Genomic DNA, 144,179 nt, shown 5'->3' on the forward strand with positions numbered 1-144,179 from the left:
CCACTCATTTGTGTATTTTTCTTCAGTATTTCCTGGTTCTGATTTAGCAGTACAGCAGATGGAAACAGAAACCGTAACCGGTCTCACAATTCCGGACCAGCGCTGAATGGCCCAGTACGGCCCTGAGAACCATTTGGTTGATAGTTGAAAAGTGGCCTTGGGATTTTTGGAGTTCTTTAGTGGCCTTGAGATTTTTGGAGATTTAGGAGCACTTTGCAGTTCTACAGTTACAGACTATAGTCCATCTGTTTCTCTGCACACTCTTACCCTGTTCTTCAATTGTCAGGACCCCCACATGACCCCCACATTAGCAGATATTGTTTGGGTGGTGGGTCATTCTCAGCAGTGGTGTGTTATTGTGTGTTGCGCTGGTGTGAGCGGATCAGAAACAGCAGTGCTGCTGGAGTTTTTAAACACCTCAGTGTCACTGCTGGACTGAGAACCAAAAACCTCCAGCCGACAGCATCCTGTGGGCAGCATCCTGTGACCACTGATGAAGGACTAGATGATGAGCAACATAAACTGTGCAGTAGCAGATGAGCTATCGTCTCTGACTTTACATCTACAAGGTAGACCGACAAAGTGGTCCAGTGTCTAGAGTGGACAGTGAGTGAACACAGTGTTGAAAAACTCCAGCAGCACTGCTGTGTCTCTAACTGTAGAACTACAAAGTGCTCATGTATGGTCAGTGGAGCTGATAAAATGGACAGTGAGTGTAGATACAAGGTGCTCGTATTTAAGTGCTCAGTGAATGTATTTCTTGCAGGACATAGAGATGGCATGGTATCATTATTTGACTGTGTGGTGTTAATGCCATTGTAAAAGTTTTTTTTTAAAAAAGTTAAAAGTACTAAGGCTTTGTTTACAGAGGTGGATTTGAAGTTTCATTTTTCTCCACTTACGTTCAGCTTTCCCCTTTCAGGGCTTTTTACCATCATTGGTGTTTCATAAATGGTTACAAAGATGTTTAATACGTCAGTTTTAGCTCTTTAGCTCTATTCACCCTCATTCACTGAGGTGCCCGCTAGCTTTTATCAGTAATTTTTTGGTGTAATGGGAGAAATAGGAAGTGGCGGGCTCCCCTCAAACTGTATCTGGTTGTACTGAAGTTGAATGTTTATCTATCAATTCTATTATTATCACCCAGATTATGACAGCTGGACATAAATGTTCTAATAATGTAATGTAGGGATAAAAGTCTGATCAATCAGGACTTCACTGCTCATAAACTAAAAATGTTTTAGTCACTGTAATCATAGCAATAATCAAAGTCATTACACTTGATGTAAATTTTGTGAATGCTGAGAGTTTATTAGATATTTTTAGCAGTAAGAAACAGTAATATTTCACACACAGACAATGCTTATTTTATAGAAAGGACTGAAGCACTGTAGTGGTTTAACTAAAGCTAAAACCACAGGAATTTTGCTGCATCGCTAAGTAAATGATGATCTGATCAGTCTGTAACCTCCCCCGCAGGGTTTTCAGGTTCTGTCTCTCTCCCATCTGTAGAAAAACAAAGTTTAACAGGATTGATGATTGACTCACATGAACTGCTGCATCCTTAATATTGTTTTATAAATAGAGATACATTATATTCATTGATGTAGTTCAGTATTAATTCTAGAGACCTGTAGAGTTCAGTTTCAACTGGAATCACACACAACCAGTCTTAGACTGATTACAAATGAAGTGAACTTTCTAATGGAGAGGTTCTCAGATTTTTGGTTGTTGTAGGTCATTAGGAACATGCAGTTCCACAAATAGTGATATTTAATAGCAAACCCTTAAACAATGATGTGGTTTTGCAGATGTCTATAAGTCAAATTGTTAAAAATTTATAAAAATTAATTGTAGTTCAGACATTTCATGTGACAAAACCTTGTACAGTAACCTGAAAAACTCCAGGAGCAACTTCTATGCGCTCAGTTTAAATGACCGTCTGAAAAGTGCAGCTGGAACTGAACTCCGCAGTGTAGATCTCTGTGGATGGGTACTGGAACCAATGTAATGAAGTTATACCTTTAAACCTCAGGGTAGACAGCATATAAGCCAATACCACACTGGTTATTCTTGTTCCTGGCTATTTTGAAGTAGCCTCCTTGACCCCACTCAACACCATAGCTGCAAAATAAATTACTGTCAGTGTTGGATATTCAGAGCAATTGTCTGAGTTGAAGTCTCATTTTGGTTTTGTGATAAAAGCACTTCACCCTCCTGAGCAGTGTTCATTTTTGTCTGTTTTTGTCTTGTTTTAATCTGTTTTATATGTTTGCCTATTTTGAATTATAACATTTTTACTTTTACGGTAATAATTAAATAGATTTATAATTTATAGTCTAACTGTTAGTAGTTTCAGTCAATGACGATAGGATTTTAGTCAATGAAAACTGTAACCTAACAACAAAAAAAAAAATGAACCGAGCTCTTTATTTACAACCCCATTTCCAAAAAAGTTGAGACACTGTGCGGAATGTAAATAAAAATAGAATGCAGTGATATGCAAATCATGTAAACCATATTTTTAAGAAAAGACAACATATCAAATGTTGAAAGTCAGAAATTAAATTGTTTTTTGAAAAATATATGCCCATTTTGAATTTGATGCCAACAATACATTCCACAAAAGTTGGGACGGGGACATGTTTACCACTGTGTTTCATCACCTCTTCTTTTAACAACACTCTGTAAGTGTTTGGGAACTGAGAAGACCAATTGCTGTAGTTTTGAAAGTGAAATGTTTTCTCATTCTTGTTTGATATAGGATTTCGGCTGCTCAGCATTTTGGGGTCTCCTTTGTCATATTTTTCATTTCTTAATGTGCCAAATGTTGTCAGTAGGCGACAGGTCTGGACTGCAGGCAGGTCATGTTAGCACCTGGACTCTTTTGATACAGAGCCATGCTGCTGTAATACGTGCAGAGTGTGGTTTGACATTGTCTTGCTGAAATAATCAAGGCCTTCCCTGAAAAAGACATTGTCCGGATGGCAGCATATGTAGAGGAGATGTGTGTTATCAGGCCTTCGTAGGTTGAATTCCAAGAGGAGGAGTAATGGCGCAAATCGGGCAGAGATTTAAGCAGCCAGGGGCTGAGCAAAAGGAGAGAGAAGTACATGTTCTGCAATTGCAGGCCAGAGAGGAATGGAAGATAGATAGAGGGTTAGGCGCTGGCAGGTGGGACGTTAGGGTGGAGAGGCTAAAGTAAGCTAAAGCTGAGTAATGTAGAGGTTTTAAATCTAATGGAGACTAATGGAACACCAAAACTGATAAAAAAAAAGGTGGGGTGACATCATATGACCCCAGCTAAAGGATATAAATAGCATTGTTCAGAAACACTGAACACTTTTGCATTTGGAGTCTCCGGAGAACCTTTTTCCTCTTTCCACAAGAACTCGTCATCTGAGGTCCTTTTTTTCCTTTTTAATACTTTTTGAGAACTTAGAATTAAAGTAGTTATTAGTGTTAGTGTTCAGTCAGTATATATGTCCGAGGCCTTGGGCTGTATGGGATAGCTCTTGGTCCTGACCGGAGCTCCCAGGTTAGTTAACCTAGTGAATTAAGCACTAACGTGTACTGTTGTTGATGATATGAACACTGCTTCTGAGTCCCTGACAGCACTGGGCTTGTATTCACTCTTTCTATGTTAACTGTTATCAGCAATTGTCTGTTTGATGTTCTGTTGTTTCAATGTCTTGTTCGTCTACCTGTTCTTGACCAGCCAGTAGTCCTGTTTGGAACTGTCAGTGCCGTAACCAACAACAAGGACAGCATGATTCAGCTCAGTGCTGCTGCAGTTAGGCTCATCATACACACCTGCAATTAAAACATTCAACCATTAACCCATCATTAAATTACTCTGTTAATCAATTAATCAGTAAAGCTAAGACAGTGAACAAGAGTAAACCGAGTCACTGGGATAACACATAGAGTCTCAGACTCAACTCCCAGCAACAGTGTCAAATTCGCTCCTGTATCCCGGCATCCAGACGTGTGCCTCAGTAAAGACAGCTCATGGTGATGGTTAAAGTAGGACTGTTTTTCTGGGCAGCTTTTGACAAGGTGCTAAGGGTCAGAGAAGTGAACACTGCAGTTTTACTTAATTTGATGCGTACACTTCCACTTCTGACCAGCACTAAGTACAGTTCTTTATTGAATCTTATTATAAGTCTAACACACACAATCTACCAATCAAATTTAGTTGATGACTGGGATGAAGTTCATTCGACACATCCAGGCTTGATTACTGCCAGCCCTGCAGAATCTACACACCACTTAAAGTAGAACATCTCCAGCAATGTGAATTAGGCTAAAAGATCTCAAATTCCAGAGGAGATGAGAAAGAAACTTAGTGAAATATATCAGTCTGGAAAGGTTTGTAAAGAAAGATATTTCTGAAGCTCTGGGACTCCAGCAAAATACCAGTTTGGCTGCTAAAGGAGGCAGAAGCAGTTATTAAATTTAGGGAACAATTGCATTTTTCACATGGGTGTTACAAAACGTTTTTGCTTCATGTGTTTCCTAATGTTCTCCTTATCTTATATTACATTTTGTGGATCTGCAATATTTTATTATGAAGATATGCAAAACAGGGAGAGGGAGAAAGATAAAAAAACAGGAAGGGTTCTTGATGGGGTGCATCATTGTTCAGAACAGCTCATTTTCCTAATTTAAAGACAATGTGACTTTCAGCTTCGTCAGAAAATAATGAGAAGATATTTTGATAAAATTTTGATTTCGAAATTAACGAGCAATAAATATTAAAACCGCAGGCAAATTAATTAAAACAGAAAAGACAAAAATTAATTAAGTCATGAAAGCAGAAAAAGATTGGTTATTCATTTTTGGCTATTGATCACATTTTCATGAAATCACACTGAGAACTTCATGTAATACCACATGCACTGAACAAAATTGTTCCTATATTGTTGACACCTGTGGAAAAAACAGGTCCTCCATAATCCCAGTTTACCCCCTGATGATGAGTGAAGGTTTGTTTCTGAGGGTTACCTGACTCATAGAACCTGAAGGAGGGTCTGCAAGTGCCTATGCCTACAGAAATAGGTCCGATTGTGGCTACGGCGTACTGCAGACTCTTCTCATCTCCTTTGGGCAATAATATGTAGCTTCTGCAGGTAGCCATAACATATTGCGGATTAAACCGGCACCACCCAACCTGAAGTGAGATGAAAACAATCAGGATGAGTTGATGGATGACTATCTTCCAGGTTCAAAGTTGAAAGTGAACGTTTAGTAAAAAAATGTTAACACCCCCTACCCAAATGTAGCCAAGATATGCTTTGCTTCTTTAGTTTTGCATTGGAGCTACAGAGCTACAAAGCTACAGTGGTTGTTTCTTGACAAGTCAAAAAAAGCTGCTGGTGTTCTCAACAATGAACTGACCACTCTAGAGTCCAGACCTTATTATCACTGAATGTGGCTGGGATTACTTAGACCATGAAAAGAAGAATGTGCAACCAACTTTGGTAGTGTGGAAAAACAGTGACAGTGAGTATAAGTATTTTACAGCATGAAATAGACACTAAATAGTTTGTTGTGGCTTCTGTGTTAATTTTTTGTTAAATAAATGTTTATTTTCCCTAATGCTGAAAAATGAATAATTATGAATAATGATGAATAATTCAAAAATTCATGCTTTCAAATGCTGCTTCAAGGTGCTGCTACTGTTTTAGCTATGCTGACGTACTTTTGAATATTTGTGATGCTAGTGTGTGATGACTTGCATGCAATTAGTATTATTTCCTGTTAGCTACAGTAGCAAAATTAAAGAACCAAACTTCAGACACCAATCAGTTGGCTAAAAAACTACATTTGTGATCAGGGGAAAATTGTCCATCTCAGAAGCTCCACTTGTCATTAGTGTCACCTCGGCCTCGTATGGATAGGTGTACTCTGCCTGCAGGCCTCCTCTGTACATGACATACTCAAAGGCCTTGTGTGGCCAACCACCATTATAGCCACTGTTTCCAAAATCCTGAGAGCAGTCGACCAACTGTTGCTCGCTCAGGGGTACCAGCCTTCTCCTCTTCCGAAACATCTGACCCTCTAGCGCCCCTGTCTGAGAGAGAGGTATGCATGCAGACACATAATTAAAAAAATAACTAAAAGCTGGCAAAACAACTTTCTAAATTGTGTGTAACTGCTAGAGAATGTAGCCCATTTTTTGATCCAAATCTTGTGTTTCTCTTTCTAGCCCTTCAACAGTGGTTGGTTTCTGACCACAGAGCCACTCTTGGCCTAATATGACCTTTCTAGAACAGCTAGAGCTGAATGGTCCCCAGGGTTGTACTATGCATTTCCCCGATAGTGGCGACTCTTGACACACTGATTAGTTTTCTTTAGACTCCACCAATATAACAATGGTTGTGTTTAGATGCAAAATTTTTGCCAGTTTCATTAAATGCATTCTGATTATACATTCAGACTGAGGTGTTTATATGCTCACTCTAACTCACTCTACTCTAAATCTCCGTTTACTTGCTTGTGTTTTTAATTACTTTAAAACGATGTCAGACTCAGGAAAATGTGCATCACGTGTACTTATTAAAGAAGGCAGAGAGAAAGATTTTGTGTTCTGAGACACATAAATTGGAACTATTGTGAGCTATTAGTCAGATTAGTCAGATTATTAGTCCGATTATTAACAGATTATTAGGTTGCATGTAAACGTGGCTACTGAATTATGGGTAGTGTTGTTAAATGATGCATATTTGTTGTACAATAGATGTGACTGGCTGAGCCACATTTGAAGCCATGGTAAAATGCTCCAAAAGAACCAAGCTATTAAAAAACATGAAATAGTTACCACTGTCCATAAAATCCTTTAATCTAAATTATTTATTATTGATTTTTTTATTTTATTATGTTGTATTTTATTATAGTATATATTATTTTGTTTGTTGCCATTTTTAAAAAGCAATAAGCTACTTAAAGCCATGCGTTACAATGATTTCACCACAGATTTGAACTAGCATCACTCTTAAACTGCAATAGCATCACTAACACATGAACTGGGCAAATGTCAGTAATTACAAGCTTACAAAACCCTGCCCAGGGTCAGCAGTCTTATTTCAGGTTTTTCGTAAGTTATCTTTCCATCCATTTGTTTTTCTGTGTCTGTGCCTCTGTAACTCACCGCGCTGAAGGCCCAGCAGGAGTTAAGGTGTTGTTGGTTTTTAACTTCAGTCACGTAGCCCATACTCCTCCAATCTACATAATTTGGTAGATCAGCACCCCCTGCTGGTCTGATTTGTGCAGGTGCACTGTGGGCCTTGGTCATATTGAAGGATCTCAGGCAGCTGCTGTACCTGGCCTGGAACTCCTTGTCGTCCTGTTGGAGAGGGAGACGGTGGGAGATTTAATGACCTTAGCAAATGTCAACAGTAATTACTTGAACGTGCATAATACATAACAGTTACAAATAGCTACAGTTTATTAAATTGTATAAATAAATACAAATATTTTGAGTGGGCTTGTGTGTATGGGAGTTCTCACCATGTCTGCAAAGTGGTTTAGGCCGAGTCTGTAGCTTTTAATGCCCTGGTCAGCCAGCATGTTGTGCTCCTGGACAAGCTTGTGATTGTCCAGCCAGATCATCTTACGCCGAGACTCTTCTTCCACTGAACCATAACTCTTACCTGTGAGGAAACAGATACATATACTTAAAAACATACTTCTAAGACTTCAGAACATAAAAAAATAAATTCCAGTCTAATTTAGTAACTTTAAATATATTAAATGGGACCAGTGAGGCAGTCACGTGGTTCTAGCGATATTGAACTGATTTATTCCTCAACATACAAAGCATTATTCCTAAATCTCCCAGGGTTTATGTGTACTGTTTCAGCTCAGTGGGGGCATTGCTATATCTGCACCTCACAACCAAGATGTATACCTTGACTTACATAGTTTATCACTGCTATTTCAGAAAAGTGCTATGAAATGGTTGATGGCTATTACCACAAAACTGCAATAAAACACCATTATAAGTACAGAAAATGTATATATGTGCTTAAAATTCTTCAAGCCAGAAGATTTCAACAACTTTTTGAAACCACATTAAGCTCACACTGGAACTTACTGTTTCTGTTCAGTTGATGACATTATAAAATGTTTGTCTCAGCTCAATCACGTTGGATGACATATACTGAGATAAACTAACTTTGCATTCATATGGTCACCATTTCGATTAAATTTTTATGGCCACTTCACAAATGAATGTTTCATCTTTTGCCACTATGAACTCTAAAAAAATGATATCCATGCTAAAATATATAGTTTTAGTTTAGTCAGAAAAAAATGGGTAAGCCTGTAAAAAAAGTGGGTAGACCAAAGAGGAATTTACAATTTCCAAACATGCTATTCTCCACAATGTGATAGCGTCTTACCTTTGATCACTTTAATCATAGAAGTAAATGTTTGCTTTGACATTTTGACACAGCTCATTTAGCTAGTAAGGAAAGAGCATCATAAGTACCAAATTAGCAGACAAAATACTAGTGTTGTAGTCAAGAGTTCGAGACTTCATAGTAGTCAAATTTGAGTCAAGACAGAGACCATATTAAATATATATTATAAGTATATAATATAAATATTTTATAAAGTATAAAATAAAATATAGAGTCTAAAAATATTATTAATTGTTATTATATGATAGTCTTACTCCAATTTTTTAATTGAAGCAACAGTAAGTAAACAGTAATTGTGTATTAAAATGTGTTCTCTGTAGAGGATGTGTTATTTTCACTTAGAAAATCATCAATATATCATTTAAATTGAGTTGTTCAAACCTTTTACGGGCTTAAAATACTCAAAACTTTTTGGCCACAATGAGCAAATGTATGTTTGGAGAATTTTAATGAAAAGAACACCTCTTTAAGAAACCTTATAGTAAAAATATGTGTAATGAGATCAACACACACTTGTATATACTCACCAAACTTCAGTTTCCAGGCGTGGAACTCCAGATCCTCCAGAGAGACACTGGCTGCACCAGCCACGACCACAAGAGTGGTGAGAGCGAGCAAAACCCTCATTCTGCACAGAGTGAGTGTGAATAGGGGTTGAAAGAAGTTTCTAGAATATATTAAAATGAAATTATTTCTATTTACATTAATTACATTCACAGTATATTCAATCAGGAAATTTACTCCAATGTAGTTTGTTCTGGTTTTATTCTGTTTTCTGTCCCCTGTTCTGATCAGCAATGAATTATTAGTGAGACACACAGTTGATTAAACCCCTTTCTACACCCCATGATTAAACCCCATTTTCAATTATTATGAAAATGAAGATTTCTGTTCCTTCCTTAAACATGTATGTTTGTACATATATAATATAATTAATAAATGTCAGATAGTTTAGTTTATTTAAAGATCTTAATATTTAAGGCTGAACTCAGGGATCTCCAAAACAGGCTAAAGGGCTGGAAAATTAATTTCATTTATCAGTGATTTTTAGGTCAGTACAAATTGTTAACATTATTTTAACATTTCAGTGCTGATTTGTTACAACTACAATCACTTACTTATTATTTATTAAAACTAAAAAATTAGCAAGTGATTTTATAGCCCATATCATTGCCCAGTTATTACTGATGTGTAATGTATGAGGATAAAAAGTTATTTTATAAAAAAAATAAACAGTAAGTAGAAATATTAAGTGCCAATCACATCCAAAGTGTATAATCTAATCTTTTTGAGATTAAGTCAAAAACAATAAGAAGTCCTAGTTGAAATCTAATTTTTAATATTTTCAGCTATTTTAGTTAAGCTCGTTAGCTAGCATACTTGTTATACAAACTACAGACTAACCAACCATTTCAAATTCTTTTGCCTCTTTCTTTTAAATACGATAAACACTCAGTATAGTGCTTCAGTTCTGTCTTTCAGACTGAAGGTTTTTCTGTATTGAAAGGCTCATTATTTGAAACAATGTTGAACCTGTCAGGGTTTTAGTAGGTTAACTTTGTACAATGCAATGCTTGCAGCTAATAACAAGACTAAACTAAAGTTCTTTACTAATACTTATACTATTAATATAATTCAATATTTAATTCATAATTCATTAATATAATTAACTCTATGCCATTTCCGTTTCTGATCAACAGTTAAAGGACCAGACCTACTTTGTAGCCACACCCGTTTGACCACCATATTTTACCCCCACATTTCAGTTTCCTGTTTCAAACCCTACAGGCTGCTGAGGAGTGTGCATCTCGTTTTGACGGTAAATCAACATCACGATTTTTGTCACACTGCAGAAAAACGACATAAAAATAACTCGTTTATTAAAATAAGAATTCTCATTACTGAGACTGTAATGGGCTGCTGTATTTCTATGTGAGTAATAATTCTTATTTTTAATCATTATTTACTTGATGATGCTGAACTCGATGTGAAAGCAGAAGATATTGGTCTGATATACCTCTTAAAAAGAGTAGATATTTCTATGTGAATTTGACTGATTTTGCAGTTTGACTGTCTTTTCTATTGTAGCCCATTTATTGAGCTGTTGATGTTCACAGCGCTGGACAACAGTTACGTCTTTATGAACTGACGAACACACAGGACCTGGAGGCAGCTGGACGTAAGTGCATGAGTATGTACATTACATTTTTTGTAGGAACTGCGTTCATAACAGCTAGAAGGGGTTAAACGTGTAGATAGAGAACATGAAACAGAAAGTTAAGGCAAAAGAAAAAGAAAATAAGAAAATACCTGAAATTGAGCGATGTGGAGTCATAGCTAACAACTGTGAGCGCACGCAAATGCCCTAATGAAACAAAATGTTCTAGCGATGCAGTGAACACAGTGCAAAACATGATGAAAGAGATAAGGCAGGGCAGAGCAGGAGCGAGAGAAGGCAAGTCTGAAGCAAAGAACCTTAAGATGAAGGCTTTTTGACACCAGGGTTGGGAGGGTTACTTTACAGTACAGATTACCTGTTAAGAAAGTAACTGTAACCTAATCCAAAGGATTACTATATTAAAGTAACGTAATCTGATTACTTTCTGTTCCTTTTGGATTTTGCTTTTTGGGTCATATCATAAAATAAAACAGGAACAATACCTTCAACAAGACAGGCAAACTGCACTGCACACACACACACACACACACACACACATATTTGTGTATATATATATACATATTTATACATAAAAAAATGTGAATCGAATATATATTTTATCACATACTGTGTGTATATCTATATAGAGAAATTATATATTATACATAATATAAATTATATATATAATGACTGAAAAATCTGAATATATGGAACGAAATATGGAATAAAAAATGAGAATATGAAATGAACATCATGTGATGTCATCAAGGCACTTGCGCCATCTTGTTTTTTCGATATGTGACATTATCCCGTACAGATGAGGAGGTTATTAACACCCTGGTGAACGGATGTACGAGCCAAAATAATACTAGAAAGAAACACCCCTTCCACCTCACAGGAGCAGCCCACGAGCAGCCTAGAGTGCTGTAATGTCACCTTCCTGGGTCGGAAGAGGGGTTGTAGGGATGGAGTATAGTTTTGGGGTTCCACTTTAGATGTGTTCCGGGGGTGACAGTGGGGGGTACCTAACATAGCACCCATCTACGGTTGTAATATATATGCTAGCTATCCCTACCCCACTGCACAGCCTTGGGGCTTTTCAAGTGAACAGGCGAAGATTGTGGGTTGGGATTGTTGCGGATGCTCCTGTGAGGTGGAAGGTAGGTTTCTTTTTCCGCATTAACGTTTGCCTAATTAACGATAATTGCCTGGCCTGTGAGGTTCACTGCACTCTTCCACAGTGAAACAGTGGATGATGTTCATTGGTAAAACAGTATTAAATATGGTTACCTGTATTATTTTGGCCTGTACATGCGTTCACCAGGGTGTCAATTATCTCTTCACTATTCAGGATCACTGCCACAGATCTCATGCTGACTTAGTCATAGCGTCGCACTGCTCACTCTTCCAAAACACAAGATGGCGCTAGTGCCTTGATGACGTCAGGTTTCATTCCATATATTCAGACTTTCATTCCATTTTCTCAGGTTTCATTCCATATATTTCAGTCGTTATATATATAAATAATTTCCTAAACAGCATGCCATTTTATACATATATATATATATATATATATATATATATATATATATATATATATTCAGCTCAGCTCAGCACCCCAGGAGAAAATCTGAGTAATTTTAACTAGAAAATGAAAAAATGCTGGTACACTGGAACTAAAAGTTCTAAGTGTTACGTTCCCACAAAAGGCTATGATCTAGAGATGAGTGTGGGGAGAGCTAAGATGTATACAAATAAAGTACACGGACAAGGAAGCATTTACTGATAAACAGAGCAGCATTAAACAGAGCAGCATCTGCTTGAAGGCCTGAACTAATTCCCAAAATTTCAGTTGCTTGCACTTTGATGATTGTAATTTGTAGATGGTCCCTAAATCAGCTCAGTGGTTACAGTAGCCCACAGAAACTTTGTAGAAGAAATATCAGCATTAAAATCTGGCAAGGTAACAAAAAGCAAGCCAAACTGTACTTTTATAGAGCAACAAACAAGAATTAAAGAGTTCACTTCCAAATCAGATCACTTTGCTACGAAGGCCCTAAAGAACCATGTTAAAAAAATCAATTTCCTCGCGCAAAATCAAAATTTGCATTCTATAAAAAAAAATTTGCAATCTAATAGTTTTGCGCACATTTGCAATAATTCAAAGAGTTCCTTTGCAAATGCAGTGGATTTTGCAAGGGAATGCAAAACTTTTGCGAGATAAAGCAATGTGGTTGCAATTTTTCTCTTTGCAACGGCACTTAAGGGGCTCAGTTTGCTGCTGTAGAATCTGGTGATTTTGAAAACAAGGTTAAACACCTGATTCAAATATCTTCAGAAGAACGCTGCAGATTTTTGTTTTGCCAATAAAAATAAAATTCTTACTATAAGTTTTGTTGATTGGCTGAAGTCATTTACTTCAAGTAATCAACCAGTCCTCCCAAAACTCTAAAACCTCTTCAGATCTCCAAGATTTGTGTAACATTTATCATTAAAATGTATCCTTTTATCATTTTTACTGTAATGGAATCAAGTTACGTTTTTTTTGTATTGTATGTTGAATACGTAATGCTACCCAACCCTATGTGACCATAATTTCCCACATAACAACACTGCACTGTAAGAAATTTATGTAAATTTACAGTGTTCATTGTACAGTAAAATACTTATGTTATTTTACAGGATAATACTGTAAAGGCTTGGTCGTTTAGAGCAGCGCATTGATTTACAGGAATATAACAGAAAATGCAATTTACTGGCAGCAGAGTTTCCAGTAAAGTACTATAAATGTACAGTAAAATACTGTGAAATATTTACTGTGAATACACAGTACTTTACTATCAACTCTGCTGCCAGTAAATTACTGTAAATTTTATGGTATTTTTTACAGTGTGGATACAGTATTAAACAACAAGTAATAAATAATAACAATGAATAATTCTTAATTTTAATGAGCACAGTTGGTCAGATATAGTTATGCTTGTGTAAGCCGCACTGCAATGCGTGAGGCATCTTTAGAAAAAAAAAAAAAATCATCTACCACCACTGACATTCTTAATGTTCATTTTCCTTTTTGGCAGCATTTGGAGCTCCTCTACGCTGACTGTGGCACTAAAATATTTTCTGAAATCAAAGACATCCTGCCGTGTCCACATCGTGACAATGACCAGCCGAAGTTCTGATGAAAGTGCAGCCATACAGGCATCAGAAGAGCCCACTTTACAAAGAGCAACTAAAAAAGCACAAAAGCAGATTGACAGTCTGTTTAATATCTCACTCAATGTAGCCGTAACTGGAGAATCAGGGACAGGAAAGTCAACCTTTATCAATGAATTTAGAAATCTGAATGTTAAGGATGAAGGAGCAGCTAAAGCTGGAGTTACTGAGACCACCACTGAACCAACCCCTTACACACATCCCACAATGCCTAATGTGGTATTTTGGGACCTGCCAGGAATCGGAAGCCCAAACTTCAAAGCAAAGACGTACATCAAGGAAATGAAGTTTGACAAGTATGACTTCTTCCTTATCATCTCATCAAGTAGATTCAAGGAGAATGACCTCATGCTCGCCAAAAAGATCAAAAAAAGGAAAAAGCAGTTTTACTTCATTAGATCGAAGATAGATATTGATATTGCAAGTGACGAAAGTATAAATGAAGAGGAAACTCTCTTGAAAATCAGAAGAGACTGTGAGGAAAACCTAAAGGATGTTGGAAATCCCAAAGTTTTCCTCATAAATTCCAGGGATCTTTATGCATTTGATTTTGAGGAGCTTGTTAAAACTCTAAATTCAGAGCTCCCACAACATAAGCAAGACGCTCTGCTGCTGTCAGTGCCGGTCAGTTCTGTGGCTATTCTGGAGAAAAAAGTGAAAATATTTGAGAAAGCAATCTGGGCTGCAGCTGTTCTCTCTGCTGGAATTGCAGCAGCCCCAGTGCCGGGTCTGTCATTCGCATGTGATATGGCTATCGTGGGGTCTTTCTTTACCACGTGCTACCACGCCTTTGGGCTTGATGATAAATCACTAGAAAAGCTCTCAGAACGAGTGAATAAGCCACATTTGAAGACCCTGGAAAAGTCTCCACTATTAAAGGAACTTGCAGAAGCATCAGCACTCAGAATGGGAACGTCTGCAATAGGAGAGTTTCTGTGTAGTTTGATTCCTGTTGCAGGAAGCGTCGCAGCAGCAGCCATCTCTTTCACTACGACACATGATCTGCTTCAAAAAGGCCTGAAAGAGTTAGCAGATGAAGCAAGAAAGGTGCTGAGAGAGGCAGGATTACAGTGATGAGAACATGCTGAGATAAATCAGGAGAAAATAGTGAAGCAAGAAAGAGATTACAAATCTATGTGTGTGTGTGTATATATATATATATATATATATATATATAGGGGACACTGTAAATCGTAAATAAATGTAAATAAAAACAGAATGCAATTATTTGCACAATAGAACATAGAACACATATCAGAAGTTGAAAGTGAAACATTTTACCATTTCACAAATTATATTAACTCATTTAGAACTTGATGGCAGCAACACATCTCAAAAAAGTTGGACGGGGCAACAAACAGCTGGACAAGTAAGTGGTACTAATAAAAAAAAACGGCTGGAGGAGGAATTTGCAACTATCTCACATGACTGAGTATTAAAAGAGCATTTTAGAGAGGCAGAGTCTCTCAGAAGCAAAGATGGACAAAGGTTCACCAACCTGTGAAAAACTGTGTTCTAAAATTGTGGAACAAATACACAAGCGACAAGGCCGATGGTCAGTACTCGGTGCCTGTGATCTTTGGGCCCTCAGGCATAAAAACAGGCATGATTCTGTACTGGAAATCACTGCATGGGCTCAGAAACACTTCCAGAAATCACTGTCTGTGAACACAGTTCGCTGTACAATCCAAACGCAAGTTAAACCTGTATCATGCAAAGAAGAAGCCATATGTCAACACAATTCAGAAACGCCACCGTCTTCTCTGGGCCAAAGCTCACTTAAAATGGACTGAGGCAAAATGGAAAACTGTTCTGTGGTGAATCAAAATTTGAAATTCTTTTTGGAAACCACGGACGGCATGTCCTGAGGACTCAAGAGGAGAGGGACCGTCCAGCTTGTTATCAGCACTCAGTTCAAAAGCCTGCATCTCTGATGGTCTTGGGTTGCATTAGTGCCTATGGTGTGGGCAGCTTACACATCTGGAAAGGCTCTATCAATGCTGAACAGTATGTAGGGGTTTTAGAACAACATATGCTTCCATCTAGAGAGCGTCTCTTTCAGGAAAGGCCTTGCATGTTTCAGCAGGACAATGCTAAACCACATACTGCATCATCACAACAGCATGGCTTTGCATAAGAAGAGTGAAGGTGCTAAAGAAGACCCAAAGAAGACCCAGGAGTGTTGAGCAGCTAGAATCCTACATCAGACAAAAATGGGACAACATTCCTCTCCCAAAACTCCAGGAATTGGTCTGTTTACTTCCAGATGTTTACAGACTGTTGTTAAAAGAAGTGGGGATGCTACGCACGGCCACGGCCCTGTCCCAACTTGTTTGAGATGCGTTGCTGCCATCAAGTTCTAAATGAGTTAATGTTTTTCATGAGATGGTAAAATGTCTCACTTTCAACATCTGATATGTGTTCTATGTTCTATTGTGAAGAAAATTTGGGTCTGTGAGATTTGCAAATCATTGCAATCAGTTTTTATTCACATTTATTTCCATTTTACAAAACGTCCCAAATTTTTGGAAATTGGGGTTGTATATATATTAACACACACACACACATATATATATATACACATATAGTATCAGAACAAAACCTTGCATCTCCAAAATAGAAAAAAAAACATTCTGAACTTAATGAGTTCAGTAAATGTTGATACAATGTAAAAGACAGCTAGTGAGATCAAAGAATGTATAACAATATATATAAAAATGTCTCCATGTCAAGGTTTTGGTTCAAAAGCAATGATTATATGCACACACACACACACACACACACACACACACACACACACACACACACATCGACCGGTGACTTCATTAAGCACACCTCTTTTTTTAAATATATTATTCTTCTAATGATTATTCTAAATGTCTGTTCTAATTGTTCTAATTAAATGTATTTCTCTGATGCACAGTTAAATATTTTTGTAATGTAAAGGTTTATTGGTTTCAGCTTGTAACTGTCACTCTGCTCTAAAATGCGTAAGGAATTTCCTTTTCGTACCTTTAAGAATTGTAATGTAAGCTTATATGTTGATTTTACTGATATGAAATTTGTCTTTTTCTTCATGTTGGTTGGATTATATTCCCTGAATAAACTTATACAATATCATATTGTTCTCTAGTTGATTTGTGTATCTACACCAAAACTAAAAAGCATGAACAGTTAACACTATTAGAAATTTTCACAGCCTTGATGTATCATAACTGTATAAACATAGCTTATAATAAATAAAATATTTTAGACAGATCTGCAACAGCTGCGTTTTATCTACCTTTAAATTTTATTTTAGTTACATAAAAACAAGATTTGCACCACATCGTCGACAAAACAAGCTTCAAGTATAGATAACGTGAAGGTGCAGTTTGTAAAATTACTATATACAGTGAGACGCAAATGTATTGGAACAATGCAGTGAAATGGGTTATTTTTGTTATGTATTCATAAAATATTTATTCTAGATGAAGAAATGAGCTTCAGACTAAAACACAGAATGTCAGCTTTTATTTTCCAGCAGTGTTTCCATCACAGAATAAGCCATACGAGAAAAATGTCTTTTGTTGTGTTTACTCCTCTAGTTTCTAGAGGTGGGAACAAGTCGCTGACTTGGAGATGAGAAGTAAATCTCAAGTCCCGAGTCAGTACAGGTAAGTCTAGAGTCCAGAGTCGATATGCGTCCTCTCGCAAGCGGCATTTCGACAATGAACAATAAAAATGATTGTAACCGTACAAAAGCCTGTTTAGTAAAAGCATGTTAACGTACCATGGTGATGTTAGTAAGTAATAAAGAATAACTAATACTACCTTATTTCCATTATGAGTAAATGACTAAACTAAAGATGGATGGTCAGTCATGACAGACACAGTCATATACAAAAAGCAGCGCAACTACATATGACAAGAAATATATGGGTCATTCCTCTCCAACCCACCTAGCAAAGTATTGTCTTACAGCATTTACAGACGCATAAATAGAAAGTAAAGATAAATAATATAATATACTAAAACAACAATACATATAAAGGTGCAATACAAAAGAAGTAAATTGCATAAATACTATGCAGTTGGCAATGCAGTGGTGCACGGCCCCTCCAGTGAATAAACCTGTGACTATGCACTGTAAATGATAACCTATGTTAACAGTTGTGCGATATGACATTCATGGACGCATGAACAAAGTGACAGTGCAATGTGCAATATTTGTGGACAAATAAACAAAGTGGCAGTGCTTAGTAATCTGAGTGGGGAGATGTAATGTAGTGTCCAGCTGGTGCTCAATGGGCCTGTCCTGTCAATGGCTCAGTATACAGTAATGTCCCGGCACAGTGATGATTCTCCCCCAGAGCACAGCAGTCTCTGACCATTGCTTAATCTCATACGAAATTCACTTTAGTGGTAATTTGCGTTCATCACCATGTTACTGTGTCAAGCGGACAATAACTTCCTCCACAGTTGGTCTATTTATCAGAAACCTCCCTCAATTATCAGCTTCTGTCAGCTGTCCATCTGATCCTACTGAGTTAGATTCTATGACCAAGCTCTTAGAGGATAATTTTCGATCTACTCTAGACAGTGTGGCTCCATTAAAAAGTAAAATAGTAAGGCAGAAAAAACTCGCCCCTTGGTATAACGATCACACTCGGGCTTTAAAACAGTCTGCCAGACAACTTGAGCGAAAATGGCGCCTGACTAAGACTATAGAAGAGCACTTGCTACAGCACGCTCAGCCTATCTCTCCTCTCTCATAGAAAACAATAAAAATAATCCTACATTACTATTCAGCACAATCTCTAAACTAACAGAACAAAACAGTTAGTGAACCCCAGATGCCATCAGCCTATAGCAGCAACGATTTTATGAACTTCTTTAGTGACAAAATTGAAAAATTTTCCTCATAATGCTTCCCCATAATGCTAGCCTCAACCTTGAGAATATTATGATCCCTGCAGAGGGGCTGGAATCATTTACCTTACTCCAAGAAAATGAACTAGTTAAAATCATTTCTTCCGCAAAATCATCTACTTGTATGTTAGATCTGATTCCTACAGGTTTACTCAAGGAAGTTGAGTGAAAGAAATAACCAAGCTTATTCTCTCAATAATAAACACCTCTCTTAGCCTTGGATACATCCCAAAATCTCTTAAACTAGCAGTAATTAGGCCTCTGATTAAGAAAGCGAACCTCGATCCCTGCGAACTATCAAATTATAGACCCATCTCGAATCTCCCCTTTATATCTAAGATCTTGGAAAAAGTTGTAGTAAAACAATTAAGTTCCTATTTGCATAGGAATCAAATACACAAAAAATTCAATCTGGTTTTAGGCCACATCATAGTACAGAGACAGCACTAGTGAAAATTGTAAATGATCTATTACTATTCTCAACCAAGAAAATGTGCCCTTGTTAGTCCTCCTCGATCTTAGTGCGGCATTTGACACAATAGACCAATAGAACAGCTGCTCATCCTGTGCGTCTGATGCTGCTGCCTCTTCTGCCTTGATTGGGTGCCACTGCTCGCCAGCCCTCTGGACCGGCCTGACCACCATTGAGCCTCCTGCTGCAAACCTCACCCTCACAACCTGACCCCACTGATGCTGCTGGTGTCAACCAGAGGAGGATGGGTTCCCCTTCTGAGTTTTGGTTCCTCTCAAGGTTTCTTCCTGTTTCTCTTAGTGTCGACCCTTGTGTCAGCTAAACCATTCTGCAAGTGCTTTGCTGTTATATGGGGAGTTTTGCTTTGCCTGTCTGCCCAGCATACAAGAAGCTCTGTCTGAGTTTTCTTGGTCTATAAGATCTATGCCCTGCTTAATGACATTTCGAACAATGAAAATTGTGAGCTGGAAGCACTTCATGTGGATTTTAACCCAATTATCTCCCTAATTTAGTCGTCTCCAATTCCACCCGCTAGTTAGGACTCCCCCAATCACAGAAAGTGCAGATAGACAAATATGATTTTTTTCCTTATCATCTCATCAGAGAGGTTCAAAGAGAATGACATGATGCTGGCCAAAGAGATCAAAAAAAGGAAAAAACTTTTATTTCATTAGATCAAAGATAGACAACGACATTCATGCAGAGGAAAAGAAGAAGAAGGAGAGATTCAACAAAGAAGAAACTCTCAGAAATCAGACAAAACTGCCAGGAGAACTTAAAGGAATTCGTAAATTCCAAAGTTTTCCTGATATTCTCCCTGAATCTTTCTGCATTTGATTTCGATCAGCTGGTAGCCACACTGCTGTCAGAGCTCCCACGTGAAAAAGTGAAAATATTTGAGAAAACAATCTGGCCTGCAACTCTTCTGTCTGGTGGAATTGCAGCGGCCCCAGTGCCCGGTGTGTCATTCGCATGTGATACAAGCATCGTGGCAACTTTCTTCACAAAGTGCTACAATGCCTTTGATGATAAATCACTAGAAAAGCTCTCAGAACGAGTGAACAAGCCACATTTGAAGACCCTGGAAAAGTCCCCTCAACTAAATGAACTTGCACAAACATCAGCAGTCAGAATGGGAGCGTCTGCATTTGGAGAGTTTCTGTGTCGTTTGGTTCCTGGTCCTGGAAGCATCACAGCAGCAGCAATCTCTTTCACTACGACACGTACACTCCTTCAAAATGGACTAAAGGAGTTAGCCGATGAAGCAAGAAAGGTGCTGAGAGAGGCAGGATTACAGTGATGAGAAGATGCTGAGGTACATCAGGAAAAAATAAAAGTGAAGACCACAAAAATGAAATATATTTATGTTCCCAATAATTTTGAGTTCCCTTGCAATGTGGTCAACCGATCACTTCATTAAGCACACCTCTTTTTTTCAGATAGATTGTTCTTCCAGGAATTGTTCAAAATGTCTGTTCTAATTTTTAAAACAATTAAAAGTACAACCCTATTTCCAAAAAAGCTGGGATGCTGTGCCATGCTGTTGTAATACATGCAGAATGTGCTTTTTCATTGTCTTGCTGAAATAATCAAGGCCTTCCCTGAAAAAGACGTTGTCTGGATGGCAGCATATGTTGCCAAAACATGTATATATTGTTCAGCATTAATGGTGCCTTCACACATGTGCCCATGCCATGTGCAGTAATGCACCTCTGTACCTTCATGAATACTGGCTTTTGAACTGTGCACTGCAAGCTGAGTGGTCTTTAGCCCGGAGGACATAGTGTCAAATGTTGATTCGTCGGACCACAGGACACTTTTCCACTTCCCCTCAGTCCATTTTAAATGAGCTCAGGCCCAGAGAAGGTGGCAGTGTTTCTGGATCCTGTTTATATTTGGTTTCTTCTTTGTGTTTAAAAGTTTTAACTTGCATTTGTGGATGCAGTGATGAACTGTTTTCACAGACAGTGGTTTTCAGAAGTGTTTCTGAGCCCATGCAGTGATTTCCACTACAGAATCATGTCTGTTTTTAATGCAGTGCTGCCTGAGGGCCCAAAGATCACGGCCAGCAAATACTGATTTTTGGCCTTGTCCCTTACATACAGAGATTTCTCCAGATTCTCTGAATCTTTTAATGTTATTATGTACTGTAGATGATGAAAAACAAAAGTTCTTTGCTGTTTTATGTTGAGAAACGTTATTCTTGAATTGCACTATTTGCGCTATATGATGGTGCAGTCTTTCACAGAGTGGTGAACCCTCCTCATCTTTACTTCTGAAAGACTCAGCCTCTCTGAGATATTCTGTTTATACCCAATCATGTTACTGACCTGTTGTCAATAAACCACCAGGTGTTTTTTTAGCATTACACAATTTTACCAGCCTTTTGTTTCCCCCGTCCCAACTTTTTTGGAACGTGTTGTTGGCATCAAATTCAAAATGGGCAAATATTTTTCAAAAAACAATAAAATTTCTCAGTTTCAACATTTGATTTGTTGTCTTTGTACTATTTTCAATGCAATATAGGGTTTAAATGATTTGCACATCATTGCACTTTGTTTTTATTTACATTTTGCACAGCGTCCCAACTTTTTTGGAAATGGGGTTGTACTTCTCTGATGGACAATTAAACAGTTTTGTAAGATATAGGTTTATAATATTCAGCTTATAACAGTCATTTATGCTCTTAAATGCCTAAGAAATTTCCTTTTCGTACCAAACTTTGTACCAGAATGCTTGTGATTTGTTATCTATGCTTACATGTTGATTTTACTGATGAGTACTCACATCTTTTTCTTCACTTTTATTGTATGACGTTCTCTGAATAAAGTTTTTTCAATGTCATATTGTTCTCTCATTGATTTGTGTGTCCACACCAAAACAACTAAAAAGCATGAACAGTAAACACTATTAGAATATTTCACATCCTTGATGTATCATAACTGCATAAACATAACTTTGGAAAATATTCTACACAGATCTGCAACAGTTGCTTCCTTTTTACCTTCAGTTTTTATTTCAATTACTCAAAAACAAGATTTGGACCACATCATCGGCAACACAAGCTTAAAGATTGCAGTGTGTAAAATTACTATATACACTGAGAAGCAAATGTATTGGAACAATGCAGTGAAATGGGATATTTTGTTATATATACATAAAATATTTATTCTAGATGAAGAAATGAGCTTCAGACTAAAGTGCAGTGTTCTCCATACAACATAAGCCGTACAGGAATATGTCATCTGTTGTTTTTACTCCTCTGTTTTCTAGAGGTGGGAACAAGTCACTGACTTGCAGGTAAGGAGCAAGTCTCAAGTCTTGACGCTCAAGTCCCGAGTCAGTACAGGCAAGTCTCAAGCCAAGCCCAGAGTCTTAAACGAGTCAGTGTGCGTTCTTCAGCATATGGCATTTCAACACAAAACACTAAAAACGATGGTAACCATACTAAAGCCTGTTTAGTAACTGTTTAAACCCTGTGGGTCATAATGTTTTTTTGTGTAGTGTGTCTTCTTCTGTTTTGATTACAGAACAGAAGGGAGATGCACTAAGCCACCACCAGGTGGAGCCGCCTACAAAAGCAGGACGTCCAGAGGGAAGTGCGGGGCTTTGCGTCTGGCATGGCTTCCGTTGTGTTCCCGGTTTCCTGACCAGTCATTTGAAAGAGCTTCTGCTATAGAGCTGTGTCTGTGTGAGAGCTTGAATGTTGGTGTACGGCGTATTGATGCTTTGTTGCTTGTTGAGATTTTCATAAAGATGTTGTAGCACATTCAATGAAGTACACTGTAAACACTGAGCTAATAAGGCTGCTCACAGACTCTTACATATAATCTCTCTTTTTGGGAGAAATGGTTATTTTTGTTTTCTCCTGGTTTGCCTTAGTCAGGCAGTTAGGTAAGAAATTGTATTAGCTTTTCTTTTGTGTGTTAGGTAAGTTTAATTTACCTAAATCTTTAGCTTTGTTTTGTTTATTTTTCCCTTTCCTCCCCAAATTTTCCATTTGCTCTCATTTTCTAAAGCGATAGCTCCACCTAAGGCCTTGAACTCTTGAAGAAAATAAAACCAGTTTGTTATTATTGCAAAACTGGTTGTATGTGTGAGATGGGGCAACACGGAGGTTTCTCTGGGTCAGTTAGACCGGGTCATAACATAATGGCATGTTGATATATGAATGTTCTAGATGAAACTTATAGGAGAAAAATATGAAATTTTAGCTTTCAGCCTTTTTTCAAAATTATTTTTGCAAAATATGTAGTTTGTGTAATATTCCTACATTTCTATCATACCTATGACATTCATTTCTGAATGCTAAATTTGAAGTAACATTGTGATTTCAGAATGAGAAAATCCATTTTATAGGTCTTTCTGACCCTACTTCTTTTCAAAGGTATATATATATATATATATAAATATATATATATGTATTTATACATACATGTGCATATATAAAAATCATACTCATATACTATGATTCCTTCATGGTTAGATATTTTTCAAATAAAGTATCTGACTAAAATTTGAGTAAAAAACAGCCTGTCATTGTGAAGAAGTGTTTAGATTAACCAATGAAAACCAGTGACTACTGTTAGAAGCCTATCAGAGTAACACTGAGTCACTGTTACCAGTGAAAACCAGTGATTACTGTTCACAGCGTATCACAGTGAAAAGGAGAGTTACATCCATGAACATTAATGACTACTGGAGCTCTCGGCCGAGCATGAGGGAAGTTGGGAGACCCATAGTTGAGTGCTGTGGCCCTGTAGTGTAGCACAGTGAGACGGATGGTCTGTTTGACCACCAAGCCTTACACTACCCAGGTGACCCTCATGCGAAGTAGCCAAAACATGTACACTCAGCACACCAGACATGAATGTGCACAGCCCACATGCCACACTCACCCATTCCAGCAGAAAAGCCCCTCTTTGACTGCAGAGAGCACAGCCTGCTCCCTCTGGGACGTTGTGAGGCCATCCTGGAGGAACATGCAGAGCTGAGAGAGAACTGGGTCCTGTTCAGAAGCTTCCCTCCACTCCTGCAGTGAGACCGTGGCCTGGAGGGGTGTGTGTAACATTCGAATGATGTCCTGTTCTGGAATGCTCTATGGCCTGCACCTGAGGTGGACAGCAGACCGGCCAGGGCCTGGTGATGTGTCCTCAGTGTGAAGAGGCGGCTATAAAAGGTACAAGGTGCCACTCTTAGCAGGCCTAGATGCAGGCCAACACCTAATGCTCACCCATGGAGCACCGCTTTTCAGTGTTTTTTTATTTCTTTATTTGGTTGAAGGTTAGTTAAAGACAGACTGAGCATCTACAAAGAATCTACAGGAAACTATCAAAACATTGTTACTGGGCCTTTAAGAGTGATATATGTAAAGGAGCTCTGTTTTGAGTGGCTGCCCTGTTTTGTGCCTCATTTAAAAAGCAGTGTGGGCTAAAACACTATAACTTCATATATAATGTAATATATATGAAGTTATGTATTATATGTGATGTTATATATATATAATATATATTATATATGAAGTTATATTATAACTTAATATAAAAAAGTATACATTATAATAAGTGAAAATAAGTTAATACAACCTCTGAAGCAAGCTATTTTGAACAAATTATTTCTTATACTTTTTTTCTGCAAATGTTTATTAACAGTAACTTTATATATGATTATGTTCTCATGCACACTGCAAATTGCAAAGATGTTGGTTGGGAAAATTTAATGCAACAAGTAGCAATCGTGATTAAGGTGAAACAAGGACACAAGGAGGAAGACAACATCCAGAAGCTTAAGTTAAATAGCCCCATGACAATGCTAGACCAGAAAGATAACTTCCCTGTCACAGCCCACAAAGGCCTGTATGTGTTTTCCACGCAAAGGCAAACTGTCTTCACAAGCATAACACAGGAGCACTAATGTGCACTTTCAATGCAATGCTTTTATTTTTAGTTTTAAAAAGGTAATGAAGTCTGTCAGGTTTATTGTCTCTGAATTTTTTATTGGATTCTGAAATTGTCAATAAGCTTCTTCACGTTTTAACCTGAATTTGGTACAGAGTTCAAAGACACCTTGGTCCACAAACAGAATCAATCACTTCCCTCACTTCCTCTTTCAGTAATTTGAGAGAGCTTGCTGAGTGTACCTAAAATACTATTAATATAATTCTATATTTATTCATAATTTATTAATATAATAAACTCTATGCCATTTCCGTTTCTGATCAACATTTAAAAGACCAGACCTACTTTGTAGCCACACCCATTTGAGCACCATATTTTACCCCCACATTTCAGTTTCCTGTTTCAAACCCTACAGGCTGCTGAGGAGTGTGCATCTCGTTTTGACGGTAAATCAACATCACGATTTTTGTCACACTGCAGAAAAACGACATAAAAATAACTCGTTGATTAAAATAAAAATTCTCATTACTGAGACTGTAATCGGCTGCTGTATTTCTATGTGAGTAATAATTCTTATTTTTAATCATTATTTACTTGATGATGCTGAACTCGATGTGAAAGCAGAAGATATTGGTCTGATATACCTCTTAAAAAGAGTAGATATTTCTATGTGAATTTGACTGATTTTGCAGTTTGACTGTCTTTTCTATTGTAGCCCATTTATTGAGCTGTTGATGTTCACAGCGCTGGACAACAGTTACGTCTTTATGAACTGACAAACACACAGGACCTGGAGGCAGCTGGACGTAAGTGCATGAGTATGTATTTTAGAGTTTTTGTAGGAACTGCGTTCATAACAACTAGAAGGCGTTAAACATGTAGAGTTAACGCATGTAAACCCATGATCATAAACATGAAACGGAAAGTTAAGACAAAAGAAAAAGAAAATAAGAAAATACCTGAAATTGAGCGATGTGGAAAAACAACGAGTCATAGCCAACAAATCTGAGCGCATGCAAATGCCCTGATGAAACAAAATGTTCTAGCGATGCAGTGAACACAGTGCAAAACATGATGAAAGAGATAAGGCAGGGCAGAGCAGGAGTGAGAGAAGGCAAGTCTGAAGCAAAGAACCTTAAGATGAAGGCTCTGTGACACCAGGGTTGGGAGGGTTACTTTACAGTACAGATTACTTGTTAAGAAAGTAACTGTAACCTAATCCAAAGGATTACTATATTAAAGTAATGTAATCTGATTACTTTCTGTTCCTTTTGGATTTTCCTTTTTGGGTCATATCATAAAATAAAACAGGAACAATACCTTCAACAAGACAGTGAGACTTTTTCATGAAGAACAGGCAAACTGCACACACACACACACACACACAAACACATATATTTGTGTATATATACATATTTATATATAAAAAAACATGAATCGAATATATATTTTATCACATACTGTGTGTATATCTATATAGGGAAATTATATATTATACATAATATAAATTATATATATAATGACTGAAAAATCTGAATATATGGAACGAAATATGGAATAAAAAATGAGAATATGAAATGAACGTCATGTGATGTCATCGAGGCACTTGCGCCATCTTGTTTTTTCGATATGTGACATTATCCCGTACAGATGAGGAGGTTATTAACACCCTGGTGAACGGATGTACGAGCCAAAATAATACTAGAAAGAAACACCCCTTCCACCTCACAGGAGCAGCCCACGAGCAGCCTAGAGTGCTGTAATGTCACCTTCCTGGGTCGGAAGAGGGGTTGTAGGGATGGAGTATAGTTTTGGGGTTCCACTTTAGATGTGTTCCGGGGGTGACAGTGGGGGGTACCTAACATAGCACCCATCTACGGTTGTAATATATATGCTAGCTATCACTGCACAGCCTTGGGGCTTTTCAAGTGAACAGGCGAAGATTGTGGGTTGGGATTGTTGCGGGTGCTCCTGTGAGGTGGAAGGTAGGTTTCTTTTTCCGCATTAACGTTTGCCTAATTAACGATAATTGCCTGGCCTGTGAGGTTCACTGCATTCTTCCACAGTGAAACAGTGGATGATGTTCATTGGTAAAACAGTATTAAATATGGTTACCTGTATTATTTTGGCCTGTACATGCGTTCACCAGGGTGTCAATTATCTCTTCACTATTCAGGATCACTGCCACAGATCTCATGCTGACTTAGTCATAGCGTCGCACTGCTCACTCTTCCAAAACACAAGATGGCGCTAGTGCCTTGATGACGTCAGGTTTCATTCCATATATTCAGACTTTCATTCCATTTTCTCAGGTTTCATTCCATATATTTCAGTCGTTATATATATAAATAATTTCCTAAACAGCATGCCATTTTATATATATATATATGTATATATATATATATATATATTCAGCTCAGCTCAGCACCCCAGGAGAAAATCTGAGTAATTTTAACTAGAAAATGAAAAAATGCTGGTACACTGGAACTAAAAGTTCTAAGTGTTACGTTCCCACAAAAGGCTATGATCTAGAGATGAGTGTGGGGAGAGCTAAGATGTATACAAATAAAGTACACGGACAAGGAAGCATTTACTGATAAACAGAGCAGCATTAAACAGAGCAGCATCTGCTTGAAGGCCTGAACTAATTCCCAAAATTTCAGTTGCTTGCACTTTGATGATTGTAATTTGTAGACCTTTTGTAGGTCCCTAAATCAGCTCAGTGGTTACAGTAGCCCACAGAAACTTTGTAGAAGAAATATCAGCATTAAAATCTGGCAACGTAACAAAAAGCAAGCCAAACTGTACTTTTATGGAGCAACAAACAAGAATTAAAGAGTTCACTTCCAAATCAGATCACTTTGCTATGAAGGCCCTAAAGGACCATGTTAAAAAAATCAATTTCCTCACGCAAAATCTAAATTTGCATTCTATAAAAAAAAATTTGCAATCTAATAGTTTTGCGCACATTTGCAATAATTCAAAGAGTTCCTTTGCAAATGCAGTGGATTTTGCAAGGGAATGCAAAACTATTGCGAGATAAAGCAATGTGGTTGCAATTTTTCTCTTTGCAGTGGCACTTAAGGGGCTCAGTTTGCTGCTGTAGAATCTGGTGATTTTGAAAACAAGGTTAAACACCTGATTCAAATATCTTCAGAAGAACGCTGCAGATTTTTGTTTTGCCAATAAAAATAAAATTCTTACTATAAGTTTGTTGATTGGCTGTAGTCATTTACTTCAAGTAATCAACCAGTCCTCCCAAAACTCTAAAACCTCTTCAGATCTCCAAGATTTGTGTGACATTTATCATTAAAATTTTTCCTTTTATCATTTTTACTGTAATGGAATCAAGTTACGTTTTTTTTGTATTGTATGTTGAATACGTAATGCTACCCAACCCTATGTGACCATAATTTCCCACATAACAACACTGCACTGTAAGAAATTTATGTAAATTTACAGTGTTCATTGTACAGTAAAATACTTATTTGTTATTTTACAGGATAATACTGTAAAAGCTTGGTCGTTTAGAGCAGCGTATTGATTTACAGGAATATAACAGAAAATGCAATTTACTGGCAGCAGAGTTTCCAGTAAAGTACTATAAATGTACAGTAAAATACTGTGAAATATTTACTGTGAATACACAGTACTTTACTATCAACTCTGCTGCCAGTAAATTACTGTAAATTTTATGGTATTTTTTACAGTGTGGATACAGTATTAAACAAGTAATAAATAATAACAATAAATAATTCTTAATTTTAATGAGCACAGTTGGTCAGATATAGTTATGCTTGTGTAAGCCGCACTGCAATGCGTGAGGCATCTTTAGATCATCTACCACCACTGACATTCTTAATGTTCATTTTCCTTTTTGGCAGCATTTGGAGCTCCTCTACGCTGACTGTGGCACTAAAATATTTTCTGAAATCAAAGACATCCTGCCGTGTCCACATCGTGACAATGACCAGCCGAAGTTCTGATGAAAGTGCAGCCATACAGGCATCAGAAGAGCCCACTTTACAAAGAGCAACTAAAAAAGCACAAAAGCAGATTGACAGTCTGTTTAATATCTCACTCAATGTAGCCGTAACTGGAGAATCAGGGACAGGAAAGTCAACCTTTATCAATGCATTTAGAAATCTGAATGTTAAGGATGAAGGAGCAGCTAAAGCTGGAGTTACTGAGACCACCACTGAACCAACCCCTTACACACATCCCACAATGCCAAATGTGGTATTTTGGGACCTGCCAGGAATCGGAAGCCCAAACTTCAAAGCAAAGACGTACATCAAGGAAATGAAGTTTGACAAGTATGATTTCTTCCTTATCATCTCATCAAGTAGATTCAAGGAGAATGACCTCATGCTGGCCAAAAAGATCAAAAAAAGGAAAAAGCAGTTTTACTTCATTAGATCGAAGATAGATGTTGATATTGCAAGTGACGAAAGTATAAATGAAGAGGAAACTCTCTTGAAAATCAGAAGAGACTGTGAGGAAAACCTAAAGGATGTTGGAAATCCCAAAGTTTTCCTCATAAATTCCAGGGATCTTTATGCATTTGATTTTGAGGAGCTTGTTAAAACTCTAAATTCAGAGCTCCCACAACATAAGCAAGACGCTCTGCTGCTGTCAGTGCCGGTCAGTTCTGTGGCTATTCTGGAGAAAAAAGTGAAAATATTTGAGAAAGCAATCTGGGCTGCAGCCTTTCTGTCTGGTGGAATTGCAGCAGCCCCAGTGCCGGGTCTGTCATTCGCATGTGATATGGCTATCGTGGGGTCTTTCTTTACCAAGTGCTACCACGCCTTTGGGCTTGATGATAAATCACTAGAAAAGCTCTCAGAACGATTGAACAAGCCACATTTGAAGACCCTGGAAAAGTCTCCACTATTAACGGAACTTGCAGAAGCATCAGCACTCAGAATGGGAACGTCTGCAATAGGAGAGTTTCTGTGTAGTTTGATTCCTGTTGCAGGAAGCGTCGCAGCAGCGGCCATCTCTTTCACTACGACACATGATCTGCTTCAAAAAGGCCTGAAAGAGTTAGCAGATGAAGCAAGAAAGGTGCTGAGAGAGGCAGGATTACAGTGATGAGAACATGCTGAGATAAATCAGGAGAAAATAGTGAAGCAAGAAAGAGATTACAAATCTATGTGTGTGTTTGTATATATATATATATATATATATATATATATAGGGACACTGTAAATCGTAAATAAATGTAAATAAAAACAGAATGCAATTATTTGCACAATAGAACATAGAACACATATCAGAAGTTGAAAGTGAAACATTTTACCATTTCACAAATTATATTAACTCATTTAGAACTTGATGGCAGCAACACATCTCAAAAAAGTTGGACGGGGCAACGAACAGCTGGACAAGTAAGTGGTACTAATAAAAAAAAAACGGCTGGAGGAGGAATTTGCAACTATCTCACATGACTGAGTATTAAAAGAGCATTTTAGAGAGGCAGAGTCTCTCAGAAGCAAAGATGGACAAAGGTTCACCAACCTGTGAAAAACTGTGTTCTAAAATTGTGGAACAAATACACAAGCGACAAGGCCGATGGTCAGTACTCGGTGCCTGTGATCTTTGGGCCCTCAGGCATAAAAACAGGCATGATTCTGTACTGGAAATCACTGCATGGGCTCAGAAACACTTCCAGAAATCACTGTCTGTGAACACAGTTCGCTGTACAATCCAAACGCAAGTTAAACCTGTATCATGCAAAGAAGAAGCCATATGTCAACACAATTCAGAAACGCCACCGTCTTCTCTGGGCCAAAGCTCACTTAAAATGGACTGAGGCAAAATGGAAAACTGTTCTGTGGTGAATCAAAATTTGAAATTCTTTTTGGAAACCACGGACGGCATGTCCTGAGGACTCAAGAGGAGAGGGACCGTCCAGCTTGTTATCAGCGCTCAGTTCAAAAGCCTGCATCTCTGATGGTCTTGGGTTGCATTAGTGCCTATGGTGTGGGCAGCTTACACATCTGGAAAGGCTCTATCAATGCTGAACAGTATATAGAGGTTTTAGAACAACATATGCTTCCATCTAGAGAGCGTCTCTTTCAGGAAAGGCCTTCCATGTTTCAGCAGGACAATGCTAAACCACATACTGCATTATCACAACAGCATGGCTTTGCATAAGAAGAGTGAAGGTGCTAAAGAAGACCCAAAGAAGACCCAGGAGTGTTGAGCAGCTAGAATCCTACATCAGACAAAAATGGGACAACATTCCTCTCCCAAAACTCCAGGAATTGGTCTGTTTACTTCCAGATGTTTACAGACTGTTGTTAAAAGAAGTGGGGATGCTACGCACGGCCACGGCCCTGTCCCAACTTGTTTGAGATGTGTTGCTGCCATCAAGTTCTAAATGAGTTAATATTTTTTTATGAAATGGTAAAATGTCTCACTTTCAACATCTGATATGTGTTCTATGTTCTATTGTGAAGAAAATTTGGGTCTGTGAGATTTGCAAATCATTGCAATCAGTTTTTATTCACATTTATTTACATTTTACAAAACGTCCCAAATTTTTGGAAATTGGGGTTGTATATATATTAACACACACACACACACACATATATATACATACACATATAGTATCAGAACAAAACCTTGCATCTCCAAAATAGAAAAAAAAAACATTCTGAACTTAATGAGTTCAGTAAATGTTGATACAATGTAAAAGACAGCTAGTGAGATCAAAGAATGTATAACAATATATATAAAAATGTCTCCATGTCAAGGTTTTGGTTCAAAAGCAATGATTATATGCACACACACACGCACACACACGCACACACACACACACACACACATCGACCGGTGACTTCATTAAGCACACCTCTTTTTTCAAATATATTATTCTTCTAATGATTATTCTAAATGTCTGTTCTAATTGTTCTAATTAAATGTATTTCTCTGATGCACAGTTAAATATTTTTGTAATGTAAAGGTTTATTGGTTTCAGCTTGTAACTGTCACTCTGCTCTAAAATGCGTAAGGTATTTCCTTTTCGTACCTTTAAGAATTGTAATGTAAGCTTATATGTTGATTTTACTGATATGAAATTTGTCTTTTTCTTCATGTTGGTTGGATTATATTCCCTGAATAAACTTATACAATATCATATTGTTCTCTAGTTGATTTGTGTATCTACACCAAAACTAAAAAGCATGAACAGTTAACACTATTAGAAATTTTCACAGCCTTGATGTATCATAACTGTATAAACATAGCTTATAATAAATAAAATATTTTAGACAGATCTGCAACAGCTGCGTTTTATCTACCTTTAAATTTTATTTCAGTTACATAAAAACAAGATTTGCACCACATCGTCGACAAAACAAGCTTCAAGTATAGATAACGTGAAGGGTGCAGTTTGTAAAATTACTATATACAGTGAGACGCAAATGTATTGGAACAATGCAGTGAAACGGGTTATTTTTGTTATGTATTCATAAAATATTTATTCTAGATGAAGAAATGAGCTTCAGACTAAAACACAGAATGTCAGCTTTTATTTTCCAGCAGTGTTTCCATCACAGAATAAGCCATACGAGAAAAATGTCTTTTGTTGTGTTTACTCCTCTAGTTTCTAGAGGTGGGAACAAGTCGCTGACTTGGAGATGAGAAGTAAATCTCAAGTCCCGAGTCAGTACAGGTAAGTCTAGAGTCCAGAGTCGATATGCGTTCTCTCGCAAGCGGCATTTCGACAATGAACAATAAAAATGATTGTAACCGTACAAAAGCCTGTTTAGTAAAAGCATGTTAACGTACCATGGTGATGTCAGTAAGTAATAAAGAATAACTAATACTACCTTATTACCATTATGAGTAAATGACTAAACTAAAGATGGATGGTCAGTCATGACAGACACAGTCATATACAAAAAGCAGCGCGACTACATATGACAAGAAATATATGGGTCATTCCTCTCCAACCCACCTAGCAAAGTACTGTCTTACAGTATTTACAGACGCATAAATAGAAAGTAAAGATAAATAATAGAATATACTAAAACAACAATAAAAATAAATGTGCAATACAAAAGAAGTAAATTGCATAAATACTATGCAGTTGGCAATGCAGTGGTGCACGGCCCCTCCAGTGAATAAACTTGAGACTATGCACTGTAAATGATAACCTATGTTAACAGTTGTGCAATATGACATTCATGGACGCATGAACAAAGTGACAGTGCAATGTGCAATATTTGTGGACAAATAAACAAAGTGGCAGTGCTTAGTAATCTGAGTGGGGAGATGTAATGTAGTGTCCAGCTGGTGCTCAATGGGCCTGTCCTGTCAATGGCTCAGTATACAGTAATGTCCCGGCACAGTGATGATTCTCCCCCAGAGCACAGCAGTCTCTGACCATTGCTTAATCTCATACGAAATTCACTTTAGTGGTAATATGCGTTCATCACCATGTTACTGTGTCAAGCGGACAATAACTTCCTCCACAGTTGGTCTATTTATCAGAAACCTCCCTCAATTATCAGCTTCTGTCAGCTGTCCATCTGATCCTACTGAGTTAGATTCTATGACCAAGCTCTTAGAGGATAATTTTTGATCTACTCTAGACAGTGTGGCTCCATTAAAAAGTAAAATAGTAAGGCAGAAAAAACTCGCCCCTTGGTATAACGATCACACTCGGGCTTTAAAACAGTCTGCCAGACAACTTGAGCGAAAATGGCACCTGACTAAGACTATAGAAGAGCACTTGCTACAGCACGCTCAGCCTATCTCTCCTCTCTCATAGAAAACAATAAAAATAATCCTACATTACTATTCAGCACAATCTCTAAACTAACAGAACAAAACAGTTAGTGAACCCCAGATGCCATCAGCCTATAGCAGCAACGATTTTATGAACTTCTTTAGTGACAAAATTGAAAAATTTTCCTCATAATGCTTCCCCATAATGCTAGCCTCAACCTTGAGAATATTATGATCCCTGCAGAGGGGCTGGAATCATTTACCTTACTCCAAGAAAATGAACTAGTTAAAATCATTTCTTCCGCAAAATCATATACTTGTATGTTAGATCTGATTCCTACAGGTTTACTCAAGGAAATTGAGTGAAAGAAATAACCAAGCTTATTCTCTCAATAATAAACACCTCTCTTAGCCTTGGATACATCCCAAAATCTCTTAAACTAGCAGTAATTAGGCCTCTGATTAAGAAAGCGAACCTCGATCCCTGCGAACTATCAAATTATAGACCCATCTCGAATCTCCCCTTTATATCTAAGATCTTGGAAAAAGTTGTAGTAAAACAATTAAGTTCCTATTTGCATAGGAATCAAATACACGAAAAAATTCAATCTGGTTTTAGGCCACATCATAGTACAGAGACAGCACTAGTGAAAATTGTAAATGATCTATTACTATTCTCAACCAAGAAAATGTGTCCTTGTTAGTCCTCCTCGATCTTAGTGCGGCATTTGACACAATAGACCAATAGAACAGCTGCTCATCCTGTGCGTCTGATGCTGCTGCCTCTTCTGCCTTGATTGGGTGCCACTGCTCGCCAGCCCTCTGGACCGGCCTGACCACCATTGAGCCTCCTGCTGCAAACCTCACCCTCACAACCTGACCCCACTGATGCTGCTGGTGTCAACCAGAGGAGGATGGGTTCCCCTTCTGAGTCTTGGTTCCTCTCAAGGTTTCTTCCTGTTTCTCTTAGTGTCGACCCTTGTGTCAGCTAAACCATTCTGCAAGTGCTTTGCTGTTATATGGGGAGTTTTGCTTTGCCTGTCTGCCCAGCATACAAGAAGCTCTATCTGAGTTTTCTTGGTCTATAAGATCTATGCCCTGCTTAATGACATTTCGAACAATGAAAATTGTGAGCTGGAAGTACTTCATGTGGATTTTAACCCAATTATCTCCCTAATTTAGTCGTCTCCAATTCCACCCGCTAGTTAGGACTCCCCCAATCACAGAAAGTGCAGATAGACAAATATGATTTTTTTCCTTATCATCTCATCAGAGAGGTTCAAAGAGAATGACATGATGCTGGCCAAAGAGATCAAAAAAAGGAAAAAACTTTTATTTCATTAGATCAAAGATAGACAACGACATTCATGCAGAGGAAAAGAAGAAGAAGGAGAGATTCAACAAAGAAGAAACTCTCTCAGAAATCAGACAAAACTGCCAGGAGAACTTAAAGGAATTCGTAAATTCCAAAGTTTTCCTGATATTCTCCCTGAATCTTTCTGCATTTGATTTCGATCAGCTGGTAGCCACACTGCTGTCAGAGCTCCCACGTGAAAAAGTGAAAATATTTGAGAAAACAATCTGGCCTGCAACTCTTCTGTCTGGTGGAATTGCAGCGGCCCCAGTGCCCGGTGTGTCATTTGCATGTGATACAAGCATCGTGGCAACTTTGTTCACAAAGTGCTACAATGCCTTTGATGATAAATCACTAGAAAAGCTCTCAGAACGAGTGAACAAGCCACATTTGAAGACCCTGGAAAAGTCGCCTCTACTAAAGGAACTTGCACAAACATCAGCAGTCAGAATGGGAGCATCTGCATTAGGAGAGTTTCTGTGTCGTTTGGTTCCTGGTCCTGGAAGCGTCACAGCAGCAGCCATCTCTTTCACTACGACACGTACACTCCTTCAAAATGGACTAAAGGAGTTAGCCGATGAAGCAAGAAAGGTGCTGAGAGAGGCAGGATTACAGTGATGAGAAGATGCTGAGGTACATCAGGAAAAAATAAAAGTGAAGACCACAAAAATGAAATATATTTATGTTCCCAATAATTTTGAGTTCCCTTGCAATGTGGTCAACCGATCACTTCATTAAGCACACCTCTTTTCTTCAGATAGATTGTTCTTCCAGTAATTGTTCAAAATGTCTGTTCTAATTTTTAAAACAATTAAAAGTACAACCCTATTTCCAAAAAAGCTGGGATGCTGTGCCATGCTGTTGTAATACATGCAGAATGTGCTTTTTCATTGTCTTGCTGAAATAATCAAGGCCTTCCCTGAAAAAGACGTTGTCTGGATGGCAGCATATGTTGCCAAAACATGTATATATTGTTCACCATTAATGGTGCCTTCACACATGTGCCCACGCCATGTGCAGTAATGCACCTCTGTACCATCATGAATACTGGCTTTTGAACTGTGCACTGCAAGCTGAGTGGTCTTTAGCCCGGAGGACATAGTGTCAAATGTTGATTCGTCGGACCACAGGACACTTTTCCACTTCCCCTCAGTCCATTTTAAATGAGCTCAGGCCCAGAGAAGGTGGCAGTGTTTCTGGATCCTGTTTATATTTGGTTTCTTCTTTGTGTTTTAAAGTTTTAACTTGCATTTGTGGATGCAGTGATGAACTGTTTTCACAGACAGTGGTTTTCAGAAGTGTTTCTGAGCCCATGCAGTGACTTCTTGGTCATTTAGAGCAGTGTATTGGTTTACAGTAATATATTAGAAAATGCGATTTACTGGCAGCAGAGTTTCCAGTAAAATACTGTAAATTTACAGTTAAACCTCAAAGTTCCAGGCAAATGAGTACATGAAGAAAAAGCACATAGACAAATATGATTTCTTCCTTATCATCTCATCAGAGAGGTTCGGAGAGAACGACATCATGCTGGCCAAAGAGATCCAAAAAAGGAAAAAGCTGTTTTATTTCATTAGATCAAAGATAGACATCGACATTTAGTCAGAGAAAAGAAAGAAGAAGGAGAGATTCAACAAAGAAGAAACTCTCTCAGAAATCAGACAAAACTGCCAAGAGAACTTAAAGGAATTCGGAAATCCCAAAGTTTTCCTGATATCCACCCTGGATCTTTCTGAATTTGATTTTGATTGGCTGGTAGCCACACTGCTGTCAGAGCTCCCACACCATGAGCAGTACGCTCTGCTGCTGTCTGTGCCAGTCAGTTCTGTGACTTTGCTGGAGAAAAAAGTGAAAATGTTTGAGAAAGCAGTCTGGGCTGCAGCTCTTCTGTCTGGTGGAATTGCAGCGGCCCCAGTGCCCGGTCTGTCATTCGCATGTGATACAAGCATTGTGGCAACTTTGTTCACAAAGTGCTACTACGCCTTTGGGCTTAATGACAAATCACTAGAAAAGCTCTCAGAACGAGTGAATAAGCCACATTTGAAGACCCTGGAAAAGTCGCCTCTACTAAAGGAACAAGGTACAAACATCAGTGCTCAGAATGGGAGCGTCTGCATTAGGAGAGTTTCTGGGTAGTTTGGTTCCTGGTGCTGCAAGCGTCGCAGCAGCAGCCATCTCTTTCACTACGACACATGATCTGCTTCAAAAAGGCCTGAAAGAGTTAGCAGATGAAGCAAGAAAGGTGCTGAGAGAGGCAGGATTACAGTGATGAGAACATGCTGAGGTACATCAGGAGAAAGTACAAGTGATGTATATACATATGTTTTTTTCAAATAGATTATTCTTCCAGTGATTGTTCTAGATGTCTGCTCTAATTGTTCTAAAACATACATACATCATCTAAACCGCTTATCCTTCTGGGTCGCGGTGGGGTGCTGGAGCCTATCCCAGCTGTCATTGGGCGGAAGGCAGGATACACCCTGGACAGGTCGCCAGTCAATCACAGGGCAGACAGACAGACATACACATTCACACACACACTCACACCTAGGGGCAATTTTAGCACGTCCAATCAGCCTGACTGCATGTCTTTGGACTGTGGGAGGAAACCCACGCAGACACGGGGAGAACAGGCAAATTCCACACAGAGAAGACCCTGGCCAGGAATCAAACCTAGGCCATTCTTGCTGTGAGGCGACAGCGCTACCCACTGCGCCACCGTGCCGCCCTTGTTCTAAAACAATGAAAAGTAATTCTCTTATGCATAATTAAATATTTTTGGAACAAACGTTTATAGGTTTCAGCTTATAACTGTCATTTGCTCTTAAACACCTAAGAAATTTCCTTTTTGTACCAAACTTTGTACCAGAATGCTTGCTATTTATCTATGTCTATATGTTGACTTTATTGATGAGTACTCACGACTTTTTTATCACTTTTATTGTATGACATTCTCTGGATAAAGTTTTTACAATGTCATATTGTTCTTTGATGGATTTGCATATCCTTTTCAGAGCTAGGACCATGGACTCAGACTTGGAGGTGCCGATCCGCATACCAACCGCTCCTCCTGACCACGGCTTGACACCCTGTCCATGAATATCACGAACAGGAGTGGAGACAAAGCACAACCTTGGTGGAGTCCAACGCTAACATTGAACGAGCTTGACTTAATGCCGAGTATACGAACACAGCTCTCACTCCGGGTGTCCAGAGATTGAATAGCCCGAAGCACGGTCCCCCCAAGCTTCGAGTACAGATCATTTGAAAGCTACAGATTTTAAAGTTGCCATATACAATGAGAAGCAAAGGTACTGAGACAATGAGATGAAAAATAGTTATTTTTGTCAGCTTTTATTTTCTGGCAGTGTTTCAGTAACAATATAAACCACATGGATAAAAATGCCATCTGTTGTGTACTTTCTAGTTTTTTTAGAGGTGGGAACAAGTCCCAAGTCAGTACAGGCAAGTCTGAAGTCGAGTCCAGAGTCCGAAACAAGTCGGTATGCATTCTTCAGCAAATGGCAATCTAAAAATGATGGCAATAGTAACACTTTCTATTTAGTAATAGCGTGTTAACTACATGTGATAGCAGTGCAACTACATATGACAAGTGATATACAGGCCATTCCACTCCAGATCACTGATGGCCTGGATTTCACAGAAAAAAATTAAAACAAAAACTGCAACCGTGCAAAATTTCAAAACTGTGCTCCATTTATTTTTTTTATTTTGCCCAATTAAAGTCAAAATTAGCATCTTAAATGTTAGGTTTACCCAACTGAACTGAACTGAAATGTTCACTAGGTTTAAATACAACACTAAGAAAACTATTTCATGTTAATGCATTCATACAACAGGGGCATTTATTCAAACATGTCATTTATATGTCAGATATGCAATATGAGATCTATAGGGAAAACTATAACTTTCAGCCATTGACAAAAATATTTTTACAAAATCTGTATTTTATGCAATATTCCCACATTTCTATCAAAGCTATGACTTAATTTCTGAATGCAATATTTGTAGTGACATCATGATTTCAGAGTGACTTCACGCCCAAAAATCCATTTTGACCCAAAATCATCTCAAAGGTAAAAAATCCTACTTACATCAAACACTTTCAATAAGGACAGTTATGTCTAATTAAAATATAAAAAACATATCATTGATTAGTCAAATGCAATCATCAGCAATCAACCAGTAGCTGTAATGCTAACCAATCAGTGCTCAGCAGCAATGTATAATATATCAGAGGAGGATAACGCAGTCACTTTACACTGCGAGACTTTTTCAATGTACAAATCCTACACAACATTCAAGGGTCTCATTGTGGTTTCTCCAAGTAGGGTTGTTACCTTTGTCTCCAATCTGTTCACAGGTTCCATCTCAGACAAGGAGATCACAAGGTTGTCTGGTATCACGGATCTTCTGGAGCACGGGGATGAGGTCAAGGCAGACAAGGGTTTTCCCATTAAAAATCTGTTAAAATAAAGTAAGTTGCAGTCCGGGTGAATATACAACCAGATAAAACCTGCAAAAAGAGAAAAGAATGTTGGGAAATGCAGTTTCTTAACACATTGCATGAAAACAAAGTATTCAGTCACCCATCCAAATCATCCAATTCAGGTGTTCCAATCACTTCCATGGCCACAGGTGTATAAAACCAAGCCCCTAGGCCTGCAGACTGCTTCTACAGACATTAGTGAAAGAATGGGTCGCTCTCAGGAGCTCAGTGAATTCCAGCGTGGTACCGTGATAGGACGCCACCTGTGCAACAAGTCCAGTCGTGACATTTCTGCGAGCCAGGCCTTCTCGTCCAACAGTGTCTGACCTCACAGATGCACTTCTGCACAAAATGATCTACATAATTATTAGGAGGAAACATATCCAGCACAAAATCTTTTACTGGTAAATCCTGAATAATACACCTTGGAAAATGATTAGAACAATAACAATGCACAGATTAAACAAACAGGACATGCAGGTACCGAAAACACTCACAGTGAAGCGTACTGTACTAAAGCCTCCTCCAGTGTTCAGAGTGAGGCTTCAAGTTGAAGTATTTACTGAAGGATTTACTGAAACACTAAAACATTCACAATAAAGCACATTACAGGCTTCAAATGTCAGTGTTTAAACTAGTGCTGCCATCAGTGTTTTACCCAATGTGGGAAAGGTAATGTACACCACCGTTAGCTTGGCACTAACTTAACACCGCATATCCAATAGAATGCTAGCAGAAATCAGGATTAGTGTAGTGTAGTGTAGGGATGCTACAGATTGAAGGTTTCTAGTGCTTGACATCAGAAACAATGAGGGAACAAATTACAATGACAGCGCTCTACTATCTCGGCTCTCCCTCTCCTGGCCTTCACGCCACAGTGACTTCACGCTCAAATAAAATATTGGAAATCTCCAGATGTAAATAAACTTTGTATTTGTCTTTATGCCTTCTAAGCTGGGACTGACTTCTTTGGCACTGAAAGTATAACATGTTATTAACTCTACTTATAACGCATTATATTAACAATTCACAATATATAATAAACATGGCTAGTGTAATTCATTTTTATAAATATTTATAACCATCTTTATAATGCCTAATTAATGCATTATAACATGTTCTAAATGTGTTTATAGATGCTTACAAACGTGACATTCATAGAAAGTGTTACTAAGTGGAGAATGCAGAACGCTTTCTGCTCAGGGGTCTCATCTCCTCTCAGACTGAAGGGAGCCATCTTCCACTTACAGTCTCTCTGACTCCCCTCTTTCAGTTGGATTGTGATTGGTTCCTAAACACCTCACGGTTGTAACAATATGGCACTTTGAAATCAAATTAATCTTTTTCAATCACCCTGTATTTTCTCACTAGTATCTAAACTCTTTGAATTTCACCCATAAATCTGAACAAAATGTGGCCTTGTAAATGTTACAGAACGGTTACACAACAGTAGACACACAAAAGTTCATTTTAAACTTCACGTTTAGGACAGAAGCCCTATTCCTGGAAGAAGACAATGGCTTCATTTCAGTAAACAAACAGGCAGACTCTGTTTTATTTGCCTTCTCACTTATACAGGAAATATCTGCATTCTGTTCTTAAAAGAGATTAAACAGCAGCATTTTGGGTCCTATATCGTCTGCAAATCACTTTGTTGCCAGGCAAAAAGTTAATGCTGTTTGTTTAAAGCTATATATTTGACTGATATAAAAATATAGCTAAGCTTATGATCAGAATATAAGATTTTTTTCTCACATAAGCCTATCACAATGTTCTCTTGAAAGCATGCCCCTAATACTCCTGGTAGCCAATCACAGTTACTGCATAGAGCTCGCTATGTACTTTCTCGTGCAATGCATGTTTTTTTATTTTATTTTAAATAAGATAACAAATAAACAAATACTGAAATTTGTTCAAATACAAACAAAACACGGGATGTAAAGAATAGTTGGACTTCTCTATGTTGTCTGTCCCCTCTGGGCGTGAGTGCAGTGATGCTACTCTAAAATCCAAAAAAGTCTTCCTAGTAGCACACACTTGTGTATCCTCAGCTGGAAGACTGTTTGTGGAGCAGCTTCTCTCGTCTCTTCTGATACTTGGACAGCCAATAAGATCACTAAATTGGTTTCTGGGTCACGGAGGACAGGATCATGATCGGTGGGAAAAAGGAGTAACCTTTTAGAGTTTCTGCATGCAACATCTGTCTGATCTGTCACAGCCTACCTGTGAGTCAACAGAGGACAGCAACGTCACAAGCTCAAAAGCAACATAACTGAAGGTAGAGAATATACAATGCATCTACAAGCTTTTAAACATCTTAGAAAGCAGGGTACAATTATTACTGTTTGATTCAATAACTTACAAAGCTTTTTTGAGCGTTACATGTTTTGTCATTCAAGCCACACTGTAAAAAATGACAAAAGTGACACATAAGTGAGGGTTGGACACTAAAAACTACTGATTGTGTTCTCTTTAAGTCCATTCATTCTGGACAAGCAAAAGGCTCTGATCTTTCTGTTTAGACCCAACAACTGGCAATAATAATAATCTAACAAATGTTTTATTTCATTTTAAGTGTACTTTTAATCTCCCTTTACAGGATTTCATTGTACAATTAGCCTCAAATTCATGGGTTTTCATTGTTTCACCCGCTGAGAATTAATTTACAGTTAACATTTACATCATACATTTATAGAAATATCTTTCAGGAATATTCAGAAAAGCTTGAACTAAATTAATGATTAGTACTAAATCAATATCATTTGGGAATGTAATGTTAATATGTTGTTGTGATAACGCAGGAGCCTTTAACCAGAGGCCTGTCATCCCCTGACGTTCAGACCACCTGCTCTTGACTGTCATGGCAGTGGCAAACCTTTTTCGCAGGCAATACCGGTATGTACATTTATATGAATACAAGGTGACTGACTGTTTGCAAAATTAAATGCACCCAGGTGAGAACAATAGTCAAACTCATGAGTATGGTCGATACTGATAATATATTTTTGCGCCACCTCCAAACTCATCAGTTTTCAGTGAAATTTGTGATTTTGAATGATAAACATGCCACTCATGTAAATCATGTACACTGAAAGAGTTACTTGAGTGGACAACATTAACTTTGCTTAAAGTAGTTGGAAATCTGTGCTTTAATGGTACTCACAAATGGAACCAACAGGTTGTTTCATTCCTACACATATCTTTCTTCAATAGCTTTAGAACAGTGGGAGCAAAAAGCATATAGTGTCTAAATGCAACCAAGACAATGGTGATTTTTGTGGACTGTCGCAATGCGACAGCAAATTACTTCGCAGGTGGCAATCACAGGGGTCCAGGCACCCCACTATGTATAGAGCCAGTGTAGGCCTACCAGCAGATAGAACCCACATTAATATGTGGAGTTTATAGAATTTGAAATCCACTAAAATGTTCTCCACTACAAGTGGGTGGTTTCTGAATGTGTCTGCATTTCTGTATTTGGCAGTTCTGAAATTATTGGCCTTGTGATCAGATTTTATCATGTTTGCTGCTGAAAATGAAACATATTGAATAACATATGTGGTTAATTTGAGATATACAAATGTTCTTGAAATATTATGGGATAGTGATGGAGCTGTTTGAATTTGAAGGCATTTGTTTGTACCCTGAACAGGAACTTTGTCCCAATTACGAAAACAGGAAACCGTGGCTGAGAAAGACATGGCTGCCAAAAAAATGCACTTGCAGGTCAGGATGCTCTGCTGTGACATACAGATATAAGATGATTACTTTAATAAACTTGGTATGCTTGTAGAATAACTTTGTACAGGAAGGATTCTCTTTGCAGTTCTTCATGCAGGCGTCAGCTCCTCATTACTTCGTAAACTTCAGACAGTTCAAAACTCTGCTGCTCGTCTCCTCACTTACCCCCGAGTCACATCACCACATTACACCTATTCTCCAGAACTTCCATTGGCTTCCCATAAACTACTGTATTCAGTTTAAGATCCTGCTTCTCACCTACAAAACTCTCAACAATCTTGCACCTTTCTATCTCTCTAACCTTCTCCAATCCTATGAGCCAAATTTCCTTTCATCTGGACATGCTGAAAAAGACAACAACATGGAGTTGGTTAAAATAATTAAAATGCTGTCCATTTTGGAAAGCTGTCCATTTTTCAGTCACATGACTATTTTATAATTGACTTTAAGGACATATAACCCCAAATACAGTGTACATGTCTAAGACCAATTAAATATAAACCAAGCAATGTACTTACTTATTAATAAAAATAGACCAATCTGTTTACTAGTAGGCTGCCATTTTTGTTGCCACATCAACAGGTTGCTCTCTCTCTCTCATGCCCACTGAGCGAGGAACAGCAAGGTACATATTTCATTTAACTTTAATTAATCATTCAGCTTTTCCAACTTTAGCTAGTGCATGATATTACTCAAAAGAAAACCTTTTTTGATTGTCTTATCAAAACATCATCAGTAGGTGTTACACCTTTCATCCCCAACATATTGTTGCAACCAACAGCATAAGATACTGTTGGTATGCTTTATATGTTTCAATATAACAAAGAATTCATTAAGGATTAATTCATTTCAAATCAATCCAATTTATTCACTTTTTACAAGAGACATTGTCATAAAATGGTTTTACAGAAAAGGCAGGTACAAGGCCCGGGTGAGCGTTACCAAGGGCAACCGTTGCAAGAAATATCCCTAAGAGCAAGAGGAAGAAACCTTGAGCAGAATCAAGAAGCAAGTCCACTCATAACAACACAAGTGTGAATATGTAAAGGACTCAGTATAGTGTGCGGTAGAGGTTGCATAGACTAAATAAATCCAGTAGTGGGAATGGTGGGAAGCTGTAAATTAGTTAAGGACAGTGCTTGAAATACATTTGAGGTAAAAGCTGCAGTGCATAGGCAGGAGGAAAGAACAGAAATCAGTCTTGCATCTAAACGCAAAGAACAAAGTACTTTTTGTAGTGTGCAGATACTACACCAATACCCCTACAGGCTGTATAAGACAGCTGAAATACAGGGTCATAAAACAGACCAGACAGGTTTAGAGAATCTACAACTCTGTTTCCAAAAAAGTTGGGACGCTGTGCAAAATGTAAATAAAAACAAAATGCAGTGATGTGCAAATCATTTAAACCCTATATTTCATTGTAAATAGCACAAAGTACAAAAACAACATATGAAATGTTAAAAATGAGAACTTTTTTTGCCCATTTTGAATTTGATGCCAACAACACGTTCCAAAAATGTTGGGAGGGGGGCAACAAAAGGCTGGTAAAATTGTGTAATGCTAAAACACCTGGTGGTTGATTGGCAGCAGGTCAGTAACATGATTGGGTATGAAAGAGCATCTCAGGGAGGCGGTGTCTTTCAGAAGTAAAGATGAGGAGGGGTTCACCACTCTGTGAAAGACTGCACAATCAAATAGTGCAACAATTCAAAAATAATGTTTCTCAACATAAAATAGCAAAGAACTTTTGCTTTTCATCATCTACAGTACAAAATATCATTAAAAGACTCAGAGAATCTGGAGAAATCCCTGTATGTAAGGGACAAGGCCAAAAACCAGTATTTGCTGGCCGTGATCTTTGGGCCCTCAGGCAGCACTGCATTAAAAACAGACATGATTCTGTAGTGGAAATCACTGCATGGGCTCAGAAACACTTCTGAAAAACACTGTCTATGAAAACAGTTCATCACTGCATCCACAAATGCAAGTTAAAACTCTAAAACACAAAGAAGAAACTGTACATAAACAAGATCCAGAAACGCTGCCACCTTCTCTGGGCCTGAGCTCATTTAAAATGGACTGAGGGGAAGTGCAAAAGTGTCCTGTGGTCCGACAAATCAAAAATTGAAATTTTTTTTCGAAATCAATTCTCATATTAAAAGAGTCCAGGTGCTAAACTGACCTGCCTGCAGTCCAGACCTGTCACCACTGAAAACATTTGGCGCATTATGAAGTGAAAAATACGTCAAAGGAGACCCCGAACTGTTGAGCAGCTGAAATCCTGTATCAAATAAAAATGGAAAACATTTCACTTTCAGAACTACAGCAGCGTCTCCTCAGTTCCCAAACACTTACAGAGTGCTGTTAAAAGAAGAGGTGATGAAACACAGTGGTAAACAGGCCCCCGTCCCAACTTTTTTAGAATGTGTTGTTGGCACCAAATTAAAAATGAACAAATATTTCTCAAAAAACAAAATTTCTCAGTTTCAACATTTGATGTGTTGTCTTTGTAGTATTTTCATTTAAACTTATGGCTTACATGATTTGCAGATCACTGCATTCTATTTTTATTTACATTCTGCACAGCGTCCCAACTTTTTTGGAAATGGAGTTTTATTTTAACCAGTGAAATGATTTAAGAACCACTGCTCTAGGCATAATGTCTGCTACTGTGACATATAAGGTGTACAGAGCAAGAGGATAAAGTTGATGCATGCTGCAAGAGATTTTAAGCAGAGAATGGGTGATATTGATTCCATATAAACTCAGAAGACTCGTGTAGGTTCACTGGTGGTTTTGGATAGTAAATAAAATGTCTATATTTGTGTTGTAGTCATGGCGACCCCTGGTTCCTATCACCACCACTGTAAAGACATCTGAGTCTCTGCAGTAAACCACTCTGAATGACTGTTTCTCAGTGATTGGTTTGTTGAGAATTTCTCTGTAACAGTGCCTTCATTGTTAAACAGCATCATTTGGTTCTCTTTTTTTAGAACATTGATCCAGCCAATCAACAGCTTTACTCTGAATCAGAATGATGGACAACTGAGAGAGTTCAGGTAAACCTGGGGTAAAGATGGACTCGTTCCACTCTTTGCTTCCCTGCCATTTAGCATGAAAGTCACTGAATATGAAGCCAAGGTTTGCAAGTAGAATGAAAACTGTAGCTGTACTAGAGAGAAAATCTTTTGGTGTTAAGAAGAAATAATTAACATCTGATGAAGTTTATTACTATAATATCTGTCTTGGAATCACAAGTTATGTAATTGGGCTTCACAATGTTTTCAATGTATGAGTCTTTGCATTCATATTGGCTTCATGTGTTTCTGAATAATTTCTACAAGGATTTCAACAAAATCCTTAAGTAGCAATCAATAAATAAGAAACATTAATTTGCATACCACTTAAATGCAAGTGACAATACACATATTAAGCATTACATTCCATAGAACAGAGGTGTTCAAACTTTTGTCTTGCACTTTGTCCAGCAATCAGAGAAGCATTGACCCATAGTTTATCTGAATATGTTGTGCACATCCAGTTTTATCATATTTAATGTTGGCCACCGCTTTGCGTTGTACCTAACAACACCCTTCCCCTATGATAAAATCGCAGTAACACACAGCCTCTCATGGCTTATTGCTTTGTTTATTATTTTAGTACACTTAAACCTAAAATTCTGTCACTACTACAATGGTTGCCGTCTGATGTTACTACAACTACAACGATTAGCTGACAACTTACGATTGTGAATTTGGAGACACAGTGGCACAGTTAAATAATGAGGAATAAATGCAAAATACTATTTATGATTTAAACTAATAGTGTGCATTCAATTGGGTGGTATTAAAAATGGCCTAGCGATGCTACTGATTGAAAGGTAATTCAAAGGAAGTGTTTTCCAAGGGTGTGAGTAAATGATATACTATTGTCATCATATCTTCATCAGTGTAATGTTGATTTTGAGATCCTTTAAGACCTAAATATTGAGCTGGATCTTCTTTTTGAGCCTGTGCATGTGTCGTTAATACGCAAAGATGTAAGATGTGGTGTGAAAAACTCCTGACGTGACCACTCTGACTCTTAAATTACTATCTCAAGATTTACAGGACGATTCTCAGCAGTGCACACTCACCATATTTTAGCCTGCTTTTACTGTTCTCGCTCAGCCATAATACAACAAAATCTTACACAGTGCAGTTTTAGCACAATCTATGACATTTTTGGGAATGACCAAAAACCAATAAACAAACAACAATACAAGAGTTATGCTAGCATTTCATTTCTAAGTCTGTATCAATATTGTATTGTGATGCAAAAACATCAAGAAATCATTTTGTTAAATTTGTGTATCGTTACACCCCTAGTGCTTAGCTTATTTTTCTACACACAGTACTCTGGATGTATTAATTAATTAATTAATTAATGTATTTATTTATCTAGTGCTCCTTTCAGAAAAAGGAATAACACACACTCTTTATTTAGGCATTGGAACACATTGGAGCTCAATATTCGACGTCCTTTTGCAACACTGAAACCCAAAGTTGTTTCTGAAGATGAACCCGAAGATGAACCTGCATATGATCTTAACATCATCAGCTACAATATAAATGGGAAGAAAGATTTACAGAAAGTTGTAAACCGTTTAAAACGGCAAAAATCAGAAGACGATCCACATGTCATTTTTTTGCAAGAAACATGCATCGGTAAAGGTGGTAACATAAACTGAAGTGATTGGGATGCTTACTACACAACATATAGTGACAAAGAAAAAGGAGTGGCTATTTTGGTGAAAAAGGATGACAAAATGAAGTTTAACTATTATAGCCAAGAAGTCGATGAGAACGGGCGTTACGTTGTTCTGCGATGTGGCCTGAAAGGCCAGGATTTCACATTTGTGTGCGTGTACAACCATAAAGATGACACCAGCACTCTAGAGCTGCTCTCACCATATCTGGAGAAAATAACTGTAGGAGCATTAGTGATAGGAGGAGATTTCAACACCACACTCAGACCGAGTGACAGGGCCAAAATAGACAAAGGAAACCTAAAGAATTATCCAGAATCACAGAAAAATCCTCAGCATGAAAAAAAATCAGAAAACCGGTAGAACAGTTAATGGACCATCATAACCTGGTTGATGTCTTTGCAGAACTAACACAGCGTGATGCACCTAAATATACTTATTCAACAACAAACAAAAATAAGGAGCCGATCGTGTCCAGGTTGGACTACTTCCTTATGCCTAAGCAATGGAAGGGGTTATCCAAAAAAATGTACCGTCCTTGATGACGTAGCAAACAAAGACCACAGGCCCCTGTTACTGAAGCTGAATTTAAAAGTCAGTAGAGATAAGGAGATTACAGCAGTCATGCAAGCTCTAGGGCTGAGAACCGCAGAAGGACCTGGGAGGGACATCCAAATCATCAATGGAGTTGAGATTGTGGCTGCCATTCATACTCCAGAGCTGAGAACTGCAGAAGGACCTGGGAGGGACATCAAAAACATCAATGGAGTTGAGATTGTGGCCGCCATTTATACTTTAATGCAGGATGAGGTAAAAAGACCTGATGGGGCCGTAGAATACAGCCGTCTGAATGACAAGAATGTTGACGAGTTAAAACGTGAATTAAATGAAATTATTAAGACATCCTCCTTACCAGAGAACTTCAGTTCAGCAGAAACCAGAAATGAATGCTTCTACTTTGAGAACGACAAATACCTTATCTTAGCAAGAATTCTGGCTCAGCGCTTAGAAAACTGGGAAAGTACACTGAGTAGGAAAAAGAAAACAAACAGTCAGACATCATTAAACAGTCAGTCCTCACAGCAGCAGACTGAAATGCTGGTCAACAGTCCTACAGAGGCTGAATGGTCTGACTTAGACCTTTGCATTAAAAAGAAACTGGAAGGTCATCCCAGTTTAGACAGTTGCAAAATCTTGGAGAACATGCTGCCACTCAATGAGAGCACAGGGAAAATAATTCTGCGTGAGGGTTGTCCTTTGACCCCTATTCTGCGTGAGCTTCTTCAGGAATATATGCCAGAGAAATACTCCAGCAAGAATTAGGTTCAAGCAATTGAATGCTGGAGTGAGGGGGCACTGTCGCCTCACAGCAAGAAAGGTCTGGGTTTGATTCCCCGGCCAGGCGACCAGGGTCCTTTCAGTGGGGAATTTGCATTTTCTTCCTGTGTCTGTGTCAGTTTCCCCCAGTGAGCGCTGGAATAGACACCAGCACCCCCCCACCCCCCCCCACCCCCCCAAAACCAAGGTGGATAAGCAAGTTAGATGACGAATGAATTGAATACTGATGACTGGAAGAATTTTCCCTAGTCTAAAAATAGCGATAACAGAATACCAACAGCCAAGCAATACAGAAACCAATTAAATTACATTATTTCACAAATTAAACTACAGACAAACTATAAAACATAGCACTAGGTTAATATTATGAAATTATGATAGATAGCAGAGAGCAATACAGTGATATTTATAGCTATTGTGATATTTACACCATGTTGTGTTGTTTCTGACTGTATTGTGGATGCCATAGATGTCTAAAAAACCTTGACCACCTGCATGTTTCATTACAAAGTGAGAATAACTAATCCTGTTTTGTTAAAAGGAAACGCCAAATTTTTCTCATTTTTGTGATGTAAAATGGTTCATTATAGACAAAGTTACAGAGTCAGATTTCTTTACAGTGGTGGTGATAGGAACCAGGGGTCACCATGACTACAACACAAATATAGACATTTTATCTACTATCCAGAACCACCAGTGAACCTACACGAGTCTTCTGAGTTTATATGGAATGTTGATGATGGAAAACAGTGGAAAATCTGAAATAATAAGTTTTCTTTGGGGACTATTTTGCCTTACAGCACCCTGCATGTATCCCTCCAGCATAAACCTTAGGAAAACTTCTTATCATGATGCTGTAAAATGTAGTATTGTGATGCTCTATTGTCAAAAAAAAATGTACGTTACAAATGGAATTGTTTTCAACATGTATTTTTGTACTGTTTTAATTTGTTGATTTATGCCATAACAGTTATTAATATACTTTTTTCTTAATTATGATCACTTGTATCATTGCTGTTGTATTATGACAAAATATTTACAGTTGCATGCAGATCAGATATGCACATTTCAGTGACAGACAATTAAAAGAAAAATATATGGTCAATAAAACAATTTTTTATATTGTGAAGTCAGATAAGTTTGAGCATTCTAGTGCTTTAAATGTTTAAAGCCTATTTCTGCAAACAATACTTTCACCACAAACGTGCTTCACATGTAACAAGTGCTTTAATTTGTCAGCGGTTGCTAAGGTGGGTGGGGCATTGCCTCGTTTGGAGAGTGGGGAGGCAAACTACGTTGAAGGTGACTCCTCAGTTCATACAGTCTTTATATGGAAACCCATCATCATTTATTTGGATGGTCCCATATAGATAATCTACAGATACTGAAATCATTAACGAACTTTCTGGTGATGCTCTGTTCACATTAATGTTGAGATTAGGTTTAGGAGCAGGTGTAGGTTTTGCCTTGAGGTTAAGGTTGGGGATAAATTTAATAGAATCACACGCAACTTTACGTTCAGTTGCAATTAATATCAAGTTCCATATTTAGTCAAATATTAAAACCTTTTTGGATTACATTAGTTTTTGTGATACCAGAAAAAAACAACTCGTTTACATATAGCCACCTGTTTAGCCTACAGCAGTTTGGCGCCACCTATTTATGATGAATTTATAAGGAGCCTGTTTAATTGTAAGCGTTTAATCTGTCAGATGCTCAGTATCATTAATGCTAACCAATCAGCGCTCAGTATCATTAATGCTAACCAATCAGCGCTCAGATGCAGTAATGCTAACCAATCAGCACTGAGATGTAGTAATGCTAACCAATCAGCACTCAGATGCAGTAATGCTAACTAATCAGGCTCTGAGTAGCAGTAATACCAACCAATCAGCACTCAGATGCAGTAATGCTAACCAATCAGCACTCAGATGCAGTAATGCTAACCAATCAGCACTCAGATGCAGTAATGCTAACTAATCAGGCTCTGAGTAGCAGTAATACCAACCAATCAGCACTCAGTAGCAGTAATGCTAACCAATCAGCTCTCAGCAGCAGTAATGCTAACAAATCAGCCCTCACTAGTAGTAATGCTAACTAAAACCTGTAGAAAAACATGAATATGAAAAAAATATAATACTAGTAAGTTTTTAATGTTTTGTTAGTTAAATAAATTCTTCTACTTTCCAAAATTAAAGCGAGGCCCAGCATTGGTCATTCGGAACAGGTTTAATTTTTTGTTTTTGGCCGTTTAGCTCCATTCACGGATGCCGGAGCGCTTTGCTGTTATGTTTTTGAGTAGCCTAATTGGAGGAACAGGATATCGCCAGGCTCCCCCGAAAACTGACTAAAAGCTGCATTTTGATTGAACGATATATTAAACAACATCTAGCAACCCTGCAAGATACCCATAACAAAAATCCAAAAACAAAAAAAGCACGACAAAGCAGAGCTGGAAGTCATTAAGTTGTTATTACAGTCATATTTTATGCCTTTTGAATCACTGCTGGTATCACTGCATGACCAAACTCTTTATACAGAGATGAGATTTGGGCCAAGTCCCTTTAACTTGAACATGATTCTGAACATGGCTTGTAAACAGTACTGAGGGAAGCTTGTGAATTCAGTGAAATGTCTCCCTCTGCTGGTGAAAATCATAAACATCATATCGCTGCTGTCGAAAGAAAACCTCATATTTCCAAAATGGTAACTTTACAGGAGAAGGAAAAAACCTACTTTACTTTTAATGGAAGTCAATGGAACCAGAAGTCTTTCCAAGTCATTTTGGGCCGTTTCTTTTGGTCCATTCATCATGACAATTTACACACAATGTAAAGATCAACAGGCATTTTCAGATTATGTCAAAAACTGAAAAACGACAAAAAGGGAGATACAAGGTTTTCTTCAGACAGCAGCGATTTATTTCTGCTATAACTGACAAACTGTCCAACTCTTTTTATTATTTTTAATGAATTCAAATAAACTGCAAAAGTACAAACTACAACCGCAGCAATGGACCATTAACTGCATTCTTGCTTGTTATATTGCTTACTGGCATCATTATCTGTGTGTGGAGCAGAAGTTTATTAAACTGTCTAAATAAACTAAAACCTTTATAGCTGTAGTGAGTGTGTTATCAGTTATTTGTGAACCTACAACCAGAGATGACACGTTTTATATGCCATATGTAAAAACCTCTGGGTTGCTGGGTCAGGTTAGTTGAAACATTACAGTAAGTCCAGTCAGAGCTTTGATGGATGTCAATCAGCCGGCAGAGTCGTTTAATAAGAATATGTTTGGTTCTGTAAATAAGATTAATGCAAAAGCATTTTTGATCAATATAACATATAAAGGTGTAATACAATAATCATAATAGGCCACAAAACAGTACACATTAGTCTTCATCAATAAAACTCTAGTAAATGTGATCTAATTAGCAGTTATTACACTGATAATAATGTATAAAGGCATAAATCCATATAAGCGTATTTGAAAAGCAGGAATCTATTAACTAATTACCAAATACTCAGCACATTATTGGCTCACCTTCGCACTACTAAGCACTGAATCACTTGTTGCTACTGTGAACAATTCACTGTAATCTATGAATAAGATGGCATACAGTGGTAAGATATACAAATATGTAGTTACAAAGAATCACTCAGGCCTTCTCAACTAGCACAGACAGCAAAGAATCCCAATACTCTCACCAGGAGCTGCATGAACAACAAACCAACACTGAGCAGATAAAAGCTCTTGAGGTCAGACTGGGTGCTAGCTAATGAGGAACCGGATAGGAGAAACAATTAAGAGACAGGAACCCCATCAGAACTTTTTGCACAATATGATCATAATAAACACACAACGATAAAGGAAGCAGGTGCACATTTTGATTTTGCGCAATGTTTAAAATGCGTCACTTTATTTTCAGGGTCTGAATCAGAGAACTTAGAGAGGAGAACTACCACTCTAATGTCTTCTGGATTTCTCAAACACTAGAGGGCGCTCCTGAGTCCAAAATGAATGGGTTAATATGGAGCATTTGAGTAAAATCATAGTTTATAAATGCTTAAACATTTTCAATGTAAAAGAATACAATCATTTCCTGAACACAGAGCAGCATAAAACATTTCAACACTGCTGTTATATTTTTAGGAGCTTTTAAACTCAAGTTTAAAATGGTGCCTTATGTACGTTCATGATGTTGGTGAGTGCAAATAGCCAATGAGCTGCTCTGCTCGCCAACCAATCAGCACTCAGCAGCAGTAATTTTAGCGTCCTGCTGCCCAAAACCCGTTTACTGTAGAAAAAAGGAAACACACAGGTCAGTTTTCTTTGCTTTTAGTGAAATCCATCCTTCTGCTTTCTAAAATTAAAGTTCTGGTTCGGTGATTAGGAACTATTTTAACTTTTCATTTTTAGCTGTTGAGCTTCATTCACTCCCATTCATTGAGGTCTCGCTCGCAGGCGCCCTCTGCTGTTTAGGAGTCCTGTTTTTGATATAACAGGGAAACAGGAAGTTTGACTCCTCAAATACCAGCTCTGGTCTGAATGTAGGAAAGCAGAATTTCACAGATGTCATGCAGCGCCATCTGTAGTCAAAATGTGGAACACACAGTGACTTCAGACACGGTGACCAAATGTGCTTTTGAACTTTAATCAGTAGCTGTGTAATAGTACTGGTAATTCATACATTTTATAATAACTAGTAATTGTAGTGTATTGGGCACCATTGGGCAGTGCTCCAGATGTGACAGAATAAGTGACCGAAATACAGCGATCAAAGATGGAACATAGGCAGAACGACTCCTAGAGCTTTTGATGCCCTTTTCTCATCACTGAAACAATGTGAGCGATATGATCAGACCAAGATAATAAATGATCTAATTTGACTCCCAGTAATTTTGTCTTAGTGATCTGCTCAACTGAACTCATCGTTTAGATTATCTCTCAACTCCAATAAAGTTGGAAAAGCACAGAACAGTTGAATCATCAGCATGCATAACTATACTTGAAAATAAAAGTGGACTCAAACTCTGCCCCTGTGGGACACCACAAGGTACTGTTTTACTGTTAGAAAAACTGCCATTGAAAAATATACTCTGTGTTCTGCCAGAGAGGTAAATCAGCATTCAATTAAAAGCTAAGATAAAAAGTCATAACATTTAAGCTAAGCAATAAGAATACTGTGATCAATGACATCAAAAGCCACAGTAAAATCCAAGAGCACAACTGGTTTCCTATCATCAAAGTGTGTTAACCATGGATGAGTCATGTATACTAATGCAGTGCTAACAGAGTGCCCTGGGGCCAGATTAACTTAAGTCTGATAGGTCAAGATAAGATTGTTCACAAATTCATATTACAGAAGCAAATATTATCTCTATTTCGGAACCTTATTTTATCTAACAGCATCTTATCTCAAGTTACGAAATCTTAACTTACTTGATCAAAGTCGACAATCAACTGTCATGTGTTACCTAGCAACCGACCATATGCGCACAACTGAAACATAAACACGTAATCAAAACAATCAAGCTAGTTAGCCAGGCAGCTAGCTACCATTACTGATATATAAAATGTTAAACAAAACTAAAGCGCGATAAACTGAAAGTTTATAATGTTGTGAGAGCGCCCCCTGCTGTTTATCAGAGCGTCACCATTTGCCAGTTTCAGTCTCCATTTCCCAAACGCCTTAGCTGAGCGTGCTAACATTAATCCTCCTAATAAACAGACACACGTTCAGCTCCGTCTCCTCATTGTTCACCACCATCACTGTAATATTTCATCATCAACATTAACACACGAAGGTGATCAGAGGGGCGGTGGAGATCGAGTCTGCAGCGTCTGAGATCTTTAAAACGCTGAGTTAGAAAAGAAAATCATCTCACAGTGAAAGCAGCGTTTTACAGTAGAAATAAATGGAGCTCATTATGCTGGTAGTGAACTGTGCTGCTGACACAGCTGCCTAAAAACCATAGAAACGGACCTTAAACAGAAGTTAGGACCCTGTTGGGGTTCATCCTAAAGTTAGGACAGGATTTAGGAGGTTCAGTCTAGTTAGGATGTTTGTGTGATGCTGTTTTCTTATCTGGAGTTGATGATGAGATTATGAAGTCAGGAACTGTTATTCTGGAATAGCTACTGTTCAAATTCAGTCCTAAGTTGACTAAGCAGGTAAGATTTCAGAGTTAAGAAGTTTCTGTAATATGGCCCCTGGTCTATATGCATGCTGTGCATTTGTAAGTAGTCCATTTGTTCTGAAATAAATTAACAATTTATTAAAAAAATCTTCTCCAGTAACTTGCTAAGCGTATGGAGTACACTAACAGGTCTTCAATTAGTCAGTGAAGTCTACTATTTTATTTTTGGATAAAGGTATGATTTCAGACTCTTTCCATAGTTCCGTAAAGGTTCCACCAAGTAAACATTTGTAAAAATATGACATATTGGTTTAGAAAGCAGTCTAGCTGCAATTAAAAAAAACACATCAGAGATGCATCTTCTGAGAAAGTGTTTCATTGACTTCATCAAATGCAAAACAGCAACTTTTACCCCTCATAATACTGTTCCAATGTTCCGTTAGGCTGATATCATCAAATTAACTGCAAGATCTTAAACTGTTTACTTTGTTGATTATGTTGTTAAGGTAATTGGCTACATCATGTGGCCTGGTGATGAACTGACCTGTGCATTTTACATACATTTAAGAATTTCATGACTTCTTACACATAATTTCAAAAGCTTTTTACTGTCATTTACAGAGCTGCTATTTTTTGGTTTAAAATATACTTTTTTTTATTTAACTTAGTGACCATATTTCTCAGCTTACCTTCGATAGTAGAGCTTAATTAGGAAAACCATTTTAACCAAAACAACCCAAGTCAACTACAAGCTACAATCTATAAGTTAGTTTTAACATTTTACAACACACGAGGCTAAACGAACCTTTTTAACTGTTTTAATACTGAAAAACTGTTTTGAATGAACAATAAAGAAAAGCGGCTTTCTCTTCCTTCTCCTGTTTTTGGGTGAAAAGTCTTCAATAATGTTCTTAAAACGCCATTCACAATCCACATCAGTCACTGAGGACTACATACATAATTAGACCACTGGCACTACCTCTTACTACAGCTGCTCTGGGTTTACTAAAGGATTTGGGTGACTATTGACTTCTAGTGTTTGTTACCAATGTTAGCCTGATAGCTCCAGCGCTAAACTAAAGAAGCAAACCTTGGACACCAAACACGTCTTGTGAGGTGAGTGGAAAGCTGTGTACATTTGATTTTTTACCGGAACATTCCTTTAACTTTCCTCAAACAGGAAACAGCCCGAAAGGAAAGCTGATTATACCGAAGTCTGTTAGGGCTGTTACCATACTGTGATTTTAATACCAAGCGTAGTCTCACAGTGTGTGATACCTGGCGATACTACGGCGCACTGAACACAAAATGTACTGAACTGCATGCAGAGAAGTATTACAATTTTTATGCCTTAGTCAACATCTTTCTTTTGATAAATAAATAATTAGAAAAAAATGCTTTATATGTTAAATTAATCAAGTAAGTAGGCGGATAATTTAAACAAGTCCTCATTCAACATCTTCCAGAGGGACAGTTAAAGCGTAATCCTGACGATTTTTCAAATTTTAATCCAGTCATGGTGGAGGGATAAATGCAGGGCGTTGTGAGACAAAATAGTCCCCAAAGTAAACTTATTTGTTTCAATTTTAAATTAAATCTGTTGTCATTTGTGTAGTGGATTTTGACCTAATAACCACTTACGCCACTTAAACTTGCTGCTCAGTTCAAATAAACGTACAGTTGCCCATCATATGTTTTACATGTTTTAAAGAGCCCATATCATGGAATTATTTATTTATTTATTTATTTTAAGTTTGATTATAATACATAAACATTTTTATCATCTCAAGACGTACCATTCGCTCTGAAGTCCATATATGGACACTAAACCAAAAAACAGCTCAGTTTAAATTCATTAATTTTATGTCATAAACCCCAATTTTTATATGTATATACATATTATATACATTATATATATATATATATATATATATATATATATATACACACACATACACACACACACACACACGTTTTTTTTTCTCCATGATGAATGAACTAAAAGGCCCAAACAACGTAGAAAAAAGTCTGCTTCCATTGACTTACAGTAAAAGTAAAGCAGGTTTACTTTTCCTGTAAATTTACCATTTTGGAGATACAAGGTTTTCTTCTGACAACAACGATATATATAATTATATATAAATATATATAAAAAACATTGTTTATAACATCAACGTGAATGGGCAGGGCTGAACTGCTATACCCTGAATAGGAAGGTGTGCAAACATACACACACACGCATATATATATATTGTTTTGGCTCAGACTGCTTCTTAAATGAGGCAGCCAATCAGAGGAGAGCTTATTTGCATATATCAGTCTTAAGCCCGCAGTAATAGGAATAAAGTAGGGGTGGATGGGATGGCAAAACACAGTATCACAACACTTGAAAATGTTTCACGGTACCCCTTTTACGATGTTTTTGATAAGTGGAACAGACAAAAAAAGCCCCAGCAGAGCCACATTTACAGGAATACTGTCAACAATGAAAACGATGATTATACTGTAAATTGTGCTCAAGGTTTCACACCCTGCTCTTCACTATATTCAATTAAACAGTACTGACTATGCACTCTTTGTAATGACACATGCTCTGACGATATCCAAGATATACTCAGAAACCCATATTGTAACCATTTATTAGAACAATAATAAAATATTGTAATATTGCCCACAACTAGGATAAAAAGAAGCTGGAAATGCTTATGTGAAAACATATACATATTTACACGCACACACACACATACATACATATACATACACATATATATATATACATATATACATATATATATATATATATAAAATGTTACAGGAGAAGGAAGAACATACTTTACTGTTAATGTAAATCAATGGAACCAGACTTTTTTCCCCCCAAGTGCTTTTGGGCCGTTTGTCATGACATTTACACACAATGTATATGGAAATACATATGCAAATGTACATGCATATAGACATGTGTGTATATATATGTAAAATGTGTATGTGTGTGGTAAGCCATGTGGTAATTGTGCAGGAAAGGCAGCCAGTCAACTTTAATTGTTGAAAATTTGATGTTTGTTCTGAGGACTCTTTAAAAAGATGGTTCTTCAAGGGTCCTTTAGCAAAGCGAATGGTTCTATTTAGAAACATGAGTTCTACACAGAACCAACTTCATGCTTAAATGTGCACGTTAAAACAGTTCTCCAGACTGATGGAGAATGTGTCGTTGTAAAAGGCTCTATATAGACCCAGAATCTATATAAACCATTCTGTATGGAAGCCACGGTTCTAAACAGAACCAATGCACTTACTAAAGAACCCTTGAAGCTCCATCCTTTTTATCAGTGTACTGTACCTTTAAGTGAGCTCTCCAAGGTAAGTAGGAAGGCAGGCAGGCAGGCAGGGGGTGCGCGAGAACGTGCAGTGTCTGCGCGCGCCCGCTCGGCTCCGTGTGGACACCGAAACATTTTTACAGAAATAATTCGTAAGAAGAGGCTCTTCGGAACCGAAGCGCAGCGACGCGGCCGCCCCAGCGCTCCTCCAGGCATGTATGTGTCCTTTGTGTGTCATACGCCGCTCATAGTAGCCGTGTCGTCTCATAACCTTTCCGAGAGACTCGATACAAAGAGGCTGGCTTTCTCGCCGGCTCGAAGTCGAGAGGCCCGGCAGACTTCTAGCACAAGACGGTGTGGGGAAACCCGGACAGCGTCGCTGGCTGCCTCGCTTTCGCTCCTCCTCCGCGCACATTTCATTCAAACTGTCCTTTTCTACGCGCATGTTCGTCTCTAAATTGCTGAAAGTTTGTCTGCTGGAGCTCCGGCGGCGGTTTTCGATGCGCTAGAACGTAAACAGCGGCGGGGCTGGCCGGCCGGGTGGCCGCCGGAAGCTGCATGCTCTGCGGTGTCTCTTAGCAGCGCTCGCCGGCGATCGGTGCAGCCTGAGCCGCCAGCAGGCGCCGTGGACATGCGCTGCCTCGGCGGTGGGGGTCTGGAAGGCGAGGCGTGAATTCGACAAAGGAAAGCGGGGTTTGTAGTGGACTAGAACGCTTCGTGTCACTTCAGTGGAGCCGCTAAGGGGTCTCTGCCTGCTTAGGGACCCGCTTTGTGGATTTTTAGCTCCGATATTCTGGTTTTCGTGCGAGGAGGCGGCGGCGGTTGTAGCCGTTTCCATAGCCGATGCTAAAAGCTCCTTCGGAGGCTTACAGCGAACACAGCTAGGTTATGTAGCCTCAGAAACGCAACGTTAGCTGCCCTTTAAGCGTTTAAGTGGGAGGATTTTAACGAAACTTTGTTTTTACTCGTCTTTTCTGACATTTTAAAAAGGATTTATATTAAATCAAACCATAAAAACTGGTTTTTGGTCACCGGGCTCCGCTTCATCAGCGAACGGCCGCTAGCATTAAAAACCGCAGCTGCTAATTTGCTTTCGATTCAAAACAAACCAGGTTGGCGGGGTTTCAGCGGAGCGCGCGGTACACCTGCCCGGTTCGGTGCGCGCATGGAAAGACGGTTCGCTAATTGGGCGGCTGTGACGTCACAAAAACGCCTGCTTATTGAGTGAACGGTTAACGTTGGGGAAAAAATGTTTTTAATACTTTGAAGGAGAATTTCACCAATTTTTAAAAAATTTCTGCATAATTCAGTGGTTGAGATGTTCATTCAGAGCGGTTTGGTGTGAAATGGTTGATTTTAGAGACCCAGATTTCTTTACAGTGGTGGTGATAGGAACCAGGGGTCGCCATGACTACAACACAAATATAGACATTTTATTTACTATCCAGAACCACCGGTGAACCTACACGAGTCTTCTGAGTTTATATGGATGTTGATGATGGAAAATAGTGATAAATCTGAAAACTAAAATTCTTGTCTGGTTCCTGTCACCACCACTGTGAACAGTTCTGACTCGGTAAGTTTCTCTAGAACAGAGTGTTTCACACCAAACCACTATGACTGACTTTGTTGACATATTAACCAGTTTAGTTAGGCAAAATTTTGGAAGATTTAGTGGAGTTCCCCTTTAAAGGACCCTTATCTTACACTTTTTTTGGTGTATGTTTATTAACCCAGGTGCACTTATGACATTGCTCTGCTGGTGCCCCTGTATCACTGATGTATGTAAATGAGCTGTGTTCTGATTGGCTGTGCATCATTCCAAAAGCACTCTGAACTGAAATGCCTCTTATAACTTTATTGTGAGTGGGTGGGGCCAAACGGCTGAAGGTGGATATATGTAAATGAGGTCACAGAAGCAGTGAATTTTAAATCGGGCAGCCTGGTACCTGTGTGTGTTGTGAAACCGTAACACTTGATGGGGGCTTTCCCTGATATGGGCCCTTTAATGATGATTTATGTTCCAGGTCTTGAAGAGAACATACAGGAATGGGCTGCACTGACCATTAGTGGTCATTAAAAGCCGTTCTATGTATGTAATCAGCACTGAATGGTCATTTTAAGTGTGAAGATTAAGATGAGTGACTGTTCATTGTTGTGAATAAATAAAATTCTAACTCTAATGGTGCCTGTTATTGTCACTACACAGTAGGTATGGGTGATATGGCAAAAATATAAAATCTCGATGTACAATATGTATCAAGATATTTAGCATTGCACAGTTTTGTTAAGTTGGCACAGAGAAAAAAGCGGCAGCGGCGCCACATTTGAAAAGTACTGCTAAAAAACTGAATACATTGATTTTTTTTCAGCATTTTGCACACTGTGCTGCACTGAAACCAGTTTATCTGAATTAATGATGCTCTCTGTGTGTTGAAAGTTGTTCAGAATTTTTAAAGCAGTAAAAACATCCACAATATGCTCAGAAATATTGTTACAGAATTTAAGATGATAATGATAAAATATAACCATATTGTCCACCCCTGTTACATGGTAACCAGTGCTGTTTCAATTCAAAATTCAAATAGCCGGTCTGTAATAGTGCCACAGCACTTACAGTCTTTTCAGAAGATCCTCCCACTTTTAAGGTTCGTTATCTAAAGGACAGCTTGAAATATTTGGCTCAACCCAATGGGACCCAACTGCCCAGTGTATGAGAACCTGAACTTAAAGATCAAGATTTAGATTTCATGTTCAGGTTCTCACTTTTAATAGGTGTTACTAGCATTTCCAGTGATTTAGCTTTATTGTTTCTATTGTAATTACCTTCAGTTTTTTATCTGTCATGAAGACACCCAGTGGTATTGTTGATAAAATTTAGAACTCACTCTTGAGAAAATTGTTAATTGTTAAGATCTTAATTTTGCTGAAATTTTGAAAAATCAGTGGAATTATTTTTTAGCCCCTTCGGTTTGGGTCAATCTTGGACAGAAATTCCTTGAGCTGTATTCAAAATTTTGGGCCTAATTAAAGCCCAAATCTGACGGGAGTCTTTAAACCAGAAAGTCTCTCTCTCAAGACTGTGATCTCAGCATGTGTAATTCCTGACAGGACTAATGCTGTTATATCTAAAACAAATGAACATGCTGCTTTGGTGAGTGTCTAATGAGATTTTTCTGTTTTTTAGAATGTGACCCACTCGGAGGCTTAGCCACCCCCCCATGCCCCTCCACCCTTTCTAGCCTGGTGTTCTAGAATGTTCCTGAAGACGGTTCCTCCGGTGGTGGCAGTTCACTCAGAATGGAGGTCCGGTAAGAGCTTCAGCCTGCCGCTCTGCTTCAATGACAGTGCTTCAGACAGCGACTTCACGTCCGCCAGCGGAACCCCTATCCCCCACAAAGTCCAGATGATCATCGACAGCCTCCGCAGCACGCAGTCCTCCGACATGAGCGACAATGTGCAGGCCGATGCCGGCGCCCAGTCCGCCCTCGACCTGGCCAGGCACACTGGCCACAAGGCTAAGCCTCGCCATGTGGAGGCGCTTTCAAGATCTAGATGGACAGCTTCAGACTGCAGCAAGCTCCAAGCAGCTGGCTTGGTTGCGAGCGAAGGTTCTGACAGCGACGATTCTGTGGACCGAGGGATCGAGGAGGCCATCCAGGAGTACCTGAAGGAGAAAGTGGACCACCAGCGTAAAGGGGAGCCAGCCACGAGTCCACTGCAAACTCTCAAAGTCTCCCAAAGAAGAGAGCCCGACTCACCTAAACAGCTCTCACATTCCAACAGCAATAAGGTGCTAACCGCTAGTAACAATGACCAGAAATGTTCAAAAGGGATCCAACCCTTAGTGACCTTGAAGAAGACGAAAAAGAAGCCGAGCAAAGAGAACCCCTTCAGAAAAACGGATGCAGCTAAAACTTCGCCTGCGAAAGCTCCACCGTCCTCTGGAGTACGGAAAGCCTCCTCTTCTTCTTCGCTTGGGGTGGACAGAACGCCTCCTCCTCTCCATATAAAAGAGGAAGAGGAGTCATCGCTGGACTCCAGTAGTGATGACGGCATTGAGGAGGCCATCCAGAAGTTTCAGCAGGAGCAGAAAGAACGTCACGAGAAATCTTTGCATGTGAGGGAGGTGCTGGAATCCAGCAGCGATGATGGCATTGAGGAGGCCATCCGGCATTACCAGCAGGAAAAGCAGAAGCAGGAGAAACATAAACTTCACCCAACGCAGAGTCCTCTGGTGGCTATGCAGAACAGCAAAGTGCCCATCCTTCCGCCTGCAGATCGTGTTGGCGTTCAGCCACTTAAAAACCTGCCCAAGAAGAAGACCAAGAAGAAAAGTGCAGCACCTGAGAGGGAGGTAAAGTGTGCTTCTCCCAAGCCTCTAGCTGTGAGCCACTCTCTTAACTTGTCACCTACACCCAGCCTGAAGGCAAGAGGAGATGTCGTTTGCATGGTTAGAGCTGAAGAGCCAGTGGTCGAGCATCAGATCCACTCCACCCTAACGGTCAACACCACAGCTGAGCTGATGTGTGCTGAGGCCATTTTGGACATCTCCAAGACAGTCATGCCTGCAGCATTCGAACCCAACCTAAGCCTGGCAAAGAGCACAGTGGTAGAGGCTCCACTTCTCTTTCCCTCTGGTCTTCCATTGCAGCCGGATGAGAAGAGTGACGAGAGCTCTGTGGACAGCGAGGACGGGATCGAACAAGAGATCCGCAAGTTTCTGGAACTCAAGGCGAAGATGCACGAACAGCCACCAGCAGCATCACCTGTCACTTGCCCTGGAGGTCCGGTAGCTCCTAAAGTGTTCCAGAAGAAGAACGCCGACAATGACCAGAGCAAAGCACTGAGACTGTCACTGTCACGGAAGAGGAAACGCAAGGAGGAGGAAGACAGAAAAAGGCAAATTGTCGATAATTGCTGTAAGGAGGAGTCTCAGCCCAGGCCAGTAACCCAGATCGACACTTCTCCTGACATGGCATCACATACCTGCAGTCCGATCGCAGCAAGACACTCCAAGCCAAGACAGAACTCTCCCTTTCATGGACACCCAGAAGGATCTGTAACCAAGGATAAAGTTTCCAGCAGCCCCACAAGTGCTTCAAGGCCTCTGGTTTGCCCAGAGAGAAATTACAGCAGTGGTAAGAGCAGCTCACTGGATAGCGATGAAGATCTCGATGCGGCAATAAAAGATCTCCTTAAGACAAAGAAAAGGGTGAAAAAGAAAGTGAGGGACATGAAACTCAAGGCAAGGAAGAGACTAAAGCTCACAGAGACTCCTGACACCTTCAGAAAACACAAACCTGTCACAGAGCAGAAGAGCGTTCTCACTGCGAAACCCGCCAAGGGCAGCAAGGAGCTGCAAAGAGGTACTAAGCACAGGGGTCTGAAGCCCCATCAGAGCAGCAAGAAGCCTGCAGAAGCAGAGCAGGAGAAAGGTGCTGGGGTCAGGACAGCAGCGGACCCTCAATCCTGCGTGCATGTGGACGAGGACAGCAGCTCAGTGGACAGTGACGACAGCATTGAGCAGGAGATCCGCAGGTTCCTTGCTGAGAAAGCAAAAGTGTCGACTGTGGTAGTGCCCTCACTGAAGGGAGAGGATGCTGGGGAAGTCTCCTCCACAGTCACTGGGTTTGTAGAGAGGGATGTTAAAGTAGAGGAGCTTAAGACAAAAGAATCTGCTCCTGCTGGAGCTTTGCCAAGTCTTCAGAGGACAGACCCACAGCTGGAGGAGGAGCAACCACAGGAGATGTCTGTGACACCTATGGTTGTGCCGAGACTTGCCGACACCGCTGCAGCAACCAGTGAGCCTCCAACTGTCACGCGAGACAGGAGGACAGAAGCAGTGTTGGCAAGGACCTCGGATGAGTGGAGGAACGGAAGCTTGGATGCAGGAAAGGATCAGGTGTCCTTCAGGGAAGGAACCAGCTCTGACCCGTTTGTGGTGGGTTTGACAGGCACCCGGGATGCCCAGCGCCAAGTCCAACACCAGAACCTTTTCTTGATGAAGCCGGAGAACTGCAGCATGACCGATGTTAGGGAAGCCGCTACGGTGGACTTTAGAGACTTGTCGAGTGGCCTTCAGAACAGGAATAGAATCCCTTTAAGAGAGGTTATTAGCACCGTGTGTCCCTCCCCTGTAAAACACCCCCTCAGCACCCCCTCGGAGATGCCCAAGGGAGATCGGTTGCACTCGCTAACCCCTGAAAGCAGGACAGATTCATTCTACCTGCACAGTCGGGTAAAGAGGCCACATTGGGACCAACCACCTTTTCTTTCCCCCAGTGCCCCTCACCCCACTAACCTGACCCCTAACGCCAGACACCTGTCCTCAAACCCTCCTCACCTGTCCCCTCACCTGCCCCCTACCCCATCCCACCTGTCCTGCGCACCCCTGCCTGCTGCCCTGTCCCAGCCACGAATCACCGCAAGCGTGGTACGCCTGCGGAGGGACCAGGCTGCGGTCATTCCGCTCTCGCCACACAAAACCAACCACCTGCAGCTCAGAAACAGGCAGGAAGAGAGGGAGAGGGAGAAAGAGAGGGAAAGAATGAATGATGGGAGAGAGGATGAGGATGAGGAGAAATGCATAGATGAGACAGACGTAGAGTCAGGTGAGGAGAGGAGAGCAGAGCAGCAGAGACTAGATAAGAGACCGCAGCGTTCCACTCAGTGAGTACAGACATGCACCACCTCTTTCTTTCTCTCTCTCTCTCTTTCTCTCTTTCTTTCTCTCTCTTTTTCTCTCTCTTTTTCTCTCTTTCTTCTAATAAAAGTGAAAACAGACTAACATGAAAGGGCCAGCATAGACTCATGTGTTTCCTTCCACCTACAGCACACTTAAAGGGGAATGCCAAATTTTCTGTGTTTGAGATAATTTTAAGTCATTCAGAGTCTGAAATGGTTGATTGTAGAGACTCAGATGTCTTTACAGTGGTGGTGAAATGAACCAGGGGTCGCCATGACTACAACACCAATATAGACATTTTATTTACTATCCAGAACCACCAGTGAACCTACACGTGTCTTGTCAGCTTCATATGTTAAATGGTGATGATGCTAAAATAGTAATAAATCTGCAAAATAAAAATCTTCCGGTATTGAGCTCTACATGGTACAGCAAAAAAGTTTGTGGAGTTCATTTTTCTATTTGTTTTTTTTTTTTTCCCCACATTACAACAGTTTGTCCACGTGTGTTTGAGAATTATTATTTCATTATTATGATATTATTATTATTTTTTTTTTTTATTATTATTTAAAAAATCCCAACATTATTTGCAGGCTTCTCTTCAAATCATTCTGTGTTGAGAATTTGGTCACTGAAATGGGAAAATGTTAGTTTAAAATTGCAGTCATCGTTGCTTGTATATCCAAAAAATAAAAAAACAGAAGACTTACTTTGTCATTTCAGTCACTGTTCGTGAGAACCCGCCCTGTTTGTGCCTCCCCACCATGATTGGATTTTAATTTTGAAATCTGTTTCAGGCCAAAACCTTCTCAAAACTATGATGAAACAACGTCCGGGGCATCAGGCAGCATCTTCATAACCATTTCATGTAGTAACTTTCTGTGAGGGAGCTTTTAGAGGTGGACGTCTGGTTCCTATCACCACCACTGTGAACAAATCTGACTCTCTATAACAGACCAAACCACACTGAATGTTTTAAGTTATAAAATTGTAGCAGAAATTTTGAGAAATCAGTGGAGTTCCCCTTTAATTTTGCCCCTCTCAATTACTTGATGAGCGCTTTCAGACGGACGCAGATTGAAGCAGAAGCTTTGGGTGCCGTGGCTCTGCAGGCTGCGTCAGGTTTGGGTCACTTTAACCGCAGGCTGACCGGAGTTCGCCCAAACTCTTCCCTTCCTTTGAATATTTTTTGCAATTATTTGTGTTTTTTTTTGTACATTATGGATCTAAGGGAGCGTCACACAGAACTTGTGAGTGTTCTACCATTTTTCTTTTTATATGTATATCTATATATATATAATGTTTGTACATTTTCTGAATATATTTAAATGCTCTCATGATGTCTTTAAGAGATTGAACTTGCCTTTGCATTTTTCTGGTCTGTTCTCAGAATCGGCCGTGATGGTTGCATATGAATCAAAGGTGTTTTTTTTTGGGTTTGATTTAGTTTTTTTGTTCGTTTTGGTTTAATAATACTGAATAATATCCCTTTCAGGTAAATATGAATTCACTCATTTCATTGTTAACAGTAAACAATGGTATTAATGAGAACAAGTTCACCAGTGTTTTTCATAAAACCTCAAAGCAGTGAATAACTCACAGAAGAGATCCTCTTTGGGCCTGTTCACACTTAGTGTTCGCATCAGTGTGGGGTGATCTGATCACAAGCGGGCAGCGAGACGTGCGGTCCTGTGCCAAAGTTTTGGCACCCCCAGTCAAGTTCCACATCCTGTCAATGTGAAGATAAGTTCCTCTACAGAGAACACAATGCATATTTTAATGCACGGTTATTGTTTATTTGCTGAATTTACATAAAAGCATGCAATGTGGCCTGTGCAAAAGTTATGGCACATTTTTATATTTTATGTTTTCATCCCCCCCCCAATATGTTAAACCGCAAATAAACAGACATTGTGCACTAAATTGAGTTATTTGTAGAGGATGTGTTGATTTGTTTTCACTTAAAAAAAAAAAAATCAACAAATCAAAATGATGGTTGATTTCTAATTTAACTTGGGTTTTTAAATGTGTCTCATAGTTTTAGAAAATGAAAATAGCAGGTTTTACAGAGAAATGGTGACAGATTTAGAGGAAAGAAATTTAAATAATAATAATAATAATAAAACTATAAATAACTGAGAACTTTCTAGCTCAGGCATTTCAACCTGGGGACCTTCCAGGTCAAAGTACTGCGGAGACAAGCCTTTACCCTCATCTGACATTCTGAATTCAGTTACTGAAGGCCTTTCTAATTAACTACTGAGCTGAATCAGGTGTGTTTAATGAGGCAGTGTGCTGAAGTCTGCAGTGCTTTGGCCCACAATGACTGGAGCCTGAGACGTGTTCTAGCTTGCGCGCACGAATGCTACAATCTGAAAATTATATAAAAGCATTAAAAATCTGTATTTTAGTCTCATTATACTACAGCAAACAGTGTACCGGATTGTTTACAGACCTAGATATTTTCGGTACGGTTCCTTTATTTACATAACTGCATGGAAGCCTTACACCAGCTGTGAGCAGAGAGATCCGGAAAAGTGGAGCGGAACAAGCGCAGGTGGACGTGCCTGAGCTGGAAAGTTCTCATATATTTATTGTTTTATTATTATTACTATTATATAAAAGTCTTTAAATTTAAAGTTACTGTTTTATTGTTCTTTAAATTTGTTTTATTATTGTTAATTATTATTAAAATTTCTTTGTTACTTTAAATTTTCTTTTTCAATCACTTTTCATGGCACGAATTGCTAACGCAACTTGCAAAAAACGAGAGATCAGCATATGAGCTTCGCTGCTTTCCCCTCTGCTGTGATGACGCAGTTTGTTAAGGTGGTCCTTCAGTGCTCCCGGGGGCGCTTCGGGACCCCAAGTATTCACACTGCAGGCGTTACATGGTGCTGTGCGTCCCTGATCGCCCACGAAAGTGGTTTGAGTGATCGGATCTCTACTTGTTGCATTGGTCCCCATTCACACCTGTACTTAGCGCTGTCCACTTATGATCAGATCACCCAGGATGCAGGTTAACGCCAGGTGAAAATGAGGCCTTAGTGCAGAAAATCAGCGTCAATTATCATTCAGCAGGACAAATATCTGCCCATCATAACGACTGCACTGTTTCTCGCGCCAGAGAACTTAAGGATGAGCAGTCTGCCTTTCTGTAACACGCACACATGCATACTATTTGCCTTTTTCAGGAAGTGAGAGTAGTTATTCTGGTGAGGAGTATCTTTAGCTGAGAACCGAAACGCTCCTGCGTGTGCGCAGCAGAGGAGCTGTAGCTCATTGACATTCTGGACCCTCACGCCTCCTTCGTCCCTGCACGATGCGTCAGCTCCTTCACGAGGCTGAAGGGTCCTACCTGGCCTCATTTGTATGCGGCAGGCCGTTTTGCTCAGTTTCGCGCGTTCCCTCAGCTCTACCTGATTCAGATCAGCTGGACGATCAGCTCACTGAGGTGAATCAGGTGCGTTAGAGCCTGGGCTGGAGTTGGAGAACCCTGCAGAGGAACATCTGAGTAAGAGTGCAGAGGGGTATTTCACAACCAGATTTATGGAATGTTGAGAAAACACCATTCAAGTAAAGAAGAGACTGTTCACAGTGGATCTGTGTAGTGTTTATGTAACGTTGGGTTTGTAGCTTAAAATGCTATGACTGACCGAATTTGCAACCAAATACCCATGTGCTGACATCACAACCACGACTAACTCGTGTACCACGTCCAGTGTTGAAGCCTCTGCCCAGGCAAGACAGATAGTCTGGTGTTCTTGGCCTAATAAATAAGCCCAAATTTATAGAAAAATGAATCGTGTTTTAATCACAGTTGCAGTATTTGTCAGAAAAATCACAGTGAAGTCCTCAGTACACTTCTTGTGAAATGAAATTCTCGAGGGTTGTGCGAAGCCGAAAGCGCCTTCGCGACCTTACAAGCTCACATACTTTATGCGGTTTCGTGTTGTGGATGCTCCACGTGACAGTATGACATTTTATGATGAGTTTCATGACTGCTGGAAAATGATTCTTTCACAGTTCTAACTATGGCGACGTTTGAGTACAGAATACTGCCACCATATAAGGTGGAACGGGAAAATTCAAACAAGAAGTTGGTGAATAGAAAGCCAACTTCAGCCTCGTCCTCTTGTGAACCTTAAATATAAGATAACCTGTATGTTTTGGTGCTCAGTGCTAGTCAGTATTACCGAATAACAGACTTAACATCTTACATTTAGGAGGTTTTCACTGTTTATTTAACAAATACACGTTTCACAGTGAAATATTAGTGTGTCTGCCAAAGCCGAAGCTCATCAAAGTCATCCATCTTTGTTTTTTGGCACGCCTCTTTTTTACTGACCAGTCAGAGGCTTTGTCGCGTAGCGTCTTCGTCCACAGAGTTCGCTCAGTTGCTTTGTGCGTGACACGGTGAACGAAGCCTCTGCGCAACGTCTGCGGTTGTTAGTTTTCTCCACAACTATGTCATATTGTTCACTAAGCCAGGCAGAAGTATGCTGAGGGCTTCAGGCATCTTCTTCCAAATTTTACAGCCTTACTTAAACACTTACATGGCCAGGACCCACTGGTGGGTCTAAGGTTTAGCTACGCATATCTATAACCTAAGGATATGTCAGCCGGTGCGCATTGTAGTCCATGTAGTTACTGACTAATAAGTTTTACTATGTAATAAGCCTGTTTTTAAGGGGTTAACAGTGTAAACCTTCACACACAAGACAATGATCATTTGGAATTAGGGACTCACTCTAAATGTTGATGTTGAGTTGTGCGCTGCAGTTGTGAATTAAATCAGCATTTCATAAAGCTGAGAAAAAGGAAAGGTCAGTTTGCGCCAGTTATGGAGGAGATAAGGGACATTCCTATTGGACTATCCTCACTTTTTTACTGTGTGATTTGGTGTGAGATGACTGTAGACTTCTTTACAGTGGTGGTGATGGGAACCAGGGGTTGCCATGACTACAAAATATAGACATTTTATTTACTATCCAAAAACAGCAGTGAAATTACACGTGTCTTCTGAGGTTTTGTGTGCAGTGTTGATGGTGAAATAATGATAAATCTGACACAGTAAGTTTTCTTTGGGGACTATTTCTCACAGCTTCTCAAACCCTTGCAAAACAGTGTCTCAGACGTCAGGCAGTGAATTCATAACCATTTCATGTAGTGACTTTCTGTGAGGGAGCTTTTAGAGGTGGACGTCTGGTTCCTATCACCACCACTGTGAACAGTTCTGAGCATTTTAGACCAAACCACTACCTCTTAACCAACGAATGATATTTAAACAGGCATTCTGAGAAATTTGTGTAATTCTTGATTTTCTCCAGAAGTCTTGTTTTGTGAAATACCCCGGTGGTCTATAATCCCTGCCGTGCCTTGTATGAGGATATTTATTAAACCTGTGGGGTTCACTCACAGTCCTGCAGCGCACCTGTTGAGATTTTTACTGATTGAACTCATTAAGTATTTATTAAGTACTCAGAACCACTGCGTTAGCCTGATGGCCAAAAGAGCCCTTCTACTGTGAGAAGCCTGACACATAGGTTTGTATTAAATGCAGTAGGAGAGCTGTCACAGTGAAAGAGAGTCAAGAGAAGACCCTCATCACGCTACTGTTGTGGAAGTAGCTCGGTATTTGACTCTGAACTTTCTCAAAGCCGCTGTTCAGCTACAATCCTAAAATTTTATGTTTTCTTATCTATTTCTGTTATTTTACATTGAATATGTATAAATATCTCTTTTTTCAACAGGTTAGACTTTAGTCATATCAGCAAAAACCCACGAGAGGAACCGGTATCCGTCTCTCAAGTGTAACATTTTGTTTATTGTTTATTTTTCTGTTTCTTTTTTTTTTAAAGGACTGTTTGTATTCTTGTACACACTGTCATTACCAAGTTGTACATATTTTTTTCTAACTCATTCAAAGAAAAAGTAAAAATGTCAATGTTTACTGGCATGCAGAACGAAAAGAGGGAATGTTTTCTTCTTTTTATCGTGCTCACACACACTCGCCTCTGCTGTTTACGGACTCTCTCGGACACAAACTCTCAGACACATTTGCATCTGCATCCTCAACCACCCCCCCCCACAAAATCAGTTTCGCAGCCGTTTCCTTCTGTTCGATTCGACCGATCGCGCGTGTAGACACCTTCCTGTGTGAGAAGAACGTTATTTATTTCGTTTTCTTTGTGGACGTGAAGGAGAGAAAGGCCTCTCGCTGGCTGCGCTGGCCTGTTGTTTTGAAAAATATGGAGCTTTTCTTCCCCTGGTTCATTCAGAGGCTGGATACTCCAACTGTATCTTTAAAATAAAAATGAAAAAATTAAAATAAAAAAGAATAATAAAGAGTGACTTTCAAACACAGACTTGTGTGTTCTGCTCTGTGTGCCTTGTACATGTCATCATACAGTAATTGTTGCGGGTGAATGCCATTGATTTTTTAACATTTTTTCACAGTTCAGTGGTTCAGATGTAATCATAGAGATTCAGAGTGGTTTGGTGTGAAATGGTTCAGCTGTCTTTACAGTGGTGGTGATAGGAACCAGGGGTCGCCATGACTACAACACAAATATAGACATTTTATTTACTATCCAGAACCACCAGTGAACCTACACAAGTTTATATGGAATGTTAATGATAAACTGGTGATAAAACTGGAATGAAAATGCCATTTCTTTAGCTACTGCATTGTTTTATTACACCCTGCATGCACCCCAACATATGTATTGTTAATAATGGTAAAACAGAGAAAAAAACAGGTTTCTTTGGGGACTATTTCTCCACAGACTGCCCTGCATATACAGTTTCCCTAGTCAAATTACAAATTTTGTTGATTTTCTAAAGAAAATAAGATGCCTCCTCTACAGACAACAGACATAAATATGTCATGTTTATTTTGTTCAACATGTTTTATTAAACAATAACTAACTTTTTGGATGTTAACTTTATTATAACTTAATTCCCATTAAGTATTGAATTAGAATCATTTTATATGTGTATCTGCAACCAAACCGGTTTTATACACTTTTAAAAAAGAGGGTTCTTAAAGGGTTCTAGAAAGAACCATGAACGCTCACGGAACCCTATGCATGATTACAGCGTTCTATGCATCATGAAAGCGTTCTTGAGAATGTGTCGTAGACCTTTTCCAAAAGGATTCAATATAACACCCAAAAGTGTTCTTGTATTGTTACGATGTCAAGCTTGTAACAACAGAAGAACGCTTTTAGGTGCTATATAGAACCATCTACAGCACTCTCCATCAATCTGAAGAACTATTTCATAATGCAGAGAGCCCTTTAATCATGCAAAGGGTTCTTTGAGTGTTCATTGTTCTTTGTAGAACCTTAAAGAACCATCTATTTTAGGAGTGTATGATTGGAAACAGTACTGTACGGTACTGTATGTGTCACAGAGACGTAGTTTAAAAATAAAGCTTCCTGAATTGTTCTTGGTTTGGATGTATGTAGAACCTTATACATTTTGCTGGAGGTACAAAAAAGAACTGCTCACCACTTCATTCACTGAGTTTGCTCATAGGTTTATGAATTAAACTTTCCACTCGGCCCAACATTTCGGCCCAAGTGCTCTTTAGACTCTGTTGGTGTATTTGTGTATGTATTCATGTGAAACGTCTTTGGGAAATTTTCTCTGTTGGGTAAAGATTCACCTTTATGTCCAGCTTTATTATTACTTACTCTGCTTGTACGCTTTAATCCGAGCTGCAGTACTGAATGGCATCCACAATAGCAAACTTAAAGGGCCCATGTCTTTCCACTTTTATGTATCTTAATCTTTTCTCTGATATTTGTGACATGTTTATGTACCAAAAACAGTCATAATTCATTTTTACTGACTCTCTTCATCCTGCAGAATCAAATAGCATGTTTTTGTTACTCTGCCTTTGAGGCTGATACATGTAAATGAGCTCTGTTCTGATTGGCCGCTCTATATTACACGCCATTCAAAACACAGTTCAAGCTGAAACACTCCTTGTAACTCCAGTGTGAGTGGGCGGAGCTAAACCGCTGTTGGCTGAATAGGAGGTTATGTTGAGTTGTTTTTTGTGACATCACAAAAACAGTGAATTCAAAATGACCTGTTTTTGTATGTTAGTTTCCATTTATGGTCCGGACTGGGGGTTGAATAGTACATTGGAACTGTTAACAGTGTTTACATCCACTTTTTTAATCAAACATTTAAAGGGCCCATATTATGTGAAACCCAGTTTTTCCTCATTTTGTCGAGATAAAAGAGTTTGTTGTACTATTTAAAGTTTCAGAATGTACTGTCCAGTCCACATTTACTTATCCCCACCTATTTAGCCTACAGCAGTTTAGCTCCGCCCATTCAGACTGGCTGCTATTTGAACTAGACACAATACAAGGCAGCCAGTCAGAACAGAGCTCATTTACATATATCGGTCTTAAAGGCACTGTAATGCCGGCCTTACACCAAAAGTCTTTTCAGTCGATTTCACTGTCACGGACAAATTTCCAATGATGGGAGTCTTGTTAGAGTTGCGTTGCGCCTTCTTGATTGTTTAGTGTGAGGTGGTCAGTCTTTCTCTCGTATGAAGGTGGGGGTCGTATGAGAGCTGTAACTATCTTCTTTCCAGTCAGATAGATGGGTGATGTAATTTAAAACCCTTATATTAGAAGAAGCTGAACTCAGTTTTTTTTTCTACTGAAAGTCGACCCATTTTTCCACAAATCTGGGCTATAAACTATAAACAGATGGCGTCTCTTCAGTGATCTGCTCTGTACAAATTATTTTTATAAACTAATACAAAGAGCGTCTAAGATTTTTGGCTTTCAGCAGTAAATTGTAAGCATATAGCAATATATGTGATCATAAAACACATGTTCTGTTAATTTGAGGGGAGATTTTACAGAAAATAAATAAATAAAATAGAAATTTACATTTGTTTTATGCAGTTAGTGAATAATTTGCCTTATGATTTGGGCATGTAAATTCAGATGGAAAAAACAAAACATACCAACGAGCATAAGAGGTTAAAACAATAATCATATTAACTTAATAATGTAAACGGTCTGTTTTAATATTTCGAGTTCACTGAGTGTAACAGTGATGTAAGGAAACGTGCAGAGGACTTATTGAAGAATCATCAATAATTTTTCCTTTTTTTGCTTTCTGTGATGTGTTTTCTTATTTCTTAATTTTAGTTCATAACACCCAATCAACAATGCTGAGTCGCTGCATGTTTAGTTGGTGTGTAAATCTTTATGTTAAGAAAAAACTACAAGTTTTACAGGTTAATTTGAAAATTCTGGGTGATGATCTGCCAGAATACACAGCTCTACAGTGAACTGGGCTGAGCCCCTGATCTTTACATGCTCAGCCAACATAGCTTCCCATCTGTAGCACTACAGAGTGGAGAAGGAAAATGGTTTCTCTGGTTTCCACTGGGTGGATGATGGGAAATAATCTCAAAAATCTAGTTGCAAATTTTGACCCTGCAAGATTGCCAGTCTTTGCAAAATCATATTCTGTGACTAAAACTCTGTGACATTGTCTTTAGGTGTGAGAGGGTGTCAGACTTCAGTACTTTAAAGGTCTTTGTAAAGTCTTCTAGTGTACGGTTAGCATTTGTCACACACTATGATTTTTCAAAGGGATCTTGCAGGGTCACTATTTGCAAGACTGCAACTAGATTTTTGAGATTATTTCTGTCACGCATCCCTCCAGCTCACAAAACTCCATCTCCCAGAACCCTCTAGGGGATCAAATGACTGATGACACATCTCAGCGCTCCAATCATCGATCTCATTCTCCTGAATACCAATCTTGTACACCTGTTCCTTCCAGTCATGTGTCTAGGTAGACTTACTATAAAGCCTGGGCTTTTAGATTAGATACTTTGTGAGGTGTTCCTTCTTTTTGAGAGCTTTGATGGTTTTTTCTGATTGCTTTCTTGTTACTGTTTTTTTTTTTTTGTTTGCCTTGAATTTTTGACTTTGTCTGTTTGTCTCTGCCCCTTTGGATTTGGTTGCCTGGTTGTTCTGGTTTTCCTTTTCTGTCTTTGGCTCTTTCTGGCTTTGACCACTGCCTGTTTCACGACCACGAGTTTCACCCAAGCCCTCGATAATAAAGCCTCACTGTTTGTTTTTTACCGCAAGTGTCTGATTCGTCTGGTTGCATTACAATTTCCCATCATGCACTTGGTGGGAATTTACCTTTTCCTCCCACTATATGGTGATACGGTTGGGAAGATACGTTGGCGGGGCGTCTAAAGCTCTGGTGGCTCAGAGAAGTTCACTGTTGGACTGAATATTATGGCAAATCATCACCCAATATTTTTTGATTAGTCTGTAAAAAGTGTGGTTACCTTATTTAACATAAAGGTTTACACATCAACACAACATGCAGCGACTCGGCACTGTTGATTGGGTGTTGAACTAAACCTTAAAATACTAACAAATAAAATAAGAAACTAGTGGAACAGAGAGCATCACTGTTAAAACATTATATTAAAACAGCCAGTTTACATTTTTAGATTAATATGATTATTATGTCTGTCGCGCCTGGCGCGTCACTGTTTGCATGAGCCAAGACTTAAAACTTACGATAATATTGAACACGGTTGATTTTGTCGCCGCGTCCAGGCGAGAAAAAGACAGTTAAGACAGCCGTATTGACCAACTCACACTAAGCGATCGAGATCTAGCAAGACTCTTGTGATTTTATTCCGACGTTGGAAATTTGTGAAATCGCTTCAGAAGTTGTTTGGTGTGAGGCTGACATTAGATGTGAGAGGGTGTCAGTCTTTCAAAAGTCTTTTCAAGGTTTTTTCTAAGTCTTCTAGCATTTGGTTAACATAACAGAAACAGCCTGTTTGATTCTACGAGACAAAGAGAGATCATGTAGAAATGAATTATGAATGTTTTTGGTACATAAAATGACAGATGTCCTAAAAGGCCCTTAGGAAAAAAGAGAATATGCAGGAAAAAATGTCAGATATGAGCCCTTTGATACGAATCTATTCACAGAAAAACAGAACAGGAAGGCAGGACTGAATCTGGAAAACAGTGGGGATCTTCTTTTAAGTCCCTCCTCAGTGGAGGAGCTGTTTTCGCTCTTCTCCCACTGGGCCTAACGGCAGCTTGATTTACACAAATCTGCACAGACGCTCACTGTTCAGTGAATGCTTGACTGAATCCACTGGAGGAGAAGAAAAGAGATTCAGGACGTTTTGTTCTTCTCTACCAGATTTGGTGGAACTGTGTGGAGTTCACTTGGAGCTCAAGCTTAATTTGATTCATTTAGTTTCCTCCCTAACAAATCCAGCTCCGCTCTCACTGTGTCTGTGTCTGTTTTTTCCTCCAGCAGGCTCCTCTCCACCTCCATCGATCCAGGTGAGCTGCTCAGCCCCTACATTGCACTGAATACAGAAGAGAGGAGACAGAGGTTCAGACACATCCGGCAGGTACACACCTGTGTGTTCACCACTACAGCACACCAACATTCAGAGGTTTAGTTTTAATGCTTTAAATGATATAAAATCAGATAAAGTTATATAAAGATGCAGATAAAGTTATATATAATATGCTAGTCCTGTGCAACTTGATGTAATTATCAGTAAGCTAAGAAGCTTGTTTCCAAAATGATGAGCAGGGCTGTAAATAATTCTCAGATGTCTGAGAACGTTAACAAAAGTTATATCAATTAATGCTTTAAATAGATAATTTGTTCATCATAATTTTATTGTTTTTAAGAAACAACTTCTTGTTCCCAAAATACTTCAAAAGCTAAAAATAAAATTTCCCTTTTGGCACGTATTTATAATAAATTACATTATTTAAATGTATATTTTTCATATTATTTCTAAAAAAGTATTTATATTATTGTTTAGAATGTTGTATAAAGGGGAATTCCATCAGCGTTTCAAATTTTCTGCATAATTCAGTTAAGATGTAAACAGAGTCGTTCAGAGTGGTTTGGTGTGAAACGCTCTGCTCTAGAGAAACTTACTGAGGCAGAACTGTTCACAGTGGTGGTGATAGGAACCAGACGATCCACCTCTAAAAGCTCCCTCACAGAAAGTTACTACATGAAATGGTTATGAATTCACTGCCTGATGACTGAGACACTCTTTTAAGACAGATTTTATTAAGGTTTTGGTCTAAAATATGATTTTTCAAAGCCATTCATGGTGGAGGGATACATGCAGGGTGTCGTGAAGCAAAGTAGTCCCTAAAATAGTCAGGCATTCACTTTTTTCCCCATCTTAAACATCCCATATAAACTCAGAAGACTCGTATAGGTTCACTGGTGGTTCTGGATAGTAAATAAAATGTCTGTGTTGTAGTCATGGCAACCCCTGGTTCCTATCACCACCACTGTAAAGACATCTGAACCATTTCACACCAAACCACTTTGAATGACTTCACATCTGAATAAATGAATTATGGAGGAATTTTGAAAAACTGGTGTAGTTCCCCTTCCAGTGTAATTCAAGTGCAGAGGAACCTGCTGTGTATAGAAATGCAAGAGAGGAATGATAGCAGACCCATCATTGTGTCCTCCAAGTTTAAAGTCTTTTTTTAAAGCAGGACTTATATTTATATTTATACATTTTATTATGAAATTATTTTAGATATCTGGCTGATGGAGAACCGAGAAGAACATTGTAGAACAGAGTAAAATGGCGGAGAACTTTCTAAAACAGTATGAATGGCATTCTAGACCAGTGTGAAGTGAGAACATTCTAGAACACTGTCAGAAGGGGAGAGAACATTCTAGAATAATGTGAACAGTCAAAGAGTCAAAAATGGAGGGAACATTGTAGAACAGTATGGAATGGGCGAAATTTTCTAGAACAGTGTGCACTGGGGAGAGAACATTCTAGAACAATGTGAAATAGAGAATGTTGTAGAGCAGCAAAACGGAGGAGAACATTCTAAAACAGTACGAATGGTGGGAGAACATTCTAGACCAGTGTGAAGTGAGAACATTCTAGAACACTGTCAAATGGGGACAGAATGTTCTAGACCAGTGTGAAGTGAGAACATTCCATAACAATGTCAAATGGGGAGAGAACATTCTAGAACAATGTGAACAGTCAAAAAAATCAAAAAGGGAGGGAACATTCTAGAACAGTATGTAATGGGAGAAATATTCTAGAACAGTGTGAAAGGACATTCTAGAACATTGTGAAATAGAGAACACTTTAGAACAGTGAAATGGAGAAAAAAAGACTGGAACAGTGTGAAGTGGGAAGAGAATTCTAGATCAGTGTGAAATCAGTGACATTCTAAAACAGTCTGGAATGGAAGAAGTCAAAGAATCACATAGGGAGGGAACATTCTAGAACAGTATGTAATGGGAGAAATATTCTAGAACAGTGTGAATTGGTGAGAGGACATTCTAGAACAGCTCTGAATTGGAGAAACATTCTACACCAGTGTGAATGGGTAGAGAGCATTTTAGAACAGTAAAATGGAGGAAAACACTCTAGAACAGTAAAATGGGGGAAACGTTCTAGAACAGTGTGAAATGGGCTGAGGCATTCTAGAATAGCGTAAAATTGTTGAGAACATTGTAGAACAGTTTAGAATGGGGCAGAGTGTGAAACATTCTAGAACAGTGTTAATGAGGGGGAGAACATTCTACTGTCTCCTAGCAGTGACACACACAGGGACGGAACACTGGGTTTGGGTCTGAGCTTGTTGGAGAACCGTTGTTTGAGACTGTCTGTGTGCTGTTTAGTTACAGGGGAGCAGAATGATGAAAGCGGTGAAAAGGAAGCTGCAGTTTGTGGTCAGCTTGCCCAGATGACTCTGCAGGACACCAGCCCCATCTCTGTTTAATTCAAGGTCTAATTAAAGGGGAATTCCACCAGTTGTTTAAAACATTGTATAGTTCAGGGGTTGAGATGTAAACCGAGAGATTCAGAGTGGTTTGGTGTGAAATGGTTCAGATGTCTTTACAGTGGTGGTGATGGGAACCAGGGGTCGCCATGACTACAGCACAAATATAGACATTTTATTTACTATCCAGAACCACCAGTGAACCTACACGAGTCTTCTGAGTTTATATGGAATGTTGATGATGGAAAATAGTGGAAAATCTGAAATAATAAGTTTTCTTTGGGGGCTATTTTGCCTCACAGCGCCCTGCATGTATCCCTCCACCATGAATGGAGTTTAAGTTCTCTAAACTATTATAAAACAGTGTCTCAGTCATCAGGCAGTGAATTCATAACCATTTCATGTAGTAACTTTCTGTGAGGGAGCTTTTAGAGGTGGACGTCTGGTTCCTATCACCACCACTGTGAACAATTCTGACTTGGTAAGTTTCTCTCTCTTTACCATTTAATTACACCGAAATTTTGAGAAATTGTTGCATTTCCCTTTAGTAAGCACAGTGCATGGATGAGTGGATGCTTATGGTTTTGGACTCTATGAATTATCATACAGGACTGTTATATCTCAGGAGTAAGACAAGCAGAAGCTTCCGTTTAATGCTCTATGATGCCTTGTGCACACGCGTTTGTACTGAAGAGAGTTTGTATCTGCAGTGTTCAGCAATCTTGCCTTTTGTGTGTTTATATATTCGTTTGTAATTTATTAACAATATTTGCTTGTTATTTCTTTCTTTCTTTAATTGTTCTGAGAAGGCTGTGGGGTAACGTTATATTGCTTATAATTATTTTATACTTTATCCTTATACTGTACTCTTGTACAGCTTTCCTGCGCTGTTCATGTTCGTCATCCACACATTTTGAGTGCCGTGCGCTGATATTTAAATAGTCAATATTTAAATATTTTACAGTATACAGCAAAAATGCTCTCAGGAACATTGTGTGAACAATAAAGCGTGATGTTTTTGAATGAACAGAATACGTTTGTGGTTCTTGTAGTCCAGAAGTCTAATCGTCATTCAGAAGAAGGAACATTCTAAAACACTATCAAATGGGGAGAGAACATTCTAGAACAATGAACAGTCAAACACTCAAAAATGGAAGTAACAGTCTTTAACAGTTTGGAATGGGAGATGCATTCTAGAACAGTGTGAAATGGGGAGAGAACATTCTAGAACAGTTTGGAATGGGAGAAATTTTCTAGATCAGTGAAATGGGAAGAGAACATTCTAGAACAGTAAAATGGAGGAAAGCATTCTTGAGCGGTTTAAGATGGGGGAGACATTCTAGAACAGTGTAAAATGGTGAGAGTATATTCAAGAACAATGTGAAATGGGAAGAGAACGTTTCACAACAGTTTGAAATAGAGAAATATTCTAGAACAGTGAGAAATGGAGAGAGAACATCCTAGAACAGTGAAATAGAGAAACATTCTAGAACAGTATGAAATGGGGACAGAACAGTTTGGAATGGGAGATATATTCTAGAACAGTGAGAAATGGGGAGAGAACATTTTAGAACAGTTTGGAATGGAAGAAATTTTCTAGATCAGTGAAATGGGAAGAGAACATTCTAGAACAGTAAAATGGCGGAAAGCATTCTAAAGCGGTTTAAGATGGGGGAGACATTCTAGAACAGTGTAAAATGGTGAGAGTATATTCAAGAACAATGTGAAATGGGAAGAGAACGTTTCACAACAGTTTGAAATAGGGAAATATTCTAGAACAGTGTAAAATGGTGAGAGAATATTCAAGAACAGTTTGGAATGGGAGAAATATTCTAGAACAGTGTGAAATGGGAAGAGAACATTCTAGAACAGTAAAATGGAGGAAATCATTCCAGAACAATGTTGAACTAGGGAAACTAAAACAATGTGAAATGGGAAGAGAATGTTCTGCAACAGATTGAAATGGGAAAAATATTCCAGAACAGTGAGAAATGGGGAGAGAACATCCTAGAACAGTGAAATAGAGAAACATTCTAGAACAGTATGAAATGGGGAGAGAACATTCTAGAACAGTTTGGAATAGGAGATATATTCTAGAACAGTGAGAAATGGGGAGAGAACATCCTAGAACAGTGAAATAGAGAAACATTCTAGAACAGTATGAAATGGGGAGAGAACATTTTAGAACAGTTTGGAATGGGAGATATATTCTAGAACAGTGAAATGGGGAGGGAACAATTTAGAACAGTAAAATGGAGGGAAACATTCTAGAACGGTTTAAAATGGGGGAGACATTCTAGAACAGTGTAAAATGGTGAGAATATTCGAGAACAGTTTGGAATGGGAGATGTATTCTAGAACCGTGTGAAATGGGCAGAGAACATTTTAGAACAGTTTGGAATGAGATATATATTCTAGAACAGTGTGGAATGGGCAGAGGACATTTTAGAACAGTAAAATGGAGGAAAACATTCTAGAACAGTGAAATGGGTGAGGCATTCTAGAGTGTGAAACTGCTGAGAACACTAGAACAGTTTAGATGGGGGGCAGAATGCGAAACGAGAACAAAATGGCCTTAAGAACATTGTGTGAAAAATAAAGCGTGATGTTTTTGAATGAACTGTTATGTTTCTGGTTCTTGTAGTCCAGAGAGCTTTGCGCTTAACGCTGACTCTGTAGGGGGGAACGCTGCTCATACACTACATTACCCAGAAGTCTAATCGTCTAACATTCAGAGGAAGGAGACCGGGAGCATGGCAGCCAGGATACTAACGAAAGGTGAGCCGTTTGTAATGAATGTGTTCCTCTGTTGAAAATGTGCCTCTGAGCGGAGATTTATCGTCTTGTCTTGTTCGATAAAGCATGTCTATAGAACATGTAGCGAACCTGTGTTGGCTTAATAACGTTCACGTTCACTTCGTGTTCGAATTTTCCGTTCCACCTTAAATGGTGCAGTAGTTGCCGTCAGGCCTCGCAGGCGGCAGAATGGAAGTGCTGCACCATTTAAGGTGGAACGGAAAATTCGAATAAGAAGTTGGAGAATAAGCCAAATTCAGAGGTTTCGTCATTAGGATCAACAAATTCAGGTATCAGCTGCTGTGGAGGACAGACAGAAACATCTCCCATTACTATTATATTATTATTTAGTATTATTATTGCTATTTACATACCTAAGGTCACCATGCCGAATGCCAAGCGTGGTCCAGAGGGGGATAAAGCTTCCTACCGTTGGGCTGTTGAGCAATGGATCCCCATCCAACACCTTTGGAGTTGGAGTGTCTAGAACTGAACATCCAACATCAGTCCCTAACCTCACTAATGCTTTTGTGGCTGAATGCAGTCAAGTCCTCACAGCAATGTTCCAACGTCTTGTGCAAAGTCTTCCCAGAAGAGTAGAAGCTTTTACTGCAGCAAAGGGGGACAAACTCCCTATTAAAGTGGGAAATCTGTCTCTTTTTGTTTTTTTAATTCCTCCATAATTCAGTGATTATGATGTAAACAGTCATTCAGAGTGGTTTGGTGTGAAATGGTTCAGAGGTCTTTACAGTGGTGGTGACAGGAACCAGGGGTCGCCATGACTACAACACAGATATAGACATTTTACTTACTATCCAGAACCACCAGTGAACCTACACGGGTTTTCGGAGTTTATATGGAATGTTGATGATGGTAAAATAGTGATAAATCTGAAATTATAAGTTTTCTTTGGGGACTATTTTACCTCACAACACCCTGCATGTATCCCTCCACCATGAATTGATAAAAAAGGTACATTTTAGGCCAAAATATTCTCAAACTATTGGAATACAATGCATATTCATAATCATTTCATGCAAGAACTTTCTGTGAGGGAGCTTTTAGAGGTGGACGTCTGGTTCCTATCACCACCACTGTGAACAGTTCTGACTTTCTAGAGCGGAGCATTTCACACCAAACCACTCCGAATGACTTTGTTCACATTTTAACTGTTTAACTATGCAGAACTTTTTAAAGATATGTGTAATTCATCATACCTTTGATCTAAGAAAAAATCTTGGATAACAACTTTCGGTCATGTAGCGTAGGAGTCATACCCGTGAACACTCTTCTAATCTGTCACTTAACTCTGTGATGGAGCGTTTTACTGAGGGAATTGTTGCCGGACATTGCAAAGCCCTCCTCAGTCATGTCCACTGTATTTCTCTCAGTAACATTTACTTGGCTTTGTCTCTTTTTGTTTTAACATGTCAGCGATCCACAGTCTCCGAAGTCCTGGTGTGGTTGGAGGTGCGCTCTCCTGCAATGGCCACACGTTCTCTAGTGCCGCTGCGGCTGCCAGACCTCCGGCCCCCAGCGAGGACGCAGGTATGACTAATAAAACCTCATCTAGACTCATCTTAGTACTCTTATAGACTTCAGGTATCTTAAAAAGTCATTTGTAATGTGAAATAAAATTAATAATTGTGGCTTATGTTGTCATTTTTAACCAGAATTTGGAACCTGGGACTGCAGTGTGTGCACATAACTTATGTTTGCAGTCAAAAACTTCATGTTTATGAGGTAAAATGTATGAGAACCTACTAAACATACTCTGTGGAAGAGTGTAGCTTAGTTTAACAAGCTCTCCACTGACCAGCTTAGCAGATGGAACCAGAGTTTTTTCCAAGTCATTTTGGGTCGTTTCTTTTGGTCCGTTCATCATGAAATTTACACACAATGTAAAGGACAACAGGTATTTTCAAATTATGTCAAAAAATGGAGATACAAGGTATTGTTCAACAGCTATATATATATATATGATAATATAAAGAGGTGGACAATATGTCGATACACAACTTGCCATGATATATGTTTTTTCAGATATCTGATCCAGTAGTGCTTTAGAGGTTTAAAAAAATACTATCAAAAACTCTGGATACAATGATTTTTATTCAAAATTTTGTATACTGTATTTCACTAAATCCAGATAACAGGACTTTAACGTTGTACTTGATGCTACTTATTATGGACTCACCTGCGATGTGTCTTGTGTCATGTGAACGGGGCCTTTGAGATTAATGGATGTAGTTTTGTAGGTGTGCACACAGTGTTAGGACATTAATCTGTGACCTCACTCTCACGTCTGGTCTTCCCTCTGCTGTTGTGTGTCCGGTGTTTTGCATGCAGCTGTGAATGAAAAGATCCTGAACGTTCCTCTGACCCAGCCTGACTACTTCCACCTGTCCGAGCTGTTCACCGTAAAGGACCTGTTTGAGGCCCGAGTGCACCTTGGACATAAGAAAGGCTGCAGACACAGGTGGGCACTGCACAGAGCAATAGATCAGCTTTGAAGAACAATATATGTGGTCAAATAAAGTCAGTCCATTCAGAGTATGCAAGTTTGTATGTAAGGAGGCACAGTGAGTGTGTTTACATGCACTCAGTGATCCAATCATAATCGGATTTCTGCAGTTATCTGGTTATTCAAATGGTCATATAAACACCATAGTCCGATCTAGAAATCTGATTAAGAAGTCTGATAAAGAGGCTGGATTTTAGCTGATCAGATTTCTCAGTGCATGTGAACTCTTACTCTGATTTCTTTCGCATTTCTCAGTCTGCGCGTGTGTGAAAACAGACGGCGGTACTGGAAATAAGCGAGCAGCGTTGCTGCAAGATTACAGCAAAACACTGAGCGACGCTGAAACCGACTACATGCTTGACGAAATTAAGGATTTAAATATTCATATTCTAGATGATGTATGTTCATATTTTTAGGTAAAGTTGCGTGATGTTTTAAAAAAATCCGCAGCATGAAGTTTGAGTTTGCAACGTTACGTTTACGTTGCATCTTCTTCTGTGAGTTTATTGGTCGGTTGTAAAGCAGAAATCTGATTACTGTCTGACTCATGTAGACTCCCCATTATCTGATTACTCAAGTGCATGTAAACGCGTTGATCGAATTACTGACAACCTGATTTTCTGCAGTTTTGGATTATTGAGTGCATGTAAACGTACTTTCTGTCTACAACACAAATGGTCAGTGAATTTCTGTGAGATTTTACATATAATATTCAAAATGATGACCTTTTTGTATTTATATAGTATTTTGTTGTTGCCTTGCATGTATATAAAATATATATATTTAAGATCAAAAGCTTGTCTCTGAACTGTCATACAACAGTGTCTCAGATATCAGGCAGACTATCTGTACCTGTCTTGTGTAATAGCTTTCTATGAGGAAGCTTTTAGAAGTCTGCTGTTACATATAATAAAAGTTGTTTTTGTTATTTTTTGGGGGTACAGTAATAAATGAATAAAGGACAAACTTGTTAAGGAGTGTTAATAAGAGAAATATCAATATAATCTTAACGATACCCACCCTTAATACTCGCTAACTACCTGACCCTATCCCTCAGGCTGATGGAGCCGTATCTGTTCGGCAGCCGCCTGGATGTCGACATTATTGACCTGGAGCAGACTGCGGACCACCTGCAGAGGGCGCTGAACTTCACGGCACACGTGGCGTACCGTGGCGGGAATCGTGATGTTCGTGAGCCGCAGACGTCAGTTCGCTCACCTGGTGGAGAGGACGGCGCAGGAGTGCGGAGAGTACGCGCACACGCGCTACTGGCAGGGTGGGCTGCTCACTAACGCCCCCGTGCAGTACGGGCCGGGAGTGCGTCTGCCCGACCTCATCGTCTTCCTCTCCACGCTCAACAACGTCTTCCAGACGCACGTGGGCATCAGAGACGCCGCCAAAATGAACATCCCCACCGTCGGGATCATGGACTCCAACTGCAACCCGAGCTTGGTTACGTACCCGGTGCCTGGCAACGATGACACGCCTGTCGCCATGGAACTGTACTGTCGGCTGTTCAAGATGACCATCAACAGAGCGAAGGACAAGAGGAAACAGATGGAGCTGCTCAAGGGGATATGAGAGTGATTGATAGCAGGGTGGACAGAGGGAGGAGGGGGGAGCAGAGGGGCAGGGAGGTCATCATTTAGGCCAGAGGTTCTCAATCACAGTCTTTTGCTGTTAACCTGATGGTCCAAAAGTCAGCAGTGGTCACCAACCCTCGTTCGGAGGTTTCACCTCCAACCCAAATCTCCTGTCAGCTAATTAAGGACTTCTTAAAGGGGAATTCCACCAGTTTCTCAAAATTTTGCATAATTCAGCTGTTGTGATTTGACCTAGAGACAGTTTACAGTGGTGATGATGCGATATATATATAAAACACAAATATTGCAATTTTATTTACTATCCGAAAAAACAACCGGTGAACCTACACGTGTCTTCTGAGTTTTCACATGGAATGTTGATGCTAAAATAGTGGGAAAAGCCCAGGGGGACCCTGCATGTACCCCTGCACCACGTATGGATTTAAAAAAAAAGAAATACATATTTTAGGCCAAAACCTTCTCAAAACTACTGTAAATCAATGTCTCAGACATCAGGCAGCATTGGGTTCCCATCATCACTACTATGAACAGTTTTGACTCTCTAGAAAGGAGCATTTCACATCAGATGGAAAAATGTACACAGGATGAAAACATATCTGGTTTAGAACAGTGTTGTTTACTGTCCCCCATAAAGATAAACAGGTCAGAACCGGATTTACAGCATGACGACAGGACTTCAGTGGTCTATTAGTGATGCAGCCTGCAATATCTATGTTTTCTTTATCATGATAAGCGTTCCCTATGTGAAGTATGCTAAATTAAAGATGGGTTCATGTTCATATTTATAATGTGGTGATCTTGTGTTTTATTTAACTTTGGAGAGCTAAGCTGTGAATTTGCGCACAGCCGTAACTGGCTACGATGACACCGAGGTGCGAACCAGCACCGTTTTAATAATGCGGTACCCGCTCAGGGGCCGAGCCCTCGCAGGCCTCTCCAAATTGGAAAATAACATCTATTAAGCTGCATTTTTTAAGATGGGGATATTTTGATTAGTTTTTTGAGCGCTGTCGCTCTGTCGCTCTGTCGCTCTGGCCTATCAAATCATTACGCTCTGTCACATTGTCAGCGCCTGTCAACTGGCATGAGGACACCGAGATCGCCATATGTTTCTGAAGACAAGACAACACAATCAGATTATGATGCAACCCCATAGCTCGTTTTTGGACCACTCATAACGTTGCTAGCTAAATCAGCCCACTTCAGTTCCAGTAGCTGCTCAGTTTAGGCCACAGCCTCTGTAGTTGATTCATTAGGGATCAGTGGTGGTTCTAAGTTGCATTGAAACTCGAAACAAACCACAAATGGGTAAAGAGTAAAATGATGAAACAAAATTAAACAGGGTCACTGGAGTTTATGGAACATTATCTAGACGTATATGGGAAAGCAATAAATGAAAAGAAAACCCTGCTGAAAAGAACCCATGGAAACCATTAAGATAATGATTTTGTTATCTCGAGATGACAAGATAAGTAACTTGTTATTGCAAGACAGCAGTGTTTTGCTTTGGGCAGGTGTGCTCACTGCCCCCTAGTGCGTGCGTTCACTAGTGTGCGTGTGGGTGTTTCACTGCAGGGATGGGTTAAATGCGGAGCTCTGATTCCTCTGTGTGCAACACAGCTGGCCAATGGTTCACTATACTATACTATACTAATTAACTCGTTATCTCAAAATAACAATCCAAAAAATCATAACTACCTCATGGCCTCTCTGGACTTCCGTACCATGCTGGTCTAAGCTAGGCCATGGTGGTTAATGCTGGCATAGTGCTGGCCTGGTTCTGGTTTAGCAGGTCACCCAACATGGTCATGCTGGTTAAAGTGAGTAAGGACAAAAAGACAGACGCACCTGCCTGTTAAACAAGGAGCTGGACTGCGTTCACTTTCATAATAAGAGTCCTCCTTTTCTGCTTAATTATCATCACGTTTGATATTATTGAGGTATTTTTGCTCAGATATTTATAAAATGTGGGCTAGAAATTGTGACATGAGAGAAAGAGAAAATAATGCCACTGTAATAGGCTACAAAATAGATTTTTTATGCTGAATGATATTTCCAGTTTCATTTTATGTTTAAATATTGGCCTATAAAGTGTTAGATATCAATCTGAGAACTCTAATATTAGGTGTGCTTTCAGCAGAAAAGTTATTTTGAGATACAAAGTAAAAATTCTGAGAGAGAAGTCATGTCGAGATCAGCATGTTAAGAGAAAAGTCATTTCTAGATCGTACATCAAGATTTTGAGAGAAAATCTGTGGAGATATTAAGTCAAAATTTTGACAGAGAATTCATTTTGCGATATTAAGTCAAAATTCACAGAAAAAAGTCATTTTGAGATACTAGGTCAAAATTTAGAGGAAAGTAAGATACAAAGTCAAAATTTTTAGAGACGTCATTTTGAGATAAGTCAAAACTTTGAGAGAAAATTCATTTTGAGATACCAAATCAAAGTTTCAAGAGAAAAGTCATTTCAAGGTTCTATGTCTAAAATTTTACAAAAGCCATTTTTAGATTCTAAGTCAAAATTTGGAGAAAAGTCATTTTGAGATACTAAATTTAAAAAATTTGACAGAAGTCATTTTGAGATTCTACATCAAAATTTTGAGGCAAAAATTATTTTGTGATAGTATATCAAAATTTCAAGAGAAAAGTTGTTTTGAGATACTAAGTCAAAATTTCAAGAGAAAACTCATTTGAGATACAGTCAACATTTTTAGAGAAGTCATTTTGAGATATTAAGTCAAAATTTTGAGAGAATTCATTTTGAGATACTAAATCAAAGTTTCAAGAGAAGTCATTTTGAAGTTCTATGCCTAAAACTTTAGAAAAGCCTTTTTAGATTCTAAGTCAAAATTTTGAGAGAAAAGTCTTGAGATACTAAATTTAAAAAATTTGACAGAAGTCATTTTGAGATTCTACATCTAAATTTTGAGACAAAAATTATTTCGTGAAAATATATCAAAATTTGAAGAGAAAACTCGTTTTGAGATACAAAGTCAAACTTTTTAGAGAAGTCATTTTGAGATATTAAGACAAAATTTCAGGAGAGACGTTTTTTCAGCTTAGTTCCTGTATATAAACTGGGGCGTGAGCAGTACGCTTTTCTCTGCTATGGGCCCGTTAAAGGTGAATGTGCATGTTCTTCAGTCTTCTTGTTGCCCGATGAGACGCAGCCGTGGCTGCGATGCTGCGGCTGTGCTGTATGCAGGCAGACAGAAACTGGCTCGTGATCAACCCTGTCCCTGCACATGGGCTAGGGGAATGGAACTGGGCCAGATAACCCCAAACACACTGGGGTACTTTAATACTCTGATGATAAATCAGATGTACACAGTTTTCTCCATAACCCCAAAATGTAGTCGATCAGCCAAGGCATGCTTTGGTGTGCGAAGTTTGCTTCTTTAGTTTTAGCACTAGAGCTACAAGGCTAATGTAGCTAACAGGTACTGGAAGCTTATAGGACAAATCAGCACCACATCACCTAAACACAGAACTAATGCTGCTTTCATCTTAACTGGGAAACGGGAAGTTGAAGTTTGGGAATTGACCTACATACTTTTGAGCTAAAAAAAAACATGGATGCTATTGTTAACAACAAGCTATTCAGCTAACAGGAGTTATATGAGTGATGACTTTAATGTTAATGGATTTATCTTCTCAAAACAGCAGAAAAATGTTTTTCCATTATTGTTGATTTTGGGCACAGCCATGCTGATGTGAGAGACGCTGAACCCTTCCTATTTTCCGATTAGGAATTCCCAGATAAGGGAACGTTTTCTTTGGAAATTCCGAGTTACAAGCTCTAGTCGAACACAACATTGAGTGCGTTTACATGATAATAATAATACAATTCTAATCAGATTTCTGCAGTTATTTGATTATTTAGGTGGTCGGGAAAACAGTCTGATTTCCTAGATCGGATTAAAGCTGTGATCGGATTTCTAGAAATCTGGAACAGCAAGCAGCGTTTAACACAGCACGCAAGACGCCAACAAAACACTTTTGGAGCGACGCTTAAACCGACTACATGCTTGACGAAATGAAGAATTTAAATATTGTTCATCCTCAGATGATGTATATTCATATTTTCTGCTAAAGTTTATTTTTTAAGAAAAAAGTCACAACATGATATTTGAGTTTTCTGTTACGTTTACAACACATCTTATTCTGGGAGTTTATTGGCCGGTTGCAAAGCAGAAATCTGATTACTGCCTGACTCATGTAGACCTGGAATTTTGCCCAATATCTTATTACCCAAGTGCATGTAAACACGCTGAACCAGTTACTGACAAAATCTGATTTTCTGCAGTTGTGTGTAAACACACTCACTGTTTCTATGTGGACAGTATGAGAAGCACTGCTTTGGTGTAACAGGATTTTGTACTGAATTGAATAAATTCAGTATTCAGTAAATTTGATAATGCTAAAAAATAGTAAAGCCTTTCAAATAAATGACAAATACTTAAAACCTGAAACCTCACGATTCAGTGGGGAAAGGCTAATGCTAGCACTGTTAGCACACAGTTGCCAGCGATCCCTTTAGAGATAAACATGGCTGTATTCTGAATTGATAGAGTTTTTTAGAGTAGGGCTGCAACTAATATTTTATAATATTCAATAAATTTGATCGTTTGAATGTACAAAAACAGTAACCACTCACATAAGCGACACTTTTCTGAAATCTTGTGCTTCAGGGAGGAAAGGCTAAATGCTAGCTTGACACCATTAGCACTGCACAGAAACCTAGGCGATAAGCACGGCTGTGGAAACTCCATTTTTAACTGATTCTGATTGGAGGTGACAGTTTTAGTCTGTTTTAACACCACAGGCCTGTTTACACCTTGCATTAACATGCGTTTCTGGTGACTGGATTCACTTGACCGCATGAAACGAGGTGGTCAGAGACAATGTGAGGGGTAAACAGGCTCTGTAAGTTGCCTCCTGCTTTGGATTGCTAGCTAGCTGGCATGTTCTCCGTTACATTTGTTCCACACAAGATTTTCCTGTTATTTCCAACATTTTAAGTCTGTTTTCTGTTTGTATGAGCTGCTCTGTTTGTTGGTAATGAGCTGCTTCCATGCTAACCTGATGTGAGTTATCCACCCTGAAGTATAGCTAACTTCTATCTTTGGTCTCTAGCCTATCAGTTAGCATGGTGCTAACAGCCTGACTTAATCATCACAAACTTGCCTCAAGCCACTTCAGAATGTGTGGTTTCTGATGCTGCATGGCAAACTGTCGTGTAAAAAAGTGGACGAAAGTGTATCACATAGCTAAAAACAGTGGCAGCGTCTTGAAACTTGAATTTTGAAAATGTAAAAAGTGAGTAAATTGGATTTTTAAAGGGACAATATCATGGAAAAGTGATTTCTTTCCTTACTTTTATGAAATAGAAAGATGGTTAAAGTTTCAAACATCATTCGCTACCCAGTCTGCATAGTCTATACATGGAAACTAAGCAGAACAATTCATTGTTTTTGTGATGTCATAAAAACCCACGTTTACATATCCTCCTATTCAGCCTACAGCAGTTTAGCCCTGCCCACTCACACTGGAGTCATAAGGAAGGTTTGATGGTTGAATGAGGCACCATCAGAACAGAGCTCATTCACTTATATTACAAGTTTATTAATTATTAGTTTAAAGGCAAATTACAGTCTAATTCAAAGGGATAAAGAGGGTCATGAATTATGACTGTTTTGGGGTGCATAAACGCACAATAAATGTCCTGAGCAGCCCTCAGGGGGAAAAACAAAATAAATAAATGTATTTTATGAAATAAAATGAACAAAGAAAGATGTAGAAGATGAGCCCTTTAACTAAACCACTCCTTTAAATAGTCTTGTATTTACCTTCTGTTATAAAGTGAAACTCTGTATTGATACATGTTTGCTCCACTTTTGGTTAAACCTGGCTCACAAACTACACTCTGTACCCACAATGCAACAGTGCACAGGGTGAGTGACAGGCCCAACATACAGCAGTCATGTCAGAGAATGTGCTTTGAGGAGAGCTGCCACTCAGTATTGTCTTCTGGGTTTGTCTAACAGTAGATGGCGCTCCTGAGCAAGTCCAGCATGACTGGGCTCCCATGAAGCTTTAGTGCAAAATCATAGTTTGTAAATGCTTCTTCATTTTTATATAGGATGCATTGTTTTGTTTACCACAGAACAGCATAAACATTTCAACACTGCTGTTATATTTTTACTGCAGCTATAGGACTTCACAACAGTGTCTTATGACAGGGAGCACGAACCCCTTTACTCAGGCAAAGAGCTGATCAGCTCACCAACTAATCAGCTCTCAGTAGCAGTAATGCTCACCAATCAGCACTCAGGAGCAATAATGCTAACCAATCAGCACTCAGGAGCAGTAATGCTAACCAATCAGGACTCAGTAGCAGTAATGCTAACCAATTAGCCGTCAATAGCAGTAATGCTCACCAATCAGCACTCAGTAGCAGTAATGCTAGCCAATCAGCGCTCAGTAGCAGTAATGCTGACTCAATCAGGACTCAGTTGCAGTAATGCTAACCAATTAGCCCTCAATAGCAGTAATGCTAATTAATCAGCACTCAGTAGCAGTAATGCTAGCCAATCAGCGCTCAGTAGCAGTAATGCTAAGTAATCAGCACTCAGTAGCAGTAATGCTAATTAATCAGCACTCAGTAGCAGTAATGCTAGCCAATCAGCGCTCAGTAGCAGTAATGCTAACCAATCAGGACTCAGTAGCAGTAATGCTGACCAATCAGGACTCAGTTGCAGTAATGCTAACCAATTAGCCCCCAATAGCAGTAATGCTAATTAATCAGCACTCAGTAGCAGTAATGCATCCTTTGGCCCAAAACCATTTTCTGTAGAAAAAAGATCTATACTAGTAAATTTTCTCTGCTTTTTTAGTGAAATACATCCACTTTCTAAAATTGAAGTCCCAGAGAAACTATTTTAACTTTTGTGTTTAGCTGTTTAGCTTTATTTATAAAACTAAGTTTTATTTAGTTTTATTTTTGTATAAACGACACATTAATGATTGTTGTGAAACCTCTTTTATACCTCTGTTCTTCCTGTCTGACCCCACAGGGTGGACAGGATCATTCCTTTGTCTGCCAATGCAAACCTGGAAGAATGAAGCTAATCATGTGACCCTGTGTAACAGGTAGTGATGGGGCGGCATTACATTTACTGTCATGATGACCAGCAGCACAGTTTGTGGTCCGGGTGGGCAATATGACAGTATTTATTATTATTGTGACCACTGACCAACTGCATGATTTATTATGAGCATAATTAGTCTTGTTTAACTGAATTTGGGTCAATGCATTAAGTGAACCACTGCATAAAAGTCACTGGACCAGATTCATAAAGCGCAGCGCCAGATTTACCGTGAAGTTTAGAGCGAATTGTGTGGCGGAAACACGTTCGTTACTGTTCATTCATAAACGAGGATTACTAGTCGAAATGTAATATTTACTAGTGGAATTTAAATTTTCACACATGCAAACTGAATTCCTGAGATAGAAAAAAATGGCTTGCCATAGTCATCAGAATTTCAGCAATATAATTTTTAATTGTGTGGAAAAAAATTGCATATTTTAAACTTCAATTCATGTTCGTAAAAATTGATACTGTAATTTTAATAAATTGGAAAAAGGCTTAATTTCTTACCGGTGAGACATGAAATCTCACATGCTAAAATATAATTCTGCATTAAAATTCTAAACATAGATACCAAAAATTTACTATTATTTGCTGCACTTCTTCGTAGCTGTTTCTGAGAACTTGTTTCCTTGTTTTCATTTCTTTCATCGTGTCCTTTTTGGCAGCCAACCGGAGCTTCTTGGCACGGGTCTTTACCATGTATGAGGTCATTTACATGTGGATTTTGATTGGCTCTTGTCTAGGAAACTGATGAAAATACATTTCCGCACTTTTCGCGTGGCGTAGCGCTGTTGCCGTCTAGTTTTAGGAATCTGGCCGTTTGTTTTCGTATGTTGATAGTGTTTTTTTTTATATGTGGCACAGAAAATCAAAATATTGTGGTACATATTGTGTATTAAGAATATGCCTTGAAATATTGTGATACTTTGTCCATATTGTTTTTGGTATTATCATAGTATTGTGCAAATAAGCTGAAGCATCAATGCACACTGACATAATTTCACTACTGTTATTACACTGATAGACTCTTGTGTCATCACCAGCACTACTGCTGTTTACTGTTTATTTATTAACTATGTTGTCCTGCTGTGTGCTCTGTAGCGCCCATTTGTTTACTTTCACTGTCAATTTTTAAAATTATGCATGCTTTTCATGGAATTATTAACATCTGAAACAGTCTGATTTGTATGCATTTCTAAGAATGAAAATACTTGATAATTTCTAGTGTTAAAACTTGCTAAATTAATAAATTGTCAATATAAATCCACTTTGTTTTGTATGTTCACATGACTGAAGCATTTATAACAGATAAAATGAAATGAAATAAAAGTAAATCATTATTAAGTAGTGCCTCATTTCTGCTTTTTTGAGTTTTTTTGAAAGAAAAGTTATTAATGATGTCTTCAAAAGATTTTTTAAAATAAAAACAGAAAAAAATGGGTCTGGAGATGCCACAACCACTTTCTGGAAAGACTCACAGACACTTTCAAGGTCCAGTTCAGATAGTTTATTCCTAACAGAGCGATGGAGGCTCCTGATAGAGGATGAGTGGGGGACATGGAGGTCAATGTGGCTCATTTGGGGTACAACGATGAATAGTGCTGCTCTCTATGGTGAAACAAAAGGAACACAAAAGCATGCTTTTCAGCAGTGTGGTACCCTCCAAGGTAAAGCCGCAGTCCCCAAGAATGGGGAGCTGAACGTATTCAGATAACAAGAGCTCACATTAGGTACCTTAGTATGAACAAGGCATTAGAACGTGTTATTAAAGGAAGAGCTAGATGATAAATATACACAATTTTCCCTTTTACTCCCGGTGTGTTCATCAGCCAAGACATGTTTAATGTCTTATGTTTGCTTCCTTAGTTTTGCACTGGAGCTACGAGGCTAATAGTCGACACCCTTTAATCCAATCTTATAGAGAAAATTGTGTCAAGTCATGAAACCTAATATGCAAATTTATTTGATATTACTTAACAACCCAACATGGTTTGAGGCGAGCGTATTACGCTAAATGATGCTATATAGACTTCCATTACTCGTTAACTGCATTAGCTTCGTAGCTCCAGGGCAAAACTAAAGTAGAAATTGCTGGCCGAAAGAGACCCTCAATTTCGGTGCAGTTAGCAAGATAGCTAACCTGCCAACCAAAAACACTAAACAGTGAACATGATTTTACCTTATAATTATACAGTCATGAGAGCAGACTGCTTTACAGAGTGGCAAAAAAGTGTAGATAACTAGCATGACTGGCAGCAGTACCTAGTCAAGCAGCTAACCTAGCAGCTAGCAAGCTGGCTACCGTAAAATAAACACAAAAGAATATATAGTTATGCCATCTAACACAGCCTCCAAACTGATTGTATGTACAGCTGCCTCTCTGCTGTGTTTGTTTACAGCCAGAGAAGAAGAAATATTCATGCTCAGCCTCTGCTAACATTTGCATTTTCTCCATTTTGGATCTCCAGAGATGCTAATGAAGCTCTGCCATTACAGAGATCAGAGCAGGCAAAGCAGGTCAAGGTGTGTCAGAATTCACTATTCACTGAAGTAGAATGTGAAAATTCGCTGTGGAAGTCTGTGAATATGCTCACTGTGATGTGCTTTAGCACGTTAGTCTTAAAGTGACTGGGCCTTACTGTAGTCTTGCGGGAACAACCACGAGAAATTTTGGGCTAAATGTGGGGGAACATAGACTTATTAAGTGATAGGTGGAGATCATAGTAGGGGGCGCAAGTGCGCTCATCAACATTGGCAGACAACAAGCCTATCGTTAGCACACGTATGTAGCATAAGTTACCGGAGCTCAAAACAGACAGCAAATAGTACACAGAAAAATTGTTTCATCGTTTCATTTGCTAGCTAGCTTGTTTTGCTTGTTATTGGCAACTTTTCTGAGGGGGCAACATTTGTTAGCAGCGGATTTAGCCGCAATTGAGTACCAAAATTTCAAGTGGTCAACCGATGTGTATTCTTCATTATGAGATCATGTCTGGCCCCACAAAACTAGCCACCTGTTTCAACACAGGTTTTAAGCCCTGATCCACTTAGCCTTGGGGGAATCTCTCCGACACCGTTCTGTTACTTTATTAGCTCAGGTGAAGTTTCTTAGATGAGCTCTGAGGGGGTGAGGGGCCGAGTGAATAGATGTGTTGACTTCAGCACCAGAACTTACCCAGAAATCATTGAAATCTGATGGACGTCCCCTTTCAAACCTGAAAACAGTGTCAGATAAAGCTGTTTGTATACAGTGAACTACTTTAAAATGCTTCACATTTCGGAACCACAACATTCAGTTTGCTGGGATTTAGGTTGCAAAGCTATTGATAAAACTTCATCACTTTGCTGGCTAGGTTGTTGTTAGCATGATTAAGGCTACATGGCTAAAAACAACAAAAAGAAAGTCTCCAGATTTATAGTCAAAGCAATTATTCACAAATTTTATGTGTTATGCTCAAACTTCTAAAAAAAATAGGTTTTGCATGGCTAGCCGATTAGCACATTGATGCTAGCCTAGCTCCTCCTCCAGCGAGTGACCATTTGTGTACCATCCGAGCGGTGAGTCAAAGTGGGCGAGGACATTTTAAACGAAGTCCTGAAGTAAACATGTCTTGGCTGATCAGCTACATTTGGGTGAGGGGGACATGATGGAGATTAGACTTTTCACAGAACTATTCCTTTAAGCACCTTGTACAGGTCTCTGAACTGAAACACAGTTCTTCAGGGGAATGCTGTGCTCCACGTCAGAGGTTAATTAGAATGTTCCTCGAGGTAAAAGAACCTTTACAGAGGCCATGCGACATGGGGAGATCTGAGAATGTGTGGTGTATGGAACTCCATGGTACGGTCACTCACATATTATCAGGTGTTCTCAACACAAAATTTAAATAAAAACACACATACAGTCGCCATTCTCTCACACCAGCTAATACGGACTTCCCTGATTGGTTGCTATGACGTCATATTTCTTCACTCGGGGTGAACACGTAGTGTTTACATGGGTAAACTACTCACTCTCACAGAAGCTCTGAGAAAGGACGGCATGTTAAAATAAACAATTAGGAATAGAAGATGGAGAAAAGAGCGCCGTCTCAATTATCACAGCAGTAACTTTACACTCATCTTACACATTCATTTTTAGACACTTTAATGCTGTTAAAATGAAACGGAATTGCACTGATTTTTCAAAATTTCTGCATAATTTAAGGAAGATGTCATTTAGAGTGGTTTGGTGTGAAATGCTCTTTTGCAGAGAGTCAGAATTGTTCACAGTGGTGGTGACAGGAACCAGACGTCCACCTCTAAAAGCTCCCTTACATAAATTTATTATATGAAATGGTTTTGAGCCTAAAACAAATTTTGGCCTAAAACAATAAATTTTTTAATTCACTCATGGTGAAGAGATTCACCAGATCTTAGAGCAAAGAAAACTTCATTTTTTCATATTTATTTTACCATCATCAACATTACACATAAAAATTCAGAAGACACGTGCAGGTTTACTGTGAATAAAATGTCAATTTTTTATAGTTATGGACATGGCCACCCCTGGTTTCTATCACCACCACTGTAAAGAAATCTCTACAATGAAACCTTTTCACACCAAACTACTTTGAAGTACATGGCAAAGGTTTATTTATGCAGAAATTTTGGAAAATTGGTGGAATTCCCCTTTGAACACAAAACCTCAAAGCAAAAACTGTGGAAAAACTACAGATCATGATTTCCCGCTAATAACTTCTCATACGTTCACACACATAAGTCCAGCATTTGCCTCTTTAGGTTAGATTCAAACAAAAAAACAAGTGCCCTAATATGGACCCTTGAGGAACCCCAACCAATGTTTTCTGTTTTATTCCAGCCCTCAAAACACCAACCTGCTGCAGACAAGTCCAGCCTTGGATTATCTGGCTCAAGTGTATCTGATAATAGAAAAGCATCTGGAAAGTTTTGGGCAATCCTGGACTGACGTTTTTCACCCAGGACCTCCTACAACTGTTTCAAAGTAGTTTCAGAGAAGGTCATTAACGTGGGTTGGTCTCTCGTGGGATGCTGTCCTTTGTGTTTCTGGGTGAGTGTAGGAACTTGCTTTTGACGTGACCTATAGTGTCAGAGAGTCCAGTCTGTGAAGGAGCTTTTCTAAAGTGCACTGCGTCATTGCAGGGGTGAGTAATGAGTGGACTGCCATGTTCGTCCTCGCCTCCAGGCTAAAAGAAGAGTACAGAAAGAGTGGGCTTTTCTGTATCTTCCTGCTTGGGGTTCAAATAACAAAGCAACCAACCGCCTTTCAATTCTGCATGACCCTCACAGGCCACCTTGCCATTGCTGCCTTGAGAAAATCTCCACTTTTTTGTGTTCACTTTTGAAAGCTGCCCTTTACATTGTTATGAATGGACCAACTGAAAATTTAAAAAACAAGATTTCTAAAACTACCACACTGGCCAGGTTGGACTTTTGGAGTCGCAATAAAGTTTGCAGTCCTGTAGGGTTACTGCAGGTTCTGTAGGGTTACAGAGATATTAGATTTTCTTACGACAGCAACGATACAACAAAATCCCCCTTTTAGTTCTGCCTGCCCCTCACAGCAATTGTTTTGTATTCCTATTAGTGAATCCCTGAGCCTCTCAGCCTGCCATACCCTTTCTCTTTTTATCAGGACTACTTGGTGAAAGACGCCATCACAGGCCACTCTGTATGTCCCATGCATTCCTATCAGAGAACTTCCTGAGCCCTTCGGCCTGCCATACTCTCCCTCCCTCTATCCATCGCTCTCCCTCTCAAGAGTACTTGGTGTCAGAGATCTTCTTCCACAGCAGTGTCTTGAGGTTGTTGAGCACGAGTGAGTGGTGCACCTCCATCTGCGAGGCCAGGCCACTGAGGGTCACACAGGTGCGCAGCTGCCTGTCCAAGTCATCCAGCAGGTCAGCCGGTGCCCCGAACAGCAAGAAGTCCCTCAGGAGGGCGCACACCTTGGCCAGATTGGGCTGTACCACCTCCGTGTTGCACTGCTTGGCAAGCCGGTCGCAGGTCGCTGTGCAGTCGCGCCCGAACGTGCAGTCAGCATTTGTCTGGCAGGTTCGGCCACGAAGGAATGCTCGAACCGCAGCCTCGGATGCCACACTGCCAAGGTCAGCTATCTTGCAATCGTAATTAGCGTTGTAGCCGACACGGCTGGGGCTCGCATCGCACATGTAGAAACTCCCGTAGGCACCGTGGAAGACTTCCTCCACAAACTCCAGCAGGCCAATGGTGATCCTAGCCCGCCGGGGCCAGGCTGGAGCCAGCCAGCGGTTCAGGGCGCCGCTTAGAGCCTCGGGGACTAGAGGCTGCAGCCAGGGCGGGACATCTAGCCTAAAGAGGGCACTGTTGGCCACATGCTCCGTGGCATACAGATGGCCGCAGAAGCCTAGCAGCCGGGGGGCGTGCTCTTTATCCTGCAGCGCCAGCATCGGCACAAACTCATCAATCTGCAACAGGGCCCAGACGGACTTGGCCTCAGCCAGGGAGACTTTACTGTCTGAGTTGACATCAGCCAGAGAGACCACTCGGGACACCAGCGAGCCCAGAGATGGCTGCTCTCCCAGACTGTCCTAGAAGCAGAAAGAGAGAGGCATTAGGGAGGCACCATTATGGAATTCCTGGGTTGATATTTTCACTCTGCATCAGTGAGTGCATTAGCAAAAAAACAGGGGCCAAGTTATCATCTGTAATTGGTGCGTTACTATTCAGTTTCTAAAAATGACAGAACTAGCTGAATGTGTTATAAAAAACTTGCTCTATGTAAGGAAATCTGTCTTGTTGGTTCAAATTTAACGGCATCCCTTAGAGTGTGCTCAGACTTTGGCAGGTTGAGTTGGATGAAAACGAGTCCTTTTGTGATTGCTCTGTTAGTGCGGTTCATTAGAACAAGTGACAATGTTGCCATCTTAACTGTGGTGCACCAAATAAGTGGACCAAGACACCCTGAGTCAGGTCAGTCTCAGTTCGCTTCAAAATCGACCTCTGGTGCAGACCAAACATCGTCTAAACGGACCAAAGACAGACCAAACATCGTCTCCTCTCTGTAGAACTTCTCTGGCTCATGGAACAGACGAGTCATGCTTGTTTGACACCTGCGAGTGTTTTATCATCTCTTCATAAGCTCTGAACCAGTAACTACAGAACAAATAGTTCGGGTTGTTGGCACGTTTGAAGTCATTATAAACTGCTCCATATACACATTCGACTGCACACATAAATTGTGTGTTAATGTGCCGAGGTTTCTTTGTTCTGTAAAAGCAGTGAGGCACTCGAAACAGGGATTTCGCCCTGCTCTGCATCGCGCAAAACCATGTAACGCTGGGAGTCTCACTGCTCTAACATCAGACAGATAAAACAAGACATGAATAAAACCAATGTGCCCAGACAGAACAGAGAATAGCATGACTCAGAAAGTTCAGTGAACGTTATTGTAAATCAGAAAATCTGCCCATGCAGTCGTGACCTTTTGCTTGCATGACTTTAATTTACATATTTTGGTTTGATGTTAAATATGTGTGAATGCAAAACAAATCAGACCTAAAACGCAACAACGAGTGCACTCAGTAATCCGATCATTATTAATCCGATCACGGATTTCTGCAGTTGTCTGGTAAGGTGTAGAAATCAAACTGAAATCTGATAGAGAGGCTGGATTTTAGCTCAGTGATCAGATTTCTCAGTGCTGTAAACTCTTACTCTGATTACTTTCGGATTTCTCAGTCTGCGCATGTGCGAAAACAGACTGCGGTACCGGAAATAAGCGAGCAGCGTCGCCGCGAGATGCAGCAACACTGAAACCAAATACATGCTTGACGAAATGAAGGATTTAAATATTCTTAATCTTCTAGTTGATGTATGTTCATATTTTCAGGTAACGTTGTGCAATGTTTTTAAAAAAAAAAAGCAGCGGCATGAAGTTTGAGTTTTACATTATGTTTATGTCACGTCTTTTTCTGTGAGTTTATTGGCTGTTTGCAAAGCAGAAATCCGATTACTGCCCGATTCATGTAGACCTGCAGTTTTCACATTATCTGATTACTCAAGTGCATCTAAATATGTTAATCAGACTACTGACAAAATCTGATTTTCTGCAGTTATCAGATTATTGAGTGCATGTAAACGCACTCAGTGTATCATTTTCTGACCAAGAAACCCAACTACAAGTATTAACACACTCTTTGACTTTTCACTGGTTTCTTAGTATCTAAATTCCTGAGTTCCTCTTCTTTGTTTACTTGCGATTCTTGTTGGCCATGCTTGTGTTTTTTGGACACTGACAGTAGATTTGCCTGTTATTACTCCATCTGTCTTTTGACCTTTGCTCTGGACTTTGACAACGTTTCTGGATTAGCATCAGTAAACAGACTTGCATCTGGCCTCCGTGCCTCACATATTACAGTTTATTTCAAATTCAGTTTGCGCAGTGATTCGCTAGATTCAACTTATACTTGAAGGGCAAGTCCACCAATATTTCAAAATTTTGCATAAGCCCATCATTACAATGTAAACAGTCATTCAGAGTGGTTTGTTGTGAAATGGTTCAGATGTCTTTGCAGTGGTGGTGATAGGAACCAGGGGTCGCCATGACTACAACACAAATATAGACATTTTATTTACTATCCAGAACCACCAGTGAACCTACACGAGTCTTCTGAGTTTATATGGAATGATGATGATGGGGAAAAAAGTGAATGCCTGAAAACCACCAGTAAACCTACATGTGCCTTCTGAGTTTTATTAACATTCCATATTAAAATATATATTTTTGGGGGAATTATTTTGCCTCAATGCTCTGCATGTACCCCTCCACCATGAATGGATTCCGAGGAGTTTGTATATGTAATGTTGATGATGGTAAAATAGTGGAAAATCTGAGTTTTAAGGCCAAAACCTTCTCAAAATTATAAAACAGTGTCTCAGTCATCAGGCAGTAAATTCATAACCATTTCATGTAGGAACTTTCTGTAAAGGAGCTTTTAGAGGTGGACGTCTGGTTCCTATCACCACCACTGTGAACAGTTCTGACGCGGTAAGTTTCTCTAGAACAGAACATTTCACACCAAACCACTCTGAACGACTCTGTTTACATCTTAACCATTTATTTATGTAGAAACTTTGAAAAATTGGTGGAAATGGGAAGGTTCTGTTGTATAAACCTCTCACGGTTTGGCCTTTGGAAGTCATGGGTGTGTAATCTCCACTGCAACATCTGGTTGGTTACTGTTGCTTGGGTAGTGGTCACTGGCTGGTCATCCTGTGCTTTCTCTGTAGTCTCTGTTTGTGTTTTGGTGTGTGCTATTGTTCTGAGAGATTAAACACGAGGTCTCAGAGTTATTTTTGGCAGGCAGTGCCTCTTCCTCTTTTTCGCCCATCCCCCCTTTTGTCTCTCCTTTCTCCCGTTCCCAATGACTTGCTCTCTCACTTCTCTCTATTATACCCATCTCGCTCCCCCCTCTATTCTTTCGCTCTATCTCTCTCTCTCTCTGGGGAGCCCGCGGGACAGCTGCATGCGCTTCTGAAAGGGTCGGCGCGTCTTTCGTTGCCTTTGCTAAAGCTGAACTCTTTCATACAGCAGCCACTTCCTCTGACAGCTTGCAAAGCGCCTTGTACACCACACGGCTGCACAAAAAATCTGCAAATTCATCCCGTGATTGCAATAATACTGCCAAACTGAACAGATACGCCGCAGACATGTAACAGATAACCACAGTACAGTGAAGGATTTTGCATTTTTCCCTTATTGAATCAACACATCAGCCAGTTACCACATCCACTTTCAGCTGATTTGTGTGTGTTGGAACAGGAAGAAACACCAGAGGCTCCTCCAGCTGTTCTCCAAGGTTCAACCTACATATAAAGCTAGCTCAATGGTGCAGCAGCTGGGGATGCAGGCTATGCGGTTTCATACAGACCCGTCAAACATCTCTGCTTCTTATATTCTCAATGCATGATTGACCAATTATGAGCTACGCCTTATTATCTTAGCACGCCAGACACATGCAGCCGTTGCAGCGTGACAGCTTTTCCTGTAACGCAGCAAAAAGCCACTCAATAGTTTGGAGTCACTTGCCAACTTCTGCCATGTGGGTAGAACATTACACACTATTCACAAAGAGGTATTTATGGTTGTTTTGGTGAATATTTCACTAATTCTGTGAACCAGATAAGTGATGATACTTAATTGGAAATATGTTTTTACATGAAAGTTATTGAGATCTCATCTCCACTTTTCCAATAAGATGAGCTCTGGATCTTAATCGGATTATAAGGTAATTCCTGATGCTCCACAGCTCATTTTAGAATCTTCTCCAGCTCATCATTCTGGACACATCTAATATCTCTTCACTTTTATTTACAGATTTAGGGTCCTGCTGATTATTTGAAGCCTGTGAAATCTGATATATGGATTTCGGCAATCTAATGTATATTTGTCACATATGGACATATATCTGACATAAACGCCAACTTACTTGAAATTGGCCATTTTCAAATATGGGACATACACTATATGGATAAACGTTTTGGGACAATCCGTCAGTGAATTCAGTGAATTCTTAATCAGTGAATTCAGGTGTTTCATTCAGTCTCATTGCCACAGGTGTATAAAATCAAGCACCTAGCCATGCAGCCTGCCTTTACACACATTAGTGAAGGAACGGGTCTAAAGAGCTCACTGAATTTGAGTCTGGTACTGTAATAGGATGGCACCACTGCAACAAATCAGTTCACAAAATTTCTTCCCTCCTAGATTTTCCATGATCAACTGTGAGTGGTATTATTGAAAAGTGAAAGTGTTGAGGAATCACAGCAACTCAGCCACAAAGCGTCAGACCACGTAAAGGTTCAAACCTCCTCTGGATCAACATCAGCACAGAAACTGCACTGGGAGATTCATGGCAGGGTTTCCATGGCTGAACAGCTGCATTACATCACCAAGCACAATGCCAAGTGTCAGATGGAGTGGTGTAAAGCGCCGCCACTGGAAACGTTTTCTGTGGAGTGACCAATCAGCTTCTCTATCGGTCAGTCTGATGGAGAGTCTGGGTTTGGCGAACGCCAGGAGAACATTACCTGCCTGACTGCACTGTGCCAGCTGTAGAGTTTGGTGGAGGAGAGATGATGATATGGGGTTGTTTTTCAGGGGTTGATCTAGAACCCTTAGTTCCAGTGAAGGGAAATCTTAATGCTTCAGCACCAAGACATTCTGGACGATTGTACACTTCCAACTTTGTGGAACAGTTTGGGGAAGAACCTTTTCTGTTCCAGCCTGACTGAGCCCCAGTGCACAAAGCAGCTCCATAAAGGCCTGGCCGGGGAGTTTGGTGTGGAAGAGCTTGACTGGGCCTCACAGAGCCCTGACCTCAACCCCATCACACACCTTTGGGATGAACTAGAACAGAGACTGTGAGCCAGACCCTCTCGTCCAACACCAGTGTCTGACCTCACAAATGCTCTTCTGGATGAATGGGCAGAAATTCCCACAGACTCTCTCCAATATCTTGTAGAAAGCTTCCCAGAAGACTGGAAGCTGTTACAGCTGCAAAGGGGGACCAACTCCATATTAATGACAATGGATTTAGAATGGGATGTCATTAAAGCTCCTATAGGTATAATGTGTAGGTGTCCCAATACTTTTGTCCATAAAGTGTATATTTCAATCACATATAAACATATACAAACATATATGTGTAACATATTTATCATTATAAGAAAACATTCATATATAGAAGAATACTTATATATGCAAGCATCTTTTGCAGCCCTTGCCCCAAGTTGTTGCTGGCATTGATTTGCACATCACTGCATTCTGTTTTTATTTACATTTTGCACGGCGTCCCAGCTTCTTTGGAAATGGAGTTATATCAGAAATATATGTATGATCCATATATTGAGCATATATGCCCAATATTTGATACTTACATATGTATTCACAACATATATTTGAAATATTTGCCCGACCTTTTACAATAAATGTACATATATGACCATATATCAGATGTCAGAATGGGAATTCTATCATTGTTGAAAACAGCGACTGCAAATGTTTGAAGCTCCACAGAGGGAAGGATGTTCTGGTGAAGACGCTGACAGAGCAGTGTTGTTTCCAAATCAAATAAATAAATAAAGAAATAGAGAACGGCATCGTTGTGGTGAACCTCACCATCGGCTGAAAACGGAAACCACAACCAACTGCGCCAAGAGAGTCACTTCATTTACAGCTTCAGTGAAATCTGCACCGTCCTGATATGAGAGTTAGGATATATTAATATTGATTTTAACTTTGCTGCTATTGTGGTTAACAGTTTGCACCCTCTTCCATTTTGTAGTAATGTTTTAGGTATAAACTTACGCTGTATGGAGGAGATGGTGACGATAAAGTTGACTTGGTTTGGTAAACGTAGGCTAATACTAAAACTCAGACCTCCACTAACACACAAAGACTCCCAATGATGCACGCTGGTTATAAGTGTTTTTGTTTAACAATTATATCATAATTGTATGAACTCGCATAACAGGCATCATCTTAGCCACATGATTGTGGCTCTAATTGAGGAAGGCAGATCAAAAAGTCCACATACAGGCCCGGTGATGACTTATTCCACTGAGCTAGCTTTACACCCTTTGTTTCGTTCAGGGTTGGAATATAATGATTAGGGATCGGCAAAATTAACGCCACTGAAAATTGTCAGAGGTGGTGCTTTTAGTTTTCGGTCGAAAAAAAAAGTTGAAAAAACAAAAGATGAAAAATGCCAAAGTTACATCAAAGTTTCAAAATTTAACACTAAACCAATAATTAACCAATAACATAACCAAAAGACGACAGTGAAAAAGAGCATTTTTATAACTAAAAATAATGGATATGATTGTCTTGAACAGGTTTGTTGAGGACCCTGTATTTTGTCGCTGCATGCTGTAATAATTTTAGTGAGTTTATTTTATATTAACTCTTTTTATTTCTCAGTTTTGTCCAACTGCAAGTAGATTTTATCAACATAAAGTGTATTCTCTTCATTTGTACTTTGTATGTTTAGTAGTTTTACTCAAAAGCACAAATAAAACAGCAATTTATTTTCCTATTTTCCATTTCAGTTTTCTTGACTTTTGTTTTCGGGCAGGAATTTTCATCTCAGTGCATCACTTCTGATAACTACCCGTATTTATAGTAGTTGCATAGTTTCATAAACATTACATGCATTTTTCCATTTTGTCACGACCACTAAACATGATCTTTGCTTAGCGAATAATGTTGCTTATTTGCTGGTAACAAGCTTTCTGTCTAGCTAGCTAACTGAGGATATTTTAACAGCGGCTTTTGCTAACATTCAGCCTTCTGTTATCGCCATCTGCGCTCTAGGTAGCTGCTAATCTAACTACTAATCTTTCTAACTAGTGGAATTATCACATATCTTGGATGCGATTTTTTTGGAGAATCTCTCAAGTTACAGAATTTATGTTTCACGCAACTCACAACCTGAGACTTGCATAAAAGCTTCACTGCGGTAAAGCTAGCCTGCATTTTCGCGCAGCTCGGAGGACTCGGTCAGTTCTAAATAACAACAAAAACAACCCATTCTGAAAGAGGAAGAGCTGACGGAGAGACCTTGAGGAAAGAGTGCAGCATCTCTCTGAACTCGTCCATGGAGGTGCCGCGGGTGGGTTTGTCGTACAGGCTGGCGTCGCGCTTCGGGAGAGAGTTGGGACCACCGTCTCCTCTCAGAGCGTCCTCGATCCCGCACTTCACTATTACAGCTTTCTCCTTCCACACAGCGCTGTACACCTGCAACACAGACACACCCACTCGCAGAGCTGGAGACGCAGCCATGAACGTGTGGGGCTCCACTACTGAAGAAAACGCAGAGTTACTGCGCAGCTTAAGCAGCTACTAGACGCTCACTAACGTGCTGCCCAAACGTTACTATGGTATTTTAGGTGTTCGATATTTGTTATGCTGTCCCAGTTGGTTGCTAGATGTTTGCTGTGGTATCTCAGGCGGTTGTTAGGGCTTTGCAAGGCAGTTGCAATGGTGTTCTAGGTGCTTGCTATGGTATGCTGGATGGTTGCTAGATGGTTGCTGTAGTATACCAAGTGGTTGCTAGGGTGTTTCTAGGCAGTTGCCATGGTAACTAAGGTGGTTGTAAGGGCTTAGCTAAGCAGTTGCAATGGTATCCTAGGTTGTTGCTAGGGTACACTGAATGGTTGCTAGCCATTTGCCATCGTAACCCAGGTGGTTGCTAGGATTTTGCAAGACAGTTGGAATGGTGTCCTAGGTGGTTGCTATGGTGTGCTGGATGGTAGCTAGATGGTTGCTGTGGTATCCAAAGTGGTTGCTAGGGTGTTCCTAGGCAGTTGCCATGGTAACTAAGGTGGATGTAAGGGCTTTGCTAGGCAGTTGCAATGGTGTCCTAGGTTGTTGCTAGGGTACACTGAATGGTTGCTAGTCAGTTGCCATGGTAACCCAGGTGGTTGCTAGGGTTTTGCAAGACAGTTGCAATGGTGTCCTAGGTGGTTGCTATGGTGTGCTGGATGGTTGCTGTGGTATCTCAGGTGGTTGTTAGGGTGTTGCTAGGCAGTTGCCATGGTAACTAAGGTGGTTGTAAGGGCTTTGCAAGGCAGTTGCAATGGTGTTTTAGGTGCTTGCTATGGTATGCTGGATGGTTGCTAGATAGTTGCTGTGGTATCCCAAGTGGTTGCTAGGGTGTTGCCATGGTAACTAAGGTGGTTGTAAGGGCTTTGCTAGGCAGTTGCAATGGTGTCCTAGGTTGTTGCTAGGGTACACTGAATGGTTGCTAGTCAGTTGCCATGGTAACCCAGGTGGTTGCTAGGGTTTTGCAAGACAGTTGCAATAGTGTCCTAGGTGGTTGCTATGGTGTGCTGGATGGTTGCTGTGGTATCCCAAGTGGTTGCTAGGGTGTTGTTAGGCAGTTGCTATGGTAACCCAGGTGGTTGTTAGGATGTGCTAGGCAGTTACCATGGTATTCCTTTTAGATGCTTGAGTGTTGCTAGTGTATCATCTTTCTGTAAGCTGAGTGCACAAAGTTTTGCATTTGGCAATTTTTCATAACTGTACAAAAACTATACATCCAATCAAAAAAACTGTACACAAGCACAAAATTCCCAATGAGACTGAACACTCCGGAGTCAGAATGGTGTTGATATCTCGGAAAAACTGCGAACTGTGAACAAAAATAATTTTAAAATGTAGGATATGGGAGTGTAGGGACTGGGAGTGTATGGGACTGTAGATGTATATAAAAAAGGCCTGAGCAGCAAGAATAAGTCTAATATCCAGATGCCTCATACTGGCAAAGCAGTGGTTAAATCTGTTAAAACAAGAGAATCTAAATACAGTAAAAATTATATTATATAAAGATCTTGTGGCATTTTGGTTTATATCATTTATATACCTGGTGCGCAGGTGACGTTGAGAGGCAGCGCTGCAGAGTGAGAGTTTTCTCCTCGCACAGAGATTTACAGACGGAGCCAGAGATGATCCCCCTCCGGTAGTGCTCACACTGACACACACACACACACACACACACACACACACATATATATATATTAAAGGGGTGTGTGAACCAACTATAGGTTATAATAACCGTACAAATAGATAAATAAAGGCTAAACAATGAAAAAAAAACATAATTTGATTTTCTGTGGGCCTTTCACTTTAACTCTGACATGTAAAGCTGGAGGAAAACCCGCACCAGCCAGAGCAGCAGTGTTCAGGTTTATTTTCCATTAAACAGCTGTCATCACCCATATTCACCAGTTCATTGTAGAGAATTCTTTACAGTGGTGGTGATAGGAACCAGGGGTCGCCATGACTACAACACATATAAAACACATATATAAATATAGACATTTTATTTACTATCCAGAACCACCAGTGAACCTACACGAGTCTTCTGAGTTTATATGGAATGTTGATGATGGAAAATAGTGGAAAATCTGGAATAATAAGTTTTCTTTGGGGACTATTTTGCCTCACAGCGCCCTGCATGTATCCCTCCACCATGAATGGAGTTTAAGGCCAAAATCTTCTCAAAACAACTGTAAAACAGTGTCTCAGTCATCAGGCAGTGAATTCATAACCATTTCATGTAGTAACTTTCTGTGAGGGAGCTTTTAGAGGTGGACGTCTGGTTCCTATCACCAAAACTATGAACAGTTCTGACTCGGTCAATTTCTCTCGAATGGAGCGTTTCACACCAAACCACTCTGAACGACTCTGTTTACATCTTAAACTATTGAATCATGCGGACATTTTGTACTAATTTTTCCAAACTTTTTTGTGACTGTTGCCAATTTTACTCGATATTTGCCATTTCTATCAAATGTTTTTTTTCCATACATCAAATTAGGCATAAAAATGTGCCATTATTAGTACGCTCAACATTTTCTTCCTATACCCCCTCTCTCTCTCTCTATGCCTCTCTCCCGCCCCCCCCCCTCTCTCTTAGTCTCTCTGAGCATGTTGTGTTCATTGATTATGTCATTAGCTCTTAACGAGTGTTGTTATCTCCTGCCTGCAGTTACAATAGTATCTCCTCATGATGTATTACAGCAGCCTCATCCACACAGTGTGTTTTGGCTGGTAAAGCGGTTCGTTTTACGAAGGCTGAGAATCTGAGCGGTGCTGGTTTCCTACAGCTTTATTCATTTCTCATCAGGGGTCAGCACAAGGTCTGCACGAAAGACAGGTTCATCTATATAAAGATCATAGTAATGACTAGATACAGACTTTGGCCTTTGGTAGAGATGCATTGTGGGTCTTGTACTGCAGGAACTTACAATAAATATGTAAAGTAGCAGTCATAGTGGGTTCAGATTAGGCCCATATCCAGGTTCATTTTTGATTGTCTGGACAGCAAACAACCAGATGAAGTCTGATTTTTGCAAGTGGGATCCAACAATATCTGGAGATAGTTTGAAATGTGATTCCAATCTGGTTTTTACAGGTGTGTCTCAGACCGAACGCTCTGGCTACTTAAATTCTGATCTTTTCAAATCCAACCTGAGCCACTTTGTGTTCAGACTGCAGGCAAATTGAATTGATTCTCAAATCAGATCTTTTGAGATGACTGTCCACATGTTTATTTGCAAGTTCTCGAATCGGATTTCGGATTTGTGTGTTCAGACGTCACCAGCATGTCTGCATGGGCTGCCATGGTAACGATGTAGGCATCAGTAACTCCATAGCTACACTGGTGATGTGGATTTCAAACACGGATGCAGGAGAGATGGAGGAGCATCATCTCCCCTCCAGACTCTTCAGAACTCTCTTCATAATCATGAGTCTTTGGAGCTCTTCTTGAATTCCAGCACTTCATCACTCTGGATTTGATTGTCACTGTTTGTCGCGTTGCGAGTGACGCAAAAGACACTTTGAAATCTGATTTGAGCATTCAGAGCATTCACACTGAGAGGCATCTGTAAAAATCAGATTGGAATCGCATTTCAAACCAGCTCCAAATGTGGTTTTTGATCCAATCTGCAGAAATCAGATTTCATGTGATTTTTTGCAGTCCAAACCATCAAAAAGCAATCTGGATACAGATACGCCAAAAATTGGATTTGGGCTGTAGCCGTAGATCGGATACGCATCCAATCCTGGCCATGCCTCCTTAATGAGAACGCTCAAGTTGGAATTAATGCCTTTTCTCCCTGCGCATTCGCCATCATTCAGCTTTACCAAGGCAGCAGCGTCTAACCTGAAGTGCCAGTAAACGGTGCAAAATCAACGCATCTGACCCTTTTTCACCTTCGTCTTCCTCTCATAATGAATCTGAGCTAATTATCTTCGCGAGGAAAGCTTGTTCTGCTGGTAGTTGGTCTGTTGTTCGTGATTTTAGTATACGTTCACATTACCAGGCTGAAGTGGCACAAATCCGATTTTTTGCCCTAATGTGACTCAGATCTGATGTTTTCAGGGCTGTGTGGACACAAATCTGATCTTTTCAAATCCACTTTCATATGTGGTCCTAGATCAGATACATATCCAATTCATGGCCATGTGACCTTAATGTGACGCTCAGATCTTAATTAAAGTGCTTTTTTCCTCAATATGCGTGCACCATCATTCAGCGTTACCATGGCAGCAGCGCCGAACAGAAGTTAAAGCCTGTAAACGGTGGAAAAGCAGCTCATCTCACCTTTTTCTCCTTCGTCTCGCTCTAATAATGAAGCTGAGAGCTGATCAGAGTTAATTATCTTCTCAGCGAAGCTCGTTCTGCTCGTTAGTTTGTGCTGATGATGAACGTGATTCACTCACGTGACGTTACTGAGTAGGATGAGCTCATAAGGGTCATTTCAGGACGCCGGTTCGTCACATTAATGACAGATTTGAGTCACTTACCTAAACGAGTGTGAACCATCGTGTCAGAAAGATCGGATTTGAGCAAAAAATCAGATTTGGGCGATGATTGCAATGTGAACGCAGCCTTATTGATTAGTGTATGCAGGTTCGTTCACATTAACCTACACTTACCTACACGAGTGTGAACCATCAAATTAAAAAGATCAGATCTGAGCAAAAATCTGAATTGAGCAATGAGACTTACAATGTGAACACAGCCAAAATCCACCCCTGCATAATATGAGCATGGTTTACGGAAAGATGTGCATGATGGGAGATGTAGTGCATTCGATCATGACAAGCAGGATTAACAACACTTACGATGAGCATGGTGCAGACATGGCCTCTGCAGAGCTCGGAGTAGGAGGAGTACTGCACGTAGATGACCCAGCTGGCCACCAACACGCCCAACCACACCACCACCAGGTACTTCACCTTCACTGCAGGCAGACGGGACTGAACGAGGAGGAGAGAGATCGAAAGAAAGAGGAAGAGAGAGATGAGAAAAAGAAGTGTGAGGTTAAAAGGAGAAGTCACACCATGAAAAAGACAGACACTTAATCACACATGGAAAAACTGAGTGACTTGGGCTGTGTTTACAGTTGGAGTTGGGTTCTCCTGGTCCAGACCGACGCTATTTCATATTAGTTCTGGTTCTATTAGCGTTCACACTGACACATTTCACTTCGACCAAAAGATGTAAACAAAAGTTAATATTACAAGTGACTGGGAGGATTTTATGATGACCATTTGGCAACAATAATCACAATAATATCCACCAAACTAGCCACGTTACATTTTGGCCTAACTGAGCTTGTGGGCATGTTGGAAAATGGCCATGTACACTCTTAAAAAACAGGGTTCTTCAAGGGTTCTTTAGTAAAGGCAGGGCAATGAGATCCATATTGGACCTTGAATTGTTCTTTGCATGGTGAAATGGTTCTTCAGATTGATATTTAGAACCTTTTCAAAAATGGTTCTATATTGGGCCAAAAAGTTTCTTCTATTGTAACAATAGAAGAACCATTTTTTGGTGCTATATAGAACCACACACAACACATTCTCCCTCAGTCTGAAGAGCTATTTTACCATGCAAAGAATAATCTAAGCATGAAATGGTCCTATATTCTTAAAGGGTTCTATATAGAACCATGAACACTTACGGTTCTTTGCATCAGGAAAGGGTTCATCAGGAAAATGTGTATGAATGTGCTGTAGACGGTTCTACATAGAACCTTTTTGAAAAGGGTTTTATTGTTACAAGCTTGACATTGTGACAACAGAAGAACGTTTTTGGGTGCTGTATAGAACCCTTTTCAAAAAGGTTCTATACAGAGCCATATACAACATGTTCTTCATCAGTCAGAAGAACATGTTCCTGATGCAAAGAACCATTTAAGCATGAAATGGTCTTGTATACACTCTTAAAAAGATGATCTTCAAGGGTTCTTTTGTAAAGAAAATGGTTTTTTGCAGAACGATGAACGCTCAAAGAACCCTTTGCATGATTAAAGAGTTCTTTGCATTATGAAAGCGTTCTTCAGATTGATGAAGAATGTGCATAAATGTGCTACAAACGGTTCAATGTAGAACCTTTTTGAAAAGCGTTCTATATGGCACTAAAAAGGGTTCTTCTATTGCTACTTGACATCGTAACAACAGAAGTACACTTTTGGGTGCTATGTAGAACCATATACAGTACATTCTCCATCAATCTGAAGAACAATTTCATGATGCAAAGAACCATTTAATCATGCAAAGGGTTCTTTGAGTGTTCATGGTTCTGTGTAGAGTCACTGACTTTGGTGGCATCCCGTCTGTAGCGTCCAGTGTGGTGGGCAGTCACCCTTAGAGTTCTATTGCTTTTTGGAGGGTTTTACAAACATCCAATTTGACTAAGACGCCGATTCGCAGCACAGCGGAGGTAGAACTCAGTCCAGCTTGGGTCAAGAGTTCAAGTGCGAGAGGCCAGCACTTGGTGAGTATGTATGTGCCACCTCACGCATGGTCAGCATATCTGATTACTGACTACAGACAACAGAGGCCAGATATCGAAATACAATCGGTCAGTGTAAGAACACGAGCACTCGGTTTAAAGTGACGTTTCCAGTGCAGCGTTTTGTAAACATGTTCATGTATAATGAAACAGTGGAGTCAATACATTGTTTTGGTTACAACACCGACTGGCCACTTCATTAAGTCCACCTCCTTGTATCTACACTCAACTCCACTGACCATATAGTTTAACTCTATAGTTCTGCAGTTACAGACTGTAGTCCATCTGTTTCTCTGCACCCTGTTCTTCAGTGGTCAGGACCCCCACAGGACCCCCACAGAGCAGGTACTATTTGGGTGGTGGATCATTCTCAGCACTGCAGTAACACTGACGTGGTGGTGGTGTGTTAGTGTGTGTTGCGCTGGTACGAGTGGATCAGACACAGCAGTGCTGCTGGAGTTTTTAAACACTGTGTCCACTCACTGTCCACTCTATTAGATGCTCCTACCTTGTCAGTCCACCTTGTAGATGTAAAGTCAGAGACGATAGCTCATCTGCTGCTGCACTTTGTGTTGGTCATCCTCTAGTCCTTCATCAGTGGTCACAGGACGCTGCCCACAGGACGCTGTTGGCTGGATATTTTTGGTTGTTTTTCCATTTTTGGAGGTGTTTAAAAACTCCAGCAGCACTGCTGTGTCTGATCCACTCAGACCAGCACAACACACACTAACACACCACCACCACGTCAGTGTTACTGCAGTGCTGAGAATGACCCACCACCCAAATAGTACCTGCTCTGTGGTGGTCTTGTGTATTATGTCAAGCTCTAAACTGAATCACATCACTGCCAAATTTTTAAATCCTTCTGAAGCTCTGACAGGTTAGAGCTGTCCAGCCATTGTCCATCCACAGCAGCTCTGGGTTTTCCCTGCTCTAATGAGTCATATCATTAGCCAGAAGCCCTTCTGGAGCTCAGTCAGATGTGCTGGAGCAGGAAGACCCAAACCTGTGCAGTGCAGGTCGGCCTCAGCTGAGAAAAACAGCAGGAGACACAACGTTTCCCAGTGAGGGTTCACTACAAACCAGGGCTGGAGTTGGTCTGGTCTGCAAACTTAAATGAATACACCAGCGTTTCTCAAGCGAATCCATCTCTGCTGCATCTGCTGAAGCACCTGCACACTGGCTGCTACTGAACGTGTGTTTTGGGTCAATCATAGGCTACAAACACAGCAGGTAGCGAGTAGGTTGGAGTTAGTAGTGGGCAGCATGGCCAAAAATGTATATCATATCATGATTTCTGAGAGTTTCGAGATACATATCACAGTATATTGTTTAGTGTATAAATAGTTTTTCAAATAAAATCATTTTATTTGCTTAAATAAGACTGTTTTTTGTAGATTACTGATGGTTATTCTTCTGCACTTTAATAAGAATCGTATTTAACAACAGAAGTGAAGCTAAAGCTAAACATTTTTACTGGGCAAAATAGTAAAAACAGAACTGGAAAAATATATAGACAGATGTCATAACTGCTTTCTCAAGCCGCTGCTCTCTTAGGCTAGCTTTGCATGGAAAAACGTACATGCAACTAGTTGCATGTTGCGAGTTGCCTGCAATATCATTTCTGCTCTGAGCAACCTGGCCGCTACACAAAGCAGCTTAAAAATACAAAAGTTGCATGCAACACATTTCATTACTCCAAACTAGCAGCTCCTATTTCTTTCTTGCAAAAGTCACCCATGAGGTGTAATTTATATATTTGCAGTATTTTTTAATCTTCATATATTTTTTTACTGCTGTTACTGCCGTTCTTTTTTTCTATATCCATATATCTATGTTTTCTTTATCTATCTAGGCTTAGTTATAACATATTTGAGTTTTTATCTGTTGTGTGTATATTCAGCCTTTGAAAATGAATGTTTAAGCCTTTACGGTTCTAGCCTACTTGGTTCCTCTCTCATTCTCATCCCAATTGAATCTGAGCTCTGTGTAAAATGCAAAATTAAGGTCATAAAAAGATGAGAAAATGATTTCAGAACCATTGGCCAACAGAGGAATTAGACCTCCGCATTTAACCCATCCGTGCAGTGAAACACCACATACACACGAGTGAACACACACACTAGGGGGCAGTGAGCACACTTGCCCAGGGCTATCCACAGCGCCCAGGGAGCAGATGGGGGTTAGGTGCCTTGCTCAAGGTCACTTCAGTCACGTACTGTCAGCTCAGGGGATCGAACCAGGTCACAAGGCTGGTTCCCTGACCTCCAGCTCACAACTGCCTAATGATGATAGCAGCTAAAGAAGAATAAACGGTGGCACAAGCAGCCGTGTAAACAGCTGTTAGCGTTAGCTGGCTAGTGTGTTACAGAAACACTGGCTTCAAGAAACTTGAAAATGAAAAACTGTCAATCTTAGGTCAATCAATCCTTTTCAACCCTGAACTGACCACCTTCTGTTTTACTTCCTTCTCCATTGATCTGGTGAAATCAATCGTCTGAGAGCATTTTGTGCAACCTGATCGCTTGATGCATTATCTGCAATTTGACTGGCTGTTAAACACTTGCAACTGTTGCGGCTGAGTTTCAAGTGAGCTGCAGGGCCCTTTAAGTTGTGCAACTCAAGTGCAATTTAGTTACATGTAGGTTTCAGGCAACTATAGTTGCATTAAAGTTTCACCATTTGAAGCCAGCCTGAGCTTTAAAACTTACAGGCAACTAGTTGCATGTTGTGAGTTGTCTGCAACATCATTTCAGTGCAGCTTGACAGCTCTGTGCAACCTGGCAGCCATTTCAAAATGGTTCTGTATAGAACTATGAACACTCACGAATCTGAAGAACACTTTAACCATGCAAAGGGTTCTTTGCATCATAAAATGATTCTTCAGATGGGCAGAGAATTTGCTGTAGATGGTTCTGTACAGAACCATTTTAAACAGTGTTCTATACAGCACCAAAAAGGTTCTTCTATTATGACAATCTTGACATTGTAACAGCAGAAGAACGCTTTTTAGTGCTATATAGAACCCATTTCAAAATGGTTCTATATAGAATCAACTACAGCACATTCTCTATCAATCTGAAGAACCATTTCACCATGCAAAGAATGGTTCTACAGAGAACCAATTTCTTTACTAAAGAACCTCTGAAGAGCTTTTTTACGAGTGTAAGTCTTTCTGGACAATTCCTATTGGTCCATTCAGCATGGAACTTTGACACAATGTAAAGGGCAGCTGGCACATTGGACAATGGTCATGTACACTCTTGAAAAGGATGGTTCTCCAAGGGTTCTTTAGCAAGGCAACAGTTGTATTTAGAACCATGAGTTCTAACCATGAGGCCTCCATGATAACTATATCTGCCTATTCACCCTACAGCAGTTTAGCCCCGCCCACTCACACTGAAGTTATAAGGAGTGTTTTTGCCTGGACTCTTTTTTTGAATGAGGCACAGCCAATCAGGACAGAGCTCATTTACATATCGTCGGTTTTGGGGCCTCCAAAAAGGTAATTTTACAGGAGAAGGAATTAAAGGACTGTGACTTTTAATGGAAGACAATGGAACATATTCTTATTCTACACACTTTAAAAAGAGGGTTCTTCATGGGTTCTTTGGTAAAGAAAAAGTTCTACATAGAACCACGAACACTCAAAGAACCCTTTGCATGTTTAAAGGGTTCTTTGCATCATGAAAGGGTTCTTCAGATTGATGAAGAATATGCTGTAGATGGTTCTATATAGAACCATTTTGAAATGGGTTCTATATAGCACTAAAAAGCGTTCTTCTGCTGTTACAATGTCAAGATTGTCATAATAGAAGAACCTTTTTGGTGCTGTATAGAACACTGTTTAAAATGGTTCTGTACAGAACCATCTACAGCAAATGCATAATGGGCACAATGGTCATGTACACTCTTTTGAAAAAGATGGTTCTTCAAGGGTTCTTTAGTAAGGCGGTTTCATTTAAATGCTTCTTCAGATTGATGGAGAATGTGTTGTTGAAAATGGTTCCACATAGCACTAAAAAGTGTTCTTCTATTGTAATGATGTCAAGCTTGTAACACTAGCAGAACCTTTTTTTGGTGCTAAGTAGAACCATAAACAACACATTCTCCATCAATCTGAAAAACCATTTCACCAAAGAACCATTTAAGCATACAAACTGTGCTGTATAGAATTCAGGGTTCTAAACAGAACCATTGCCTTTACTAAAGAACCCTTGAAGAACCATCTTTTGAAGAGCGCAGAAATGACTTTTGACTGTTTTTGGTACATAAAAACAATTTTTTTTTTACATGAAAAGGGTTCTTTGTATGTTCATGGTTCTACACAGAATCGTTTTCATAGAACCATTGAAGAACCATTTTTAAGAGCGCTGATCCAAGAGCTCACAGGGAAGCATCTTAAACCAGATTTTAAAAGACAACACAGGCTATTTGTGTTCACACTGATCTGAATAAATCAGATGTGTTTAGATCAGTAAATAACGGATAAGAATTCGGATTCGTATCCTGTAATGTGAACGGGTTGTGATGTAGCCCACCTGCAGGCCCTTGGAGAGCGGGCAGAAGAGCACCAGGTGCATGAGCCTCCGCAGGTTCCGCGGCATCTTCACGGCGGTTTCAGTGCGGTTTCCGCGGGCCGCGCGCGCTCTCTCATCGCCTCCTCCGTGTCACGCGGTACGGCATCTCGGTACCGTTACTCAGCCGACTGTGTGCTCGGTTTAAAGGGAAGTCGGGGAGGGGGAAGGGAGCGAGCGAGGGCCGTTCAGCGCGTGCTCGTCTCCGCTACAGCGTGATGGAAAAGCTCGCGTTGTTTTTCGGTGCTCCACGTGCACGCGCGTTGCAGAATCTTCAGAACCGTGCGCGCCGGATCACCGGATTAGCGGGACGGTGGTGAGCTCGCGAGCGCTCGAAGTCAAGGACAAAAGCGCGCGCGACATTGCCAGCCAGCCGGCGACGGCAAAGCGCGAGCTCGCGGATGCTGCGCGGGTTTTGCGGGCTTTATATCCTCGTGTGTTTCAAGATCCGTTAGCTCAGCGCGTGCCGTGACTCCGGTACGAGCATCCTGTCTCAGGGCGCGCGAGCACTCCTCGGTACCGTGTGTGTGTGTGTGTGTGTTTCTGCCTCGCTGGGATTCGACAGAGTTTAAAGGGGAGGGGGCGGAGACCAGGCAGACTCTGCACTGAGAGTTTTACACCGCCGACAGAAAAACAGAACCAACGCTTCCTTTCTTAAAGGGACATCCAAGAAAGAAAGAGAGGGAGAGAGAGAGATAAGAAGGAGAGATGGGAGAGAGAGGAGAGACAAAGATAGAGAAATAAGAAAGAGTGGTGGAAAGTGGAGAGAGAGAAGAGAAAAGAGAGAGAAAGGGAGAAAAAAGGAGAGTGAGGGGAAAGAGAGAGAAAAATAAGAAAGGGGGGGAAGGGAGAGAGAGAGAGAGAAAATAGAGAGAAAAGAGAGGGAAAGGGAGAAAAGAGAGGGAAAGGGAGAAAAAAGAAGAAGAGTGAGGGGAGAGAGAAAAATAAGAAAGAGGAGAGAGAGAGAGAGAAGGAGGGGAGAGAGGAGAGAGAGAGAGAGAAAGTGGAGAGAGAGAAGAGCTAAAAATAAAAAAGAAGGAGAGCGATGGGAGAGAAACAGGGAGAAGGGAGAAAAATGAGAAAGAGAGGGAGAGAGTGAAAAGAGAAACAGAAGAGAAAGAGGGAGAGAGAGAAACAGACAAGAGTGAGAGATAAAAGAAGAGAAAGAAAGGGAGAGAGAAAAGAGGGAGAGAAACTGATAAGGAAGATGGAGAGAGAGAAACAGGGAGAAGGGAGTGAGAGATGAAAAAGAGGAGAGGAAGAAAAGAGAAAGAGAAAAAAGAAAGAGAGAGCGACAAAAGGAAGAAAAGAGAGAAGAGAGAGAGAGGGAAGAAAAAGAGAGAAAACTGTGGAAACTTGCGGGGTGATCCTGGAGCAGTGGAATCGTATTCTGTGGAGTGATGAATCAGCTTGTCTATCGGTCAGTCTGATGGACGAGTCTGGGTTTGGCGAATGCCAGGAATACGTTACCTGCCTGACTGCACTGTGCCAGCTGTACAGTTTAGTGGAGGAGAGATGATGATATGGGGTTGTTTTTCAGGGGTTGGTCTAGAACCCTTAGTTCCAGTGAAGGGAAATCTTAATGCTTCAGCACCAAGACATTTTGGACAATTGTACACTTCCAGCTTTGTGGAACAGTTTGGGGAAGAACCTTTCCTGTTCCAGCCTGACTGAGCCCCAGTGCACAAAGCAGCTCCATAAAGGCCTGACTGGGTGAGTTTGGTGTGGAAGAACTTGACTGGCCCTCACAGAGCCCTGACCTCAACCCCATCACACACCTTTGAGATGAACTAGAACAGAGACTGTGAGCCAGACCCTCTCGTCCAACATCAGTGTCTGACATCACAAATGCTCTTCTGGATGAATGGGCAGAAATTCCCACAGACTCTCTCCAACATCTGTAGAAGCTTCCCAGAAGAGTGGAAGCTGTTAGAGCTGCAAAGGGGGACCAACTCCTCCTCTGCAAATTGCACAACCTGCACACTTGATGCAATCCCCTCAAAGTTACTCAAAGAACTGCTACCAGTTATCATAAACCCTCTTTTAACTATAGTAAACTCGTCCCTTAGCCTGGGCCAAAGCTTTTAAACTAGCAGTTATTAAGCCTCTGATCAAGAAACCAAACCTTGATGCTATCTGGATTCAGGCCACATCACAGCACTGAGACAGCTCTAATTAAGATAGCAAATGATCTTCTTCTTGCCTCTGATCGAGTCTACATATCCCTGTTGGTGCTACTTGACCTCAGCGCAGCTTTCGATTCGATAGACCACAATATTCTCCTAGAAAGGTTAGAAAACATGGTTGGAATCACAGGGACAGCCCTATCATGGTTCAAATCTTACTTAACGGAACGTTATCAGTTCATAAAGGTAAATGATTCATCTTCCAATTATTCACAAGTAAGATCTGGAATTCCGCAAGGCTCTATTTTAGGACCATTATTATTTACATTATACATGTTACCGTTAGGCACAGTTATAAGTAACCATGGCATTAACTTTCACTGTTACGCAGACGATACGCAATTATACATATCAGCCAAGCCTGATGACAAATACAGGTTAAAGAAAATAGAGGACTGTGTAAAAGACGTGAAAGGTTGAATGTTGCGTAACTTCCTCCTTCTAAACAGTAACAAAACAGAGGTTCTCCTTCTGGGTCCAAAGTGGCAAGAAATAAATTATCAGATTTAATTTTAAATCTCGCTGACTTTCCAGTTATACCTGGTTCAGCAGCAAAAAATCTTGGTGTAATACTCGATCCAGATTTATCATTCGATCAACACACAGGCAGCATCACTAGGACAGCTTTTTTACACCTTCGCAACATCACCAGAATAAGAAATGCCTTATCGCTGCATGATGCAGAAACATTAGTACATGCCTTTATTACTTCAAGGCTAGACTATTGTAACGCACTACTATCAGGATGCACCAGCAGGAATTTAAGTAAACTTCAACTAGTTCTAAATGCTGCAGCCAGTTTGCTCACTAAAACTAGAACATTTGATCATATCAGTCCAGTTCTATCATCACTCCATTGGCTGCAAAAATTACAAAATTCTTTTATTGACGTATAAAGCCCTACATGGGCTCCTGAGTACCTACAAGACCTCATTTCCCATTACGAGCCACCACGATTACTCAGATCACAGAGTGCTGGCTTTTTAATAGTTCCCAGAATTAAGAAGGTTTCATCTGGGGAAGAGCCTTTCTTATAAAGCACAAACTCTGGAATGATCTTCCAGAAAATGTTTTTTGGGACTCAGAATCAGTCGCAATCTTCAATCTAGCTGAAAACTCACTTGTTTAGTTTAGCTTTTGGTAGTTAATGTTCCCCCTTAGATAAAGGCAGCAGATCCAGGGGTCCATGGACACAGGGAATTATAGTAAACTGAGACGCTGGTGCTGTCGTCCCACCGCTCGCACACGATCACTCAGGTTTGTGGAAGGTGGAGCGGAGGGATGCCAGATTGTTCAGGGGACTCCCTTTTCGTTAGATGGTGTAGTCGGATCTGCCGGAGTCATTAGCCACACTCTGGAAATGATTTACTTATTATTATACATTCACCCATACAGAACTAAACTGACTACATCTCCCTACCTTTTTTCTGAGTAAACGACTGACACCTGTCGGATGGACCATGATGGACGCTGTCTGTCAAGCTCTCCTGCTACCGCTTCAGACCCAGCCCCAGTCACGCCACCTGCCTTGGACTGGCTGCCCACCCGACACTGAAGTGGACTCCCTAACTATTATTACTTAATACTATTAATATTAGTAGTCTAAGAATTTTGTAGGTAGTTTGACCAGAGGAGGATGGGTCCCCCCTTGTGAGCCTTGGTTCCCCCAAGGTTTCTCCTCAGCTCTGAGGGAGTTTTGTCCTGGACTGCTCACCTGGAGGATTTACATTTCATGTTAAAACTTTGTCCTTAATGGATTTCTGTGAAGCTGCTTTGTGACAACATCAGTTGTAAAAAGCGCTATACAAATAAATTTGACTTGACTTGACTTGACCCCATATTAATGCCTATGGATTTAGAATGGGAGTCATAAAACCTCCTGTAGGTGTCCCAATACTTTTGTCCATATAGTGTATATGATCAGAAATGATCAGATATGACAGAAGTGTCAGTTAAGTTGTTTCAGCATTATTCAACATAGAAAAGTATGGCTACACAAAAAAGGCTGACGATTTTTTATTATTCAAGATACATATTTGCATCCCACTGATTAAAGGGCAATACCACCGATTTTTGAAAATTTGTCTATAATTAGATGGTTAACATGTAAACAGAGTCATTCAGAGTGGTTTGGTGTTGAAACGCTCTGTTCTAGAGAAACTTACTGAGTCAGAACTGTTCACAGTGGTGGTGATAGGAACCAGACGTCCACCTCTAAAAGCTCCCTCACAGAAAGTTACTACATGAAATGGTTATGAATTCACTGCCTGATGACTGAGACACTGTTTTATGATAGTTTTGACCAGATTTTGGCTCTAAAATGATTTTCTTTTTTCAGATTTTCCACTATTTTACCATCATCAACATTATATATAAACACTCCTCACATTAAACCACTCTGAAGGACTTTGTTCACATCTTAACCGTTTAACTATGTGGAATTTTTTGAAAAATTGGTGGAATTACCCTTTAATCTTTCTTACTTTAGATGGACAGTATTTTTTTTTATTACAGTAGTGTTAAATAACATCTGCTTTCATATTTAACATATTAATCAAGGTGCTTATACAGAATCCTCCATTTCCAAGCCACACTTGCATGTACGAGCCTACACAGCTGTGGAAGAGGAGTGTGTTTCTAATACAGTTGTTGGCTCTGTGGAGGTTTTACTGGTTCCTTCATCTGTGGCACACAAAGACACAGACTAGCTCTCAGTTCCACAGTGAAACTGTCCTGAATCCACACTCGGTGCCTGGAACCGCTCAGCACCAGCTCACAACGAACCAGAGACAACAGGGTTTCAGTCTGTCTCCTAGACAGTAGAGGGCGATAAAGGTCTATAAGTTAACTACACTGGGCCTGATGCAGTAGGCCAGGGCTGTCCAGCACAGTCTGGAGATTCTCCTGCTCAGAAAAACCAGAGCCCAGCTTTTCCCTTCAAAGCGTCTCCTCGGAAATCAGCCGCTTGGGCAGGAGAGGACAGTCTGAGAGGAGCTCTCCATTCCCTTCATTCATTTCAGAGCGTCTTAGTCCAACAGTAAAGGATCTCCTGAGCTGTCTTAGACTACTTTCTGTACATGTAATAATAATAATAATAATAATAATAATACCAATAATATAATAATAATTATTATTATTATTGTTGTTATACAGTTAACCCACTCCATGCTTTGTATGACTGAGGAACTTTTATTTCAAATATTACGTGGTCTTATTAGTATTACTACTACTACAATTTACACTGTTTACAATTATTCTTGTTATTTATTTATTTATAATTATTTATTTATTTTCCCCTCCAATTTTGTTTATTATAGCAATCAAATAAGATACAAAGTATGATAATATAATGTGCAATGCAGCACAATTACAGTTGATACATATAAAAAAAATCAAAAGATGATTATTATAGTTGTTGCTGTTATTGTTAATATTATAAATACTAATATTTCTGTTATTGTTATTATTGTTGTTGCTGTTATTGTTTATATTATAAATACTAATATTTCTGTTATTGTTATTTTGTTGTTGTTATTGTTATTATTATTAGTATTATTATTATTACGCAGTCAACCCACTCCATGCTATGTATTACTGAGGAGCTTCTATTACAATTTACATTGTATACAATTACTCTTGTTATTTATGTAATCATTTATTTATTTATTTATTTACCCCACCAATCTTGTTTATTATAGCAATCAAAGATACACAGTATGATAATATAATGTGCAATCCAGTACAATGACAGTTGATACATAATAAAAAAACAACAACAATTTAAGTAATAAACATCAGTATTAATGGCTGCTATCAATAATTATCAACATTAATATTCCATTTCAACATTGTAGCACATCCGTAACTCGCCCTAGACTTCTTTATTATTATATTATATATTGTTTTATACCACTGAGTTAGTCCAGTTGACCAAAATGCAGACCCCTTATCAGTTATCTTGATCAGCAGAGAGTCCATTAAACGACACTCTTAGAACTAGCATATCAGATCCATCCCCAGGATTTATTAACCACTTACCAAGCCAAAGTTCTAGAACCTGAGAATAGCTCCATTAGTTTGCATTGAATACCCTGTAGTTACTGAATAATAAGCCTCAGTATGTAATAAGCCTGGAATGAGGATTCAGTTCAACACGTTCACAAAAATTTGCTGGACAGCTCCTATAAACAGTCCGGTAAGTTGGACCACAAGCTGGAGATGTGAGTCATTAAGCCGCATCGAGCAGTCACACACATGCCCGCCATCCACATGGGAAACCGAATAGGAAGTGACATGACTGACCTCACCTGGTCCCCACTGGAAAGAACAGGATGACCAGGTCCTGTTAATGGATATACCTCATTTACATCATCCATCATCTACCAGATTTACAGATTCATACCAGATTTCCTCATTTTAGGTCACTGCAATGACCAAACTGTGACTCCAGCCTTACAGCGCTGGATTTGGGGATCGTTTCGAGACGGGGATTTTAGCATTTAGCAATATATTTCCATTTATACTTGACATATACAGATGTGGGGAAATTTGTTGGAGCTCTTCACGAAAAAGGAAGCCCCCACAATTTTCTCTGCAATAACTTAAAATGGACAAAAGTAATTGGCATCTATCACTGTTTATTCCGTATTTAATAGAAATCAGACTTTGCTTTTGATTTTGCTTCAACAGAATATTTTAAGTAGTAAAACAAATGAAAAAGGCATGGATAAAAATTGGTGGGACCCTTAAAGGAGCACTATACGATTCTGGAGAACGACTGTTGATATTTGAACTCAACAGCAAAACAAACACACTCCTCCATTCAGTGCTACTTCAGAAACTCCGCCCCCCAAATTCGTGGATGCGCATTGTCAAAGCCAACATGCCTTTTTAGATCTTTGTACACACAAATACTATGATATAGCGTTAGAGTGAACAACAACACAGCAAGTAATGTAGCTGACGTTAGCTTGGTCATGAGTTAGTAAACCGTCGCGACAGATGTTGCTTTGAAGCTAAACAGTTAATATCATAAACATTTGCAAACAAGACAAACAATACTGACCCTCTGATTGTGTGAAACAGAGGAAATGAGTTAACGTTGCCCACGTGTCCAGAAGGAGCGACCTCCTCATCCGTTTTTGCACATTTCAACTCTCAGTGAAGCTGAAGTCGGCTTCTTTTTTGCCAGCCTCTTGTTTGAATTTTCCTGTTCCGCCTTAAGTGGTGCATGCACTCTGTGTGGGTGGTCACTGTTTGGAGAGGGCAAAATAAAACGTGGGAGGGGCCAGTGTTTTCACAGGGCAGGACTAACATGAACGCATGGCCGTCCTGGCTATGAAAGCAAAGAACAGAGAAGCTTGGATTACAGCACACATAGTGTGAGTGACTTCATTCTCTGCTCAGGATGCCGTTATTCCACTATGTCTTTACACTGAAAACAGGTGTTTTATGCTATGTTAATGTTGAAAATGTCAAATATATCACCTTTAACCTAATATTTTGCTGCATAACATTTAAGGTTAATCACTGCAAACAAGCGATTTCTGTAGGTCTAAATGAGACTTCTGCGCCAGTCAGCATGTAGTTTGTTCCTTGAGATCTTGAGATTTCATTGTGCATTGCACAGATTCAAGGCACCCAGTGTTAGATGCAGCAAAGCAGCCCCAAAACATAACCGAGCCTCCTGATGTTTCACAGCAGGTATGGTGTCCATTTATTTGAAAGCTTCATTTTTTCATTTGCAAACATAGAGCTGATGTGACTTGACTCATCTGTCCATAAAACATTCTCCCAGAAGTATTGTGGCTTGTCAATATGGAAATTAGCAAATTCCAGTTTGTTTTTCTTTCAACAGTGGAGTCCACCTGGGTCTTCTTCTGTGGAGCCCACTGTCAGTCAAAAAGCTCAACCACTGTCACTTAACTCAGTCACAGAAAGCACATCACTACATCTCTGAAAGAATAACATGTTCATCCTAGAAGTGGATGGGCTACAACAGCAGAAGAGTGCATCAGGTTCCACTCCTGTCATCCAAGAACAGGAATCTGAAGCTACAGTGGACACAGGATCTCCCAAACTGGACAGTATATGATTGGAAAACCACCTCCTGGTCTGATTAATCTCCATTTCTGCAGTTGGTAGGGTCAGAATTTGGTGTAAAAAGCATGAATTCATTGACTCATCCTGCCTTGTATCAACAGTTCAGGCCAGCGGTGTAATGGTGGGACATGTTTTCTTGGAACACAGTGGGCCAGTACTGACCATGTGCATGACCAGTTTATCCATCTTCTAACGGCTGCTTCCAGCATGATATTGTCCCTTGTCACCAAGCACAGGATCTCAATCTGGATTCTTGAATGAGCTCAGTGTACTTCAGTGGCCTCCTCAGACACCAATGCACCTTTGGAGAACATGGTGGAACAGTACATTTGTAATATGACAAATCTCCAGCAGTTACACGATGCGGTCATATCAACATGGACCAGAACATTTAAGGAATGTTTTCAGCATTTTGAAGGAGCAAAGGACCAAAGGTCCAACCCAGTGTTCCTAACAAAGAGGCCAGTGAGTGTAATTAATATAGGCAATTGCTCAGGGTGGCAACTTGCAGGGGGCGCTATTAACACTCCTGAAATCGTGACCACCATTTATTTATCTAATTTCCAGTCATTGAGTACAGGTTAATCATTTTTCAGTGTCAGGAAAAAATCTATATTCATATAACTGCTAAACAATCAATTTTTCACCATTTAGTGAGTCACTCTTTCCCTTTATTCCATTCTTTTCAGGAGCCTCACTTTCAGTTCCTCAAAGAATCTGCAGACACATCTCCAAAGCTCAGTCTTAGAAGCTGGTTGATGATTTTCTGAAGTGATCAAACACATTCAGTGGTGTTGAGGTCTGGACTCTGGGGTGGTCATTCCATTGTTCTGCTTCTTTGTTTGATGTGTCCGTCTCCTTTTCTCAGTGAGGTTCTTCTTGATCAGCTACACATCCTTTCAGACCCACAGCGCTGAGTCGTCTTCTCACAGTGGAAGGATGGACAGAAACACCTGTGGATGTTTTCAGATCTGAAGCAGCTTGATTTTCTCCTCTCTCTCAAAGATGAAAGCTATAAGTGCTGTTTATCTGATGGGGGCAGTTCTGGGGTCGACCAGGTCTTCCAGGTGGTTGTTAGGAGGAACATTTCCTCTGTAGCTTTTAATCAGTGGTTTGATTTTTTTTTGGAAACTCACTTATTTTCACTTTGACCTTCTTCTTCCTTGTGCGAGTGGACCAACTTATATGTAATCTCCTGTCAGGTGGGAAATTTGGACAGAGGGGAGCAGTGGCGGGGGTGGGGGTGGGGTGATGTATTGTGTGTGTGTTCCAAGCGTAATTTTGCCTACAGTTCCAAATAGGCCAGGGCTGCCAGTAGCTTTAATAAACCAAGAAGAGTAACATGCCCAGTGTTACCAGCTTTGCATATACAAAACAGCTCTGTTTACATCTCACCCTCTGAATTACAGAGGAATTTTGTCATAATAGGTGGAATTTCACTTTAAATTTATAAATAAAATAAGAAGCAATCCACCAATACACTCTCAGAAACAAAGATACTACACTGTCACTGGGTCAGTCCCCCTCTTGTTATTATGGATTATGGTATAACTGTACCATAATCCATTGATATTATATTTTATAAGATGTACTGACTCCACACACCCCGTCAGGCTTTTTGTTTTATTGTTCTGTTTTAAAACATTATGAAAAGATACAAATATTTTCACCTGGAAAAACTCACACAGTTCACAGTCAGACCTAAAAAGCACTGTTGTACCTTTGAGGGAACATTTACATTGTTTGTACCTTGATGAATGTAAAATGTACCTGCACAGAAACTTTATTTCTAACAGTGTAGAGTAATTTTTCATATGCATTATTTTATCATCTAAGCCGCTTATCCTCCTGGGTCGGTGCTGGAGTCTATCTCAGCATTCATAGGGCGGAAAGCAGGAAACACCCTGGACAGCCCGCCAGTCCATCACAGGGCAGACACACAATTTAGCATCTCCAGTTGGCCTGACTGCATGTCTTTGAACTGTGGGAGGAAACCCATATAGACACGGACAGAGCATGCAAACTCCACAAAGAGAGGACCCTGGTTGCCCGGTCGGGGAATCGAACCCAGACCCTTCTTGCTTTGAGGCGACAGCACCACCCACTGTGCCACAATATAAATAAATAAATGGTGACAATATTCATTTGCAGTTTAGTTCCTTTTAAAACACAACAATAAAACAATAATCATCATTATTAGCTGTCTGCCATGTTCAAATGACAGAAAAAAATGGAGATATTTGGCTGTTTTTTGTTTTGGGACAGTGATGATTTTCATTGTTGAAACATGATATTTCTCATGTGACTGATGCCACAAATGTCACGAGGTAAAAAATGTGAGCTGAAAAAAGGACCAGAGGGGTCTGCCTCTGTCAGAAGCCAGCCCCTGATTGGTCAGAAGCTGGACTCCGATTGGTCCGAGAGCTGTTTATGAACCGAAATAGGGCCTGACTGATGTGAAAACGTTGTGGCTGAAACTGGTACCGACTTTAAGGGCCTAAAAAGTCTAATAACAGACAATTTGGGCGGATATAATTTAGATTTTAGGTGTTAATTTAATGCTCCAGTGGTTTTAGTTAAATATGACTGTCATATTGTCATACTGTCAACTGTGAATTGTGAAATATGACTTTCAGTTATTGATCATAAAAATTATAATAATACCAGAAGAGAAAAGTCCTAAAAAGTAATAAAAGGAGCTCGAGTGGTGAAATGTGTGCAAAACCTGTCTTGTGCACTTTCATCTGATGTGATCAGGATCATGCGATCAGGTCCAAAGCTGCCCCTGACACATCGCAGCTATTCTGTTCCAGTGGTCAAAGGTTGTTGCTATGCTGGTGTCGGGGAAAAGGTCACCCGAGGTGTCGTCATGAACATTACTCCACTCTGTTGTTGTATTGCTGATGAGAGTTTCCATTCTGAAGGCTTGTTTTTTTCTTAAAATTCCTATAAATGAAGCTCAGCAGTGGGCCTAACTGTTAAAGGGCACATCCTACATTGTTCTTGTATTTCCCTCTGAGCTCCACTTATAACATCTGTATGCTTTTATGTAGCAAAAACAGTCATAATTCATTTCTACGTGACAGTTTTATCACTTAGAATTAAACAGGCTGTTTGTGTTACTGCGCCTTTAAGACTGACATATGTAAATGAGCTCTGATCTGATTGGCTGCCCTGTACTGTGAGTCATTCCAAAAAGCAGTCTGGGTTGAACCATTTAACTTTGGTGTGAGTGGGCGGGGCTAAACAGCTGTAGGCTAAACAGGCTGAATATGTGTGAAAGTGAAATGTGCTGGTTTTTTGTGACATCACAAAAACAGTGAATTCAAAACAGGCTTCGTTTCCATGAATGGACAGTTCAGAATAGAGAGCAAATAATACGTTTTGAAACGTTAACATGTTTACATATTACATCAAACTCTTTTCTTTAAAAAAAAACAGTTTTAGATGATTTGGGCCCTTTAACGTAAAGGCGATTATCGCTGTTGTCGGAGCAAAACCTCGTATTTCCATTTTTGACGTTTTTTAGTTTTTGTCATAATTTGAAATTACCTGTTGTCCTTTGCATTGTGTGTAAATTTCATGATGAATGGACCAAAAGAAACGGCTGAAAATTACTTGAAAAAAACTCTGGTTCCATTGACTTACATTAAAAGTAGAGTAGGTTTCTTCCTTCTCCTGTAAAGTTACCGTTTTGGAGATACGAGGTTTTGTTCCGACAACGATATGCAAGAATATCGACAGTAGGCCTTGTTTAAAAAAACACAGCCTGGTCTTACTTTGATGCATCTTGGTACAGAGGAAACGTGTGAGTGAGTGAGTGAGTGAGTGAGTGAGTGAGTGAGGAGAGAAAGATCAGGTCTCAGTTAAACACACTGAGCGGAGGATCTGATTGTCTCGGATTAACAAACCCAGATTTGCGTCTTAATCTCATTAACTGCTCCTCCTCTAATCTGTCGTTTGGCTCATCCATCTCAGCGCCACCAAATCACCTTTACAAGCATCTACAGCACCTCTTCTGTTCACTGCTAGACTCCCTGTATGATAATATATCGCTGCATGACGATATTCCTCCGAAATCTCTTTCTTGCTTCTATTAAAAGGCGCATATCCCATATTTTTTCCCCTGAGATCAACTCATGATGTTTACATGGATTTATGCACCAAAAAAGAGTCATAATTCATTTTTACATGACCATTTCCCAACCTCTGTTTATCCTTTAATTAACCAGGCTGTTTCGGTTACTGTGCCTTTAATACATAGCTCTGTTCTGTGCCTCATTCAAAAAATCTGTGTCAACTTTTGAGATCACAATCTTTTGTTTAAAAAAAAAGCTACAAAAAATTTGCTTTTCCATGTTATGGGCCCTTTAAGCGTTCACAGGCACTTTCCCCCATGTTATGAGAAAATGCCCTGAAGCGGCAGTACTTGAAAGACAAGGCTAACAGTTGCCCTCTTAGCACATTTACCTAAGCAAAGAGGAATTATTCAAATATATTGACAACAACGTGCACAAACAGGCCTCGCCACAGCTCTGTGACTGTCTGCTTCGCTTCGCTATGGCTGTTGTTTTCTACTGAGGAATGGCAGAAGCTAAGATCCATGTCTGATAGGTGGGTGAACACATGCATGCATATTATATGCACCATACACATGTCTGATATATATGATCCACGTGTTATATATATATATATCACAGATGGGTGAATACATACATCCATATTATATAAACCATACGTATATGTTTCATAGGTTGAATACATATATGCATAATACATAGATCATATATACTGTCTACAATGTGTCTGATGGATCATACATGTATATCTGATACAAACAGAGAAAGACTTTTTAAAGCATTTATATATATATATATATATATATATATATATATATATATATATATATATATATGTATATACAGACCAGGCATAACATTATGACCTTTTACCCTGTTCTTAAGTGGTCAGGACCCCCATGGACCCTCACAGAGCAGGTACTATTTGAGTGGTGGATCATTCTCAGCACTGCAGTAACACTGACGTGGTGGTGGTGTGTTAGTGTGTGTTGTGCTGGTCTGAGTGGATCAGACACAACAGTGCTGCCGGAGTTTGTAAACACCTCAGTGTCACTGCTGGACTGAGAATAGTCCACCAACCAAAAATATCCAGCCAACAGCGTCCTGTGGGCAGCGTCCTGTGACCACTGATGAAGGACTAGAGGATGACCAACACAAACTGTGCAGCAGCAGATGAGCTATCGTCTCTGACTTTACATCTACAAGGTGGACTGACAAGGTAGGAGTGTCTAATAGAGTGGACAGTGAGTGGGCACAGTGTTGTCGGAAGAAAACCTCGTATCTCCGTTTTTGATGTTTTTCAGTTTTTGACATAATTTGAAAACATCTGTTGTCCTTTACATTGTATGTAGATTTCATGATGAATGGACTAAAAGTCACATACTGTAAATATATGTGTTACACATACGTTTGTATATGGAAATGGTCAATTTCAAATAAACTGGATATAAAGGAAATCCTTATATTCTAATATATGTCATGTATCCATATATTGCCATACATCATATTCCCGTATGGGGAAGTTGTTCCAGAACATTCTGGACGTCCTCAACTGAGGCAGTTCTTAATTCAGGCTGATTCGTTTCCTTCAGAGACGTGTGTGCAGGTAGAACCCTTTAGAAAGGTTATTCTAGCCTGAACACTGTCTACTCGCTTTCCCAGAACAGACAAGCCCAGACAGGGGAACATAAACAGCCAGCACCCGGAAATACAAGGCAGGGGTCCACGTTTCTCCCCCCACACCCGCCTCTCTGAATCACTGTGGCGGGCCGTCAGAGCTGGTACACAGGACCTCGGCACCATTTCAGCTTTTGGCTGAAGTTCTGCTCCACCTTCGTCTCTACCAGCATTTCTTCGGTTCCGCCTGATTTGAAGACACGGACTGTTCGATTCAGTTCTACCGAACCGATTCTTTTCAGCGGTCCGTTGTGATGAATCGGACGTCTGATTCAGCGAATCATTGATTTGTTAAAGTCAGGTCAACTTTATTCGAAGCTCAACTTCATATATAAACACTGATTAAAGGAATGATTAAGGGAAAAAAATCAAACATGCACATTTCCCCACAGACATAGTCGATCAGCCAAAAAAATGTTTGGTGTCCAAACTTTGCTTTTCTAGTTTAGCGCCGGAGCTATGAAGCCAATGTTGCTAACAAGCACTAGAAGTCAATAGTCACCCAAACCTTTTTGGTAAACACATCCTCAGTAGTTCTTCATTAAGGGGGTGTAGGTTTGTAGATGTGGTTTAGGACAGAGAATGACTTATCACAGTTATAAAAATGAGCAAAACTTGTAAGTGAACTTAAGTTCTTGCCTGTGCAATGTTTTTTGGTACTTGAAAGGTGTGCACACACCACATCAAAGTCTTTTATTACTAAAAAAAGCTAAAAAAAAATGTTGTTTTTTCCCACGATTTGGGCCTCACATGCACTTTCCTCCACATTATTAGAACATTAAATTGAATTAATTTTGTGTTGTATGTGGTTCTATATTACGAGGCTGAAACTTTAACCGAAATTAAGCAAATTAAATTGAATTTGAAATAAAAGTAATGTTTTAAATTGTGGTTATTTTCTAATTTCTAATTTGACCCTCTGGTGCAGAGTAGATCTTTAAGGTGGAACGGGGAAACTCGGACAAGAAGCTGGTGAACGCATTCTCCATCAATCTGAATCTTACAGAAAAAAACCACGTTCAATTCAGTGATTCGAGTTAATTGATTCAGATCAAAGAACCGATTCAGAAGAAGGACTCGGACGTGTGCCACTGATTTGACGTCGGCGGTCACTAACGCAACACTAAAAGTTACTGAAGTGTCTGATTTGGGTTCTCTGTCTAATGTAGGCGGGGTGGCGGAGACACACACGGCGGCTATTAGAGGCACTATTACTGTTAGCCGGGCGTTATTTTTAGCTATTACGGCTCAGCGGCAGTTCCCGAAGCGGCGTGGCCGAGGCAGTGGTGGTGTGAGCGGGTATGGAGGCTTTATGGATGCTGCCGCTGCTGGTCGTCCCGGTCCTGTTTCTGACCAGCAGCACCTTCGTCTTCTACTTCAAAAAGTTCTTCTACGTGGCTTACATGATGCTGCTGGCTATGATCGCCATTCCTGTCTGTGTGCTAAAAAGCGGCGGCAGGGACGTGGAAAACATGAGGTGAGTTATCGAGCTGTGTTATGTAAAAAATATGGTTCTTTAAGGGTTCTTCGGCGAAGGCAATGGTTCTGTTTAGAGCCACGAGTTCTATACAGAGACATCTGCATGATTATACGGTTATCTGCTTGGTGAAGCGGTTCTTCAGATTGATGGAGAATGCGTTCACCAGCTTCTTGTCCGAGTTTCCTCGTTCCACCTTAAACGCCTCATGCAGACAGAATGTAACCGCTGCACCATTTAAGGTGGAACTGGAAGATTCGAAGAAGAAGCCAACTTCAGCTTCGTTTCTGTACAGAAACATTTTGAAAATGGTTCCGTAACTTATTGAAACAAAAAAGGGTTCTTCTGTTGCTGCAAGCTTGGCATCGTAGCAGTAGTAGAACCCTTTTTGGTGCTATACAGAACCATTTCACCGGTGCACGTTAACGTTATTATATCTCCGGAGCGCCGTTCTTGTGTCATAAACAGCCTCCTGTCAGTCGTTTATGTAACACTGTGCTCTGAAGAATATCCGTCTGTGCTGTTCTCCCGAACGACCCGAGTGTCTGTGCTTCCCAGCCGGCTGTCCAGCGGCTTTCCTCGCCCCGGACCGGACAGATGTTGGCTGAGGCTGCGGGCTTAAACCGCTCTGGCTCTGCTGGCTAAGCTAACGCTAAAGCTAAAGCTAAAGCTAGCGCCAGTCCTCAGCCTCACGGAGCAGAGCTTGGCTTCCTATTCGCCAGCTTCTTGTCCGAATGTTCCCGTTCCACCTTAAACGGTGCAGCGGAGTTACATTATGTCGCCTCAGACGTTATTATAGTAGCTGCTGCGGCATTTAAGGTGGAACGGGGCAATTCGAACAAGAAGCTAGCTTCAGCCTCCTCCCGGTCTCAGACTCGGCCTCCGGGCCACACATTTTGAGCGCTGCAGCGGGACTTTGTAGCTTTAGGCTTCTGTTTTTATTTTATTCAAACCACATCCCGACTTAAAACGCCTCAGGTCTTCATTCCTGCACGGCCGAAAGGAGGACGGAGCAGCTAATGCTAACACATCTGAATGTGGTGGTCGCTAACTGGCGCTAACTTAACGCTTTATTTTCATCCTTTGCTGAAACTGTGATTGGTGGCTTTCAGCTTACACGAATAAAACCGGTGAAACGAGCCTTTTCTGGACTGTTAGGTGTCACTTTGTGCTCAGCTGGTGTAAATTGGATGTACAACGGGGTCAACATTGAAGTATACTGTGCTGTGTAAATGAGGCTTGACTGTCACAGACGCGCTGACAGCTGATCGATAGAATTGCGGATTCCAGCGCATCAGTTAGGATCGATCAGTGTGTCGATCAGTACGACCAGCTTCTATACTCTTCCAGAACATATACAGACAGAGACAGCGTGCAGTACACACAGTTTATTGAGAAACAGGACGCTTCAGATCAGCTAACGTTACACTGGGGTGGTTAAATAAGTACAAGTGCCACCTTGAAGGGCAATTCCACCAGTTTTTAAAATTTTCCGTGTCACAAAATGGTTAAGTTGTAAGCAAAGTCAGTCAGAGTGGTTTGGTGTGAAACGCTTCATTCTGGAGAAACTTACCAAGTCAGTACTGTTCACTGTGGTGGTGATAGGAACCAGACGTCCACCTCTAAAAGCTCCCTCACTGAAAGTTACTACTGAGATATTGGAGGAGGGATACATGCAGGGTGTTGTGAGGCAAACTAGTCCCCAAAGAAAACTTTTTTTTTTAGATTTTTCTGTTTTACCATCATCAACATTCCATATAAACTCGTGTAGGTTCACTGGTGGTTATTTACTGGATAGTAAATAAAATGTCTATATTTGTGTTGTAGTCATGGCGACCCCTGGTTCCTATCACCACCACTGTAAAGACGTCTGAGTCTGTACAACAAACCAATTCACACCAAACCACTCCGAATGACTTTGTTTACATCACAACGACAGATTTATGCAAATGTTTTAAAAATTGGTGGAGTTCCCCTTTAAGAGCAGTGTCTGTTTACTGTAAAGGTAAATCATACGTGTGCTCAGTTCAGCATCTGCAGGATGGTGGTGTATAAACCTATGTACGGTCAGAGGAGGTGATCTGGAACTGCAGACCTGCATGTGTAGCACAGAAAAGAAAGACATCTTGTCGAGCTTTTGGGGTAAGAAACCCCCCAACCTGAGGTAGGAGGCCCCCCCCACCCCCAGTGAATCTCATCAGTTTGTCAGCGCGTTTCACTTCATTTAAAATCACTTCTTTATAGTAAGCTTGGACAAAAGACAAGTTACAGTAAAATAGGAACACTTGAAATAAACTTTGTTCATTAATTAGTTATTGTGATTACATAAGACCATTATTTACTTATTATTATTATTTTTATTATTATTATTATTATCTCTTACCCCAAAGGCCTATCTGTACTTTGCCCCCCCCCCTTCATCCTGTTCTTCAGTGTCAGATCAGACACAGCAGAGCTGCTGGAGTTTTAAACACTGTGTCCACTCACTGTCCACTCTATTAGACACTCCTACCTTGTCGGTCCACCTTGTAGATGTAAAGTCAGAGACGATAGCTCATCTGCTGCTGCACAGTTTGTGTTGGTCATCCTCTAGTCCTTCATCAGTGGTCACAGGACGCTGCCCACAGGACGCTGTTGACTGGATGTTTTTGGTTGGTGGACTATTCTCAGTCCAGCAGTGACACTGAGGTGTTTAAAAACCCCAGCAGCGCTGCTGTGTCTGATCCACTCAGACCAGCGCAACACACACTAACACACCACCACCACGTCAGTGTTACTGCAGTGCTGAGAATGATCCACCACCCAAATAGTACCTGCTCTGTGAGGGTCCATGGGGGTCCTGACCACTGAAGAACAGGGTAACAGAGTGTGCAGAGAAACAGATGGACTACAGTCTGTAACTGTAGAACTACAGAGTGAAACTATATGGTCAGTGGAGCTGATAAGATGGACGATGGACTGTATATATCTTCACTTATATTTAAGAGTGCTTTTTTCACTGTTATAGATGGAGAGCTGGCAGTTTTCCATTTCTAATTTAAGGCTGTGTGTTCACTGTTAGACACAGTGAGGTCCTTTGTTTATTGTATGTGTCTGTATGTGAGGGGTTCATAGTTGGAAGCTGCAGCTGGACCTGAGGAATAGTCTGCATGTGTCCAGCTGCATGGCTGAAATACCTGCAGAAGAGCACTTTTTTCACCATCTTCATCATCTTCATCATTACTGCCCATGTGATGAGAAAACTTAAGCCTCAGTGGTCACTTTTCTGCTGTCCTCGTCACTTTTCAGAATTCCACCACAGCTTAGTGATTGAGATGTAAACAGAGAGATTCAGAGTGGTTTGGTGTGAAATGGTTCAGATGTCTTTACAGTGGTGGTGATAGGAACCAGGGGTCGCCATGACTACAACACAGATATAGACATTTTATTTACTATCCAGAACCACCAGTGAACCTACACGAGTCTTCTGAGTTTATATGGAATGTTGATGATGGAAAATAGTGGAAAATCTGAAATAATACGTTTTCTTTGGGGACTATTTTGCCTCAAAACACCCTGCATGTATCCCTCCACCTTGAATGAAATTAATCAAAACTATCATAAAACAGCATCTCAGTCATCAGGCAGTGAATTCATAACCATTTCATGTAGTAACTTTCTGTGAGGGAGCTTTTAGAGGTGGACGTCTGGTTCCTATCACCACCACTGTGAACAGTTCTGACTCAGTAAGTTTATCTAGAACAGAGCATTTCACACCAAACCACTCTGACTGACTTTGTTTACATCTTAATCATTGAATTATGCTGAAACTAATGCATCAGATATTGTGACATCACAAAAACAGCAAATTCAAAACCGGCTGGCTCTGCAGTTTATTTTCTATATGTGGACTATGGAGTTAAAACTTTCACAATGTTTACATACTGAGTCCAACTCTTATTTAAAAAAAAGAAAAGTGTGGACAGTTTGGCCCCTTTAAGGTCAGACTGACATGACCGTTTGAACTCAGACAGGCGCATCTATGTGTGTGTGACATTATCCAGTAATTACACCCCTTTGGGGGGTGTGAGTGTGTGTCCAGTGGTGGTGTCGAAATACTGAAGTCTCCTAATCTCCTCTCATGAGCTGACGGAGGTCGGTTTGTGTGTCGTGTGCCCTTCTGTAGCCGAGAGGTGACGCGCTGCTCCTCACAGACTGACCAGCTGATCTGTGTGTCTGTGTGGTGTCCTGTTACATCAACACGGTTCTATTTAACCTAGAGGTTATCTGGAACAGGACCCCCCCCCGATCAGAATGCAGAATGATGGGAAGGGGAGAGTCAGCCAAGTAGATGAAAAGGTGAAGACCAGGAGAGAGATGGGCAGGGAGATGGACTGAGCGACAGAAGGATAAAGAGTAGAAGATGAATGGAGAGAGAGACATAGAGAGAGAGAGAGAGAGAGAGGGATGTGATGATGTTGAGCAGAGTTTACACACAACAGTGGTAAAAACAGGTTCACCTGCATAGTACTGTGTGTGTGTGTGTGTGTGTGTGTGTGTGTGTGTGTGTGTGTGTGTGTGTTCGAGGTCTGCATGGGCATAAAATTCAAGCCTGAACTCCACCTGTACCTGCAACTTTGAGACCCGACCAGACCCAACTGGTTCTGCTAAATCTGAAACTCGAACCTAACCCGAACCCACAAACTTGAGATCTAACCAGGCCTGACTGGTGCTGTGAAATTTGAAACCAGAACCAATCCGGTACCCATGACTTTGAGACCCGACCAGGCCCGACTGGTACTGCAAAATCTGAAACCCATACCCACAACTTTGAGATCCAACCAGGCCCGACTGGTACTGCTAAATCTGAAACCCATACCCACAACTTTGAGATCCAACCAGGCCCGACTGGTACTGCTAATTCTGAAACCCATACCCACAACTTTGAGATCCAACCAGGCCCGACTGGTACTGCTAAATCTGAAACCCATACCCACAACTTTGAGACCCGACCAGGCCCGACTGGTACTGCTAATTCTGAAACCCATACCCACAACTTTGAGATCCAACCAGGCCCGACTGGTACTGCTAAATCTGAAACCCATACCCACAACTTTGAGACCCGACCAGGCCCGACTGGTACTGCTAAATCTGAAACCCATACCCACAACTTTGAGATCCAACCAGGCCCGACTGGTACTGCTAAATCTGAAAACCATAACCACAACTTTGAGACCCGACCAGGCCCGACTGGTACTGCTAAATCTGAAACTCAAACTCGACCTGAACACACAACCTGAAGATCCAATCTAACCAGGCCTGACTGGTGTTGTGAAATTTGAAACCAGAACCAGTCCTGTACCCATGACTTTGAGACCCGACCAGGCCCGACTGGTGCTGCTAAATCTGAAACTGGTGAGACCCAACTTTGAGACCCGACCAGGCCTGATTGGTTTTGAGACCTGGCTGAAATAACCTGACTGGTACTGCTAACTGAAACCCGAACCTGACCCGTACCTATGTGGCGAAAATATTGTGTCACTATACTGCAAGAGTTTTTTCACGGTACTGAATATACATCACGTTATTTTGTTTTTTTTAAGATTTAATCAGTTGAAACTGACAAAAAGAACATGTAGTGCCACATATGAAGATATTATAATAATAATAATAATAATAAAACCTACAACTACAGTGATTTTTATGTTTTACAAACTGCACTGCACTAAATCCAAATAAACAGGCTTAATTATGCTCACTTTATGATGAAACGTAGTTAGTAAGTGTTCTTTAAGTACTGACGAATCAGAAAAGCTTATCGTGACAATTTATAATTTATCACGATAACATATCGTCGTATTCTGCCCGATCCTACGTACTTGTGACATTAACACCCCTTTTTTGATATCTACATTATGACTTTCTCCTGTATTTGTTATTTAACTGTAATGTTAGCTTTGACCTACATTCTGTCTGATTTCAGTCTCCAAGCCAGGCTGCACCAAAGTATCCTGATTCATAAAGTCTCTTGGTGTGCGTTGGTTTATTTTACAGTGGGTGAAATGCAGAAGTTCCTCCCTGCTCTCGATTTTGAGGGAAAGAGAAAGTGATATTTTAAAGGAACTTTCATTATAAGCTTGCTTCTCTAATTTCTATTATATTTCATGCATTATAATCGGTATTAAACTCAGCAGTTGCATTAAAACTATCAAACTCAAACCAGACACGAACGCTGCACACTGAACGCGCACGACTATGATTTAGCTACAACTCACTCCAGCCATTAGTCTAACTTAGAGCGATAGTTAAACCTGCCTTCGTGGAGTCATTCAGGACTGGGGGAGATACAGAGTGTCACAGTTAGGAAATGAATGCAGTAATCAAACTAATCTGCTGAGACCACCCAAACATTATTACTATTGCGTTTAGTTATAGTAGTAGTCAATGTGGTTTGTGGTGGTGGTGGAAATTGCTAATAAACATTGAAGATGTGCTTAAATTAATATATAAGTATGGGCCGCTTTTGTTTCCCTTTATTTTTTTTTAACGGCCTCCTAGTCATTTGGATGTGAAACCCCTGGTGTAGAGGGTTCATCTGGGCCTTAGTTGATGACTGTGCTTGGGGAAATGAAGTATTACAGAGCTCATCTCTGTATTCGAGGAGAGATTTTCCTCTCCGAGTTGGAAAATTTCTGGCGCTGGCTGCATGAAATCTGTCCATGTGGTTTGAACTAGTATTCATGATGTCTAAGTTTGTGAAGTTGCTAAATAAGGCATTTTGTAATGTTGTGTTCACACATTTCCTGAAACGATGGCATCAAAAGTCTGCAATCAAAACGAGTCATACTGGCGTCCAGATTCACTCCCATTACGACACAGTCACCCAGCGCATGATGTCAGACCCCCCCTGAGACCGGGGCGAAATTTCTACATTCCTTTCACAAGATTGTTTTTGATGTTCGCTGTTCTTCTTTCATCTCTTACCACCTAAAAGAGGAACACAAGGTTGTGCAGATTTGCCGAACCACAAGGTAACGTCAAGGTTATGTCGCTGTTGTCGGAAGAAAGCCTTGTATCTCCAAAATGGTAACTTTACAGGAAAAGGAAAAAACCTACTTTGCTTTTAATGTAAATCAATGGAACCAGACTTTTTCCCAAGTCATTTTGGGCTGTTTCTTTTGGTCCATTCATCATGAAATTTACACACAATGTAAAGAGCAACAGACATTTTCAGATTATGTCAAAAACTGAAAAACGACAAAAATGGAGATACAAAGTTTTCGTCCGACAGCAGCGATATGGAGCTTTCCGTAATATCTGCTGTACATTTGGACGTTATCTGAAACCTGTAGCGCTGTAGGAGAATTTTAGTGTTCAGCTGCAGATACAACAGGTAAGATCAGGGTGTCCATCTGGAGAACAGACAGGTTTTAAATCCAGTTTATGATCCTGGATTTTGGTCAGTGTGACCCTAGGTGGTCAGTCTGTTCAGTTAGCTACCAGTGATCCCAAAATTCTGGACCAGAAACTGGATTTCAGAGAATCAATGCTACGCTACACAAGCTAATCAAGGCCTGTATTCACTAAACCTTTTAGAGTAGGAGTGCTGATCTAGGATCTGTCAGTAACATTGTAAATAGAGGGTAATCTAATTTTATTTAATCTAAAAAAAATCTAAATTTTATTTATTTTATTTAAAATATAATTTGCAAGTCAGTTTGTTTATATAAAAATATTTGGGAACACTAATATTTGGGAACTTGAAGTTGAGTCTGAAAGACTGTATTAAATCTAACCCCAAATCTAAACCTAACCTTGATTTTAACCCTAAACCTAAACCTACTCCTAAACCTAATCCTAACCTTAATGTTGTTGATAATCAAACAACATTGTGACCATATATTTATAGAAATTTAATTTTCTACTATACAAATTAAGTAAATATACATGCTGGACCTTATTTATCAAAGTTGCATGCTGTTGAATCTGATCGTAAAATTTAACGTTTTTTTTATTATCCTTCAGTTTCATCTTTGGCGTATCTGTACGATCAAACTCGCGTCTGGTAAGAGTGAGCGTACATTTGAGCAGAGTAGTTCAACATCCTGGTAAAAAAATGCTTGATTTGTGTTTAAATAATCAAGTATTATCAATATTATCTTTACCAATAATGAGAATAAAAATAGAAGATATCATAGATGTGAATAATTTGTGTGGTACAAAAGTGGATGTACTTATTTTACATGCACATTAGGTTCCATGTTCCATTTAAAGACATATCACACTGTGCTTTTGTGTTCTTATACTGACTCTGCCCACAAAGTAAACAATACAAAACACAGCTAGTGTCATATGCTGTAATAATACAGGGTTAAATTATGTTATTTTAGGAAAATAAGCGTAATCACATCATTCTGTCGCCTTTAAATACTAAGCCGTTTCGTTTATTTCACATTTTTCTTTGCGGTGGTTGTAACTTTAGCACTATAAAGTTTGGTCAGTAGGGGGAGCAGTGCACTCATTGTTCCACCTCAAACTCCACCTACGAGCACAGCCGTTGAATGCTGTCGTTTTAGTGGCTCCCTACTGAAACATCTGCATGAATTAGGGTGGGACTCTGATGAAATGATATGTATATGAAGCGGCGCTTGATTTCACGCACTGAAGCCGATTGTGCTCAAATCTGCACTTGTTTCCACGTCAATTGAAAGTTTCATGAATCAGATGTTTAGTTGGTACGTTATCTTTTTACGCTATTGATGAATAAAGGCCGATGTTCTTTACTGAATCAGTATGGTGAAGAATCTTAAGTGAGAATCGTGATCTTAATTCTCAGTAAAGAAAACATTCGGATTCCCTTTTAACCAAGAATTTTGTAGCCGTAGTAGAGGGTTTTAAATACAGTAAAATGAATAAAATGCAATATCACTCAAACTTTCTGCTCTTCCAGAGTTCATCATTGAAATACATAATCGAAAATTTATGATATGCTATGCATTATGTTGCACGTATCACGATGCAAGTCGACAAATGAACAGCGCACCAGACATACGACATAACTGACGTTTTTCCTAGTCAGTTGGCTTAGCAGATCTTCTGGATGATTCCTGATGAGTCCTGAGGTCTGTTGTGCAGATGGAATATTATATCCGACTGTTGCAGTTGCTACAGACAACATTGCTTCCTTATATTATTGTAAAATTAAACAAATATAAATGGAAAAAAAAAAACATATTCTCAGACGTCAGCTTGAACGACTTGCTTCCCGGTGCCTGTTTTCTCTATTACAGCATACGTTTGCCTTGTGTTTGTGTTGTAAATATTGCCAGATTGTCAGATTTGAGTGGAGTATCAGTTTCGTACATCCACGTCTGGCGTAAAAAACATATACAACCATAACTGTATTAGTTTACATATCACCAAGAGCTCACTCGGCTCTATTGTAGATAACAGGCCTCATAGTGAAATAGAGATCTAGAGAATCTCGAGATCCCCACTGAAATAAGAACATTGCTAGTTACAAATGGGGCTACTTATGAAATGTACTCCTTTGACTTTGACTTGGTCCTTGATTGTGTGAGAACATGAACCCTCTTAACCGGTGCTGGAGTGAGAGGTACAGAGTGTACCTGTGTGGCTGGTAAGCAGATATTAAAGCAGCATGTGCTCTGCTGGATGGCATGACCAGTAAAGAGGTCATATTGTTTGTCTTTTCCGATTTCGGCACAGCTTTTGATGTTGGAATGAAATTATTTATATATTAAAATAAAAACCCATTTCCAAAAAAGCTGGGATGCTGTGAAAAATGTAAATAAAAACAAAATGCAATGATGTGCAAATCATTTAAACCCTGTATTTCATTGAAAATGCTTCAAAGACAACATATCAAATGGTGAAACTGAGAAATTTAATTGTTTTTTTGAAGAATATTTGCCCATTTTGAATTTGATGCCAACAGCATGTTCCAAAAAAGTTGGGATGGGGGCAACAAAAGGCTGGTAAAGTTGTGTAATGCAAAAAAAAATATATATATATATATATACCTGGTGGTTGATTGGCAACAGGTCAGTAACATGATTGGGTCTAAAAAGAGCATCTTAGTCTTTCAGAAGTAAAGATGAGGAGGAGTTCACCACTCCACAATACCAAAGAACTTTTGT

The 144,179-nt window shown here is 39.8% G+C and overlaps 7 protein-coding genes, 1 non-coding gene and 3 pseudogenes across 12 annotated transcripts in view; 9 read left to right on the forward strand and 2 right to left on the reverse strand.

Annotated features, from left to right (window-relative positions):
• Window positions 1–2,024: 2,024 nt before the first annotated feature.
• Window positions 2,025–9,053, reverse strand: LOC118819914 (cathepsin L1-like). The gene is made up of 7 exons (XM_036587919.1): window positions 8,954–9,053; window positions 7,513–7,655; window positions 7,154–7,348; window positions 5,885–6,076; window positions 5,008–5,173; window positions 3,705–3,813; window positions 2,025–2,124 (listed from the first exon to the last, which is right to left on the reverse strand). Exons 1-7 carry the CDS (start codon window positions 9,051–9,053, stop codon window positions 2,025–2,027), a joined length of 1,005 nt encoding a protein of 334 aa, XP_036443812.1.
• Window positions 9,054–13,746: 4,693 nt separating this feature from the next.
• LOC118820612 (interferon-inducible GTPase 5-like) lies at window positions 13,747–14,874 on the forward strand. The gene has a single exon (XM_036588991.1). It carries the CDS (start codon window positions 13,747–13,749, stop codon window positions 14,872–14,874), a length of 1,128 nt encoding a protein of 375 aa, XP_036444884.1.
• A 4,884-nt stretch (window positions 14,875–19,758) lies between these two features.
• On the forward strand, window positions 19,759–20,483 carry LOC118819745 (annotated as a pseudogene).
• An 8,563-nt stretch (window positions 20,484–29,046) lies between these two features.
• On the forward strand, window positions 29,047–30,174 carry LOC118820505 (interferon-inducible GTPase 5-like). Its single transcript, XM_036588869.1, has one exon. It carries the CDS (start codon window positions 29,047–29,049, stop codon window positions 30,172–30,174), a length of 1,128 nt encoding a protein of 375 aa, XP_036444762.1.
• Window positions 30,175–32,878: 2,704 nt separating this feature from the next.
• On the forward strand, window positions 32,879–35,791 carry LOC118819746 (annotated as a pseudogene).
• Window positions 35,792–36,172: 381 nt separating this feature from the next.
• Window positions 36,173–37,442, forward strand: LOC118819747 (annotated as a pseudogene).
• A 21,619-nt stretch (window positions 37,443–59,061) lies between these two features.
• ppp1r26 (protein phosphatase 1, regulatory subunit 26) lies at window positions 59,062–82,188 on the forward strand. 5 transcript variants are annotated; one of them, XM_036587484.1, is made up of 4 exons: window positions 59,062–59,185; window positions 62,157–65,641; window positions 77,007–77,106; window positions 82,134–82,188. In XM_036587484.1, the coding sequence occupies exons 2-4, from the start codon at window positions 62,226–62,228 to the stop codon at window positions 82,152–82,154; spliced, it is 3,537 nt and encodes a 1,178-aa protein (XP_036443377.1). In that variant the 5' UTR covers window positions 59,062–59,185; window positions 62,157–62,225; the 3' UTR covers window positions 82,155–82,188. The 5 variants fall into 5 exon arrangements, with proteins under 5 accessions (XP_036443377.1, XP_036443374.1, XP_036443376.1 ...); XM_036587481.1 differs by lacking the exon at window positions 82,134–82,188 and adding an exon at window positions 79,389–79,595; XM_036587483.1 differs by lacking the exon at window positions 82,134–82,188 and adding an exon at window positions 79,389–79,595 and having other exon boundaries at window positions 77,010–77,106.
• On the forward strand, window positions 82,170–87,198 carry mrps2 (mitochondrial ribosomal protein S2). Its single transcript, XM_036587486.1, is given in 5 exon segments — window positions 82,170–82,267; window positions 83,720–83,833; window positions 84,635–84,764; window positions 85,867–85,984; window positions 85,986–87,198. Coding segments are annotated over 5 exon segments (792 nt in total). The 5' UTR covers window positions 82,170–82,242; the 3' UTR covers window positions 86,391–87,198.
• Window positions 87,199–89,564: 2,366 nt separating this feature from the next.
• Window positions 89,565–89,694, forward strand: LOC118820735. Its single transcript, XR_005008280.1, has one exon. It is a non-coding gene; the product is annotated as a small nucleolar RNA SNORA17 (small nucleolar RNA).
• A 5,368-nt stretch (window positions 89,695–95,062) lies between these two features.
• Window positions 95,063–119,066, reverse strand: dipk1b (divergent protein kinase domain 1B). The gene is made up of 5 exons (XM_036587487.1): window positions 118,484–119,066; window positions 112,268–112,402; window positions 108,996–109,103; window positions 107,192–107,368; window positions 95,063–100,160 (listed from the first exon to the last, which is right to left on the reverse strand). Exons 1-5 carry the CDS (start codon window positions 118,547–118,549, stop codon window positions 99,348–99,350), a joined length of 1,299 nt encoding a protein of 432 aa, XP_036443380.1. The 5' UTR covers window positions 118,550–119,066; the 3' UTR covers window positions 95,063–99,347.
• A 14,562-nt stretch (window positions 119,067–133,628) lies between these two features.
• Window positions 133,629–144,179, forward strand: part of agpat2 (1-acylglycerol-3-phosphate O-acyltransferase 2 (lysophosphatidic acid acyltransferase, beta)) — a 25,127-nt gene continuing 14,576 nt past the window's right edge. Inside the window, exon 1 of the mRNA XM_036588022.1 lies at window positions 133,629–134,040. Coding sequence (XP_036443915.1) covers window positions 133,865–134,040 — 176 coding nt within the window. The 5' untranslated portion in view covers window positions 133,629–133,864. The remainder of the gene's footprint in view (window positions 134,041–144,179) is intronic.

The sequence above is a fragment of the Colossoma macropomum genome, unplaced genomic scaffold (assembly GCF_904425465.1).
Source record: "Colossoma macropomum unplaced genomic scaffold, Colossoma_macropomum, whole genome shotgun sequence".
NCBI classification, from domain to species: Eukaryota; Metazoa; Chordata; class Actinopteri; order Characiformes; family Serrasalmidae; genus Colossoma; species Colossoma macropomum.

Bases quoted from the DNA above. Each gene is read 5' to 3' on its own strand.
- LOC118820505 (XM_036588869.1), top strand. From the start codon at position 29,047: ATGACCAGCCGAAGTTCTGATGAAAGTGCAGCCATACAGGCATCAGAA.
- LOC118820612 (XM_036588991.1), top strand. From the start codon at position 13,747: ATGACCAGCCGAAGTTCTGATGAAAGTGCAGCCATACAGGCATCAGAA.
- dipk1b (XM_036587487.1), bottom strand. From the start codon at position 118,549: ATGCCGCGGAACCTGCGGAGGCTCATGCACCTGGTGCTCTTCTGCCCG. The intron at 109,104-112,267 runs GTAAGTGTTGTT...TGTGTGTGTCAG, and splicing joins ATGTCTGCACCATGCTCATC to TGTGAGCACTACCGGAGGGG. The intron at 107,369-108,995 runs GTATATAAATGA...TCTGTGTTGCAG, and splicing joins CAACGTCACCTGCGCACCAG to GTGTACAGCGCTGTGTGGAA.
- ppp1r26 (XM_036587481.1), top strand. From the start codon at position 62,226: ATGTTCCTGAAGACGGTTCCTCCGGTGGTGGCAGTTCACTCAGAATGG. The intron at 65,642-77,006 runs GTGAGTACAGAC...TTTTTCCTCCAG, and splicing joins AGACCGCAGCGTTCCACTCA to CAGGCTCCTCTCCACCTCCA. The intron at 77,107-79,388 runs GTACACACCTGT...TGTGCTGTTTAG, and splicing joins GGTTCAGACACATCCGGCAG to TTACAGGGGAGCAGAATGAT.
- LOC118819914 (XM_036587919.1), bottom strand. From the start codon at position 9,053: ATGAGGGTTTTGCTCGCTCTCACCACTCTTGTGGTCGTGGCTGGTGCA. The intron at 7,349-7,512 runs GTGAGAACTCCC...CCTCTCCAACAG, and splicing joins TAAACCACTTTGCAGACATG to GACGACAAGGAGTTCCAGGC. The intron at 3,814-5,007 runs GTAACCCTCAGA...TTTTAATTGCAG, and splicing joins CTTCAGGTTCTATGAGTCAG to GTGTGTATGATGAGCCTAAC.